Here is a 107,775-nt window from a genome sequence, read left to right on the forward strand (position 1 = left end):
GAAAGCAAGGTCAAAAAGAGCCTCAAGTGCCAAACTAGGAGTTTGGATTTGGTTCTGGAGACACAGGGCATCACAGGAGGTTTCTCTACCCTCCCAGGAGACAGCTCCCAAAGAGGTGAGAGAGGGGCTCGTGATCTGCTCAGAGTACACTCTCTTCCCAGAGAAGGGGATTAGCCAAGGTTATCTGGGTCAGATTAAGCCAGGGTAAAAATTAAAAGGATTTCCATCCAGCAGAAGGAAGAGCTTTGGAGATTGTAATAAGCATCTTTAAGCCACTGTTTTAACATGTAAATTAATCTTGTTATCACAGATAGAAATTGTGAGTCTCCAAAAACAAAACAAAAAACTATAACTTCAAGGCCTGAGTTTTCCAAATGTATGATAAGTTTACTGAACTCAAAAATGGTGTTGGGAGGTTTCAGCTGCATTAAGGACCTCACAAGCTCATGAAGGAGACAACTACAAAAAGAAGAAATTATAATAGAGAGCTTTGTGCTGGGATAGAGTCTTCCATCTATCCACATGGAAAGAGGGCTCAAGATTATGGAAGGCTCCTAATCCTGGGAACAAAGGAGGCTTTCTGGAAGAGATAAGACCTGGAGGACTAGTCTGGCATGGGGCAGAAGGCTGTTCCAGACAGAGAATAGCATGTGCAAAGACTCAGAGTAAGCAATCACCAACTCCAGTAATGCCAACCTCTGTTTTCTTACTGCGATGCTAAGAGCTCAGGATGAACCAAAGTTCAGAGAGCAGAGTAGGTTATAAGGCCTGCAGCGCCAGGATTTATACACTGCTATTTGTATATTTCATAATTAAGTTTTAAAAATAAAAAATAAGCAAATACACTGATTCTGGAATAGACACTAGTCTATATACATATTTATTATATATATTATTTGTTTTTCTTCCTCTATAAAGACATTGGAGCAATTGGCAAAATTTAAATAAGGTCTATAGACTAGATATATAAGTGAATGAATGTTTATTACCTGATCCTGATAAATGTACTGTAGTTATGTAAGAGAATGTTCTGGTCTTTACAAAATACACAGTGAAGGATTCAAGGGTAAAGAGAAATCATATCTGAACCTTATTCTCAAATGGCTCAGAGAAAAATAATAGAGAGGATGACAAAACAAATGTGGCAAAATGTCAACGTTTGAGGAATTTGTGTATTCAAAATTCTTGTGCTATTCCTGCAACTTTTCTGTAAGTCTGAAATTATTTTAAAATAAAAAATTTTAAGAAATCAATAAGTTAGAAAGAAGGAAGACAGGAAAGAAGGCAGAAAAGAGGAAGGGGAAGAGGTAAGGTAGGCTGTAAGAAAGTAAGAAGGGAAGGAAGCAAGAAAGGTAGGCAAATTGCACCCCAAGCTGCAAAGGGCAGCAGGTTATTTCAAGCTCCAGCAAAACACACACACACACACACACACACACACACACACACACACACACACACTCACACACACAAAATAAAAATAAAATAGATGCAGGTGAGGCCAAGGAGAAATAGCAGCAGACCTTGGCTTCACAGAACAGATTCCAACTCACAACTCCTTTGCCACTAGCTGTGTGGCTTTGGGTCTGTTCTGGGTCTGAATTCTCTTATCTATAATCATGATAATCACAGCCTTACTCCAGGGTTGCTGGGTTCTCCACCAGCAATAAAGCAGCTGCCATTTGCTCAGCACTCCCTACCCACAAGCACTCTTCCGTGCACTTCACATACACTTCAGCCTTAAGTTGATATTATCCCTGTTTTACAATTGGGTAAACTGAGGCAGAAGCTATGGCGCACACCCAAGAACACAAATCAGGAGGGGGTGAAGCCAGGATAGGCACCCAGTCAGGCTGCAGAAAAGAATCAAGGACCAAATGCAGGCCTGGAACGAAGGATCACTCAAGAAGCAGTTGGCAGGAAAACCAGAGAAACTGAGGTCAAGTGGGAGACCGTGTCTGGCGCTGATCCCCCACCAAACAGCCATGGAACTGTCCAGAGGCCAGTCCCTGCATCCCCAGGCAAGGTCGTATCCACTCTCATCCCTAATAAGGAGCAAGGGGACCCCAACATGTGGGGCACGGTGATGGACACAACTTCAACACCAGGCGCTGCCGTTGCTGTCACCCAGCTCCTATGCAATGCCTGGTAGAGTATTACCATCCTTCCTTTTTAAAACTTTAATACATTAAAAATACATTCATGAATATCGGAGGCTACCATCACTACCAGAACCGTCATGAACACTGCATTGATTAATGGCTTGCCTTATCACAATGCCACCCAATACACGTGACGGCTTACTGCATGCCAGGCACCAGTAAAGCACTTTACCTTGATCATGCCCTTGAACACGCATAGCAGCCCTAGGATGTAGGTAGGATTTATGATCCCCACCCTTTAGAGATTTAAAAAAAAAAAAACTCCTGGAGTTACCTGCCCAAAAGTGACGCTGGCAACATGCCAGACCCTGAATACAACCCAAGGAAACTGGAAGACTGCTTCAGAAAAGGACGACATGGGATGCAAACTCCAACCCCTTACTCCCGAGAGGATTGGTCATCACATTCTCCCCTTGCCGCAGAGTCTGGGATCACTCAGATCCGAACCTGGCCATCTTGAGAAAACAAAAACCTGTTTTTTGGAGGGACCCCCATAGTCCCTCCAATGCCTCCCCAAGCCTGCCCCACAAGCAGGCCAGGACACCCAAGGGCGCCTCACCTGGAAGGCTTGTCCATCTCCTCTCTTGGGGTTTTGGGGCCAGGACTTATTTTGCTTCATTCTGTCCTGGCATTTGGTGCAGCACTGTTCACAAGATGGCTTCACAGGGCAGCCAAGGCCCCTGGGGTCTCAACACCTCAGAGAGGAGTGCCAGCCCAGCTTGCTAATTGCCAGTTGTCTCACCATGGCAACTCACACCTGGGCTGTTCTAGCCCAGCAGCATTGAAAAACAATTCGTTTCTCATTGTCCTCTCCAACTCTGGGCCAAACCATTTAGGCACACAACTAGGAGGTAGCTAGGATTAGAACCTAGTTTACAGTTGAAGAGGCTTAGAGTTGCCAACTCCAACTGATGTTCAATTGATAACACTACACGTGCCTCCTCATATACACAACTTTCTCCCTCTACATGCACCAGCTGACCAGTATTAGCCTCTGGAGAGGTACTTAAATCTTTGTGGGTTTTCCCTGACCAAAGGCTAGGGGTAGTGAGACAAAAGGATTTCGGCATGATGGGCTCTGAGATTGGGGCGTTTGGCTTGGCTGAGTGGCCTCAGGTAAACTTTAAGATGGAGTTGCAAGGTTAAGCTTGCAAGATCAACAGGTACACGCTCCACCCAAAAAGCTGAAGCCAAGGGCAGCTGTTAGAATTGTGGGGCCACTCCCAACCAGTCCTTTCCCTGGGGCCAAGTCCCCTCCCTGAATGTGTCAGAATTGCAACATGACTACTTGGGAGCAGTGGAACAAGGTGCTGGAGAATCCCACAAAGGAATAAGGAACTGGGAGAATCAGCCCCAGGATTCTTGAATCAGTCATCTTGATCAGCTACCCAAGAGCTATAAGAAACTGTCTGGAGAGAGATGTTCCAGACAGCAAGCCTTTAAATGAACTCAAACCCTCCAGTCACTTGTTTTGAAAGCCAAGGTTTAGAAACCCACTCACTAGCCCAGTGTGGTCCCTGGACCAGCAACATGAAATTCTCAGTCTCCACTCCACTCAGTGAATCAAACTCAAGGTGGAACCCAGAAATCTTTTTTTAACAAGCCTCCCAGGGGATGCTAATACACTGGAGTTTAGAGACCAGGGCACTAGACCTTGTTTTGCCTGGAATCACCATGGCGTTCCTGCACTGTGCTGTTGAATGACTGACCTACTTCAACCACCCACCTTTCCACTTTAGCCAGACCCTCCCATGCCCCCCCCACCAAATCTGACCTGCAAAAGAACAAAAGGGACACCACACTGTTATAGAGAAATACTGATTTTAATTCAACATAAGGTAAACTCTAGGCATTCATCATCTTTCAGCCTAAAAAGTAGCAAAACTGTTGAAACAAGGCACGATTTCCCCCCATACTTGTTACGTGGCTCCGGTCACACAAAAAAATTTTTTTTATGAAAATGGTAAAACATAAAAATAGAAGTCTGAGATTTTTAAAAGTATATAAAAAAATTTCCATAAAACCTGTCAACGTTGTTCCTTATCCTACAAAATAGCACCAGTAAGAGTAAAAAGGTGTTAAAAACCATTACGACAGCATTTCTGAAATGCACGTTGTCCGACCTCCCATTATCCCTAAAAACAACTTATCAAAATGATTTATTGCGGGGAAAAAAAAGGACTTTAAAATCTCTGGAGGTTGGAGCTTTTATTGTAGTTTTCCCCCTGCAAACTCTTAGATGAGGGGAAAAGTGCGAGAAATGTGCTTCTGCCCCTGGCTGTCACTGCTTCCGGGTTTAGAGAAAGGCTTAAGAATTAGGGTGTCGTACTTATCTGGGGATCTGTGCCTGCAGAAATCTAGAGGGTGCATTTGGGGGTGGGGGTGGTCTTACCTAAGCCTCTCCCTTCACTCCTCTCACATGGGGAAGAGGAAAATAGCGAGAAGCCATACCTGCTTACAGAATATATGGCAGCTTATAACCTAGCCCACCCCTTCCTGAGCTTCCCCGGAGGGTTCTATTGCAGTCACTGGGAGAGACTTAGCTTAAGGGTAGCCCTGCCCTTGGGTTTGTGGGAAAAGATAGCCCTGAATGTGATGATGATGTCATCCCTGCTGAAATCATCATCGGTGTGGGAAATACTCAACAGCCCCACGATGGATCCCAGCCCTTTATACTGAGACCAGGGTTCCGTGCTGGGTAAAATTGAAGATGTAGACATCATTTCCTTTTCTGCTAGCCCTAGGGGAAAAAAGCATCCTTGGGCCCTTAAAAAGTCCCTTAGCTACATGTCTACCACTGCACACTCCTGGATACAAGGAGCTGCAGATGTGTTAAAAAAATTAAAGTCTTGCAATAACTGTCTTGGGTGATTTTTCAGCATTGACCTGAGTACTGGAGAGCTGTCAGCACTGTAGTTTTGGTATCTTAGCCATTGTTTCTGAGCTATAAACCCAGGAGGGGGAAAAAAAGCCATCTTTACTATCTACTTCAAGTTTTAAAGTGTTAAGAGAAGACAAAATGAGCACCGTGTTTGGCCACTCCGAGTGGCCAGGCTGAATTGTGCACAAGGAGGTGGCACCTCGGGCTCCCCCTGCCAGGAGGGGGTCAGGCTGCTCTGCTCCCGCTGAGGTACGCGGCGTGACCCCACACAGCTGAGCTGAGGAAGGACAGAGCCTGGGATGCACCTCCTGGGTCCCGGCTCTGCCCCCACACACCCCAGTGCCCCAGCGTGCCTGGGGGACTATTCACAGGCAAAGTAGTCCTTCAGGGGAGCGAAGAGGTGTCGGATGACAGGCACGCTCCAGGACCTCCCGAGCAGCTTCTGACGGGCACCACGGCCCATGTTGGACACATCTGTGTAGTGTACAGGAAAGCCGAAGATCCTGGGGGGCACCAGAGTAAAAAGACAGGGAGTCAGAAGTGCCACCTCCAGTGTGCTCAGTGCCTCTGGGAAATCCTCGCCATGGGTCATGCAGTATGGCACTGCTCTTTCTGCCCTTTGTCCTGTCCCTTGCGTCAGGCCCACTGGGCCTTCACATGAGCCCTCTTGATCCCCAGGTCAGGTCCGCAGGTTCTTCAGCACACAAATGACAGTCATGAATGAGGGCATGACTCTTCCCTGAGGGTTCCTGTTATGTGCATCCCCAGCACTAGCAATGTGCCCCTCACACACAGTTGGTGCTCAGTGGACCTTTCCCGAATGAATGCATGTATGCATAACCAGAAGACAGACCTGTCCCTGTCTTCAAACCACAAGATGGGAGACGTTAGGCAATTTTCTTAATAAGGAACAAGGACACTCTCAAAAATGAACCTTATTTTCAATCATCGGATGCTCAGCTAATTGACTGTGAGTATACTGAAGCATCTTGAGTTCTCTTTCCCTCTTCAAATCCAGTTGCTAGGTCAAGGGCCAAGCTGGAGTTGATGGCAGATGGCAACCAAATATACCAACAGCCTCCTCTGTAAGATTTTATCAGGCCTGGTAAGAGGCTACAGATACACTAGACTTCATTCTTATCCAAGTTTTCCATCAAACACTAAAAATCACACCAAGGGATCAATGGCTGAATGAGTGTTAACCATCCCAAAGATGCAACACCTCCAGCTTCTTTGGGATGCAACACCTCCACAGAATGACAAGACATCTGCACCAACCCATTATCGTAGGTCCAGCCCAGCATGTTAGGCTTGGGTCTCAAAATACATTTGACCCATGAACACCACAGGGGTTAGGGACACTGAGCCCGTCTAGTGGAAAATCCAAATCTAACTTACGACTCCCCTAAAACATAACTACTCGTAGGTTACTGTTGACTGGAAGCCTTACCTCAACAGTCAATTTGTGTATATTTTATGGTAGTAAATGATAAAAATAAGACTAGTATCTACATAAATTTTATTCATTTATGACATACCTAACTTTTCCTCTTTTTTTTCTTTTTTGATATTTCTAGGTACATGGTTCGTCTGTGAGTTTTATCAAATCATTGCAATCTCCAGAAATTTTCCCAATATACTTATTGGGAAAAAAATCCATGTATTAGTGGACCAACACAGTTCAAATCTGTGTTGTTCAAAGGTCAACTGTATAGAATAATCCACAGCACATATGGGCCAGGTTACCCATCAGTTTGTTTCCATTAATTAGAACTTGCTTTTATACTAAGAAAACTATTGTTTAGTAAAGAATAAAACTAGTTGTACAACAGACATCTGGAATGAAAATACTCTGTATCAAATCTTTCAAGACACAGCCAAAAACGTAGAGGCATATTCATAGCCCTTCTTACATTTCTAACAAAAATATTCTAACAAAAATAAAAACAAAATAAACAAGAAAAACAAAAGGAATAAGAAAAAAATTGAAACCTGAACAGAACTACAATTTAAGAGTTGGTTCTTTGAATCAAAATAAATAAGATACCAACTTAGCCAAACAAATGGAAGAGGGAGACTGTGGCTAAGTATGAGACTGTGGCTAAGTATGAATCACCTACAGAAGAGCAACTTGGCAGAAGGAATCTTCTGAGAAAGAGCAAGAGCAATGGCACGTCAGTGAGGTTTTCTTTAGCTGGTTCCTCTTACATCCCTGTGTCTCAGCATGTTGAGGCAGGCAGATGCCAGGGGCAGTGCAGCCAACACAGACAGATGGTGCTGTCTAATGACCTCATGTTTCAGATTCCTCCTCATCACCACCCTTCTACCATTTCGGCCAGGAAATGAGGACTAACTCTGAAAATGTATTCCCAGCCCCCCTAACATAGGTCAGTGGGTCCATGTAGAATGAAGGCAAGCAAGTCCATTTGTGCTGCTGGCCTGAACCACACGTTCCCCTTTCTATCTGTGTTGTTTCCCTCTCCACATGCAGCCTCGCTCACCTTTCTAGCTCAGTGCACCACAAAACATCTTCTTTGCCATTCATGACAACAGGGAAAAGTTGGTTTTTCCCCTGTCTGATCGAGTTCGACTTGGTGGTTATTGTCTGTACTTTCTTTAACTGGAGAACAAAATGACATCATGGAGTAAGCACAGAATGAAGGGTTCTGGGTTGATCCAAGGCTTAGAAGCCCTAGGGAAGATGGAGGAGGGAGGGCAGGTAGGGGAGAAAAGGTGGCAGGGCTGGGCTCAGAGGGAATCAGAAAAGTAGTGTTGGAAGGACAAGAATATTTTGTGCTTCCCACAAAAGCCAAGGAGTGAATGAACAGGAAGGACCAGCCTCAGAGAGAACAAGAGATAAAAAAGTGACCGCGAATGAGATCACATGGGTGCCAAGACAACAGTCACTGATCAAGCAAAATTAAAGCAAAATGTAAAAATCCACCCAGATTATAGAGTGGTCAACCAAACCAGGATTTTGATGGATCTTAGCTTGATATATAAACATTTAAGAATTAAATTTATATATGGAGGTCTTAATATAATTATTTATGACTTGTCAGCAGATAAGTTTTTTACAAAAGCATTAATTACTCATTTCTCACTGGGAGGACCGGCTGAAATTATCTTGTGTCTCTATGACATGTGCATTCATAATTGGAAAGTCTAGTTGCCTTTTCTCAGTGATTATTTTTTTTATCAAGAACCTCTCTTACTCTGTACTTGACAGATGGGACAGAACAATTCTATAGAAAAAGAGGCCCAGCACCAGGGGGTCATGTGGGGGGAGTGGCAGGAACAAACTAGACACCAAGGTCAGTCAAGTTCCAGCTTTGGAGGTCACCAAGTGCATTTCCCACAGACCGTTTGTGAGCACATCTTACCTTTGCTGTCCTATTGAACTCCAAGCAGTCCTGCAGCTCGAGTTTATCATTCTTTGATGCTATCACGGGCCTGGGAATAGCCAAAACCCATTACTTTCTACCATCTGTCAAGGGGCCTTGGCTAGGCACCTCCCAAGGTGGGAGTGAGCGCTTAAGGCTACAATATGTGTTCTGGCCATGGACTTGCTACAAATACATGATGAAAATGACACTGGCATGAGCCTGTGTGCTGAAGCTAGGGATAGACTAGCCCCTTGAGAGGGCAGCCCAGGAATAAACGCTCCCCCTTGCCAAGTTTTAACATTAATCAAAGCCAAGCTCCCATTGAGGAGAGCAGGGTGGGGAAGCACAGGAAGAGGAGTCAGGAGACCACCCCAGTCCCAGCCCCACTGCTAAAGTGGCTGAATGATGACCTTGAGCAAGTTCCACCATCTCTCTGGGTCACATGTCTTAGAAACTTGTATCAGATCTTGGCAGGTCCAATTGCTACCACAAGCACATCAAACCCATACTTTGGGGCCTTACTGCTGGGGATGCAGCCTCCAGAGGCTTTAAGGACTAAAAGTGCCTACACGTAGGAAGAAAGGATAGGCGGTGGTTCACCAAACTCTGATTTACCCTTGTAACTTTCACCACTGAAACGTGCAAATGCAGAGAGAGGCAAACAGATTCCCAGAAGGGGGAGTAGAACTTTAGAACCAAAGTGGTTGAGCAGTTCCAGAGCAGAAAACCAGCAAGGATCTGAATGCAGACTTGATCACCACCTCGGCAGCTCCTGTGTAAGGAACTTCAAGGTCACAAAGAAAGCAGACTTAAGAATGGAAACAGTGCCCACAAAAGGGGCAGGGCCACTGAATCACACAAAATGTTCCTGTTCCTTCCCCTAGATTCCATCAGAAACTTCCTTGACCTCACCTTCCAGGGTCCCCAATGCCACCCCCCTATCCCAATTCCCAGCTAGCTCTTCCATGAAATCAAGGGAGCTGAGGGACCTACCTGGGGAAAAGGACACAACACAGCACACCATAAAGGACACACCTCATGTTGATTCTAGAACTGAGATCTAAACAAACGACAGTTTTTGGCCTAAAGACTGGATTTGGGTCTGTGACCTCTGGGTTGATGCTTGCGTCATCATCCTAGAACCCTGCAGAGCCAGCTATATACCAGGGTGCCAAAAAAATGTATACAAGTGCTCACTTTGTTAACATTGCTCAAGCAGTTAAGTGTCTGGACGCTGATGGCAACCACTTTGAGCATCTATAATTGCAGAAGTCAAATGTGACTTGTATTAATTTTTTGTTATCAGTATACTTGTATATTGAGTATTACAATTTTAATAGTTTTCCTTTCTTAAAATGCGTATGTATACATTTTCTTGGCACCCTCTGTATATATAGCACTACAGCTTGGTTCTTATCACAACTCAGGCAGAAAATTTTGTGGCATCTTTGCTGACTCTTTATTTTTACCTCATACCACACATCCAATACACCATCAAATCCTAATACCTTCGCATTATCTAGATAGAATCTGATCTCTCCCGCTAGGTTCCACAGGACCCCTGAGTTACAGCCCCCAGGATGCATTGTGTGTATGGATGCAACCTCCTGGGTCACCACAAAATAAACAGCCAACCCTCCTCCTCTGAAGGACCACCTCCTGTTTCTTCCCATTTCTGCCCTCATCCATATATCGTCTAACAAACTACTGTGAATTTACAGCTCAGCTTAAATCCTCCTGTGAATTCCCATGCCAAAGTAAATATAAGTCGTACTATGACCTGCAGGCCCCACGTAATTTGGCTGATACTTCTGAGTTCTCTGCTCTCCTCTCTCCCAGCCACTCCACAAGCAAGGAACACTGTCATCTGAACTGGTCTGTGAATGCCCTGACACCCTCATCATCCCCTTTACCCTCTTCCTTTTGCCTGGAATGCTATTCTCTCAAACAATTGTATGACTCCACTCCTTCATTCAGGGCCCCGCTGTAATGAGAAGCCCCCCACCCTTAACTCTTCCAATAGCTCACTCCAGCCATGACCCTGAGGTCATTTACTGTCTGAACAGTCCACCCATTAGCCTGTCAACTCCATGAGAACACACCAGACATCTGAGGTGTTCACCACTAAACTGGCAGCACATACAACAATGCCTGTCAGAGCGAGAACTTGAGTGTGAAGTGAATGAACCCATTTCACTGCATCCATGGACACTGCACCATCTGACTGGCTGGTAAAGCCAAATGAAAATGCACGATACCCAAAAGAAATCCTTCAAGCTACTCCAGTACCTTCTCACCTGTCCACATTTTACCGAATGTCAGTTATTATGCTTCCAACACTTCCTTCTAAAGGGTAATTTTTTAAGCTTAACTCATTTGCAAAAGTCTGGGATGTTTCGTTACCATCACATTTTATACCTTAATTAGCACGCCACATATAAAAAATAATTAATCCTCAGCAACTTGCTTTGTAACTTTCAACATGAAAGAGTTGATGAAAAGTTGGGGAAATCTCTTGGTTAAGAAAATCTGAGGGAGATAGGCTTTGAGCTATCAAATGTCATCTCAGCTCCCTCTAGGTTCCACAGGATCACCACAGGCCTGTTCCAGGGGGTCACTTCATCTGAGGGGCAGAGAGACAGATGCATCTAACAGTTCCCTTCCATTTCCCAATGGGACAGGCAACTGGGGTGTAGAGCATCAGCATCCCTGGCTGGGAGACAACACCCAGTCTGCTCTAGCACATGGCACTGTAAGAACCAGGCCCATGGGCAGAGCAGGAATAAGTTGGAATAGACTGAGGAACCCTGGTCAGGGATCCCAGGTAATGCCTGTACATCCTAACAGGTGTCATCCATAACATCAGTGATTGGTCTGAAGCCCCAGGTGGGGCCATTTCTCAGTAGAGCCAGCGCCTTCTAGAAGACTCAAGCATGGTTCTGTCTTAGAGTTCAGGATCAGGGCTCAAACCATTAGCTGTATATTTCACTTGGCTGTTACCTGTCCCACTTGGAGCCCCGTGTTACCTGTTCATCCCAGGCAGGTTGCCCCAGAAGTATCGGGCCCTATGAGCAGCAGACACTTTGATGGCGTCAATCATCACTGGATTGCACTGCAGAGAGAGAGAAGGACAGCTGCTAGGCGCCTACATCAGAATTCAGGTGGCAGCCAGGGTGGGGCCTGGCCTAGGCGGGTGACAGAGCTGATCCTTGGCTGTGGAAGACATACAGTTCCTGACAGACAGGGGACAGACCAACTCCTATCAAGAATCTGGCTGGAGGACATAGCTAGTGCTCACATATTAATGGTAGGGAAAGAGACCAGATTGAATCTGCAGATCCTGAGAAGGTATGCCCTGGGGCACTCCAGGTAATTACGGAATGTGCTATGTACAGGCGGTAAAAGCAGCTCAAAGCCAACATCTGGCAAGTCGAGCTCCTGGTTGCAGGAATGCAGTGTTGGCAAACCATGCCCTGCACCACCCATCTGTCATCGACATAATCTCTCTAGCAGAACTTAAACTACAAAGTTTTGGGGGAAATTAAATGCGTTAAGTATATAAAAAGTATTTACTAGAATGCTTGTATGAAGCAGTGGATAATTAACGTGTCTGTGGCCCCTAAAGCAGCAGTTCTCGTAACAAGGAGAAAAAACTCTCTAGAGTAAAAAGGTTAATTGAATCTCATGAGGCCTCCAAAAGTAGATGATGGTTTCATCATCTCTGACTTCAGTGGGTTTGGGGTGAGGTTAGAGAGATCAAATATTTTTCATGTTTGTAAGAGAACCAACCCACTTGACTCCATTACACTTGGATCTAGCCACGTCTTCTGCTGAGAACCTGGAAATCACTTCCAACACCCACCAACCCCCATTGCCAACTGGCCCTTCCCCACCCATGCAGTCTTGACAATCAGGACTGTAGGTCCCCTCACCTCCAGGAACCGAGAGATGTCCCTCTTGTCACCAACCTTCATGGCTACCACATTCTCAAACATCCAGAAGAAGGGCCGGTCGTCACCTTCCTTGGGGCGTGAGTAATTCAGCAGGTGGTAAAACTCGAAGAAGAGCCGGCCTGTGCCCTCTGAGCCCACAAAAGAAGATGGATGGCCAGGGTCAAACCTTTCAGCCCACACCTCCATATTGAAACCAATGGGTTCCTAATGACCACCTGACTACAGCTGATGCGCTACAGTCGCTCTGCCTGTAGTGCTCTGGACGGACTAAGGACACAGCATCAAGCAGGGCAATGCTGTTTTTAAGTATCTCTGGGGACTGAGGATTCACAGTGGCGTGTGGCTAGGTGACAGGTAAGGCTGGCCAGAAGCAAACAGCTCCGTCTCAAGCCACTCCTCCTGGACTAGCACTCAGGTGACATATAGGGTCTCTTGGCGCCACTAGAATAGAAGGGACACTCACCGTACAGGCCTTTCCTGGCAGGGTTCACATTTGAGAGATCATTGCATGGACTTCCACCAATCACCAAGTCAAAGGGGCCCCATTCTTCAATCTGTGACAGAAAAACAGTCACTCTTAGGGGAGGTTGGAGGGACTGACAACCTGTGTTCCCTGTGAAGAAAAGCTGCCTGATATGATCACAGGTTCTCTTCTCCCACAACCCTGGGCATGGGGAAGGGGACAATACGGCTGTGAGGACGTGTGGGCTTAGGGACGGGGAGGGAGGGGCTGTTGCAGCGCCCCCAGGAGTGTAGGCTGTCCTCACATTTTTCTTGGTGATGTTCCTGACATCATTCACATATTTGATATTGCCCTCGTGCTTGACAGTTCCCACCGCGATGGACTCTTCACACACTTCGGAGGCGACATACTTCTCCACTTTGATGCCCAATTCTTTGAGAACCAAGTACCCTGTAGGGGGAGCCAGAGAGATAGAAAATGCACCCAGGGTCATGCTGCCCAGGGCCCCTCCCTCCAGTGATTCTACATCATCTCCAAAACTCAGACCAGACCCAGCAAAGATATGGCAGCCCTCGAGTGAAGCCCTGCAGATGGCACAGAAACTGCACACCATACCAGGCTCTCCAGAGTGTGGAGTTTGTGAACAAAAGATGTATGTATCAAGTGGTACAGCCCACTAGCAGGATCTATCATAACTGACAGGTCCAGAGCCAATGCCCCAGCATCTGCAGCCCCAGCATAAACGCAGACACAGAAACAGGGACCTTCACCAAAATCATGTTGAGAAAATAGCCTCAAAGTCTGGGGGGGCAATGGCCAAGGCTCCATCCTACTGTGGGTTACCTATGCTAGTATAAACAGGTCCTTACGATCCACCCGAGTGGAGAAAACAAGTAGCAGGCCATGACCTGGGAGTCATTAACAGCTATCAATGTTTTAGGCAGGTGGACACCAGTGGACACACATACGTACACATGAAGCACATAGCAGCTCATTTACACTGCTTCCTGCTCTGGTAAAATGGACATTCCTAATAATACCCCACAGGGCAATTCTGAAGATTAAACGAGTTAACTCAGGGAAAGCTCCCAAGGGCGACATGCATGTTGGCTATCCTTATTCTTATATGGGGAACCCGGGGGAATGGGAGGGAAGAATGGAGGTATTAGGAGTTGTCTATGCTTATGGAATAAAAAATAGTTTCCCAAGATAACTGCACATAATGAAAAATAAATGCAACATCTGAGATACACATTCCTTTAAAAAGGACCAAAAGAGGGCCAGGTGGGTGAAATGAATGGTGGAGAGGTTTGAGGTGAGAAACAAGAAGCCAGTGGTTTTCTCAGAAAAGGTGACAGACAGGTAATCCCACGGGTCTTGCTTGGCATTGAGAACAGACACCTGGACCAGGTGAGCATCCCAAGGTGACCTCCAAACTCACCTGTGGCAATTCCATCAAACAGGGACAAGACTCGAATGGGTCGCCTTCGGGCTGCAGGAATCGCAGGGTATAACTTGGGGGCTTCCTGCCAGGTTAAAGGTCATAGAGATCATGGAAGTCATGAAGGTCAAGGCACAAGGGGAAGACTCAACCTCTGGGGGAGGGGCGGGCTGACCTTGCTGAGGGACTCAAACCCTGAGGTCTGCCATTTCTCAGCTGGGATCACCTCAGCTTGCCATTCTACCCTTAGACATGGAACACAGATGAGACTTTGAGACAGATGCACACACACAAAAAGACACATCACCCTACACAGGAATGACCTGGGGCCTCCCTCAGAGATCTCTAGAACGGAGCCCAGGAAAATCCACTCCCTCTAAGATTTAAGAGTAAGTCACAGGCTTCCTTTTTCCCTCTTCCGTTCAACTACCTCAGAAGACTTGCTTATATCGATAACCATTTCTTTGTCAGCCCCTTGAAAATCTATAATCAGCCAAGGAGGGGAGGAAAAAAGACCACTGGAGGAAGAAGCCTGAGGACTGTCCATGGGACATGTCAGTTAGCGGGTCTCTCAAGTCTGAGGCACTCAGTCACTCGTTTGTATTGCGGATCTTTCCAGGAACTCTGGCTAAGAAACTCCCAGAGCATTCCAGACTCGTGATGCTCTGGGGTGGGTGGTGCTGGGCAAAAGAGCCTGTGGCTTACATATTCAAGCCCCATGTCGCTGGTGAAGAAAGCCTGGAGGCGGACGTTCCAGTCCTTCCGGCGCCGCAGGACACCGTGACAGCGCTGCGGGAGGCACATGTAGCAGCTCCAGGGCTCCTGCAGCTTCGCATCTGCTGCTGTGCCTTTGCCCACCAGCACCTCCAGGCATTCCACACAGAAGCACCTGCACCGGGAGAGAAGGGAGCCTTAGTCACCATGCCGCTCGCCTGAATGACCCCTTTCCCAGGGAGATGGCAACACATCGCCTAAAGCCTTTTCAGGGCCCCAGATGCTCCTCTCCATGGGCTGGAAAACCCTGCGGTGTGATGTAACCTCTTCCTTGGATATCTGTGCACCCTGAGTCCACAGGCTCTGCACAGAAAAGCTCTCCAAGCCCCCAGAAGAGGCCAATCTCTATGGAGCCTTCCCCACCCCCGTCCCAGACCTCAGACATTCCTGTCTCTAAGCTCATCCCTACACCCCTGGTTCTACGTCAAGGACATGAGAACCACGAACCCTGCAGAGTACTGACTGGGCCCTGTCCCCAGGTTAACTGGGCTCAAGTCCCAGTGCCTGAGATTCCTTTGGGCCGTAGGAATGACAGGCACGACTTGGGAGACTCAGGGGCCAGCTGCGGGCCCGATGCTCACCGGCAGCAGCTCGTGTTGCTGCACAGGAGCAGCTCACGGCCCTCGCAGCACACAGTGCAGTAGGACTGGTAGCCGTCATCGTCGTACATGTAGAACAGCTCAAGGAACCGGTCCTGGCAGCCAGAGAGAGACACCCGTGAAATCGGAGACCAGGGACCACCGGGCCCCACTTGCTCGGGGGTAGGGCCCTAGGATACAGGTCACTGGAGGCTTGGCGCCCTTCACAGGAACAACTGGCTGGGGTCTATGAGCCACTGCAGATGGCCTCCTCTGTTGTAGCACCAGCCCTCAGAGTGGAAGGTAGGACGATTGGGGCCAGGGAGGGCTTCACTAGAACATTCCCTGATGCCTACATGCAGGTACTTTTTTCCAGGAAGTATAGGCAAGTTGTGGAGAGAAGGGACAGAAAAGTCCAGGGTAGGGGTGGGACTTACCCGGCACGTCTGGCAGAGCCCGCCCTCAAAGAGAGGGTGGAAGGACACAGTGTTTTTCCTACCACAGGACAAACAGCTGTCTGTAAGAAAGACATGGACAGTTTGCAGCAATTCCAGCCCCACACCAGCTGCTGAAGCCCTGGGCCTAATGGTTCTTGAACATTGATTCCACGCTAGCAATATGCCACGGACTCTTCATGCTTTGTTCCTTTCAACAATGTTTCCAAATTGCCGTCCCAATTCTCGCAATGGGAAAAGACTAGCATACCAGCTTCAAGCAGTAGGTCCCGCAAGACAGGCAAAGTAGGAAGCTGTGGGGCACAGCACTGAGCAAGGGCCCCTCCAGCACAGGGACAGGCTTGGAGGGCCTGATGTGAAAATCTTTGAGACCTTTAAAGACTAAGACTTCGGGGAATTCGTGCTGTCACCGGTTTGCTTACTGGCTCATCATGAAAGGACTTGCGCATGACCACACTCTACACATAACCATGGCTGCAATTTCAGAACCCAGGTCTTTTAACTATTAGGGTACCCTGACTTCACTAGGTCAGGACTGATTCACACCACTGACCGGCGGGCAGAGCCTTTAAAAATGCCATCCCTAGCCAGGTAGCAGACAGATGAGTGAAAGAATCTTGGGGGATGGGAGGATTATGGGTCAAGGCTCCCAGCATCATCAGGGGCTGCCCCCAAACCCAAGCTTTCCCAGGGTTCTCTGCGTCAGGAGCTATACTATTTTCCTATCCAGCACTGAGTAACCACTCAATAAATATTTGTTGACTAAAGGGTATGAGGTCGAGGAAGCAAGGAAGTTGATCAGCCCTCACACAGCTGAGCTCCATTAGATAAGATACATTCTGGGCAGTTTAGATTCCAGGGGTGATTCCCAGCCAGGGCCAACGAACCAAAGTTAGCTTGCGAGAGTGACAGTGGCAAAGCGTGCCTACTTTTCACCTCAAAGCCAGTTTCAGTTCTTGTTTGGGAAGGCTCATGATGCCACAGATCATGGTTTCAGTTTCCCCTGGCCGAAGAAGGGCCCTGGCTTCTACTCTGCCCCCACACCCACCCTTCCTGCTCACTGAGATTAGGGGCAGAATCTGTCTCTGTAAAAATCAGGCAATCAGGCAATTCTATAAAACGTAACTATGACGATGTCTACACCTCCACCCAAGGTCAAGGCTCTGGGTTAAACCCCAGCAGAGTGAACAGTAAAGGCCTGGAGAAGTACCCACAACAGGAAGTGAGGACTGCAAGGGAGAGAGCATTACCTTCCAGACTACTCTTGTTGTTGGTAACATCCAAAGCCATTTGCTCTGTTGAGAAAAGAGAAGATTGTGAGATGGGCTGAAGGAGCCTATTAGCGATCAACTAAGCCATACGTCCCCCTCCTCTCGTGGTCCTCACTGCCTGCCCATTCCTGGGAATGGGTGATAATGGTCCCCCAGCCTCCTCCTCCCTCACAATCACCTCGAGTCTGGTCCTCTTCTCCTCGGTCTTTGCCGTTGTTATAGCAATTTGTCTTGAGGCGCTTGGGTGGGGGGCAGTAGTCAGTAGAGGTGGCCGAGTCATCAGCTATGCGTCTTCGAGTCTTATTCTCTGTGAAAGGGAAGGAGATGGCAGCCTTGGCTAGCAGGAGGTGGTGCCTACGCTATGCCTGCCTGGACGCCCACTGCATCTGGGCTATGATATGGGTCCACAATAGGGTCCTGAGGCCCTACTATGTATGAGACATAATTCAAAACCCCTCACATATCTAATACGTGTTTATAGGGTTTTAAATAGTTTTAGGTGTTTAGACCCAGGACAAAGAACATTTTACAAAGGCACTAAACATCTGTCTACAATGCCCAACACAGTAACTGACAGCCACATGGAGCCAATGAGCACTTAAAAATGTGACTTGTGTGAGTGACTGAGGAGCTGCATTTTACATTTAATTTTAATATAAATTTTTACATTGCTAATTGATCCAATTAACAACTTCATTTGGAACTTGTTCAAGTGAAAATTTGGATCTTAGACATTTGTGAAAATACAGAGTGTTACCAGGGAAAATTTCGTGTCCTAATTGAGATGTTGAAAGACACATAAAATATGCGATTTTGAAAACAGTGCTAAAAGGAAATGTAAAATATCTTAATTTTTTATACTGACTGTTGGAAATGCTTAAATGCTGAAAATATGGGATTAAATTAAATGTATGACTAATATTAATTGTACCTGTTTCTTTTATTCTTTTCAACTTGGCTACTAGAAAATTTAAATTATATTATGTGGCTATTGCTTCTCTTTCTATAAATTCCACTTCTATTTTCAGTCAGTCTATACAGTGTAACCTATAAAGGACATAGTTAAATTTGTCTCTGCCCCTAGGAAAGAAAATTATGCAGCCATTAAAACTCATAAGGACCCTTTAGTGACAACATGACATTTGACAATGCTTATATGATTTAATACTGTGAAATAAAGGGAAAGCAGAAATCCAACTCGTGTACAGAAAAAGGTGAAAAGATGTGCACACCCAACAAAGTGCAGCTGGATAGAGGCCTTGTGAGGCCAGAGAGTGAAGGGGTGGGTGAGAGTTCAGGCTGAGATTTCTTTCCCAGTGACCACTGTATATGCAAAGAAATTGAAAGAAAGTGCAGAGAAAACTGTCAAAAGATATTCAAAAAGATGGGAAGGGAATACCGTATTTCCTTGATTCTAAGTTCCCACTGCCTGCACGACGCACCTTCGACTTATTAACCACTTTTTTGGGGGGTCGGGGGGGACAAAACAAAACAGAGAACACTCTTGTTAAAGGTATGAATTAGAAGACAAATCCTGGATTTCAGGCATCCCAGATTTCCAAAAAGTGACAATCTTAAACTACACATATCTTATAATGGAGGAAATATGGTATTGATCAAAATGTTAGGATGGGTGATGCCACTTTCTGAATGGAGGTGGGTTATGGTTTGGGGATTTTTGTTTTAAAACACTTGCTAACTTTTCCCCAATGAGCAGAGCGTAATTATTTTTTCCTTTTAAAAGAAAAGGTGCTAGTGAAGATTCATTCGGTCTTGATTTCCTGTTTACTCAAGTTTTCAGAACACAATCAAGTCCAAACTACATGTACTTGACCTTTAGCAGGCAAGTGACCAGGGAAGCTGGAAAAGCCTGGGCTGTTTGTTTTCCCATAGCCCTCTGGGTTCACAGGGTGGAAAAGTGGGTCTCCAGGACCAACTGGATGCCAGAAAGCGGGGGTAAGGTGAGGGGCACAGGGGTGGCTGCATCTCCCAAGGGTGTTCCCAGCATCAGTGACAGTTGGTATTGCCACAGGGACCCATTCCCACCTGGTTGCTTGTTGTTGGGTTTGAGGCCCTCAATCCCAGTAGGCCTGAAGCCCCCATGGGCCCACTCCAACATGGGCTTCAGCTGGTCCTCCAATGAGTCTCCGGGGCCGCTGGGGAAGGTCTTGCCAGCCCGCACCCTGGCTTTCTGGTGAGATAAAGGCGAGTCTGTGATGAACAGGAGGGGTGGGTGCTCGCCAGGCCGCACCCAGGGATTCCCTCCAGCTGGGCCCTGCATTCCCCTTCACACTGGGCCCTTTCATAGCCAGGCAGCTGTCCTGAGCTGTGGTATGTGACAGGGAGGAACAGCCTGTGCAGGAAGACAGGGAAGAGGCCTTGGGGGAAGAGTGAAGTCTTTCCACGAAGGCACCAAATGTGACCTCTTCTACGCAGAGAACCTGAGTGGACAGCTCCCCCTCAAAAGGCAGCGGAGCAGACTTTAGCTCTGCTACTTTTAGTTATAGAAGTATCACCTCTGAAAAAGCTCCAGATTTCTTGTTTTATTTCCCCAATGAAGATGAGGAGGTGTAGAGTGTGAAGTTCTATTTCAGAAATACCACAAGGATTTACGTATCTAATTAAGCACAGAGGCTGGATCATAAATGCTGGACAAAGGCTACTGATCTTTGCAGTGACCTTCACCCCAAGTCAAAGTAGAGGGAAGGACAGAGCCTGACGGATCCCGCAGCCAAGCGGAAAAGGCAGCTGGGCTCAGCTGCTGCCCCGTCTTGGCCTTGAACCTCACCACGTAAAGTCTTTGACAGCTCTGGAAAATCATGAATTCACTGATGTGACCCTTGTCCCCCACTTCCTAGTGTTCCCTCCTTCCTCATTCAGTCAGCAATACCGACAGCCACCAGGTAGAAGCTGAGGTAGACCTAGAAGTCGTAGGGAAGTCTCAAATCCCTTCCTTCCCTTCCCAGTCTGGCCCATCAGGCCAACATGTTTGCATTCACCTCCTGCCTGGTTACCCTGTCCCTTCTAAGCCATCGTTGGCCACCCCGGCCGGAGCTGACTTTCTGTATGTCTCTTGCCTTAACCCTGCTCTTGGGGCCAGGCCCTCACCACCCACCACCGTGTTACCTCCAGAGCGTGGTACATGGCCTTCCTGTAAGAGACCAGCTTATTGAAAGTCGCCAGGTTAAAGTGCTGGCTAAACAGCCCCAGGGCCACCAGCTTATCAGCAGAGACCTAAGAGAGAAAACCACCATCAGCATCCACCGGGGGTGCCGTGTATTTCTCATAGGGTTATTCCTGGGGATCAAAGTTCACAGATGCAAAGGGGAAAAGAAAAAAGGAGAAAATAGAAATAGAACTGGTACACAGACTACTGATGTACCCTATGGCCAGAAGCATGGGGGATGACACTCCCAGCATGAGCAAGTGTGCTGTTCCAAATGGATACAATTAGATGTACCCTGTATCTGTGTATATTTTAAGAACAAATGACCCACATGGTCCCTGGTGTGGGCTCCCACTTGCAATTTGCTGCAGATGCTCCAACATCGGGGGTTTTGCACTTGTTCTTCCTTCCTTCGTGAGGGTGACAAATAGCTGTGATTACTTTACTATTTCGCCTTCTATTAATTGAGCTCATTTAATGTATTGTTTAGAGAACAGTGCTTGGCACAGAATAAGCACTTTTTAGTTATTGTCACTTGTTGATATCTGCCTTCCACTGGGGCTAAAGATCTATATATTCTACAAGTCTCATGCCCAGTTCCAGGGTATATGTGAACTAATTCAATGGGCTACAAGTGGGAAGGGGTGAAACTGGGTACTCAGGGATGCTGATCCGAACAGAAAGACAGATATGATGCTTTGTTTTCCACATTAGGTGCTCGCACTCATGCTAACCTCCATTTTGCACTTCTAAGTGTGACCTCCCACGAGGGAGTGTTGCCACCATTGGTGAGAAGAAACTGGGGCTCAACACAGTTGAGGCGCCGTTCCCAACACCAAACTCTTCCAATGTAACATATGGGCTAAACACCAGACCCCACATTGTAATCCTCTCCCATGATGCTAACAGCACCCCACTTCATCTTATTTGCATCAGACCCAGTCTTGCAAAGTGCATTTTATGTCTTACTGGGCCAAAGCAATGAAACAATCCATGGTTTTTCATTTCAAAGAAGTCATTGCTCACATCCCTGCAATTAGATGCTTCAAGGGAGAGTGTAGGCCTGGACGTTTGTCCTTCTGCTCCCTCTGCTGGCCAACGGGGGCATCAGCATGCAGGGAGACTCCAAGTCATATTCCTGCCCTTCGGGAACTTCAATGTTGATATGAATCGCCCCAAAGAAACCCAATTCATGGAAAAACCGGAACCTCAAATTGAAGCTGAATCTCACAAACGTACTCGATGGTCCTTCATTCCCACCCCTGCTTCCATCCTGGCCCAGCTTGCTCTGTGTTCTCACCTCACATTAGGAAATGCCGAGGGTTGGAAGAACATTTCAGTAAGAGACCATCTCAGAAAAAGTACTGCCTGCACTATTCTTATCAAAACTTGGACTCTCAGCGGTGGCAGGATAGCTCAGTTGGTTAAAGCGCGAGCTCTCAACAAGGTTGCTGGTTCAATTCCCACATGGGATAGATGTCGACTGGAGTTGGAGCTGAGCTGCACCCTCCATAACTAAACTGAAGGACAACGACTTGGAGCTGATGGGCCCTGGAGAAACACACTGTTCCCCAATATTCCCCAATAAAATTTAAAAAAAAGAAAATCCAATAAAACTTGGACTCTCAGAATGTGTCTTCAGAATGTGCCTTCAAAATGTGCCTTCAAACAGAGTATAAGAATCAAAACAGCCTAATGCATGTCCAATACTTGCTCTTATCCGACAGACTCATCAAGAAAGATGAAATTCAAATGGCCAATATCAGTAATCAAGAAACCCTGAGATAACCAACTCTGAGAAGAAAGTTTTCCTAATTGTCACCAGGCAACTCGAGACCCATCTGCAGGCCCAGTCAGAAGAACCTCTCCCCCCACCTCCCCAGGGCTAAATGAGGCTCAGAGGCAGAGTCCATCCTTCCTGTCTCTTCCAAGTTCTCCATTAAACACCCAAGAGGCTGCTCCTGACCCCTCAGAATCCATACCGGTGACTCTGCCCCAGAGAAATAAAACAGAATCCAAGTGGTCATGAACCCATAAGACTTGGCAGCTTTGTCTCCTGTAAAAGTACACTGAGATCTGAGCCCCCAAAGAACCTATGTGTCTGTTTAAGTCAGTTAACAAGAGAAGTTTTTGTCCTTCCTCCTAGACACACAGCCTTATCCATCCAGAGAAAACAAGCACAGGCCATTATCTTAAGGGCAACTGCAAAAGGGAGGGATGGAAAAGGCTGCCCTTCTGCAGGCCCATGAAAGCCTACCTTACCCTGGACTCACCTCAGAGAACTTGCCATCACCAAACCACTGGACCCACCGCATGCCAGACATGGCCTGGCGCTTGGAGGTGGCCTTCCAAGATACCACCATGGCAGGCCACCAGGAGAAGCCCTTGATCTTTCCCCATACGAGGTCCCCTATTCCAAACTCCTTCCCATCCTGGAAGATAAACCACATGAAGGAATGAATCCCAATGAGACAAGCCAGCCAGGTTGAGGAAGAATCTTACCCACCCCATGGACCTGTGATGGCAACTGCCTCCCAGTCCCACTTAGGGCTTCCTACAAGTGCCCGGCAGGGCTCCTCAGGAAATTATCTGTCTGCCTCCCACATTTCATGGTTGGAAAACTATGTGAGAATAAAGGGCAGTGGATGGGTAGGATTGGTTGTTTGATAGGAACATGGGGTTTATTATATTAGATCTGTAACATTTAACCTAGGAATGAAAGACGTCAACTTTCTGAAATAAAAGTGAAATGATGACAAACACCTGAATATTCCCACCACAAGCCATCAGATAGGCTATTATAAAGCCTCTCAAATGCTTTAAAAATTATTTGGTCATTTGCGCATAAACTTGCCATAATGTCAGGTGCCCATGAAAACATGTGAACTATTAAACTGTATCTATAGTATGATCTACGCTAAAGTACCGTACCTAGAGAAAAGGATTTCTACACAATATATGGGTATATACGTATGTACTACATATATATGCAGCAATGCTTAAGTGAAAACAAACAAGCTCAACTAGTTAATTATAAACAAAACACTAGATGGATTATACGATACAGTGGATTAGACACGGAAGTGAGCCAAGTCTAATTCCTAATAAGTGAAAAGCCAATCAAAAGCGGTATGTATACTATGAGCAGAATCATGTATTATGTATATAAAACACATAGTTTCTAGGTACAAGTATGTAATGTTCAGAAAAATCAGGTGCTTGAGTTATGTCATGGAGGTAAGTAGGGTGAAGAATCATATTACATGTGAAAAATTACACTTGGAGAATGAATTCAAATATTACGCTAAAAGCAACAAAACTGTAGTGACAATCCCCTTTGGGTAACAGTTTGCTTTGCTCTATATTCAGCCCTTCCTGGTGGTACCTGATACTCGGTGCCATCTGCGTCTCTGCCCTCTGTGTCCACCTGTGGGGAGTCCAAGCTCTCCTGATGGCTGTCCTGAGCCAAGTGATTGTAAGGGGTACTGCTGCTCTGGGGAATCACGTCATCTGTGAGGTCGATGGTGAGGTAGAGGCCGTCAGGGGATGGCCACGGTGTGCCTGCCGATGACGCTGCACGCCGCCTCAGGGACTGTGAACAGAAGGACATATAGCTTAGGCCACAGCAAACCAGGTGGATGACCAGAGACCAGTGGCACCACCAACTGCTTCCCAGCCGAGCAGAAAGAGTGAAAATGTAAGTTAAGGAGTACAGAGACCACCACGAATGCTTTTCCAGGACCAAGCATCCCTTAAGTGGTGGGAGAAAGCCACTCCCAGCAAAACAGAGACAGAGTCAAGCACAAAGGCATAATAATGATGAGTGATGCCAAACGGTTCAGAGAACCAAGCTCAGACAGCGCCACTGGTTTCCTAAGTGCTTACTGTGTGCCCAACCTTGGCACAGGAGTGGAGAGTTGCCGTAACCCTTGGGGCTGCCTCAAGACAGTCAATGAAGATACTAGAGAGACAAGACATTTCTGGAAATCAGTGGTTTAGAGCTCATTTCCTAGGAGGGGCAAGAATCCAGCAATTCTTGCATTCCCACCACAGTTCCATCCAGGATCAGGCCAGGAGAGAAGTCATCAGGTTTAAGAGAAGCTTACCCAGCACCCAGGAAAGAAAGGAAAGGCAGGAAGACCCTGAAAAGGAGAGACATGTGAAGAACAGAAGCGGGTTAGAGTCATGGATCGGCCACTTTCGGTGGTGCAGTGAGAGGAAGATCTTCCAATTAGAGGCAGGGGACAGGGGTCAGAGCGTCCGGGAACCAACCCTGGTAGCTGAGAACTCCACGGGGGACTCGTCCACGTGATTGCGGACCTGCCGGCCTCGGGTGGAACGGAGGAAGGGTCTGTACCTCTCCCGGCTGGAGGCACTGTTGTGATTTCGGGTTCGGACCTGGAAGCAAGAGAGGATAAGCACGAGGCCTTTGGTGAGTGCAGGCACGGGGTTTGGGGCAGGGGCCGAAAGGACTGGGCTTGACAGGCAGCCTCAGGTCAGAAGTGCATGAGGTGGTTCAGTAGTGGGGGGGCTCTGGGCTGGTAACTTCCCACCCAGAAACTCATTAGTTCGTGCAACAAGGGGGTAGTAGGGTGGCCAGCAAGGCAGCCGGACAATTCACAGCAGAGCCCACTGCCTGTCACAGCTGACACTGGCACCTGCAAATTGAACCGAGAAGTAAAATCCAAGTTTACTCTAAACCAAATTTTTTTTTTCCAAAAAGCATTAGACTAATTGCATTCTTCAGGAAGGTACTGGATCCTCAAGATGGATAAGAAACCCTTAGGCTTCTTTCTCAAAATGCCATGAACTTGAGCGTTGCCAACCTGTATTCAAATACTACACATAAGAGTTAATGTTGAACCTTGGGTAAGCTATGAGAATCTTCTCTCATCTGTAAAAAAAAAAAAAAGGAGGGAATGATACATATTATATCCTAGTAGAGTGTGATCATAAACTGCACCTGCAATGGTCATTAAGTGATAGTTGGCTCTCTAACTGAAGACTGGTTGACCATGAGCAACAAATACTTTCCCATTTCTAGATCTCTAAGTCACCGAAGTGACTCCCACAAGTAACTGGCACTGACCCATCCACTGGCCAACTCTATCACCCTGGGGCACTTCTAAGAGTTTTAAAACTGCCGTGCGAAAAAAATATCTTCACAATGATAGTTCATGAGGCTTGCTGTCATTTTTCCAATTTGAAAACATCTGTTCACCTCTCTCTTCAAAGCCCCTCCAGGGAGATCCAAGACATGTTTTTCTATACAGGACTATGAGTGGTTGGAGGTGCCTTGGCTCTGGGGTGGGGACTTACAGCTGGGCTTTCAGACCGAGTTCTGGTTTCACGGAAGAGTTTTGGCATCACTGGAGTGTCAGAGCGATCTCCATCTTCCCCTTCGCCATCTCCATCGCCCGTCAGATCCTTTATAAATGAAACATTATGAGCGTCAGGATGTCATTAAGTCATATAACCAATAGTTTAAAAATGAAGCGTCGGGCCAGCCAGGTGGCTCAGGAGGTTGGAGCTCCGTGCTCCTAACTCCGAAGGCTGCCGGTTTGAATCCCACATGGGCCAGTGGGCTCTCAACCACAAGGTTGCCAGTTCAACTCCTTGAGTCCCGCAAGGGATGGTGGGCAGGGCCTCTTCAACTAAGATTGAACACGGCACCTTGAGCTGAGCTGCCCCTGAGCTCCCGGATGGCTCAGTTGGTTGGAGCGCATCCTCTCAACCACAAGGTTGCCGGTTCGACTCCCGCAAGGGATGTTGGGCTGCGACTCTGCAACTAGCAACAGCAACTGGACCTGGAGCTGAGCTGCGCCCTCCACAACTACGACTGAAAGGACAACAACTTGAAGCTGAATGGCACCCTCCACAACTAAGATTGAAAGGACAACAACTTGACTTGGAAAATAAAAAAGTCCTGGAAGTACACACCTGTTCCCCAATAAAGTCCTGCTCCCCTTCCCCAATTAAAAAAAAAAAAAAAAAAAAAATGAAGCATCAATCATGTTTAAAACCAATCTTAGTATTGCTCCGAGACCTAAAAATATTTTCAACTACCTCATTTTATTCCAAAAGATTTTACAATGGGATCACACCACAGGATTCAAGAGATGGTTGCAACAAGATAAGCCCCAGTGGAATCAGAAAACCAAAGAAATGGTGTAGATGCAATCAATATGCATCATGAAGGCGTCTTCTGTGTCTACATCTTAGACCGATTTGGCTATGCTTAGCAGGGAGACCTGGTCAATTTTCACAATTAACAGTGCCTGGGAGTAATTATAGGCTCAAAAGGATGCTTCTTGATACAATGACCAGGAAAACTTGGCACCAATTCTGTGTCAAGTCACTAAGACCCCCCCACTACTGCACATCCCATGCAGCACACACCACACCAAAACCTGAGCACAAAAACTAGACCAGTGGTCACTGGCCCAACATCTGGCCAGAGTGTTAAGAACTTGACTTTTTACTTGCCAACTGTGTGACCTTGAGTCCATTCCTGTCTCTTTAAAGTTGGAACAACAGTATTTCCGATACAGCACAACAGGGTTACAGTGGGAATCAAAGCACGCTTCACCAAAGGCTGGGCACAGAGGCAGTGCTCAGACAGGAAATGTCATTACTGTGACTGGTAACGAACTACTAGAATAACTGTCCTGAGCCTCTGAGCCAGCCACACTCTCCCCATCATCTGGGTGCCCACTGGTTGCCCTCCAGCAGGACAAAACAAGAAGTATGAGATCAAGCTTTCATTTATCCATGATTTTGTCCCCAATAACTGACACTGGTTCTCTGAAAAAAGTAACCAAATTGACAAAACTTTGGTATGGTTAGTAAGAAAAGGCATACATAATGTCAGGAATTAAAAAAAAAAACATGGAAAAACTGTACCTTGGAAAAGAACTGACCAAGTAGAAACTTTAGTATTGCAGCAAGTATTAAAAGATTTTGCAGTGGTTGAAAAAAAAAAAAAAAAGATTCCCTAAAACAACACAGACAAGTTCTTTCCGATGTACGTCAAAACCAGACGCAGATATATTACACGAAATAAAACTATACATCCCTTCTATTCATGAATAGATGCTCAAAAGTAAATCAAATTCAAAATATACAATGACCAAGTTGGACGCATTCCAGAAATAAAAGAACAGTTTGACCCATTAGAAATTAATTGATCACCCAGATTGAGAAAAAAATAATTTCAAAAAATACACAGGAAGCATCTAGTAAAAAAGTTAATTTAGTAAAATAGGTGTTTATGATTTTAAAAAAAAAGTTGGCAATGTAACAGCAGCAAATGGCATCCTAACTGAGGTTGTTCAAAGCCCTCTGTGTGCCTAGCAGTATTCAAATTCGTCATTCAACAAGTATTTACTGGGTACCAGTTTAAGTAGGACTCATGTTCCCGGTTAATGAAAGCTAAAAGGAATCCTCTGAACCCTGAAAAAGGGAGAATAGAGCCTGTACCTGAGTATAACTTAGCAGGCTGGAGACCTCCCTCTTGGACAGTCGTGAGCTTGATCTGCGGCCTGTGGAGGAAAAGAGAACCCGAGTCTGTTTCGTGGAAGGGGCAGCCACCAGGTTGGACAGTAGCCATGTCTTCCTTTACTGATGGGCGGTCCTCTGTGGCCTCCTCTGTGGGCTATGGACTGCGATCTCACTAAACCCACTGGAATCCTCAGGAGTTAACTCCTAGCCCCTCAGTAACCATCGCTGCCTCCATGTATTCATTAAGGCAACAGTGCACAGGGCCAGGCACACAATAGGACCCAAAACAATACTGAAGGGTCTAGTGAGAGAAGGCATCGAATTCCTTCCAGAACTGTGCTGCCCAATTCAGTGGCCACTAACTACACTTACATGAACAATCCAGTGCCTGCCACATCAGCCACATTTCAAGTGCTCGCATGTGGCTAGTGACTATTGTAATGAATAATGCAGAAACAGAACACTAAACCCTCACAGAAAGTTCTACTGGACAGCACAGTTCAAGGAGTTCTCAACAGGATGGGACAATACTGGGCCTTTTTAACCAGCTGGGTTAGAAAATCTCAATGGGGAGGATAGGATCCCAGGTGATCTGACCTGGGAACTGGGGAGGGGAGGGTGGGGAAGGGAGCAAGCCTCAGCTCCTCCGCCCAGGGTATTTTTCTTCCCACACATTCAGTCCCAGTTGTGAGGCATCAGATGGGGTCCCACTGCAGAAGGGCCAAAGACCCCAGCCTATGCTGGGACCTCTTTCATCGTGACTGGAAAAGGACAGGGATCATCAGCTTGGTGTCACTTCCTCAGAGTCCCAGCTGAGGTGAGAGAAGGGAGGTTAGGGCCTGTGGCAGGGAAGAGAAATGGGCTTAGCTCTGCCTACATCCTCTTCCCTTCCCTGGAGGGTGTAGTGGAGGTTATCAGGGACCACACCCTCTCCCCACAACCTGCCTGCAGCCTACTTGGGAGGGAGTCTCATGGCCCATGTCCCAGCTGTGGTCCGCAGTGCCTGCCCCACCCCTCGCCCCCACAGGCCCGGCCACCTCTGATCTCGGGGGTGCTGACAGCCTCCAGGATCGGGGGTGAGGGCGCATCCTTGGAGTCAGAAGACTGGTCACTGCAGCCCCCATTGGTGATGATGGAGTCTTCCCTCCCGCTGGCGTCCTCCTCTCTGTTGAGTTGTCTGGTGTCTCCCTTCATTGTTTCCTGCAGGAGGGACCAGAATGGATAGGTTATCAGGGAAGCAAAGGCTCGAAGGGGACAGCACACCCCTAAACTTCCGACCAATGGTTTTACGTCCTCAGGCCAAGAGAGGTCCCAGGACATATTCTCAAGGTGATACTCCTGCCCAAAGACCCCACCCAGGCTGCCCCCCATAACCTGCCCCCTCACCAAACTCCGAGGCTCAGGACTTGGTTCCATGTGGCCAGGCGGCCTGAAGGCTCAGATGCCAGCACCCAGGACAGAGGAGGGGGGCTGGGCTGTGGTCTGAGGCTCAGGCTGCTCTGTGCAATTAGCCGGCCACTTCAAACAATGCCATTTAGGACCCGCCTGCCCCGGCCTGCCTGCCGCCAGCCTTGGTCCCCTCTGCCCCTGGCCCCCTCTCCCTGTCCAGCCTCCGCAGGGCCTCAGGAAGCCAGTGCATTATTTTCCCTCCTGACCCCTTTGTTTGCTCTCTCCCTTCCCCTCAATCTCCAGGTCCTCTTCCCACAGCCCCCTCCTCCCCCACAGAACAGCTTCTCTCTTCTCCATGGCAGCACAAGCCCCGCCTCACCCCAACCTCAGGGGCCCATTGGTCTGCTGGATTGTCGCTCACTCCCCTCCTCCCTCACCAGCTGGGGCTCAGAGTTCCAAGTTCCCAAGAAGGGAAGGGATGGAGGAAGCACAGGCAAAGGACTGGGGCAGTTAATAAGGGGCATGCTCCCCATCTGCTCCAGCCTCACCCCACTCTACGCCTTTGTCTCCCCACTGCTGCCCCTCCTGGTAACTGCATCATCACTAGGCTATTTAGCTAAGACCAGCTTAGGTCAGGTCTTCACCCATGGGTTCAAGAGCTGTGTGAACTTTAACCTGGCCCACTGCCCGCAACATTTGTTGTCTGTAAGAACCTTCACCTTTCTCACTTATTCCTAATGTCATTGTAGGACCATCTGATAGAAAAGGAAAACTGACACACATATGTGGCTAGTGTTCAAGGCCAAAACTCCCATCTAAGAGGTGGGGCTAAGGCAAAATTACAGTGTACGTACAGTGTGAGGCCCCCAGACTCCTATTTCTTAGTTTCCCCCAAACAGCTCCAGAGGTATTTGGTGCCACACCGATGGCTGGAACTCTGCTTGGGAAAAGGTTACCCAGCACATGGCTACCAAACTCCAGGCCTCTGCGTCACGTCTCAGGGCCTCACCACGCAGTGCCAGATGACCCACACTGCCAGATGACCCATACTAGCCGCCCAGGGTAGCTTCTAGAAGTTATAGCATCTAGGTACTTACCACACAGTGCCAGACGACCCACACTGCCAGATGACCCACGCTAACCTCACAGGGTACCTTCTAGAAGCATCATGTGGCTCCAGGGTTGCAGTGGTGATGCTGGTGCCATGTCCACCAGGGGGCGGTGTGGGACTCAGTCCTAAGGGGCCTGCAGCGCCCCCAGGCGGATTTCCAATGTCACGTGTGGGGGGGTCCCAATTCCATCCCCCAGGCGTGGGAGTAGGGCAACTAGATCTCTGCTATTCCAGATATGGCCCAAGGGCCAGCACCCTTGGAATCACCTGGCGGCTGATTAGAACTAAAGAATCTCAGGCACCATCCTAGACTTACTAAATCAGGATAGACATTTTCACAAGATCCCTGAGTCATTAATATGCAAGTTAAAGAAGCACTTTCCTGGTCATAAACGTATACGCTGACACATAGCACAATGTGGTATTTACCCCATGGGATCCGGGGTGTGCGGTTCCCAGTTCCTGGTCTATTTTCTCTCAACACACTGTTAAGGAATCTCACCAGCCCCAGGGCAAAGGAGTGTGTGGCCCAGCCTGATGAGCTACTTCTTAGCCCCTTTCACTCCTAAGCCCTGACCTGGAAGAACTGACCTATGGGCCAGTTCCTGTGAGGCCAAGCAGCCAGAATCCCAGAAAAACTGCTGGAGTGTAGTTCAAAGTAATAATTAATTTCCTGCATTTTGTTCCAGGCCAAACCAGTGAACTAAGTAACCTGGGTGGCCTGGCAGGAGATGGGAGGCTGGGCCACGGGGTACAAGACACCAGGAAGGTCCATGCGGAGCTCTGGGGAGGAAAAAGGGGTAGACAGGGTTTCTAGTCAGGAGCTGGCAGTACATCAGATGCTGAATGAAAGGGCATGACTTTCTCTTATCTGGGGGACCCAGGGTTCCCTCTAACAGCCCCTAACTGGGTCAATCAACTAGACAGTCCCAGGTAGAACCTGCAGCCCAGAACCAACAATGATTAACTACTTGGGCCTTCCCACAGAGCCTCAGCAGTGCCAACTTGTGCCACCAGCCTCCCCGAGGGACATGTGAACAGAGCACCTTCCCAAAGCCAGATCTCAATGCTCAGGAAAACTCTCCTGCCCCCAGAACCAGACTCATGGACCCTGGAGAAAGATTCAAGGAAGACAGCCAACCAACTATTAAGTGTCACCAGCTACCTGGGTGCCCTGGGGTGAACTGGGCAGGTAAAATACTCTTCCCATTTGCAAAACTCAATGTGATTTCATAAAAGAATTCCTTCTCTGTAGTTTTCATCACTCTGGGTTTGCGATGACATTGACTATCCTGGCTGCCTTACTGCCACAGCACACACCAGCATCCAGAACCCGCACCCGTGACTGAAAGATGCCCAGCTCAGCTCCTCTTCCTCATCCACACTCTACAGAGACAAATAAAGCCAGCCTTCAGGTGTGTACCTCTGCTTTTCCCTCAGTCTGGAAGCCCTCCCCTCTCCCTACCACATGCCTCCTTATTACTCAGACTTCAAACACCACATCTCAAAAGCCAGGAAGGCTTCTCTCATAGGCCTCTGCTTCAGGAAGCAACAATCTGGCCCTTCCCAAGTAAATACATAAATCCTCTAACCGGATAATTTTTTTCAGTGTTTACTACTATAGGCCAGGCACTCTTCTGTGCTTTACCTGTGTTAACTCATTTAACCCTTAAATGTGGTACATACTATTATCTCTATTTTACAGATGGGCAAACCGAGGCATAGCTAGGTTAAGCAACATAATGCCTACTTGATCAATGTGACCTGAAGTGCGAGTTCAGAGAAGTTAAATAAGGACACACAAATTTAATTCCATACTCTTGGCAACGGGAAGAAATTAGCACCAGAGATTGGTGTGTAATGGTAAATACAAATCTCCCTCACCTCGTCCTACATATCTCAGTTTGGCTTCTAGTGATTCAAGACTGGCATTTCCTGGATAATGTGGCCCCCAACACAAGCCAACTGTGCTCTACAGTGTGATCATTGCAGTGCTGCAGGATAAACTGGCAGGGTTAACCGCCCTGAAAGAGGACTTTCCTATGGACTGCTCCTTGCCACTCCACTGTACTGTGAGCTAAAGGCAGTACAAACATCTCTTAACCCCTATCCCATCCTGAAGCAGGTCCTGTTATCAATCTGCTATAAACAGGCTCAGATGAATTAAGTCACGTAAATAGTGGCAGCACCAAGACTCCCGCTCAGGCAGTCCAGGGCACGTGCCTGTAACTGCTGTGCACGAGACCAGGCTGACGCGAGTTATAAAGTTCTAACAATGAATCCTCCATCCCAGAGGCTACAGGAGTTTTTTTGGCTAAGGGACATGACACATCAGCTAGGTTCACTTTCACAGAAGGTGGTGATCTAACCTCCTGATGGGGGAGGGGGGTCCAATATATGATTTAGGGGTAGGCAGCATCGTGGGGTGGGCTTACCCTTAAGTTCTCCCTGCAAGGCCTTGACTCATTAGTGCAGGGTGCTTGTGTCTAGACTGAAGCAGGTCAGACGTGTCCAAATGCAATGTGGCAGACAGAAGGGTGGGTGGCACCACCAATTAGACTCAGGGAGGAGGCCCAGGAACTCCCCTGAATCCAGCCATAAAGCTGAGAAGTGATGTCATTCATTTCCTCCAGGCTGGCACCAGCACCAGAGCTATTTCACAGCACCTTGTAAATGTTAATTGCGTTAATTAAGCTCACAATGCAGGAAGGGGGTGTGGAGGGCATGATGGGGAAGTAGGTGGAGGGGGGCCACTTGGGCATCCCTGCCCCACTGTGAGTCCCCCAGGGCTTAGAGATTCAGTGAAATAAAAAGGGAGGTTGAAAGATATTTCCATCTCCCCTATAAAAATGCCTTCTCCACAGCCTGTGGAAAGGAAATCTATACTTCTGAATCCTCTCCTGGAACAGCTCAAGTCTTTCTTAGCTGTTCCCACTGTCCAAGATTCCAAAAGAACAGCTGAGATGGAGCTATTACTTGGTACCTCACACACACACACACAAAAAAAAAACTACTCATGATATCCCCGCATTTTGCAGATGAGTAAACTGAAGCCCGGAGGAAGCAGATCAGCAGACCCCCTGCCGGGATTCACACAGCAACTAAGTGAATGAAGTTTTAGGCCTCATCCCGGAGACAGACCTTAGAGACAGCTTTAAAATAATGTGGTAAATATAGTTATAAGCCCAGGAAGGGACACTTCACCCAGATTGAGTGGAGAGGTGGGGAGGCAGGCACCAGGCAATGGGGACGATATGTACAAAAGCCACAAGGGGACCAGAAAGGGGCTGACCTCCCGGCTGGTAGCAGTGCACAAGGTGCCAGGTCATTCATTGCCTTTGCCTGATAAGGAATCTCTACTAAATTCCAGAAAAGATCAGATTCACAGGAAAGCAAAAGCCCTCAATGTTTTTCTCAAACTCCAGTTTTATCATCTGTGAAATGAAGTGACTCCACCTACTTCCCTGGGTGGGTAGTGCTACTAAGGATCCAAATAGATGGCAAAACCCTGAGACGTGGAAATTATACATTCTCGTGTGCTGTCTTCCGAGCTATGCCTCACACAAAGCAAAGCATCTCTTCTTCCCCAATGATTCAAAGGGCGTTTGAGAAATCCTCCGTGCCTCTAGGTCACGGCTACATGTACCACTCACTGTCTTCGTACAGTAAAGGCTGAGCCTTGGCACATTTGTCAGAATTATCAAAAGAATTGATCCCAGTAGGGGGTCAAAGTAGACAAGTGTAGAAAGTTGGCTATGAAGATATTCCTTGCAGCACTGCTCATAATAGCAAAACACTAACACACCTAGATGTTTGTCAATGGGCTGGGATAAAGTTATAAACCATTACCTTTTAGATAGTTCACAGGGAAAAAAAGCTAGGAACATACATCAAGACCTGAACAGATATGGCAACTTAAACTGGAGTTTAGAGTCAGACTTTCTACCCTATATAAATAAAATGCAAGCAACCAGCCTGCTTCCCCTATAATTTATTTGGGAAACCCTTGGAAGGGTAAGTGAAGAGCAAAGCCAAGAGTAACGCAGAGACTGATGGGTGGGACAGCATAAGGAGGCGGATTCTGGGAGCTGCCATACCCACTCCTGTGGCCGTGTGCCTGTTGGCAAAACCAGAGCCAAAGAGCCCTCTGCCTTCTCCCAAGGAGGTAAGAGAAGAAATGAGACCAATATTCTGAAAAGCTACTGCCTTGGCTCTGCCCGTCACTGTGAGCTGCACCAATTGTTACAGCCAATGTCTTAAATCTTGTCTGTAGACAGTGAAGATTAAGCCTTTAAGATGGCAATCTGATAATACCATCTAAAATGCCAAGTGTCCATATCCTGTTACACAAGATTCTACTGCTAGGAATAGACCCAACCCAAAGCTCTCATCAAGACGTAGGTGCAAGGATAGTCACTGCTATCCCATTAGTCATAGCAAAAGCTGCAACGAATGACCATCAACAGGAGACTGGCCAAATGACAGGCAGCTAAACTGCGGCACATTACTGAGAGGACAAGAATGAGGTGACTATTGTCAGACGAAGCCATGAAAAGTGGAAAAACTCTGTAGAATACTATCCCATTTGTTAATTTGGTAGCATATGCATTAAGCTATGTTCCTCCAGCATTTTTTCTCTACCTGTAAAGTCAGGTCGCTCAGGAAGGTAGCTTCTGGGGGAATCGACCACCGTATGTCCATGTTATTTTTACAATCAGAAAGCAGACTTAAAAACACTACTCTCCAAGAAACATTTCTTCCTTTGATAATAGCAATTCAACTTTAGTCGACCTAAAATTATTTGTATATGGTATGGGGCAGAAATCTCATTTTTCCCTACAAGGAAAGCGAGGTACCTATAATATTATGTCCCAACTCCACCTTTTATAAAGTTCCTCTATATACAAAGGATGTTTCTGGGCTCACTTTTCCTGTTATTTATCCCTTGCCAACGCTTTCAATCATCATAGCTTTATAATAAGTGCGCATGCCTGCTAGGGCAAGCCTGTCAACCTTATTGAAAGGTTCGTCAATTTTCCCGTAAAAGTCTTCAACATCCCTGAGTTTGTGTTTTCTTATTTCTAGTTCCCTCTTCTGGCCTGTAGATTTCTTTTCTATGGAGCTTAGCTCTGCACACAAATTTAGACAGCATTTCTAGTTGTTTCAATATGGGAGGACTTACAGATAATCTCTACCATAATCAGAATAAGTCCTTGTGTATTAGTTATTTTTAAAAATGACAAAATTTTCACAATACAAAGGAAAACTAGGAGGTGGGGGTGAGGGAAATGGGTGAAGGTGGGCAAAAGGTATAAACTTCCAGTTGTAAGATAAATAAATCCTGGTGAGGTAATGTACAGCATGGTGACTATAGTTAATAAAACTGTATTGCATACTTGAAAAGTTGTTAAGGGAGTAGAACTCAAAAGTTCTCAGCACAAGAAAAAAATATGTGTAATTATGAGAGGTTAAAAATAAAGGGAATTACATACGGCAATTGGCTTTTTAAAAAGCCCACGATATTGCACATAAACCACTTTTTTAAAAAACTGGCCAGTTCCCAGAGTGGCCAGATGCTCAGTTGGTTAGAGCGCGAGCTCTTAACAACAGGGTTGCTGGTTCGATTCCCCCAAGAGCCAGTGAGCTGCGCCCTCCACAACTAGACTGAAGGACAACGACTTGACTTGGAGCTGATGGGTCCTGGAAAAAAAAACTGTTCCCCAGTTGAAAAAAAAAAACACAACTGGCCAGTTACCTGGTGGTAGTGTTTCCGGTCTGCCCATCTCAACTGTGGTGCAGGAGGCCTGCAGCAAAGCAGCAGGCATAGGGAGGTACTCCAGAGCATCTTAACCCAACATATCTGTGCATTCTGCCAGTTCTGTGGGTCCAAGCCAGGTGGAGACAAAGGTCTCAAAGAAATGTAACAGCATTTCAATCCAGATTCCACGCCTTGCTAGTGTGGCCTTAGGTAAGGGTGACAATCATATGTAACATTGAGCAATTAGTCTGTACTGTGCTTACAACTCAATACATAATATCCTAGGGCAGATGAGGACACTGGGAAAGGCCACCCTTACCCATTCATCAGAAAGGAGTTTCTGCTGGGCTTTAGGGACCATGCTCAGCACAGAATCAAAGGCAGACAATGGCTAGACTGCCCCCTGCCCTCATGGAGCAGCCAGCTGGGTTAAGAGAGGGTGGTAGGGAAACAAAGCTGGGAGACAGCTAAAATAGTAGTAAGGTTGGTTATTATCACAGCTCTTGTACTAGATACCCTTTTGCCAAGAGCTCAAGATTTCACCCACACCTCTCTATGCACATTTGCTCAGAATTTTCAAAATCCTATCACCCAGTTGCACACAGCCTCCCGTGTAACCCAGGACAACCCAGGAAATCTCTGCCAACAGCACGTGTCTGTTCAGGCATCCAGCCTAGTTAACACTCCATTTCTCACCACATCCCAGGTGAGATGGTTTCCTTCTGCTCACAGTGTCTCCTGTGGGTTCCAATGCTGCAGCTACAGGACACTCAGGCAGAGCAACACCCACTTTGGCTGCTTTAGTCACGATACAGCACATAGTCACGGAGCCAGGATGCCAGGGACCCAGCACTGTGTTGACGGCTGGGAACACGGAGCAAGAGGCATTATCCCTTCTTTCTCCAGGAGCTGGAGTCCAGTGGAATCCTGGGTTCTAGCCCCAGTAGTGGCCCAAGCATGTCCACTTACAACAGGAAGCAAATACAACTGGAAACAAATGCTGCTTAGGAAGAGGCCCAATTAACCTCAGAAGGTGGGGCTGCAGGGAGGGATGGAAGAGAAATAGTTAGGTACCCCCCAGGTCCCCTTCCTCAGCTTGTTCTAGAGGCAACCACTCCTCCTCTACCCAGCCTACAACACAGGAAATCTGACAGAGGGGAGGGACTGATGACACACTGAGACTTCCCAGTACCCCTTCCTTGCAGCTTGTACCTCCCGGGCAGGGCACTGGAATATTCCTCTGCTCTGGGGAATAACACACACCCAATAGCAGAGAATTTCCTTCTGATTTGGGGAAACCCAAAGACAAGTTCAAGTCACTGTCCCACAAAGAAATGCTTCAGTTTTCAAGTCCCACAAACAATTTTGGTCCCTCCTCTTAAATATGGAGATAAAAGTTCAAAACTTAAGTATTAAAAATGAAAACAGTAAAACAACTATATTCAGAAATAAATATTGGAGGGAGCACTAAACACTAGAATTAATAGTCTCACGGAGATAAAAACAAGAGGAAGACACCATTACAAATGGAATTTGTAAGACAAGAACTCTTCAAAACACAAAAGACATTAGCTCAAATATACAGTTGGAAGCCGAGCATATCACCCAGAAAACAGACCATTAAGGACAAAATGGTCAAAGGAAATTCTACCAGACCAGGAGACTCAACATCTGATTAATAAGAGTTATAGAACGAGAGCAGGAAAAAAACAGAAGGTGATGATCCAAGGAAATTTATTCCCTTGAGCTTAGGATAGGAGCCCCCACCCAAGTTGGGCTCTCCTCCCCCTGCATTCCTTCCCACATACCTGGTCAGCATCAATCTGTCCCCAAAAGGAAATACATTAGTTAAGAATCTTTTCCCACTGACAACTGTTTTTCTCTCTCCCACCCATCCACTCTCAGTCATTTTTGGAAGTGCATTTCGACTTTCCTGCTCATCTTTTCAATAGCTACCGCTCTCCCACAAAGTTCAAACTGTAAAAGGCCATTGTCTGGAAAATTTAAGTTTGATTTCTGAGTCGCAAAACTAAATAGCAGAGGAGTGGGGAAGTGGAGGGTGGGGGAGAAGCTGGACAGGCAGGGGGTTGCAAGAGGGCAGAGGCCATAGACCACACTGAAAGAATGAAAATCTCTACGGACATCGATTTAGGCAACTGAGGCAAACTGGTCAAAGAATCACAGCAGACACCAGCAGTTGCAAATTCCAAAGAATCTCTTCCCACTACTCCCTCAAAAACTGTCCTCCATCTGCTTGTGAATCCAACCCCAAGGTGACCATAGTGGTGCCCTCTAAAGACTTCACCGCTCTGCCCTTTCCTTGGGTTCTCGTCCCTTCGCTCAGGTAGGGCTCCTGGTCCTGTCAACATTTTTCTCCATTCCTAAAAGAAACTGAGAGGCCCCAAAATGAGAGCAAACCATGGATTGCCTTGGGGCTGTGAGATTACAGGTGATGACTAGTTTCTTCTTGGCAACTGAAGATGGTAAATTTGATTTTCATTTGTAGCAAACATAGTAAATGTCATTTTTATTTTTTTAAATATTCCAATTCCCTACACAAAGCAGGTCCTCCTCCTTTGCTTATTCCCTAGAAAAAAAAAACTCTGGAATGCTAACCAGGATGCATTTCTCTCCAAAGTAAATCATAACCACTTGCCAATATTTGAGTGTTTGCCACATAACACGCAATATTTATTGAACCCTCAGTATGTATGTTTTTTTTAACGCATAGCAACTCAATTGATTTAAACTTCAACATCCCTGGGGATTGGTCAACAATGCACCCCTATTTTACAAATGGAAAAACTGAGGCTCAGGTCACCAGCTTAGAAATGGAGTGAATAGGAATATAAATCCAAATTTGATTCCAAAGCTCAGGCACCTTTAGTCTATTGCCTCAGACGAATAACATGACCCAACAAATAACACACCTCTTATAATATGTAGGACCCCACCTAACTTATTGTGAATGTGCAACTAAGTCTTGCTAAGCTAAAAGGTCATTGGAGTCCATTTAATCCTAGCAATTCTACTGGGTAGGTGTATACTTGCACCCATTTCACAGATGGGAACAAGAAACTCAAGGCATGGGGGGGGTTCTGCCTATGGCTTTAAAGAGCAGGATGTAGCAGCCCAAAGTGCAGGACCCCTCTGCATTTACCAGGCCACTTCCTCCAGCCATGACCAGCAACATCAGAACACCTGCACTGGGCATTTTTCCGGCTGGAGAGACAAACTGTCCTGAGATAGTGGCAGATGTGAAAGTCTTCTGAAAAGCACTAACCACCAAGGTGCAGAAGTGACTGGATCTCCCAGAATCTCAGTTCCATCAGCTGTAAAAGGGGCTCAGTGAGAACATCAGCCCCCCACAAGAAGAGACAAGTCCATTCATCGCTTTACAAAGAGGGTGGTCTGCAAAGAAAATAAGGAATTCTGCACTCCGCCAGCCCTGGTCCAAGAAACTGAAAATCACCCTAAATTCATGATTTTTAAAAAACTCACTCAACACAAGGGTATGCCTGAGTTGAGGTCCTGTACCAATCAAGGGCTGGGGATGAGGGAGGCATTTGCCATGGGGTAAGATCCAGGAGTTTCAGATTTAGCAAGGACCAGCTCATATGAAATTGGAAAAGGTGTCTGAGCCTGGAGGCAGGACAGCTGGCAGCAGAACTGGTCTGAGATAAAGGAATCAATCCCAAGGTAAGTTTTCCCTGCAGGAGAATTTGCATGGGAGAACTTGCCCAAACCCCTCATAGGAAGCAGGTCCCTGCAATAACGAGGGGCGACAGGCACTTCTGGGTCATAGGCCCCACGTGGCTGGAGGAAGAAAGGGAAGCAAACTCCCCCAGCCCAACCTCTTAGCTCCTCCCCTTTGCCCCCTGCAGCTCCCAGATACTCTTCCCCCACTCCTTCCAACATTTGCAAGGGGGTGGGGGTTCTGCCTATGGCTTTAAGGAGCAGGATGCAGCTAGCCCCAGCCCTGGCCCCTTTGTCTCAGGCCTCTCCACCCCAAAGGGGAAAGGTAAAGGATCTTGCTTAGCTCTGAAGTTACCGATTCAAGATAGGCCACAAGCTGGGGGGGGGGGGGGGTAAATATGGCCCCAACTCTTAAAGGAAAACTATGGCTCTTTTCAAAAAGGAACAAAGGCGCTCCTTCCTGCCAACTCCCAAATTGAGGACAATGATTTGGGAAAGCTTTCATAGCTGAGAGAGCAATAGTACGGAGGTGGAGGAAGGCAGGAAAGGAGGAGCCATCAGGGGTGCCTCCCTTCATCCCCAAATCTTATTAGTGGCTATCCTAAAAAGAGAGACTATTAATTAACACAGATGTCAACCTTTACCACCTGTTGTGCCAAGCACGAGCCCTTGAGTCCTAATGTTTATGTGGGCTATCACACCCATCGGATATCTGAGAAACATCGAGGGTTAGAGATTAAATCATGCATAAACTGGTTTCATTCTTACACAATCTGAGGTTATTAGGATTGTTCCCATTTCACAGATGTAATAACTAAGACAGAAGGAAAATGGACTTACTGGAACAGATTTAAACGCAGGCCAAAGAGCCAGCATCCACCTAAAAAAGGCATCCTGCTTAGTCCAAGTACTAGATAAGGATGCCAACAGTGGCAAAAATTTTTTTGAGGGATTACTGTATGCAATCCCTATCAAGTAAGCACCATTATCTCAACTCTGGAAAAATCAAGTCTGCACCTGGAGATTCCAATGACCTCCACCCAAGAAGCAACAGTAGGCCACCTGGAGGGCAGAGGCAGGTCAGCCCCCTGGGCCCTTTAAGTGAGGGTCCCAGCAGGGATCTGCCTCCCAAAAACAATTGCCACCAGTTGGCCAAAACCCACAGCATCCAGAAATCAGGAGGAGGTTCAAAGTTTATATTGTCTTTAATTCTGTTTAATGCATGCACCTCTCAGCTTAGGGGGATGGGGAAAGGGAAGGATGGGGGAAGCACAATGGCCCACCCCAGGGGGTAAGAGAAAAAGGCAGTTTGGAAGCAAAGGTCTGGGGCTGGGCCCAGAACTCCTGCAGCCCTTCCCTGCCACAGGTGAGTGACTCCAGCAGGAAAAGCTGGGCCCACGAGCAGTTGCTAACTTGATAAGTCCGCCCGCTATCTTCCACTTTCTCCCCTGTGAAGTGGGACTCAACACCCACCCTCCCTTTCCAAACAATCACGGAGCAAGGAAGCTTGTCTTCTAGCAGGTGGAGCTAGCTTGTAAATTTTTAAAGTTGAGGACTCAGCTTGTGAGTTTGGAAAGTGGGACCAGCCTCTCCCCGGAAGAGAGGAAAAATGGAAAGTGAGCCCCAGGGCAGGCAGAGTGGCGGGGCAGGGAGGCGCCGCCCCCGAGCCGGCTCCTCCCGGCCAGGTGTGCACTGGGAGAGGGCAGCCCCTCCCGAGGGCATCCTGGCAGCCCCACTGCGCCTCGCCCTCGGTGGCTCATCTAGCTAGCGAGGACTCCGGGAGCCTGCCCTTCTGGCTCAAGCCTCCAACACGCGCACGCACCCCAGCCCACCTGCTCGCCCGCACCCACACCCACTAGTTCTTTTCTATCCCTGGGAGGAAAAAAATAAAGTTCTTTCAGATAACCCCCCAGGTCCAAGTCGAAAGGGACGGACGCCCACCTCCGTGGCTGAACCCTCTTCCATCCTGCCTCCCTCCCCAAGGAGGCTCCCTCTCAAGCCAAAACCAGGTAAGGATACCCCCTCCCCTTCTCTCCAGAGGGACACCTCCAGCAGTCGACTCTAGACCCCAGGAATGCCGCCGGGTCTTCCTCTCTGGGAAGGAAACTCTCCTCTCTCTCCTCCTCGGGGTCTTGGACTACAGCAAGAATAGCCCTTCCACTAGTGTCCCTGCAAGACATATGCCCCCGTCCCCCGCCCCATTTTATCCTTCTTGCCGGCTTCCCCCAAGTAGGGTCAGGGGACCTCTCCTCCACTAGCAGCACGCCTGGTCTCCTGCCGGATGGGAGCCGCCTCCCCAGAAGGTACCCCGGACAGGGTCCCTCCTTGCAGTCCCGGCACCGCGCCGCTGTCCCCTCCCCCACCAGCCCCCAGAGCCCCCGGACGGGCGAGCCTCCCCCGGACCACGGGGCGCTCACCTGCCGAGAGCCTGGCTCGGGCGCGACTCCGCGGTCGAGCCGCGGGTCCGGACAGGCTGGCGGGAGGCCGGCGGGCGGCCGTGCTGGGCGCTCCGCTCGCGAATCTCCGGCTCCGATCGCCGAACTACGTTTACTTGGGCCGCTTAACCCCAGCGCTGCCGGCCGGGCGCGGCCGCCCGCTCGTCTGCCTGCCAGTGGGCCGGTGGCGTCGGTCCCGGGCGTTCGGAGCGTCCACGCGGGTTGCGGCCGCGGGGCCCGGGGGCAGCTGTTGCGAGGAATCGGCGCGAGCCGGACTGGGCAGCGGTAGAGGGTGGGCAGGGGGCGGTGCCGAGTCCCCTTGTAGCCGGGTCCCGGCATTCGCCCCGCCCCCGCCCGGGGGCGCCCCCGCCGCAACCACTCAGAGCCCGGCCCCGGGCGCGGGGGGAGCGCGGGGAGGGGACGAGGGAAATTTGAAATCACTCCGGAGCCTCCCCTCCGCCCCTCCTCCACAGGCGCCGCCTCTTGTCGCCTTGGGCCTGTTAAATCACCCACCGGGATACCACGCCCTAATGCGGAGGTCGCAGACGTCCCTCGACACTAGAGAGTCCTCCTGGGGCCCTTTCCCTCTCCGCCCCGACCCTGAACACAGACACAACGGTCTGAATGCGGGGGTTCAGAGAGGGAAGCGTCCCCTCTGGAGTCACACAGCAGCTGAGTCTCCCCTTTACCCACACCTCCAGCTGCAAGGTCACCTGGGCGCTGCAGAGCCCCCGCCAGTCAGCCACCCAGCTCTGGACCCTTAGACTAGCTCTCCCTTCCTCCCACCGAGCCCAGCCTTTGTCAGCCATCTTAAGGGGAGAGGAGCGAAGGGGAAGGGAGAGCGGAGGGAAAGCAGTCAAGTCCCTGGCTGCCTGGGTTCTCCAGGACTTCTGGCATCACCATCAGGAGACGTCCCACGCTTGTTAGCGGGTATCAACTGTTTCTACCCTTAAAGGGGCACTGAACTGTTAGAAAACAGCACTTCCTAATATTTATCTTACCGGTACCTGGTATTTATACTTGTGTATTTGTTTGTTTACCTGCTTATTATGTGTCTCTCTCCATACATCAAACTGTGAAGGCAGGGTCTCAGTGTGTCTTAGCACACAGTAAGTGCTCAGTAAATATGTGTTGAATAAATGGGAGGACGAATGATGACATGATGGCCTCCAAGACCTATAGCTGGCTCTTGCCTGCCTTTCCAGACATCTCCTACCCTCTCCCCTTCCTCAGGTCACTCTAACCTCACCTCTTTGCTGTTCCTACAGCAAGCACATTCCTGGACATTCTTTGCCCAGATCTCTGCCTGGCCAGGTTCTCACCATTCAGTTCTCTCCGCAAAGAGAACAAGAGAGGCTTTTCCTGACCACCTCCTTGAACAGTCTCCCGTCTCCATCACTCCTATCTTATTTCATTCTCTTTTGTAGCACTTATAGCTATTTGAATAGTTTTGCGGAATTCCTTCTTTACATCTTTTTCTTGGGTATTTTTTCTTCTTACACACATTATAAACTGTACTCCACACAGACAGAAACCACACCTGTCTGTCTTGTGCCAAGCGGTATTCCAGTACCTACAGGAGGAATTCAATACAAGTTTGTTGAATGAATGAATGAGCACAGGTTTCCTGCCTCACTGGGCTCTAGCTCTGAGTAAAACCACAGCTTTCTCCCTCCATCTCTTGCCAGGTATTTGCAAATAAGTAAATGGCAAATTCTCTGGAAGCTGCAAACGCTTCTAAACTTACTGGATCTTGTTCTACCTAGGAACCTGAAGAGAGGCTAAGGAGATACAAAAGTGAAATGGGCTCAGCAACCAGGAGAACATGTGAATGAGCAACAGGAACTCCTTGGCCTCTGACACAAACATCCAAAACTGGGTTCCAGTCAGTTGGTACAGGAAGAAGAGGCTCTCTCAAGAGGGCCTGTGGCTTTTCCTCACCATCTGAGGTATGTCTTTAGAGGAAAGAAAGCATATATGAGTTGGTAGGGCCATGGGGATGGCTTCTGGGCCTCTGTTTTCTGATCCATTAGCTAAGACCTGCCATGTGACAAAGGATGTCTGTGCACCACCAGGAATGCCTAGGAGGCCTAGTTAAGATGCGAAAGGGTTGGGTTTTCTGGGGCATGGCAGCCATTTCTGGGGACAGTAGAATGATCACGTAACTCTAGAAAGTAAAAATAGAGTCTGAATGAGAAAGTAGTCTCAGCCCTGTCATTTGGAGAGGTAGGTGAACGCCAGGACAACTGGTAAAAGAAAAATGGCATGACGTCTCCCAAGGGCACAGAACTTCACAGATTGCAAAGTTCATTGGTCATATTCACACCTTATTTGAGGCACTCCAGGAGAAGTCAGGGCAAGGGGTATTGGGAGCCCCATTTAGATGACGTAGACTGAGACTACAAGAAGAGAGGAACTTGTGTAAAGTAAGTCAGCCATGCAGCCAGACCTTAACTGAGCATGTGCTATGGAATTCAGACAGGAAGGTCCAAAGCCTACATGCTGGTTGAGGTGTGTTAGGCAATAAATATAAATAAACATATGAGAGAATGTCAGGTATGGATAAATCTGGGAAGAAGATAAAATAGAGACTGGATTCATGCAGTCTGACTCAGGCCAGGATCCAGGTTAGCAAGTAGGAGGAACAGCCAGGAGGCCAGTATGGCCAGAGCAGAGGAAGTGAGGAGGGGAGAAATAACAGGGGGTGAGGGGGGAGAGAGGCCTTGTAGGACCTAATACGCCATGGTGGGGATTTTGGATGTCACCTTTGGACCATGATCTGACTCAGATGTTTAAAACAGACCGAAGTGAGGAGGGAGATAGAGAGGAGGCTGCTATCTAATATGCAAGACAGGATGGTGGCCTGGATCACAGTGGGAGCAGAGGAGATTGAGAGAAGGGACTGGATTTGGAACAGATTGTGGAGGTTTAGCCAAGTGGCTCCGGGGGTAAAGGGAATAGTGGCATCAAAGATGATTTAGCCTTAGCATCTGGGCAAAGGGAGGTGCATTGACCTTTAGGAAGGCTTGTGGAATGAGGAAGCCTTGCGGAGGAATGTGGATTTGGAGAGGAGCTTAGTAGGTCTGCCTTGGCCGTGTGAATGTGGAGTCACATTATGGGCTGTGCTGACACCCAAGTCCCCTGACTTTCTGTCCAGGGCTTCTTTCACTTTACTGTCTGTGTGGTAGGACATGTCATATACATCTCCAGCACCATGCCCTCTTCCCAAGCATGCATTCTCAGAGGGACTGGCACCATGTCTTGGAGAGGGACTTTTCATCAGAGCACTGTGGTGTGAAGCCTGCTTCCAAGGTCCCGTGAATCTGATAAATCACCTGGTCTCTCTGAGCCTCAGTTTCCTCAGCCATAGAAAGAGAATTCTTCATGGGATTACTGCTGGGATTTAAACTGAATGAATTCAAATGAAAACTTGGATGCTGGATTACCCACTTGGGCAGACAAGGGTCCAGCCCCCAAAGAAATATTTTTATGAAAGATTTTGCTCTCCTGGAATTGAAAACTAAATTAAAAAAAAAAAAAGATTTTGCTTTTATTTCCACACCCCCAAGATTTTGCTTCTTGATGTTTAAAAAAAAAAAAAGAAAAGAAAACACATAAGGGTGTTACTAGATAAACACACATACAAAGGCAGTGGAGAACAGGAAAGGTTAGGAAGAGAACTTTTGTTTCTAGATAGATTTCAGATCTTCCTCTGCATACAGGTGCAATAGCATTTACTTAAAAATGTAACAGATCACAATCATTATAATCATGATGGTAATCAGTGTTGATAAAAGAAACAACAAAAATTCTGTGATTAAAGGTCATTTGTTTCATCATCCAAAGGAAAAAAAAAAACATAGATAAGAGAATGTCCTTGCTCTTAGGAAATAAATACTAAAGTATTGAAGGGTAAAGGGACACAATGTCAACAATTTGTCCTTACATAGTTGAGAACCAATAATATGCCTATAGATGGGAAAGGGAGAGTGTCAAGCAAATGGGGCAAAATGTAAACAAATGGGAATCTGATTAAAAAAACATTCATGAGTTTCCTTGTACTAGTTTTATAACTCTTCATAAATTAGAGATTTAAAAAAATAAAAATAAAAAATAAATTAGAGATTATATCGAATAAAAGGATGCTCTCCAAAATTAATGTTAAACAGAAAAACCACATGTGCATACATATACCCTTGATGTCCTCATGCTAATAATTCAGTACACTGATGGACTTACTCCTATGTTGTGGTTAATTAACATATTATATTTGTGTTGAATTATACCATCATCTTTGCAGCTCTTAGAGCAGCTACAGGTTTTTAATAACTTGCAGAGCACTTAGCACAGTGCCTGATGTGTAATAGATACTTCATATATGGTAGGTATTTTTATGAGCAAGTGACTTCATCTCTCTATGCCTCAATTTCTTCACCTATAAAATGGAGGTAATGGCGACTACAGTATCTACTTTATAGGATTGTTCTGAGAATTATATGAGTTAACACACGTAAGGCATTTTGAACAGTGCCTGGCAAGGGAAACACCATTAAACTGCTTGTTAAATTAAAAATACACATTGTTGTTGATAACGAATACATACTACTCTGCTTTCCTGGCTGTCCCAGCTCTTGGCAGGTGTGAAGATGAGTGCTCTCCCAGCCTCCTCAGCGTCACATAACCCTGCCTCTTGGGCTCCCGGCTACTAAGGCAAGCCCAGTTCACCTCTAAGTCTACGAGCAGTGTCGAGTTATCATGAGCCCCATTTTACAGTCGAGGAAAGCGAGACTCTGAGGGAAGGGGGTTTCCCTGAAAGCCACAGCTGGTTGGTGGTAAAAAGCTGGGACTAGACTCCTAGCTTTACCTCCCACCCCCACCCCCCACTCGGAGTGTGCTATGCTAAGGAGTTTGAGCCTCAGTCTTCCTCCCGTCTAATTGGAATAATAATAATCATAATGCCTACTTCCCGGAATGACTGGAGGATTCACAGAGCCCAAGTACGTGAAAGAACCTCATTGTCAAGTACTCAATCTTAATCCCAGTATCATTAGAGGCCATGTTCATTTGCAAAGTGGGTTCCTCACCTTTCGTTTTTCAACAGGAACACCCAGACTTCTTCCTGGCACAATCAACCCATAAAAGGAATTCTTTTCTGCTTTTTGAAACTCAAAAATGGGCCATTGAAATATTTGCTTTAAATATATCCGCCTAGACAAAAACACAGAGTCTGGTCAAGTATTATTCATTAGTTATTATTAAATAAGGATGTCAGTAGTAGCTATGGACAGAATACCGTGTGCCAGGTATCAGGTATCAGGCTGAGCGTTTTACAGGTATTAAGCATTGACTCCAAGGACAGCCTAATGAAGTAGGAAAGAGGGTTAACTCCATTTTACACATGGGGAAACTGAGGCCCACTGAGACAGAGTAATTGTCCAAAGTCAGACAGCCAGGAACTGTGCTGAGAGCTGGGATTAAATACTAAACTGTGGAAAAAAAAAAAAAAAAAACTAATCTGTGGTCTTAACCACTCTGTTACCCTATAAAAGGCTTAGCATAGTGCCTGGTAAGCGCTCATTAAATATTAACTATTGTTAGTATTATTATAATTGAATAGGAGGCCCTGTTAGTAGGAAACTGAGGCCCAGAAAGGAGCAGTAGCTTGCCCGGAATCACACAGCAAGTCCCTCCAGGGCCGGAGTTTGGGCCATAAAATCTCCCTATGTCCTAGAGCGCTTTGCTCACTGCTTAGCTCCACCCGCTTTCCTTTGCTTGGAGAGGAGAGTCAGCCCCATGTTCTGAGCCAGGGAAACTATCCTGAGGCTTTGCTCCTGGCAGCTCCCATCTCTTCTTTCTCGCCCTTCTCCAAAAAAGAGAAGTCCCTGGGGTGGGGATGGGGGTTGGGACAGGAAGTGGGGTACCCTTCTTGCTTGTACGGGCACCGCCCTCTCTCCATCCCCTGCAAAGCCAGCATGGAAATGTTTGCCTTGCTGCCCTCACTGAAGAGGATGCCTCGATGGAAGAAGGGTATAGGTTTTTATTGAATGTGTCAAACCACATGCCAGGCACTGTGGTAAGGACTGGGGACAAAGCAGAGTACAAAAACAGTCCTGGTTCTGCCCTCTTGGAGCTTACACACGAGTAAGGGAAACATTCATTAAATTTATCTAATGAAGAATTGTGAGATTGTAGTTGTGTTAAATGCCAAGAAGAGAAGAACAGGGTATAATAAGAGGAAGGATTGATTAAATCATAGGGCTTGAGAAAGAGATGGTCAAGCAGAATCTGAGGGAATGCAGCAGTTAATAGGCTGAGGGGTGAGGGGGCGTATAGTTTGGACAGTGGGAACAGCACTTGCTAAGGTCCTGTGACACAAAGAGCACGGCCCACACGAGGACCTGAGGGGAGGTCCATGTGACTGGAGCACACAGCTGGAAAGGCAGATGGAATCTGGTGAAGGAGGCATGGGCCAGGTCATGCAGACCTTAAGAAATGGAGTCCTTGGAGGATTTTCAGCAGGCAGGTTAATAAGGTTATCAAATAGAAGTAGAGCATTTTGCCCAGTGTGTGCAGAAGGCAGGAAAACCCGCCCTTCATTCTGCAACAATCTTTGTATCTATAGATAACATTTTATCCCCATTTCTCCAGATGTCAAATGAATGACTGCTTGAGATATTGTTTTTTTAAAAGATTTTTATTAAAATATAACTAACATACAATGTTATAGTAGTTTCAGGTGTATCCCATAGTTATTCAACATTTATATACCTAAAGAAATGATCAGCATGATAAGTCCAGCAGTCGTTTGATACCATCTGACATTACACTATCATAATATTATTGACTACATTCCCTACGCTGCACATGACGTCCCCATGACTGATTTCATACCTGGAAATTTGGACCTCTTATTTGCGTTTACCTTCCCTCCCTTTTAAAATTTTTCAATTACAGTTAACGTTCAATATTATTTTATATTAATTTCGGATGTACAGCATGGTGATTAGATATTTATATAATTTAAAAAGTGATCCCCCTGACTAGTCTAGGACTCTCACCTTGCACTATACATAGATATTACCATATTATTGACTATATTACCTATGCTTTACTTTACATCCCCATGACTATTTTGAAATTCCCCATTTGTACTTTTTAATCCCTTCACCTTTTCACCCTGCCCCCCTACGCCCCTCCCATCTATCACCCCGATAAATCTAGTACCCATCTGACACCATTCATAGTTATTACAATATTTGACGATATTGAGTTATTATTGTTATTAGTAATAGTAGTAATATCACTCCTAATTTACCTCTCCTGAATTGTCCAAGATCATTTTTTAAAGGTACAAGACATGATTGAGGAAACACAGCCTTTCTGCCAATTGCCCTGAAACACGCCACTTTAGAATGGCCCTTGTGAGAACAGGCCCCACCACAGAATGACGTCTGTGACATCTTTGTGGCTTGGGGCCCAGCCCGAACCACTAATTGCTTTCTCCATCCTGAGCCCTGAAACAGATAGCACTCCTTTCTCTATAGAGAATGCTCCAAATTTGGTGCTGATCAAGAAATGAGGTAACACTTCAGTTCTTCCAACACTTGATAGGTTTCTACTTTTAGGAAGCTGTTTGGAAAAGTCTTGCTTCCACCACTTGTTACCTGGGCTGGCAACCTCATCTGTCTGAGCTTCACTTTCTCCATCTGTAAAATGGGGTCTGATGAGGTTTGAAAAGGATGAGGCCTGTTCTCGTGTATGTCTTCACACACACTGGCACAGACTAGAGTTCTCCCTGAAGTAACGTTCACTGGGACAGTGGCGGTGAGGGTGACAGGGAAATATGGGTGCCCAGTAACCTGCTTCCTCCACTGTCAAATGAGGTAGATGGTATATCGTGGGGCCCCAATCATTAGTTTCATTCTTGAATCCTTTCTTTCATGCTTCCACATCAGAGCTATCAGTAAATCTGCCATTCTTCCTTCAAATCAGATCCAAAACCTGATCCTGACCACCCTTCCATTGCCACCGCCTTGGTGCCAGCTACCACCTTCCTCACTGTACTAGAGCACTGCGGCAGCCTCCTTACTGGGCTCCCAGCTTCTACGCTTGTCCCCTGTGGTCTCCTCTTCTGATGCAGCTAGAGGCTCTTTGCAACCCTTAAGTCAGACTATGCTTCATCTCTGTTCAAAGCCTACCCATGACTCCCCATTTCACTCAGAGCAAAAGCCAAAGTCCTTCCAATGGCCCCCATTATCTTGACCCAGTCCCACCTCTACCATCCTCAGCTCTCACCACACTAGCTTCTTTGCTTTTCCTTGACCACACCAAGCACACTCCCATCTCAGGGCCCTTGCAATTACTTACCCCTCTGCCTGGAATTCTTCCCAACGTATACATGTCTTATTTTTTCACTTCCTTCAGGTCTTTATTTAAATGTCACTTTATGAAAGATGCCATCACCTCCCTATTAAAATAACAAACCTCTACCTTCCTCCTCCAGCACTCCCCGTCTCCCTTCCACTTATCCTCATCCAATGTATTTACTTACTTAGTACTGACTACCTGACTAGGATGTAAGCTCCACGAGGGACAGCTTATTTCTCGTTCTGAGCACTGCTATATTTTGTTCACTGTGTATCTAGAATAGGGCCTAGCTCATAGTAGGTGCTCAATAAATATTTGTTGGTGAATAAGGGAACACTGGTTTGGAACTTACCTGTAGCACTTACCTTCTCTAAGACTTGGATTCCTCCCTTAGAAGGGGGTTCCCATTATTTTCCTTAATGTGTTGTTATGAAAAATTACATGGCACATGGAAATGCATGTTATAGAGTGCTACCCAGATATCAACGGTAAAGAGGTCCTGTTGCTTAGGGTACTGGCTTCTGACACCTGTGTGACCTTGGACAGGTCACTCAAGTTCCCTGGCCCTACTAGTACCTACTTCAGAAATTTACTGAGGATTAAACAAGAAGCCATGTGCAAACTGCTTAACACAATGCCTGATATGTAGTAATAATAACCACTGTTGTTGTTGTTAAGAGACTAGAAAGGATTCTACTTCCTGGATTTGCTGTGGATCAGACTCTTTTGTTTTGGGATAAAGAGAGGCTATGATCCCCCTTATCCAGACCTGTTCTTATCTCCTCTGGGCAGGCCCTCTCCCGCCAAGCTTCAGGAAGTCCGTATACATAGCATGCCAATAACCCTGCCTGCAGGCTGGGCTTTGGAAAGTAATTACAGTAGTCCCCCCTTATTTCCAAGGTAAGGGTATACATTCCAAGAACACCAGTGGATGTTTGAAACCTTGAATAGCACTGAACCCCATATATACTATGTTTTTTCCTATACATACATATGTATGATAAAGTTTAATTTATAAATTAGACACAGTGAGAGATTAACAACAATAAATAAGAACAAAATAGAACCAATTACGTATAACAATATACTATAATAAAAGTGTGAATGTAATCTTTCTCTCTCTCAAAATATCTTATTGTTCTATACTCACCCTTCTTCTTGAGATGATAAAATGCCAAACCTATTCCTGAATCTGTGTAACCATCCCTTACTTGCAACAAATGGCTTGATGTCCCTTGCTATAGTCCTTATATAGACTCAATGCTTTTTGGCACAACACATTGCCATCAACAGAAACATGTTTTCTGTTCATGTCTTCCACCCACAAATTTAATGCCTTTTGCATCTTAACTACCGTGTTTCCCCAAAAATAAGACCTAGTGGACAATCAGTTCTAATGCGTCATTTGGAGCAAAAATTAATATAATTACTTTAATTATTTTACTATAAGACCGGGTCTTATATACTGTGTTTCACCGAAAATAATATTATATCATATCATATCATATCATATCATATCATATCATATCATATCGTGTCATATCATATGTCGTATTATATCATATAAGACCCGGTCTTATTTTACTATAATTTTTACTATATTTTATTAATTTTTGCTCTAAAAGACGCATTAGAATTGATTGTCTGGCTAGGTCTTATTTTCTGGAAAACACGGTAAGCACTTATCATGTGGCTGTAACTTTTGCAGTTTGAGGTGTGATAGCAAAACTAGCACGAATTTCTTTTTCCTTCTTCACAATTTCACAGATAGAAGATTGGTTCTTACCACAGATCTTAGCAACCTCAGTATATGATTCTTTTTCGCTCCGTATTAAGTCGAGAGAACTTTCACCTTTTCACTTAAAGGAGGCACTTCATGACTTCTCTTTGGCATATCCGAATTGCCAACATCACTGTTCTTGCATTTTGGGGCCATTATTACATAAAATAAGTGTTACTTAAACACAAGCACCTCGGTACCATGACAGTCCTAGATGGCTACTAAGTGACTCATGGTGGAGTAACATGTACAGAGCGAAGATGCTAGACAAAGGGATGATTCACACCCTGGGCAGGATGGGAGCAGAATGGCGAGAGATTTTATCATGCTACTCAGAACAGTGCACAATTTAAAACTTGTGAATTGTGTATTTCTGGAATTTTCCATCTAATATTTTCAGACTGCAGTTGACCATGGGTAACTGAAAGCAAAACTGCAGATAAGTAGGGACTACTGTAACAAGTTATGTTGACCTGGGGAGTAAGGGAAGAAGGCAGGGAGACATGCCCAAGACCCCAAGGCTTTCCCCTGGATAGTTGTTTATGTTCTTAGGTCCAGGTTCTGACAACTCGGTCTGCTTAACTTTCATTCATCTTTCAGACCTACTTACACCTGGCTTTTCTCCGACCTCTCACGGGTTTACCTCAGTGAACTTGCTCACAACCCCCTTCTCTCCTTCCTAGCATTTACCCCTTTGTAATGTCTTTGAGGGACTTCAAATACATTGTGTGTCCCCCACTAGATTGTGAGTTGCATGCGGGAGGAGCAGCAATCTGTCTTGTTCCCTGCTGTGTCCCCAGCACCTAAGAAGGGGCCTGGCCATAGTAGTACTCAATAAATAGCTGCTGCCTGCCTGAATGAATGAACCCCTCCATCTTTCAGATAATAAAAATGGTCCAGAAGAGAAAATTCTCCAGGTAACTCCTCCAAGGTTACACCCAGGTTGTGTCCGCAGCACCCAGCAGCGATTTGCATTGCAGTCCTGAAATCAAAGCCAGACCAGGCATTCACTTTATAATCGTCCTGAGGAGAAAAACAAAGCAGACAATCGAGATCCAAGCCCTCATTTTCTTGGGCAAAGGAGTCCTACCTTGAATTTGAAATAAGGGGTGAGATTCCCAAAAGGTAGAGGCGTTATCACCCCCACCCCCCAAAATAGAACTACCAAAGGGCTCTTTAAAAAGCAAATTCTTAAAGAGGACCATTTAAATGTCCGTCGGAGTTTAGGCCAAGGATCTTTAAAAGGCTTAAACTTTATCCCAGGAGTTACATTTCTCAAATTTGTCTCAAGGAAAAATCTTGAGATTTGGAAGGATGTTTTTAAGAAGTGAATTGTCTTTACACCCACTTTTTAATTTTTTTATTTATTTTAAGTGTGTTTTTCCAGGACCCATCAGCTCCAAGTCAAGTAGTTGTTTCAATCTAGTTGTGGAGGGTACAGCTCACAGTGGTCAAGTGAGGATTGAACCGGCAACCTTGTTGTTAAGAGCACCGCGCTCTAACCAGCTGAGCTAACCGGCCGCTCCTGGAAGATATTTTTAAATACAAGCAAGTTCATCACCGCATCCTATCTAAAAATCAGGGAATTGGAACTGTCCTAGAAATCCGACAATACAGGATTATTTATATTAATTTACACATATAAGGATTAAAAAAAACCTAAAAATGGCTTGACTCTCCCTCCTCCCTGACTTCCAGCCAGCTCAGAGCCAATTTGAAAACTAGCAAGTAATCTCATCACTCCTCTATGTGTTGATGAGTTTGCATCCTACCGGCTACCATTTTGCTATTTTTATTTTTTTAAACCTGTTTTATGTGTTTCATTTCCTCTGCCCTTAACAGCCTCCCAACAGGGGAGTTTTTATCTGGTTCACTGCTTTGTCCCAGTACCCAGCACGATGCCGGATGCATAGTAGGTGTTCAATAAAGACATGTTGCATGAATAGACAAATGTATCCACAAGGCTGACTTCAAAATCTTCCTGGGCCATTTGGCAACTCCCACCCAAATGGACGGTACTGACCTAGCAATTCCATTCCAAGACCGAGTAACTCCATTCATAAGATAATCGGTATATGTAGGCACGTTCCCTCTAGCATTGTTTGTAATAGTGAAAACGTGGGAAACCCTAAGTATCCATCAATAAGAGCCTGGTTAAATTAGATAGGACTTATCCACACAGTGAAACACTATGCCCCTGTGAGAAGAGCTAGCAAGTCTGTAAATGCTGATAGGGAGAGAGCTCCAAGATAGACTGCTAAATGAAAAGGCAAGATGGTGTAAATAGTGTAAACAGTGTATGTCCATCATTAAAAAAAAAAAAAAGGAGAAAGAAGTCTAATCGGCCATTCTAGAGTGACCCTGACAGCACAAGTGTTCTTACCTGCTCCTAACCAGCAAGTGACTTTGGGTAACACCTCTGCAAGTCCCATATCCCCTCCTACAAAAAAACAAGGATAAGAAGAAGTCCTCCCTGTGGAGTTACTGAGAGGATTAAAGGAGGAAAAAACATGGAAATGGCCAGCACCTCTCTCAAAGTGAATACTCAAAGACATATTAGTTAAAATAGAAAATTATTTTCCTTATGACAGGATGGGAACAAAGATCATTTACTTTTTTTTAAATCCCTTTAAAAATGTATTCTGTAATAAATTCAAATTTACAAAAAAGTTGCAAGAGTAATACAAAGAACACCTGTATATTCTTTTACCCAGAGTCACCAATCGTTAACATGTACCATATTTACACTACCCCCTCATTTTTTTCTTGAACCATTTTATCCCCCTTTACTTAAATACATTCAGCATGTATTTCTTAAGAATAAAGACATTCTCTTATATAACAAGTACAATGATCAAATTCAGGAATTGAACATTGATACAATATTCCTGTCTAGGCTATAGTTGTGTTCAAATTTCATTAATTGTCCCATTATCTTTTTTTTCTTGTGGTGAAAAAAAAATAACTCCACATAACATAAAATTTACCATTGTAACCGTTTCTAAATGTACAGTTCAGTAAAGTACATTCACATTGTTGTGCCAGTATCTTTTATAGCAATTGTTTACCACCATCTGGGATCACACATTACATTTAGTTAGCTTGTCTGTTTAAATTTATTTTAATCTGGAAAAATTCCCCATTCTTCCTTTGTTGATGACTTGTATGACATAGATGTTTTAAAGAGTCTAAGCCAACTGTAATTTTGCATTTTTGTTACATGCTTTTATAATAAAGGAGCTAATATTGAATGTATGATTAGGATAATCAATGGAACATTGAAAATATCCATCGTATTTTTTCCCCAGATTTTAGTAAAAGAGGACCTGGAGTTTGTCCCTTCTGTTAAAATGCCCTTGGGTAACATGAAGGATCCTTCTGTATCTCGACTGTTTATTTCAATGTCAATCTCCTAGTTGTGAGACTGTACTATAGCTTTGCAAGATGGGATTCCTGCATCGAGAGAAACTGAGTAATGGGGACAGGGATCTCTCCGTATGATTTCTTACAACTGTAATGGAATCTACAATTATCTCAAAATAAAAAGTTTAAATTTTAAAAAATGCCCTTTAGCATTTCAGAGCATGAAGGGTCAACCTTTCTCCTACAGAGAACCTGGCCCCTTGGGGAAATTCCCAGCGGGAATCCTTGTGCCTGAGAAAGGACTTAATGAACTCCTTTCACTTGCAGGGGTTGGGGGAAGGGGCCTCCTTTGCTTTCTACAGGGACATTTTAAAATGAATGAAGGGAGTAAGGTCCCTCATTAGGGCTGAAATGGGAGCTGCTGGGGGCGGGGGTCTCTAGAAGGGAGGCCTGGCCCCAGGTCTGCATTTCCTGCTACAAAGTTATCACATTAACAGTAATCACCACTTCTTTCATCCAACGGTGAATTGTAAAGGAGAACATTGGAAAGACAATTTTTATCTATTGCCTTTGTTCGTTGCCAAGTTCTTAATAAAATTTAAAATTTGTAAAGGCCTAAATAGGCAACCATGGGGATTAAAAATGGGCATTATTATATTCTCGTTCAGTAGAATATTATGCTGCATTTTATGACGATGTTTTTGTAGCATTGATAATTGAAGCCAAGAATGGTGTCTGAGATTTTAAGGATTTCTTTTAGAGTACTTGGAATACCACTTGGGCATGTGGGTTGTTGGAGAGCAGGGTCAATCTGTTGCCAGGTCTCTGTTCAGGCTGAAATTCTTATTTCTAGGTGTTCTCAGATCAGTTATCGTCTAGCCTCTCCGTACCTTGAAAGTTTGTCCATCCTGGTGCTACTCTGAACCCAGAAACTCTGAACATAATATATCCCTTGACCCTTCTAGGAATTTCTCCAAAAAAAAAAAAAAAATCAAATGTGGAAAAAGAGTTATGTACAGGGATGTTTTTTACCATGTTCTTTTTATAAGATTGAAAAAAAATAGAATAATGACAAACATTTTACTGAGCACTTACCATGGGCCAGTTGTTGTGCTAAGTGTTTTACAAGCAATGTCTCATTGCATCTTTTCAAGTAGGTTCTAGTATTGTCTCCATTTTTAAGGTAGAAAAAAGAAATGGAGGTTAGTGATTTGCCAGAAACAACATAATTAGTTAAGTGGGGGAGACAAATGTGTAAAGGACGGCAATAACACAATGTGATAAACATTAAAATAGAAATAATATGAGCAATAATAGGTAGGCAATGCAAAATATTAACATTACACACGTGTGTATTTGGACGTTTAAAATAAAGCCCAGCACATGATAGGCATTTAAAAATGATTGTTATCATTTGTACCTCAAACTTGAATGTGCCCAGAATCACCTGGAGATCTTGTTAAAAACAAACGTGGATCTTGAAACAGCAGGTCTAGGGTAGGCCTGAAAGTCTGCATTTGTAACAAGCTCCCAGGTAATGTCCTCGCTGCTGGTCCAAGGATCAGAGTTTAATAGTTTAGGATAGCCCCGAATATGTAAAAACAAAACAAATCAAGAAACCCCAATGACCTGTCTTATAGAAAAAGACTGGAAGACAATAGTTACTGTCTCACCACAGTGTTGGGCTGCACTTGCAAGTGAATTTCTTTCCCTTTCTCTGTTTTCTGTCACATAGGCTAATTAAATTCCACAAATATTTATTAAGTGCCACAGCACCCGTCACTAGGAGCAGAAATAAAGGAAATGCAGTGGTTTCCTCAAGGATGTTTAAAAAAAAAAGGTGAAATAATTTAAAAGAACACTGTCAATGGGTGCATTTTCTTTGTATATAAATTATACCTCAACAAATATAACACTTAAAGATATGAATAAATATAATGCCCTGACAGGGATCTTTTTTAAAAGGTTAAAAATATTTTAAAATAAAAATTCCTGGATGGTGAGTCAGGGGGTGTGAGTTCAGTCCATGTCTGCCAGTGACCCAAAGGTTTACTCTCTTCCAGGTACCTCGGACTTGGACAAGTGCCCTATACACATTCTCAAAGCCCTTTGTACTTCTTGCCATCAGTTAATTTCACTCACATGAATTTCACATATGTATGTGTGCCTTCCTGACTAAACTCACTTCTCCCAGGCCAGGCACTGCATCTGGTTTTGTCACTGTGGTGTCCCAACACTTGTCATGCATGGCATCTGCCCCACAGTAGGCACTCAATATTATCTGTTGCATGAATTAAATAATGACTAAAGGGGAGGAGCTTGGCCTCTGGGTAGAAGACATTCTGTTCATACCCTTCCAGAAGGGATTTTTACGTTAAGGGTAGAAAAGAGCACCTGTCTGAGAAAGCCAGCCCGTCCTCCCCATAACTCCCTGACCCCAGGTTTCAAGGCATCCTCATCATACCCTCAAGGCTGGGCACAGGGGTAGGTGAAGCTCTAGACTTGGGGATCTGGTTCTAGATTGCAGTTTTCTCATCTGTCCAATGGAGATCAGGGTAATACTTACCTGGGGAATTCAAGGGGTCCTTGGGAAGAGAGCATAGGGTTAAAGCGTTTCAGGGGCTGCAGTGATTATCACTGTCCCAATAATCTTCCCTCATTGACCTGACCACCGCCCTCCCTGGCACTGTCACAGTACTTGCACTTCATTGAGCCACTTTCCTCCACTGCAGAGGTTCTCAAAGTGTGGTCCCTGGGAAGTTGTTGGAAACGCAAATTCTCGGGGCTCCACTTCAGGCCTTTCTAATCAGATACTCTGAGGGTGGGGCCCACCAATCGGCGTTGAAGCAATCTCCCCAGGAGATGCTGATGCAAACCCAAGTTGGAGACCTAGTGCTCCTAGCAGCAGGACATTCGGCCTGCTGCTGTTCAATTCTCTATCCCCAGGTATCTAGAAGGCATGCAATAGGTATCTGCTGAATGCATAATAATGATGATAATGATAGCAGCTAGCGATTCATTGAGGATCTCCTGTGTGTCAGGCTATGTTCTAAACGTTTTAGGATAAGCCACCCAGGAGTTCATTTTAAGGATAGTGAAACGGGCTCAGAAAAGCCAAGCTGCGCCCAGGAGTGGGCAGGCGGGAGAACCCATGGGGAGTCCGGCGTTTGACCACTGTGCTCCCCAGGGACTGGGCCCAGCGGCTGCGGTGTAGGCGGCTCCGCCAGGGCGCCCGGCCCCGCGCACAGGGGCCGGCATGTGTCCGGGTGTCGGCGAGGGAGCCCCGCCTTCATAGCCCGGACTCCGCGCGTGTCCGCGGCGACACGAGGGTGCCCCGCCCCACACTCTAGCCGGCCGTGGGAGGAGCGCAGCGACGGCTGGGCGGCCCGTGGCGAAAGTGCGGCTGCGGAAGCGCAGCGAGGCGGGCAGCGGCCGAGGAGGAAGCAGGGGGAGGTGGCAGGAGCTGCGGGGCCGGGAGGACGCCATGGGCCGCCTGCACTGCACGCAGGACCCGGTACCCGAGGCTGTGGGCGGCGACATGCAGCAGCTGAACCAGCTGGGCGCACAGGTGGGCTCGGAGGCTGCGGAGCCAGGGCCCGAGGTGGTGCCGGAAGGGCTGAGGCGGGTCCTGGAGGGTTAGGCCGAGGGCTGAGCAGCGTCCGGTACGCATTATGGCGTTAGGGGGATGCAGGGAGGGGCTGATGGAAATTAGGGTCTGCGGGAGAGTTTGGGGAGCCGAGGGGTGTCGGGAAGCCTAAGGGCAAGCTGAAGGGTCTCGGGGGTTTGGGGACCCAGAGGTGGGACTGGGGGACTTCCGGGAACGAGTAGAGTCTGACGGGTCTCAGAAGAGGGACAGAGGGGAGTTTTGACGAGGCTGAAGGGAGTTTGGGGAGCCAGGGAGGGACTGAGACGTGCAGTAGTAGGGAGGCCAAAGGGGTTTGGGGAGACGGAGGCGGGTCCTAGCATCCCGAGGGGATCGAGGGGAGCCTGGAGTGGGGGCAGGTAATGCGGGGGTCGGATGTGAGGGTCGGTAATAGCCAGGTTAGAGAGGGGCTCTGTGAACCTGAGGGCAGGGTCTGGGGCGATGCTAGTGATGACATCCACCCTCCCCTTTAGGGAAATACCTGGTAGTGCCCAAAGAAAGAAACCAAGTATACTCTACACACTGTAGGGCTTGGCTTTGATGATGGTGGAGCAGACAAAGCCGGTTTGTCCCATTTCAGGCCATGGGTGTCAACCTTGGAGGCTTCCTGTTCCTGTGCTGGTTGGGATACCCCTTTCATGCCACCAAAGCAGGCAAAATAAATAGATTTAAGTGACACTTCTCACCACCACTGCATAGGTGCATTTCTTTCCCTCCTGGTTGTCATTTCCCAGGAGGTGGGGGCCTTTGCTTTCATCTCCCACAACTTAAAACAGTAAGCCTCTCCCACAACTTACTGTTTTCTCATAAAGTAATGGTGACCGTAATTACAATGCCTGTCATGTTCTCAGGCTGCTGTGTCCAATAGAAATAAATTGCAAGCTATAAGTCTAATTTTCAATTTTCTAGCAGCCACATTTAAAAATGAAAAAGAAACAAGAAATTAATTTTTATGTTTTCTTTAATCCACTGTATCAAAATATCCTTTCAACTTGTAATCCGTATAAAAATATCAATGAGATATTTTACTTTTGGTACTAAGTTTACTGATTCTGGTGTGTATTTTACATTTATAGCGTATCTCAAATGAGACTAGCCCTTTTCAAGTGCTCGATAGTTGCATGTGGCTAGTGACCACGGTACAGGACAGCGCAGTTCTAAGTGCTTTTCTGTGTATTAACTCATTGAGTCCTTGCAACCACTCTACAAGGTAGTATTATTATTCGCATTTTGCAGATGAGGAATCTGAATCACAGATTCAGCTGGTTAAATACAAGTAGCTGTCATTTATTGAGTATGCACTATGTGCCAGGCATTATTTTAGGTGCTGCATGAGTAACAACCCTAAAACTTAGGTGCTATTTATTCCCATTTTACAGATAAGAAAAATGGTTCAGGGAACTAAATAGACCTGTTTAAAGTCAGACAGCCCGGAAGTGGTAGAGCCAGGAGGAATTCAGGACCGGATGTCTGACTTCAGATCCTAAGGAATTAAACACACTAGAATGGAGCTTTGTGGATGATCTCCTGACCCAGGTAGCTTAGCTTTTACTTCTTTATGTGTTGGCGTTTTCTGGAAGACTTCCATTTAGAGAATAAAAAGGGTATTACTGCAAAAAGCCTTTAAGCATATACCTGAAACTAATATAATATTGTGTGCCTACTATAATAATTGTAATAATAATAATAAAACCTTTAAGCTAGGATTGTATGATCCTTAATGTTACTTCCAACTTGGAAGTCATGGAAAATATAAACCACTTCGACATCAGAGTTTGACTCATTTTTTAATCTTGAAATATACTCTAAACCTTTACCTTTGTGTTTTGTTTTTATTTAAACTTTTATTTGTTTAAGTGTGTTTTTCCTGGACCCATCAGCTCCAAGTCAAGTAGTTGTTTCCATCTAGTTGTGAAGGGCACAGCTCACAGTGGCCTATGTGGGGATCGAACCCACAACCTTGTTGTTAAGAGCACCACGCTCTAACCAACTGAGCTAACCCGCCGCCCCTACCTTTGCTTTTAATACAGAAAGCTTTTTCCTGATAAGCAACTTACCAGAATCCTTTGGGCCATTTTCTCCCCTTTTGCTAGGTGATCAAACCTCCCCAAGTACCAACTCTATTAGCTGAATTTATTTTGAAGTCTGAGGCCCACGCCTCAAAGAGAAAAATAATCATTGTATTAATGTTGGCATCACCATTTATTGCTCATTCAGTGGATATTTATCTGACTGCCTACTATACACCAACTAGCCAGTAAATCCAGTAACATTTATAGTCTTAATGGATATGGCCTATCTGCTAGGGCAGATCAGAAAAATGGAAACAAGATGCAGTATTAAGTGTATCTGCATGTGCTATCTGATGTCCTAGGTAATGTGGAGCCTTGAAAATTGGTGAGATTAAAAAATAATCACTTTTAGAATGGTTATGAGAGAGGAAATTCAGAAAAATATAAAGAAGAAAAATAATGGTCTACAATCCTCTCACCTAACTATAAATGAAAGCAATACACACACATTCGAAAATTCAAACAGTATCCAAAGGTATAAAATTAAAACACCTATTTCTTCTGGTCCAGAAATCATCATTTTAATAGTTTCTTGTATATCTATAGGGAAAAAGAAAAGTCTGCATCTGCCATCATATTTAGGTATCCTTTAAAATTTTTTTTTACATAAATGAATCTACCATAATTTATTGAACCACTGCCCTGTTAATAGATACTTAAGTTATTTTCAGTGTTGTTTTTTTTTTTTAATGAACAGTGCTGTCAATGAACTGTTTTGTGTGAATGTGTCTGGGTTTACCTTTTTGAACATATCTGAAAGGTATACTTGCAATGGAATTACTAGGTCAAGGGGTATGATCATTTAAAAATTAGATACAGATTGCCAAATTGCCCTCCAGAAATGTCGCCCTAGTCTATCCTCTCATCAGCAGTACGTGAGCATATCTGTTTCCTTGTACTTTCACGAGCACTGATGTCATCGTACTTTTATTTTTGAAGATCTGATAAATGGAAAAATGGTATCTCCCTGTTTTACTGATTCGCATTTCTCTAGTCCGGAATGATCTTGAGCATCTTACGTTTACTAGTAAAAATGGTTAAGATTCTGATTTCACAAATAGTTGGGCAGGTGAGACAGCTATGCAAGTATAAAAGCAAAGAATGGGGGAAAGTGTGCAGGGAAGATTTTATTCAACAAATGCTTACTGTGCCCTTAACAATAATTAAGGTGCTGTGACCATACAGAGTCTTACAAGGAACCGTCTCTGCTAAGACTTGTTCCTGTTCCTTATCAAGATTGAAAATTCTAAGTGCCCCCAGGTGAGGTTCCAAGAGGGAAACTCAGAAATTCAGAATCTGAGTAGGTCCCTTTCATGATAGGAGTGGCCTAGTATCTTGGCCTGTGCTTTGAAGGACAAAGAAGATTTGGGAAAGTAGAGATAGGGATGGGGTTCTGTAACAAACTACTGACCAGATTAGCTTGAGGCCCCTCTAGAGAAGAGAGGTAGGGGGTGAGCTCTCACAAGGAGGTTAAGCCTGAATGCAAAGCTGGGGCCTGGAAATGCAAAAGCAGTTGGAGGGCTTCTTAGCTGCCCCATTATTTTAAAGGCCTTAGGTGGCATAGGAAATGCAGTTGGCCAAAGCTGGGACAGTTCCACAGATTTGCAGCAAAAAACAAACAGAAGGTGAAGAAATAAAACCTCACAAATAGTTTGAGGACACATTCTCAAGCCAGTCCTGACCACCTGTTCCTGTTTTTACTACTATGTAGAACCAGAAGTTAGGCCAGGCTAATACCCAATATCATAAATACTGCAGAAAGACAACGCCTGGATCAGCATTGGTTAAAATGTTTCCGGGGGATATTGGTGAAGTTTTGAGAAGGCAGACACTTCCATGCCGTTGGCTGGTGGGAGTGTAAATCTACACAACTTTTTTGCAACATTTTCTCAGAACTTAAAATGCATATATCCCTTGACCTAGGATACATTTTAAGAATTTATCTTATAGACGTATATGTCACAAAGAACTATATGGGAGGATATTCATTGCAGCATTGTTTATAATAACACCAACAAAATACACACTAATGTTGATCTCTAGGAGGATAAATTATGCTAACTATACAGTCCAATGCCCTGCAATTGTGACTTATATCTGCTCACTTGATTGATCTCTGTTAACAAATTGAGTTTAAAAAGGCAAGGTGCAGGAAGTGGGTTCAGTATAATCCCATTTGTATTTCAAAGAGATTAAATGAAGATAAAATGTTAGGAAAGCAACAGAGGTAGTCAGCAATAACTGCCTGTGGGGAGTGGGACTGAGGTGGGGGGGCCAGGGGAGAGAGAGACATTTTATTTTATAATCTCTTATGCTGGTTGCATTTTTTCAAAACCTTGCACTTATGTTAGTTTTATATTTTTAAAGACTAGTTTTAAAACAATACATTTTAGAATAATGTGCCAGGGGGTTGTATGGAGTTTAGTGGGTCATAGCAAAAGGGATGGGTGTGTTTGACAGTCATATTACATGTACAACTTTGGGGACTTTGAGCTAAAGTATCTGCATGTCATTTTTTTTTTTAATGTATTGCTTCAGAAAGGTGGATCAAATGATATAGTGACTCAATGGCCATGGTAATTGCTACCATTTGTTTAGCCTCTAGCCTGGCACTATGCTAGAGGCTTTGCATACCCCACCTTTAGTATGTTCTGGATGCTATGTATTATTACTTTTATTTACCCTATGGGGACTGAGACACAGAGAGGCGAAGTGACCTCCCCAAGGTGACTTGGGTGGTTAGTAGCAAAACACTGTTCACATCTGGGTGTTTTAAGCTCTTAAGTCCTGGCTCTCCCCACTGTGCCACACACTATCCATTGGGAGGAAACGTGGGAAAGTAATGATACAAGTCTCAATCTGCTTGGGCTGCCATAACAAAACACCCCTGATTGGGCTGCTTTAACAACAGAAATTTATTTCTCACAGTGCTGGAGGCTGGTAAATCCAGATCAAGGTGCCAACAGGTTTACTTCCTGGTGAGAGCTCTCTTCCTGGCTTGCAGTTGGCTACCTTCTCATGTGTCTCACACGACATGTGTCTCAGAGCAGAAGCTCTGGTGGGGTCTTTTCCAGGGCACCAGTCCTATGGGATTAGGGTGCTATCTTTATGACCTCATTTAACCTTTGTTACTTCCGCATAGGCTCTATCCCTAAATACAGTAATGAATTCAAAATACAAATTTTGGGGGACACAAACATCCAGTCCATAACAATACAATATCAGAAAAGAGAAGACACACAAAATACACAAAAGAATAAGAGACTGTCCTAATACAATGTATAATAAAGTGTTAAACTTGACTACAACTGGGAGTGCCAAAAAAAATGTATACAAGTGGACACTTTGGTCAACGTTGCTCAAGCAGTAGTTCACCGTAATCAGAAGTGTCTGGATGCCGATGGTAACCACTTTGAGCACCTCTTGTGATTGCAGAAGTCAAACGTGACTTGTATTCATCTTTCGTTTTCGTATATATTGAGTATTACAATTTTAATACAGTGTTCCTTTCTTAAAATGTGTATACATTTTTTTGGCACCCTCTATATATCTCCCAAGTATCCCATTAAAACATCCAAGTTTTCCAGAAAATATAGTAACACAGATACATTGACACTGGTGGTGGATATTATGAATATTTGTAACTTTAAGATGATCAAAACAGGTGTGAACACCTGTGTTTTATTCTTTTCTTAAGGGTCTATAGTTGGATGGGACGTAGGAACACTGAGAAGGAGTAGAATTTCACTGATGTTCTGTGTTATTTTCTTCACAGCAGTTCTCAGCCCTGACAGAAGTGCTTTTCCACTTCCTCACTGAGCCAAAAGAGGTAAAGTATTTTGTGATAAGGAGAGTTCCCCAGTGTGAGTCCTCAGTCCTGAGATGCTTAAAAAGTGAAGACCTGGTGTGTGCTGTTCCCTCTCTGCAGGTGGAAAGGTTTCTGGCTCAGCTGTCTGAATTTGCCACCACCAATCAGATGAGTCTTGGTCCCCTCAGAAGCATTGTGAAAAGCCTCCTCCTGGTTCCAAATGGTGAGTAGCCTCCCTCAGCAGCCAAGGTCAGAGACATTAGTTAAACATTCCCTCAGTCCACAGAGTCGACAGGCGTGCTCTGGGCACTGAGCCAGAGCTTTCAGTAGTGAACCAGACGTAGGCGGGACTCCCAGTCTAGGGAGGAAGCCAGGTAAACAGATAACCCCAGTAGAGTGTAATAGATGTGCAGTTCAAAGTGCAGCCTGCATCCCGGCTGCAGTCTCCAAATTGTTATCTGGTCTTCCACGAAAAGCACAGAAATAGAGAGTAAGCATTTAGAAACTTTTATAGCAATTTGACAGTCTCTTGAACCTAATCATTTTTTTTTTAAATGGGGCTTGGGGTGGCTGGGTTAGCTCAGTTGGTTCGAGTGTGGTGGTGCCGGTGGAACCAAGGTTGCCGGTTCGATCCCTGCATGGGCCACTGTGAGCTGCACCCGACTTAAAAAAAAAAAAATGGGGCTTGTATTTTTTTTAATGTGATTAAAATATACGTAACATAAACTTTATTATTGTAACCATTTGGGGCTGGTAGTTTGTATGTGTTTTTTCACTTCCTGTTTCTAGGAATTAATTTTCATTGTATTTTACAAAAATATTGGTCCATGATGGATTGCAAATTAAAAAGATTAGTCTTTCACCACAGACGGTTGGAGAAACGGAGTTTGCCTAGAGCAGTCAGGAACTTTCTAGCAAGGGGGGATGTGATCACAAAGGTTGAGATGTAGGGATGTCCGTCATAGCACTGTTTATGATAGAGAAAAATTAGAAACAATCAAATTGCGAGGCAGCTAGAGATTGGTGTAAAGAACCTTGGTCCATTTTCACCAGGGGACATCCTGGTGGTCAAGAATTCACAGTTCTGAGTTAGATGGACCTGGGTGTGAATCCCAGTCTGTCACTTGATAAGTAGTGTGATTTTGGCCAGGTACCCATCTCTCCCAACCTCTATCCACAACCCCTCCTTAGCAGTCCCCCACCCCCATCTCAGCTTTTGTGTGTGGTGTGTGTTGGGGGGGCTTGTTTTGAAGATTAATTGAGATAATGTAAATAAAATGCCTAGCACAGTATCTCAGTAAAAGATTGCTCTTATTTTCCAAATTATGTAGTAATTTTAAAAGATGCTGTTGAAGAAAATGTAATGATACAGAAAACCTTTCGCAATATATTGTTTAATAAATAAAAATAGTAATTTACAAAACTTTCTGCCACAGTCCTGTTTTTGTAAAAAAAAGAAAAAAGAAGAAAGAATGTTAACTGTGGCTATATCTGGGTGGTAGGCCTGCAGGCTGTTTTAATTTGTTTATTTTTGTCTATGTATTGGCTAAAAGTTGCTATAGAATTAATGTGGCAGTTTAATTAAAACTTCATTTTATTTAAAGAGAGAAGTGACATTTGAGCCCAGTCTTAAAGAATGAATAAATGTCGACCAGGCTGAGAGGAGATAAAACAGCGTCCCTGATGTGTACACTTTGAAAATCCATGATAAGCTCATCTTCCCAAGATTTCAACCCAACTGTGCACTAAAAGTTGGGGGCTTAATTTGTTTGTTCCTGTCCGGTGCCTTCCCGTATCCTAGTACAGATCCTGCGCTTGGCTCTGTCCTGTGCTCCAGAGGCTCTGGGGGTTTGAATCAGAAGATCCCTGAGGTTTCCATCTGTGAAATTTTATGGTCCTGTTTCTGTGATTCTTGCATTCTTTGCCCTCATGGCAAGTTAAAGGCATGTGAACTACCAGGCTGGATGGGAACGTGCAGTCTTTTTAACATAGGAATAAATTTTCATCGCAGACTTAACACCATGCAGAGCTATGGCGAGTCAAAGGTGGAAATTCCCTTTCACTGTCATCCCACTCTTGTCTCTAGAGATAATCACAATAAGTGTGGTCCTTTTGTATTTTTTACATACACTGGCAGACATTCACATGTACATTCATGTAGTTTTCTTTTTCATCAATGGTCGTAAACCACAGAATTGCTCTGTAGCTTGCATTTTTTCATCCCTGGTACATCATGGAGACCTCGTGACATCAGCTTTATTCTTCTGATGACTACAGTGTACCTTGGACTGAAAGTATCTTCTTTCAGTTAATCCATTTCCCATTGCTGGCCATCTCGGTTCTACTGTTTCACTCTTAGAAACAATGCCCCAGTGAACATCCGTAGGACAGTTGTGTACTCACCATATGTGAGCATTTCTGTAGGCTAGGTGCCCAGAGTGCAGAAGCAGCAGTCTTTATCCTCATGGTCTAGCCTATACCTGTGGGAATGGGTTTGTCTGCAGGTGGAGACCTGTCTTCCCAACAGCGTTGTGGACACTGATTTTCAGGAGACCTCTGTCTGGTGTCCTGGCCACCATTCTTTCCTGTCTTTCTCATCTCTGCTCCCCACCCCACTCCATCTTGTCAGACCGCCTTTAGCCCTTCCCAACCCCTGGGCCCCAGCCCCTGTGCTGCCTCTTTCTGAAAGCCTTCCTAAACCACTTCAGTCCACAGGGGCCCTCCTTCTTCTCAGCAACCAAGATACGATTGTTTTTATCTGCAGCTCTCATTTTGAACCATAATCATTTACTTCTCTATTGTTTATACTGCTTGTATTTGTCTTATCTCGTGGCTCTAGTAGATAGCTAGTTCCTTGAAGTCAGGGGTGGGTTTTCTACCACATTCTGAAGCCAGGATTACGAGTAAACTGATGCCATAGAGCAAGTGCTTAGTACATGCCGGGTGAGGTGAACTGAGTTTGGGAGATCCTGTGACCCTCCCAGGGAATGTCGGGTGTACATTTTCCAAGCAGGATTGATTATCAGTGTCTATAGAAGGTCATTTTCCATAGATTCAGAGAACACGGAGGAACTCATAGCATGCCAATCCAGACATGGCCTTTGCAGATTCACTGGATTTGAATGTTGGTCACATCACCTAATGTACTCAGTTGACCTTGGACAACCAGCCTCTTGGAGCCTCAATTTCTTATCTGAAAGATGGAGGAATAAGAGCAGTTTATGGTGGTGACATTAGGAATAAATGAGTTAATATATGTAAAACACTTAAGACGGTGCTTGCTAAACTTACTTTATTTGTTGATAATTTAGTTAGTTTCAGTCCCAAGCCTCCATATCAAATCATGAGCATTTGAATTCACCTCTTCACTATTTAATGCCCCAAAGCTTTTCAAGCTTTTCAAGTTCTAGAACTAAAGTCTCAGGTTCACTGTACTTCTCAGTTAACTCTCAACAGTTTCTGTTTATTTTACTGTTTGTTTTGTTTTGTTGTTGTTTTTTTTCCTCATGCAATCTGACTTTTCTCTTCCTGCAGAGTGAGTTTTCCTGCTTGAATTCTCCATTTCTTCTAGAGCGTCTCCTAAGCATCTGACATTGTAGCTTGTAAATCTCTGGGGACTCTTCCTCATCCCTTGGCCTGGTGTGTCATTTTCCTTCCAGTCCCAGAGGCTGCTTGTCCCAGAGCAAGTTCTTGGCCCTTCAGGCCTCGTTGCAGCAGTAACATCTCCACCTCTGTTCTCCAGTTCTGATTCCAGTTTGCCCTGGAGTACACTTCTACAGTACAGCTTGGAACTTGCTGCTCCTCTCAACTATTTACTTTGCATAATGAAGTCTGTAGTCCTTAATTTAGCATTGAAGGCCTTTCCCAATCGAATCTGAAATGTAAGACCCTCCCTCATCTTCTTCCACATTCCTCATCCTGGTCCTGCCTCATCGCAGAAGCATAGCTTATAGGCTGAAGGGGCCTCAAGAACCCTCCAGATCAGTCTTGGAGATTCGCACACATTAACATATCTCATCTCTGAAAAATCCTGCAGTAAAGAAACCTGCTTAACCAGTATCTGTGAAACAGTTAATCATGGAACCTGTGGTTGTTGTTTTTTTCCCTTTTTTTTTTTTTTTTTTTTTTTTTTTGCAGAGAGTCAGGTAAAAGCTTTGTAAAGTGCTGATCTAGTCTAATCTTGGTCTTGCAGATAAAGAAATAGAGTCCTAACAGAAGGGAAGTGACTTGCTTTAGATCTTACAGTGGAAAAGCCAGTGCTAGAACTTCCCTTGATTGGCTTAAAGCCCAATGGATTTTTTTTTTTTTTTTTTTTTTTATGATTTTCTTTTACTATTTAGTATGTAATTCTTAAAAACACCTGACTTCAATCATTATCAACACATGGCCAAATTGTTTCATCTATACGCCATCCGCTTCTCATTGCTTTCCAAACTGGATTATTTTAAAGCAAGTCTAAATCTCTCAGACATCATATCACGATGAATGAATTCCTAAATACCTGGTTATGTATCGCTAAAAAATAAAGACTTTTTCAAACCCTTATCAAAGTACAATGCCATTGTCATATCTAAAATTAAAATATGCAGTCAGTGTTCAGATTTCCCCCTCATTTCATGCATTTTGTTTGTGTATAGTTGGCCCTCACATTGCATTTGGTTGCTGGGTGGCTCTTGTATGCTTACTTGTCACTATGGCTACTTAACAGCCTTGAGACCTTGAGCCAAGTCACTTAACCTCTTTTAGGGAGAAAGCAGATCTAATACCATGTTCCACCGAAAATAAGACTGGGTTTTATATTAAGTTTTGCTCCAAAAGACGCGTTAGGACTTATATTCAGGGGATGTCATCCTGAAAAATCATGCTAGGGCTTATTTTCCGGTTAGGTCTTATTTTCGGGGAAACATGGTATTAGTAGCTCATACACTGTTATAAGGACGGAGAAAGAAAATAAATGTGAAGTGCTCATTTCACTAATTGGTAGCTGTGCCACTGCTAATATGATTGTCATTATCATTATGAGTTGTCTCCTGGACAAGATTACAGATAACTTGACTGTAGGGTCACTTTGTAAGCCTGGTTTTATTTTAATGCTTAGCAAGATGTCTGGTCCTTGTGGGTGCTCACAAACTGATTTTTAAGAAAAAAGTTTTTTAAGAAAAAATGATGGACTTTATAAACCATCCCAGATGGTTATCTGTGTTTAAAGAAGCACATTCTCAAATTTCACCAAATGACATGTTCTGGTGACTCCAGCCCTGGAGTTTACAGTTTTCTGTCTGGTATGTGCTTAGGACAAAGGACTCACCAAAGGAAAATGTAAAAAGGAAGTTAAGAGCTATAGGCAACAATACTGGATTATAAATTTCAAAATTGCTAAGAGACTAGATGTTAAATGTTCTCTTCACAAAAAAGAAATCATAGTTATGTGCCATAGAGGCATTAGCTGACATTATAGAGGTAATCATATCGCAATATATAAATGTATTAAATCAATACCTTAAATTTCCACAATGTTACATGTCAATTATATCTCAATAAAAATAAATGGATGGATGGGTGTGTGGGTGGATGGATGGAAGGAAGGAAGAAAGGGAGGGATTAAGGGCTTGAGGCTGAGCATGATGCAAATATATTTTTTAAGGAAGGAAGGAGGGTGAGGGAGAGGAGGGAAGGAGTTAGTTAAGGGCTTGGGGCCTAGCATGATGCAGATATATTTTTAAGTATGGCTCCTGCCTATGGTAACAGCAAGATGGAGAGTTTGCGTTTTGATCCCTGTGGTTGGGAGCCTTTGTTGTCAGTCACTGTCGGGGCATTGCCTGGTATTGGTTCCCTGGGACAGCATCTCAGAATGACCTGATATAGAAAAAGCTTGGGTTTGGGGACCCTCTGGCCTATAAGCTCCTTGTCTTTGCCACTTGCCAGCTGTTGTGGCCCTGGGCAATTTATTTAACTTTTTTTTTTTTTTTAAGTAACATTTACTTTTTTAATTATAGAAAAGTACAAGGACGCACAATGGGTCACAATTTTACCATCGTCACATGAAAAAAACCCCTAGATGCAGCTAGGAAATTTTTAAATGACAGAAAGGAAGAAAAGTCCCACCCAGTCCCTTTCTCCACAGATATCCACTCTTAAGTTGTCTGTGGATATGTTCAGAAAAAAAATGTATCTTACATCTGCAAACTTAGCTATTGGATGAGGATATAATTAAAGCTATAAATAAGGATATATATGTGTGTGTGTGTATATATGTATATATACTCATGCACACACATAGTATTCACATACACACATATATAGTATACTCTCTTTATTACGCAAAAAGGGTCATAATCCTGTGCAGACTGTTCCTTTTCTTCATTTAATTATATTTTCAAATTGGCACATTGAGAGCTACCTCACTTTTTTTTTTTTTTTTTTTTTAAGGAGGGCACAGCTCACCGTGGCTCATGCAGGGATCGAACCGGCAACCTTGGTGTTTATTTAATTTTGTTTGTTGGGGAATATTGGGGAACTGTTTGTCTAGGACCCATCAGCTCCGAGTCAAGTCTTTTTTTTTTTTTTTCAATCTAATTGTGGGGTCATTTTCAATCTAGTTGTGGAGGGCGCAGCTTAGCTCCAAGTCAAGCTATTGTTTTTCATTCTAGTTGTTGTGAAGGGCGCAGCTCACTGGCCCATGTGGGAATCAAACCGGCGACCTGGGTGTTATGAGCACCACGCTCTAACCAACTGAGCTAACTGGTCACCCCAACCTCATTCTTTTTAAAGACTGCTAACATTCCATTGTACGGATTCTTTCAGCATGTTTTTATTGAGTGCCAACCAATAAACAGAGCCAGACACTTTTCTAGGAGCTTGAGGCACAGCAGTGTGCAAAACAGACCAAATCCTTTCTCGCATAGAACTGATATTCTACTAGTGGAAAAATTGGCAATGGGTATATAATATAAAGTTGGGTAGTTATAAATGCAGGCAGAAAAGAAGCAGGGTAAGGGGGCAAGCGAAGAGCAGCGCCACTTGAAATAGAGTCATCAGGGAGCCTTGCAGAGGTGAGATTCAAGCAGAGGCCGAAATGAAGGAATGAGCTGTGCTCCAATTTGAGGAAGAGTGTTCCCAGCAGAGGGAACTGCAAGAGCAAGTGCCCGGCGGTAGGAATCTGCCTGGGATATTATAGGGAAAGCTGAGTAAGCAAGGGAAAGAGCTTAGGGGTTGTGGAGGAGGCCAGATCGTGCAGGGCATTGTAAGCTTTGGATTTTATTGTAAGTACGACCAGACCTAGCAGAGGGTTTTGAACAGAGGAGAGACATGGTCTGACTTAAGTTTTAACAAAATCACCTTGACATCCAGGCTGTTGTGTGGATGCACCGAAAGCAGCCCACTGTCCCTAACTTGAATCTCTACTGACATTGCTAAAGAACTTCCCGCATATATCTCAGTGTATTTTGGGGGCATAGCTGTTGTGCGAATTCTTGGCAATTGTTGACTATGTGCCTTTTCCAAATATTCTCCCCCAAAAGTTTGATCTTTAGTTTACTGGTAAATTAAAGGTTTCAATAATCCCATTTCAAAGTACTTTGGGATCACCAAGCAAAATGTTGGGTTTGAACTGGGGATACACAAAGGAGCAGTACGTGTGATAGTTATGAGTTAATTGGACTGGCTAGGAAGTGGCCTCCTTCTTGAAGCGCCTTTATGGCCAAGGTTTCCTGGGGTCTTGCCTTTTTTATTTCCCTGTGGCTTCCTTGCTCCGTCTGATTTTGGAGATAAAAGATTTCCTCCCTTTGTTTACGTGGTTTATTTTACAGGGGACAACAGCCTTTAGGATTGTTTTTCTGGAGTAAGATGGGGGTGGAGACTTGGGTTTAGGGTATTACTTCTGGGCTCTCCCTGGATATGTGGTAGATGTCTTCCTACTCTTTAATTAGTCATCTTCTGGAAGACTAAGAAGTGGAAAATTTGAAAGCGGTTGCCAAATTGTGACTCGTGCAGTAGCCTGCAGGTTAGACATTGGGAAGCCCAGATCGCTGGCAACACTTGGTTTTCAGGAATTGGAGCTGTAGGCAGAACAAAGCAGCCCCCACAGGTGTGTGTTCCAGGGCTGAGAGGAAGGTTTGATGGTCCCCGTGGAAGCAACATGTGAATTGTAAGAGGCCAAACTGTTTAGACCATCTGGATGTACCTCATGAAAGCTGATTTTCTAGGGCAGTGCTGTCCAGTAGAACTTTCTATGTAGATGGAATTGGTCTATATAATCTGCATTGTTCAGACTGTGGCCACTGGGCCCACATGGCTATGGAGCACTTGAAATAGCTAGTGCAAATGAGGAACTGAATTCAGAATTTTATTTAATTTTAATAAATTTAAGTAACCACATATGTTTAGTGGTTATGTATTACACAGTGCAGTTGTAGACTGTTGCACCTCTGCCCAGCCTGACATTGAGCTTCCCCTACTTTGCTCCAGGAATCTGTGGCCTTATTCTTTCCTCAGATCAAGTACTCCCATCCTCAAGTCCACAAAGCCTTTTCTTCTGTTTGCAGGTGTGTGTGTGTGTATGTGTGTTGTGTTGTACGACAAATGAAATGGGCTTGTCTTGTTCTCCACTTGTCTCAGACGTGCCTTTCCTCCCCGGCTAGACTGAGATCCTCACAGAACTAGCTCAGTTTCTGCGTATTCCTTTTGTCATCTGTGTCGTATAGATTGTGCCCATTAAATACTTACTGCCAACAGATTAATTGATTTGCCCTTTTTAACTGATTTCTCCCGTTTCCCAGGTGCCTTGAAGAAGAGTCTCACAGCCGAGCAGGTCCAGGCTGATTTCATAACTCTGGGTAGGTCATCGCCAAGGTTGCTCAGGGTGACAGGCCTTGAGACTCTTTATTATATTAATGTCTCCTTATGTTCTCTTATAGGTCTTAGTGAAGAGAAAGCCACTTACTTTTCTGAAAAGGTATCATAATTCCTCTTAACCAAGGTTAATTAAGATCGCTTGCTTTTATTTCATGAAAAGAAACAAATGGAATTTGCTGATTAAGGAAAAACCGTCAATCATTATGTGTCACTTCCACAGCTTAATGTTTTTCATTTGGGTTCATGCAAATGACACACATCCAGCTTTTAAGCAGCACTATTTAGTGCATCTCTAATTTTTGTGCATTTTTTTAGTGCATCCTTCTGATTTGACTAATATGAATGCCATACAGTTCTTCCAACCTGGATTAAATCTTGGAATGAAAGAAAACATTTATCTTGTTTTCTGCACCTCTATTTGCCTCCATCCCCCTATCTGTGCATATAGGCCCAGCCCTTGGTTTTGCATTCTTCCCGCTGTCTGTATAAATAACGAAACATTGCTGTGTTGGGGGTGGAATGAGGAGGGGGGATTCTCCCATAGTTATGACTTTGGCTTTTTGCTTTTGTTCCAGTGGAAGCAGAATGCCCCTACCCTTGCTCGATGGGCCATAGGTCAGACTCTGATGATTAACCAGCTTATAGATATGGAGTGGAAATTTGGAGGTAATTAGAGCCAGTCTCGGGTCCTCTGGGTGATGTTGCGTTGGGCTGTAGAGGCTTTTAGATAACTTCAATGGGAAAGAGGTGTCCTTGGTCCTCAAAGACTGTTGGGGCCAGCAGCTGCTTCTGTGTTGCTATCCACATTCGGCAGCTGTTTCTATCCATGGCTCTCGCAATAAGTTGACTGCTGGAAAAGCACATTTTGCTGTCCTTATTCTCACCCCTACATGGCTTCTGCTGCATAACCTGCACAATTGGGGTCTTCAGAGTGTGTCCACAACCGGCCACTTACTAGTTTTCTGTTTTGTGTCATAGTGACATCTGGGAGCAGCGAACTGGAAAAAGTGGGAAGTATTTTTTTACAAGTAAGTCTTCTCCTGATCCTTGAAAATGAGTAGATTTTTTTGACTTGGTAAAAATTATTAAGTCAACATTGGGTTTCTTTAAATATCCATTTTAATGGATGTTCCACTGAATAAAGCTCAAGAGCATTGTGGTCAGCTAAAGGCATGGTCACTAACATGCTTATTTTCAGATCAACAGGATCTAGGTATTCTTAAAAGTTTGATCGTTCCTGTAATCATGGGAATTGTTAGAAGTTTTGGTGGTGGACAGTCCAGACTGCTCTTGTGTAACTGTCAGGTTAGAAACTGGATGCTTTGATGTTTAAGTGAAAGTTCAGGTTTCAAGAATTTCTTTGCCCAGTTGTCATTTTAATTTAAAATTTTTATTTCTTTTTTTAAAAATCAGTTAAAGTTGGTGGTTAAGAAAGGAAATCAAACTGAAAATTTGTACATAGGTGAGTCCAAATTCCCATTTGAAACTTTTCACTTTTTCTATGTTCTCTTCACTCAGTGGGCGCCTGTAGCCCACCGCAAATCATTTCTTCCAGAAAAAAGTCATTACTGAGCTGTGTTATAACCACTGCCTTTCCTCTCATAAAAGATGGTACAAGGATCATTAATAAGCCGTTGGCAGGTTGGAGACCCCACAGTTGAAGAGCCTTTTTGAAAAAGGGAAAATGCGGGGCGGGGGGAGTTGGGGGGAAAGAATGGCAAAGATTGAAGAGCAAGATGCTCCTGCTGTAGATGTCACCTTGAAATCCTGAGTAATGCCCTTTCATCTCTCTGCTGTGGAGTTAGGCCATTTTAAGTGCCCCTCCCCACCTTTTTTATCAAGCCGAGAACTTTCCCATATTCAAGGCTGTCAGTTTTTTTTTATTATTATTATGATCAATTACCCATCAAGAGCTGCTTGGATGTTGTAAGCCAAGAAAGAAAAAAAGAAAAAAAAAATGTCTCTGGGTGGAAATTAATTTTCTTGGATGATTCTGTGGAGTTGGCAACATTTACCTGAAGCGGAATTTTCTCTCCCCAGAATTAACCTTGCCTCAGTTCTACAGCTTCCTGCACGAGATGGAGCGAGTCAGAACCAGCATGGAGTGTTTGAGCTGATTTCCGTCGCTCTGCATCTCCACCTTCCCCTCTTCCCTGCCTCCTCTTCACTGGGTCACTGCTCTGAGGGGCACCTCACTCAGGCCGGTGGGGCACTGATTTGGCCCTGCTTGCCTCTTGGGAGCCCAGGTGCAAAGGTTTCTGAAAAACAACAGGATTAAGTACTTAAGAGCCCTACGCCATTACCTGTAAACTCTTTGTTAAGGGAACCTCCACTACCTGTCTCCCAGGACACTTGTTAGATATTCAAACAGACTATTGCCTCTCAGATTCAGGGAGGAAATAAGCTAAGTCACCCCCCCCCCCCATTCAAAGTTCCAGAGTAAATACGCGCTGATCACCTTCCCCCACAGAAAGCTAGGGCTTGTTTATGGCTGGGGAAGAGGCGGACTCTATGAATGACACACGTGGGGAGTCCACAACAGATTATCTATAGTCTATGGTCGCGACTAGCATTGCTAATCAGTTCTTAATGGGGCATCTATGTATAAATACATGCATGGCCTACTCTGAAAAGAACCAAGGCTAAACTCTCCCTTCATTTCCGGTTTTGCCCTGTTGTGTTATAATGAGGCGGGCCTTTGATGCTGTTTTCGCCTGTTTTGATTCAAGCTGACCACCTCTGTGGGTTAGATGGTGAATAAAAAATGGATCTGAAGAAAAGGTCTGCATCCAGTTGTCTTTATGAAAGAGTCATCTGCCTTTCAGCGAGCCAATGCTCTGATCTTCAAAAATTATCTCCCTGGTTTTGATGAAGGCTCTGTGTGTCTTCAGTGAAATTAGCTGTGGCTGAAAGTTGGAATTTGTAATTAAGGGAAGCTCAGGTTAAAAACATGAAAAGCCGAGCATCTCAGTCCTTTGCTTTCAGATGACCTTAGCGTCCACCCTAGCACGCGACTTCTCCTACCTCTTCCTGCTACCTCAGAAAGTTTTAAAATTTTTAAATAGGTTCAAAAGATACAGTGTTAAGTAATTCCTTCTCATCCCCATTTCTCAGTTACCTAGTTATCCTCCCCAAGGCAACCACTGTTACTACCGTGTTTCCCCGAAAATAAGACCTAGCCAGACAGTCAGCTCTAAGACCCTGTTTTATTTTACTATGATATAAGACCGGGTATAATATAATATAATATAACATATAATAATAATATAATATTGGGTCTTATGTCATATAAGACCCAGTCTTATATTAATTTTTGCTCCAAAAGACACATTAGAGCTGCTGGTCCGGCTAGGTCTTATGTTCAGGAAACACGGTCGTTTATTCTGTGTTCTTCTGGAGATATTTCACATGCATACACATAGAGTTTGACTTTTTTCCCCACACGAATGGTAGTGTGCTGCACACATAGTGTCCTGCACCTTGCGTTTCCTACTTAACTCGGACATCATTCCACATCAGATCAGAGAGAGCAGCTTCATTCTTTGTAACACATGTACCATGTTTCTTCCAATGAATGATTTATTTAGCCGGTTTCCTACTGATAGGTGTTTCAGTTGTTTCTATTCTTTTTCTCTTTAAAAGCAGTGCTGCAACTGAATATTTTTGTATGTATGTCATTTTGCATGCATGGAAGTACATTTATAAGGTAAATGTATGGATGTGGAATAGTTGGATCAAAGAATATATGCATTTATCAAAGAATATTAAAAAATAAATAGGTCCCTCTGCCCTGTTTCCCATTCACTCAGGTCCCATACTATTAGTTTCTTAGGTACCTTTCCAGGGGTTTTTCCCCCCACATATAAACAGTAGGAATTAAAATTTTTACTCTTGGGGTGGCCAGTTAGCTCAGTCGGTTAGAGCGTGGTGCTTGTAACTCCAAGGTTGCTGGTTCGATCCCTGCATGGGCCACTGTGAGCTGTGCCCTCCTTAAAAAAAAAAAAAAAAATCTAAAAAAAAAATATATATATATATATTTTTACTCTTTTTAGTTGTTGTTTACACAGATAATTATACACGCTACACATAATATATCTTGGAAATCTTTCCATATCAGTATATAGAATCTGCATCCCTTTCTGTGGCTGCAGCATATTCAGATATGTGGATAGGTCATAACCAGCATTGCAATTTTGATAAATAATGCCGGTATTAGGGTTCTCCAGAGAACAGAACAAACACGGTGTGTGCGCGCGCATGCATGCATGCATGTGGAGAAAGAGATTTATTTTAAAACACATTTTTTGCCGGAAACGAGTAAACTCGTCATATCGCCTCTAGTTGGAACCGGCAAAAATTTTGCAAAGTACATAAATGGAGACCTCTTTTTAAACTAAAACACTGAAAGTTTCATAGAAAAATATCAAATAGATCGAAAGATATGAATATTTTACGGAAAGTCTAATTTTGGCGAGAAAATGTCAAAAAAGCCCCGCGTTACGACGCGATTTGGCGGGAAAATGCCCGCTTACAAAGTTAAGGATTGGTTCACAGCATTTTGGAGGCTTGGTAAATTCAAAATCTGAGCGGAGGCCCACAGGCAAGAGACCCAGGGAGGAGTTGCAGATACAGTCCAAAGGCAGTCTGCAGGCAGAAGCCCTTCCTGCTGGGGAAGGCCAGGGAGTTAGTCTTTGTTCTATTTAAGACTTTCAACTGATTAAATGGGGCCCACCCACATTATGGAGGAGAATCTGCTTTACTCTGATATGAAAGTCCACCAATTTAAATGTTAATTTCATCCAAAAAAAAAACAAAACACTTTCACAGAAACATCCAGAATAATATTTGACCAAATATCTGGGTATAGTGGCCCACCTGATTAACCATCACAGTGCCGAGCTGACCTCTACAGAGATTGTTCCAATTTATGCAAGATTACTGCTCTCAAGTACCAAAGGAGAGCAAATCAGTGCCTTTGGACAGAGCATCCAAGAATGTCCATGAGGTTTCTGAGGGCCTCATGTGCCTGAAACCATTAGAATCTAGTGTAAAAAGAATTCACAGAATGTCAGAACACGAAGGCACCTAAAATATAATCTAGTTAAAGCCACTCATGTTATACGTGGGGAAATGGAGGCCTGGAGACTGAAACTGTGGTCACTGACCAGTGGTCAGTTCTGCCCTGTAAGTTGTGGAGTCTACTCGGTTCAGAAATGGGGTCCTGAGAGACCTGAAGGAGATTCAGCTCAGCAAACCATCCAGAGCTGGTGTAAATACACGCTGTCAGAGTTCTCTGTAAGAGCTGCACCCAGCTGGCCCCTGGACAGATTCTGACCCAGGAACCCCTCGTACTATCTAATTGAGGCCTTCCTGCTCCTGCTGGACCAGAGCAGTAGCTTCCTGATGGTCTCTCCCCTAGTCTTCAACCTCACAGCTTCTACAATCCAGCCTGTTTCTTGAGGAGCATTCTGATGGGTAAGTCTCACGTCAGCTGACAGATCCAAATACTCATGGCTCTACATAGTGTCCAGGGTACGGTCCAAACATGGCACACTGAGCCCCACAGTCTGGCCCTGCCTGCGTCTTCCACCACCATCTCCTCTGCCTCCTGGTGTATTGTATTGGAACATCTAGTCTACCAGACTGCTGACAGCCACCATGCCATGGGCCATCCACCTCTTCTCCCCTTGGGCCTGCAATGCTTCCCTGCATTTCAAGATGTAGCATCCAGGGCACTTCTGAGGACCTACCCGACAGCTCCGCACCATAATAAACATCTCTCAGTGTCCCTCAGACCTCTGCTGCCAGCCTCAGGAGTGTAGGCTCAGACCACTTGGGTTCCAATTCTGGCCCCTGTGCTTACCAACTGCGTGACCTCAGGCAAGCTCCAAGCCTCTTGAAGCCGGAGGCCAAACAAGTCTGGGGCTCATGCTGCCTGCGCTGCTCAGCCGATAGACCGACACAGGAGTTGGCTCATAGAATAAGCGTTTATTTTCAGAGCACCGGTGGTCTGAGAAGGCAGCGGGTTAACACCTCCAAAAACTGCCTTAATATTCTCAGACCAGCGTGAAGTTTTTAAGGGAAAATCTAGGCATTCCTCCAGAGGCTACGTGAGGGTTCCAGGGATCTGCATGGAGCCTTCCCTGTGGCCCAGTGATTCTGTGGTGGAGTCAGCAACCCAGGAACAATGATGGGATTAGCCTGGTAGATCATTGAGATTGTGATCAATAAGCTTAAGGGTATTAATCATAAGTTTCAGGGTAATTTTCTAAAACGGAACTGGGTGGGACAGGGGACATTCCGAGCTCTATCTACAGAGGGATGATATATTGTTAAGCTACAGGCAGGTCAAAGAAAGGTTGGGGCCAGGACCGTGGAGAGGCCTCTACTGTGGGGGTGCTAACGGGGCTCTGTTTCACTCAGATCCTTAGTTTCCCCATTTGTAAGCCGGGTATAGTTCTTGCCTCGTGGGGTTATTGGGCAAATCACGTGGCATGATGCCTGTTCAACCAAAGGTGAGCTCTTCATTACCTAATTTTTATAATTATTCTTTTCCAAGATTCTCTTCCCTACTAGCCTGTGGACTTCTTGATAAGAGACTTGTTTTTCAGCTCAATAACCCCAACATTTGGCATCAGTCCGCTTCACTCCTCCCCACCCCCATCTGGTAATAGACCCTATTGTTACTGTGTTTCCCCAAAAATACAAGATTTTTCAGAATGACATCCCCTGAACATAAGCCCTAATGCGTCTTTTGGAGCAAAAATTAATATAAGATACGGTCTTATTTTCAGGGAAACACAGTAGTTAATGAAATGAGGTTGCTGGTAGATCCTCCACGCAGGACTGTTAACAAACAAACCTACCTGGCTTTAGAATAATAAATCTGGGGAATTTTGTTTGATTGTTGGTTGGTTTTAACATAGATCATAGATAAGTCTTTAGTGTAAGGCAGCCAGGCTGAGCACCCATCTTCCAGGGGCCGTCTTCCAAGAGTAGTGGAACACCTTGCTCCCTGATTCACATTCTTGGAGTGCCTCCTATGGGCAGGGCTCCCCTGGGCCCTGTGGGAATAGGGTGGTAAACTGTGTACGCAGATAATCAGCAGTTTGTCTTTTCAGGACCTTATTTCTATCAAGAGGAGATTATATCCTCACTCCCATTTTCTGTAGTTCAGACCCCATTATGAGCTCCAGGAACTATTTCAGGCCCTTTGTTGTATTGGAATGTTGTGACAAATACAATCTATTGAATAAGGAGCATTGATCAGGGCCTGTAGACTGTGAGGCAGGGATTTTGCTGCGTCGCTGGGGGATTTGAGCAGGTTCTTTCTGTTACCACTTCGTCTTTGCATCAATTCACTCTTCCTATTCTGCTTAGAAATATGCTGTCTGTTCACCTAGTCTTTGGCCGCAGGTAATTATTTTATATTTTATTGACTTTTGAAGCATAGTGTTCCTTAAGATGGCAATGGTCAGGCCAAGAGAAGATCAACCAGAAATACCTGTATTCTTCCCCTGGAGGAAAAAGGACTGTCCTGGTTGGGGCTTCGTTCACTGTTCAGTTCTGACACTGTTGTTTCTTTTTCACTCTGGTGATATTTTTTTTTAAAAGGAGAAAAAGGCAGGTAGGTGACGACAAGGAAAATTCCCTAATAGTCCAAGTGGTCAGCTGCCCCGCAGTGGGATCCGCTGCCTCACACGTGAGCATTTGCTGCAGTGTAGCAATGGACTTTCCAAAAGGCAGGTAGCCCAACAACTAATATTTTCTTGAGCATATTTGGTCTTTTCTGGATTGTATTTTTTTGTACGTATGTCATATTTCACAAAGGTATTTCAGAATTTCTATGAAAAGTGCTACAGATAATGTCTGATGGGTGACACCTTATATTTTGACAGCGCTATACTTTGTTTTTTTGAGGCAAGTCAAGTTTATTAAGGCATAATTTATATACAGTAAAATTCACCCTTTTTAAATGTACAGTTCGATGAGTTTTGATAAATGTATAATTGTGTAACCACCACTACAATCGTGATGTAAAATATATCCATCACCCCAGAAATTTCCCTCATGAGTCTTTAGTCAATCCTTTCTCCTTACCCCCAGAATCAATGACCTGATTCTTGCCCCTGACTTTAGCCTTTTCCAGAATGTTGTATAAATAGAATCATTCAGTATGTAGCCTTCTGTGCCTAGCTTCTTCCACTAAGCATAATGTTTTTCAGATTCATCTATGCTATTGACCTGTTCGTATTTTTTTCTTTTTTAAGCCTGCCTGGCTCGTGTTCTATAGTATGGATACATCCCATTTTGTTTGTTTGGTTTTGGTTTTCCTCTGTTGGCCTGTGACCAATGGACTGGGTTGTTTCCTGCTTTGGTGATTATGCATAAAGAACAGCCCTATAGTTTCTGGCATTCATTCCTTCACATATGTCATCTTCTTTGAAGCTCAGGACACCCTGAGAGTTGGGTGTTGTTACACCAGCATCTGAGAAAAAGGACACACCAAGGTTACACTTGCATGAGGTCACATGGTGATAACTGGAACTTTGATCTAACTCCCAGCTAGGAAGGGTTTGGTTTTTTATTGAGATATAATCCACATTCCATCAAATTCTAATTAGGAACTTCTTAACAGAACTCATATAAATTAGGAAGCATTACAAAATCGACCCACCAGAAACATTTCTGAGAAAATTTTATTTTTCACTCTTTGTTAAAGCAGGAGGAATCTTAAAATACCATTTCTTGATTCATATAGGGTTCATAATGCGTGTGGGGACAGAGCCCCAGAGAGCAGTTTCCACGCTCTCGGCCTCATGTGGAAAGGTGCTGGCTCGGGTAGTAGATGGCTGTCAGCTGTGGCTAGTTGGCTATCAGCTGTAACCCTTGAGCCATTGGCCACTAATACAACTGCCATGGCTGCGGTGGGGAGTCGAGTCAGTTGGTTGGCAGAAAAGCGGACAGCAGGTCGCACGTCGTATGAATCCAGCCTCCAGTGAGACTACAGTGGTATGACTCCCCTACCTATGGCTCCGTGGGTGTTCCTTTTTGGCCTCACCATATCCTGCGTTCTTATGTGGGGAGCGGGAGCAGAGACCCCGCAGGCCGCCCCGCAGGACAATGGGTAACCCTATGATGAATAAAATGTACTAGTCCAAATAAATTAAAATTTATATTAGCTAATAAGTGAAAACAACCCAGTATCGAGCAATAGGGAATTAGTTATATGCATTATGGTATAGGTATATAATGGAATAACATTAGCCATTGAAACTAATATTGAAGAAGACAGTATTATGAAAAGAATCATGATTATGATGTGAGGGGAAAAACAAAACAAAACAGGTTACAAGACCGTAAGATCAAGGTGAACCTACTCGTGTAAAAAATGTTTACATAGAAATTAAGTAGATAAAGTGGATACAAAGGAAAACGTTATTGGTGGTTATTTCAGAGCCATAGAATTACAGGTTTTTAATTTTTTCTTTTGCTTATCTGTAGTGTCCAAGTTTTCCAATATAAGCATAAATTACTGTGTTCTATTTATAGATATAAATACATGAAGGGTACACAATAAAACATTCAAATAGAACTGAAAAAAAGATAAAAAGTAAAAACAAATTCCTTTCTTGCCCCCCTGTAATGCAGGGTCTCAGCTCCTGCTCCCCGCACAAGAACACAGGATATGGTGAGGCCAAAAAGGAACAACAACTGAGACATAGATAGGGGAGTCATATTCTCGCTGGCGGCTGGTTGAGACATAAAAGCAAACATCCACCAGTACCCCAACAAGGGGCCTTCCTACACCCCAGTCTCGCTGGCGGCCAGGCGAGACATGGGAAGTAGTATCAACACTATCCGCAATCTGCAATCCGCTTCTCTGCCAACCAACCAACCCCCCTAGCGTAGCCATGGCAGTTATATTAGTGGCCAATGGCTAACCGGTAACAGCTGATGGCCACAGAGCCATAGCGGATGGCCATCTGATTACAGCTGATGGCCATCTGATTACAGCTAATGGCCATCTAATAACCGAGCCAGCACCTTTCCACGTGAGTCTGAGAGCCTGGAAACTGCTCTCTGGGACTCTGTCCCCACACCAACCACCTCGATTATTTCTAGATGCCTTTTCCCCTAAAGAGGTCAGGATGATTCCCTAGGGCTGATCCCAGGTGGGCGTCTTCAATCCCTCAAGCCAGTGGTCCCACTTCTCTCTCAAGGCTCCTTTGGAACCAGCTCCTTACCATTTGTTTTCATTGGTGCTCCCATCTTGACAGTATCTTAGATTCAGAAAAGCTTTAGTTATATCACTACTTTCATAAAATCCAGAAGGAAGTAACGGAGGCAGAGGGGAAAGAGAGGAAAAAGGCTGGAGGGGAACGAAGTGGGGGGAGAGGAGAGAAGGAAGGGAAGAAGAGAAGAAAGGAAGGAAGAGAGGGAGGGAGGGAGGGAGGAGGCAGGGAACTTTTAGTCCTTTCCCTTCCAGAGCAGGCATTACCTTTGTGGGGTCGGAGCCCCAGAGAGCAGTTTCCAGGCTCTCAGCCTTCACGTGGAAAGGTGCTGGGTCTGGTAGTAGATGGTCATCAGCTGTGACTAGTTGGCCATTAGCCGCTGATATAACTGCCGTGGCTGGGCTAGGGGGTTGGTTGGTTGGTTGGCAGAGAAGCAGACGGCAGGTTGCAGATCATGTGGCTCCTGCTTCCTGTGTCTCCAACCCAGCCGCCAGCGAGTCTATAGTGATGTGAACCCCCATCCATGGCTCCGTTGGTGTTCATTTTTGGCCTCACCATGTCCTGCGTTCTTGTGCGGGGAGCAAGATCAGAGACCCCGCATAAGACCCTGCATGACAGGCACCAAGCCCAGTTCCTGCTTCAGAGTGGTGCCTCTTCACCACTGCTACCTGTCTTTGGGTTGTTAGTTCTAAGCCACAGTATTCGGAGAGAAAGAAAAATGAAACAAAATCATTAGCAGTAGATAGCTACTCCCCACCCCTGAAATTTTCACCTCAGGACAAAATGAATGGCTGGTCCCACAGCATCAGCGGCAGCTGGGAACTCATTAGAAGTGCAGATTCTTGGGCCCCAGTCTAGACCTGCTGAGTCAGGAACAGTGATCTGGGTTAAGTAGCCTTCGGAGGGTGATTTTGATGCATGCTCCAGTTGGAGAAACCTGGGGCTATCGTTCCCATCCCCTGCCTTTGAGAGACCCCTAAATACGTCTTTAATAAATACAGAATAGGACCAGCCCAAGAGGGGACTCTGCCGAGATTCTACCTCGAACAGAGATGCTTCTGGATTGTGGGCTGTGAAGTTAGGGACACCCCCTAAAACACCCGAGCTTTCCCTTGAATTGAGTGACGAGTTTTGCTTATTCACTTGGATTAGGGGTTTCCTCAATTTCTTCATCTTGCTGTAGGAAACAGGGCAGGTTTGAGACTTCGTGGAGTGCTTTGTCTGGGTGGCTGTGGGGACAGAGTCCCAGAGAGCAGTTTCCAGGCTCTCAGCCTAACGTGGAAAGGTGCTGGCTTAGGTAGTAGATGGCTCTCAGTTGTGTCTAGTTGGCCGTCAGCTGAAACCAGTTAGCCAATTAGCCACTGATATAACTGCCGCGGCTGCGAGAGTTGAGTCAAGGGGAGTTGGTCGGTTGGCAGAAAAGTGGACAGCAGGTCGCACGTCGGGTGACTCCAGCCTCCAGTGAGACTATAGTGGTATGACTCCCCTACCTATGGCTCTGTGGGTGTTCCTTTTTGGCCTAGCCACATCCTGCGTTCTTATGTGGGGAGCGGGAGCAGCGACCCCGCAGGCCGCCCCGCACGACAGTGGCAGAGGGGGGACAGTCTTCCCTTCATACCTGGTTGTGGGGACAGAGCCAGGAGTGTAGTTTCCAGGCTCTCGGCCTCACGTGGAAAGGTGCTGGCTCAGGTAGTAAATGGCCATCAACTGTGATTAGATGGCCATCATCTGTGGCTCGTTGGCCGTCAGCTGTAACCAGTGAGCCATTGGCCACTAATATAACTGCCATAGCTACGCTAGCAGTAAATGGGGGCTAGCAAGAAGATGGTGGCTGGCAAGCGCGGATTGCAATTAGCACGGTGGAGTGTGGGTTGCGGATAGTGTGGCTCCTGCTTCCTGTGTCTCCAACCCTGCCACCAGTGAGAATATAGTGGCATGACTCCCGTATCTATGGCTCCGTGGGTGTTCCTTTTTGGCCTCATCATGTCCTGCATTATTATGTGGGGAGCGGGAGCTGAGAACCCGCAGGCCGCCCTGCATGACACTGGTACATTCAGTTCAACCAGTGGTCCGTTGAGCGGCTCACTATGTTTACGGTAGCCCCAATTTCAATATACTGTCCCCATGAACCTTAAAGAACGCTTATACTTGTTAGGTCTTTTCCATGGGTTTCTGGTTTGGAAGTAACTGTCCCTGTAATTGTGTACCAGGCATGGTACCAGGGTGCTGGGGGCACAATGAATTAGGAGACTTGACCTCTCATCCTCAAGGAACTTGAAATCAACTTCAAGAAACTTGAGCAACACACAGGAAATCGTAAATCCCTGTGGATGGACTGTGCGTGGTGGACAAGTAAGATGCTGGTTATATACAGTGCCTGGTGAGGCGAAGCGGTGATTGATCAGGGAGGCCTCGCTGTGGCCTGGGCCAGAGGCAGGGAGTGGATGCTTTGCCCTGAGAGGCCCGAAGAGAAGGACTCTCAGGGCCACACTTCCCCTTCCCATGGCCCCTGTGTTGAGGGAGATCAAGAAGCTGCCTTTGGCCTTTTGGTGATACCCGTTTACCTACTGTTGACTAAATAAAGGCTTAGAGAGGCTTATGGAATAAGAAAGCTTTCACATCAAAGGGCTCTTACAAAACAGCCTGGTGATGACTTAAGTACAAATGAATCAGAAACAGATGGACTTAATTTCCTAGAAAATACCCCTGGGCTTCAACAAGAAGAGGGAAAGTGCTCAGCCAAAGGCATTGTGGGTTTTTGCTGATCCTAAAATATGCTCAGCAATTTTGCCTGAAACAGAGCCGAGATGTCAGGCTCTGAGTCATTAGAAACTCCAGGCTGGAGTCCTGCCAGCACATCAGCTGATTCCCAGCAGCCCCCTCACCAGCTCTTATCAGTTGGCCCTCATGCTCTGGGTTTGCAAGGGCTGGATAGAAGTGTCAGTGAGGCCTTCCTCTTGTCTGGGTTGCATCCCTGGCTACAAAATGCAGGCGTTAATGTAGATAATCTCTAAAGGCCTTTTCAGCACAGGGTGTTCCATGAATTATAATAACAATAATAATTGCCAACACGTACTGAGTGATTCCTTATACTAGGCCTGGTGTTAAGTGCTTTATATACATTGGCTTGTTTTACAGCTTGTAGCACCCTGAGTTAGAACTATAATGATCTCCATTGTACAGATGAGGAAACTGAGCCTCAGAGAGGTTAAATAGCTTGCTCAAAGGCCCATTGCTGGTGTACAGTAGAATGTGGATTTTAAGCAAGTGATAAGGCATCTCTTGGTAATTTCTAGCCTGTCAATTCCTGGATTTCCATTCTTGTGGCAACCTTCTAGTCCTTGGGTTGGCACTGAATAGTCAGTCCCCTCTCTGACCTGCCTGAGGTTCTCTATTCTCTAAGAAGTCTTTTGCACCTGGCCAAAGTTACCTGAAAACACAACTGACCCTTGCTTACCCTCTGCTCCCCCAGATTCCTCCAGGCCTGTGTTAGATGTTGGGAATACACAGCAGTACTCTCAGGGAGGTGGACAGTGACTCCAGGGCAGTGTGACAGATGCCCACTGGAGGAGGTGTGCAGGGCACGCCCTAGGAGTCCAGATGGAATGTATCTGACTGACTAGGACCAGGCACCAGCAGGAACCAGGCACGTATGTGGGAGGAGGTGACGGTGCTGCTGGAGGTGGGGGAGGCAGCGTTGCCTTTGTGGGGAGGTAGGAAGGGGCATGGTGCTGGTGGAAGAACTAGACAGATTAAGATGACAGAGGCCTGCGGTTTGTGTTGGGGAAAATGACAAGAAAGGAAGCCAGGAAGATAGTCAGGGGCCAGAGCCTACCAGGTGAGCCTTGGTGCTTGGTCCTAGAGGGCGTCATGGGTAGGCGTTAAGCAGGGCAGTGACAGGAGCTTCTGTGCCCTGCCCCCTCGCCTTGCCCTCCTCCTAGCTGTCTCAGCTCGAGTGGGAGCGAAGACCTCCAGGTCAGGGGATGTGTCCAGCACAGCATATAATAGGTGCTCAGTCAGGTTTCACCAGCAGTACAGGTGATGGCAGTTGTATGGCCTTGACCCTGGACATGCACTGCCCACAAGATCCAGGTCCTCTGACTTGGGGCAGCTAGAATAATCGAGAAAGCACATCTCTGGGCAATGGTTGTTAACCCTGGCTGCACTGTAGAATCACCTGGGGAATGTTGGATCTCTGGTAGCAGAGGGGCCTGGCATCAGTGTGTTCAGAAGGCACTCAGGTAGTTCCAGTGCATGGCCAGGGTTTGGAGTCACTGACAGCCTTTGGTGTGTGTGTCAGTCTGCCTGGGCACGTGCCTCACCCCAGCCCAGACCTGTGAAATCAACATGGAGTGGAATGGGGAGAGATCAGAGCATCTACCATGTTTCCCCGAAAATAAGACCCAGCCGGACAATCAGTTCTAATGCGTCTTTTGGAGCAAAATTTAACATAAGACCCGATATAATATAATATAATATAATATAATATAATATAATATAATATAATATAATATAATATAATATAATATAATTAATATAATTAATATAATATAATATAATATAATATAATATAATATAATATAATATACCGGGTCTTATATTAATTCGTGCTCCAAAAGATGCATTAGAGCTGATGGTCTGCTAGGTCTTCTTTTCGGGGAAACAAAGTACATTATTAATGTACATCCAATATTGAGAACCAACCCTTGATCCTAACATTTGAATATATTTGCCTTGGCTTCTAATGTAGTCTAAGTCCTGTTGGGTACTTCATAAGTGCTGATTAGAGATTGATCAGAAGGGTGACTCAGACGCAGCTTGAAACCCTTTTCATAAAGTGGTGAGTGTTTGATGACTCTCCGCCACTTTTGGAGGCAGAGAGAATAGAAATAACAACAGTTTGCGGAGTGTCTTACAGAACGCCTTCATATACCATCCATGGGCCCTGCTGCCAGGGCGCTTAGCCGGTGGTGGGCCAGAGTAGCCCTGCACCTGGGCTCCAAACTCCTGGCTCCACCCCCGCCTTCCAATGCTCTTCTCAGCCTCTCATGAACATCAAATAAGAACGATGCATGAAGAAGATGTATTTGATTATTTAGCTGGTCAGCTTGGTATGGTCAGAGGATAGAGCGACAGAGCCTGAGGGGTTCTGATCATGTACAATGAGAAGTCATTCAGTTTTCATATAACAAATATTTACTGAGGGTCTGTTTTGCATCAGGCATATGCTAGGCCTTGGGATACCGTGTGAACAAAACCCATCTCGTGGGCTTATTCTACATGTGGAGACAAACAGTAAATAAGTACAGAAGTACATAATACACTTGTAATATGGGTTAGGCTAGGAACTGTGGGGACAGAGCCAGGAGTGCAGTTTCCAGGCTCTCGGCCTCACGTGGAAAGGTGCTGGCTCAGGTAGTAAATGGCCATCAACTATCAACTATGATTGGATGGCCATCAGCTGTGGCTAGTTAGCCGTCAGCTGTAACCAGTGAGCCATTGACCACTAATATAACTGCCGTGGCTACGCTAGCAGCAAATGGGGGCTAGCAAGAAGATGGTGGCTGAGCTAGCAAGAGCGGATTGTAGTGAGCATGGCAGATTGCAGCTAGCGAGTGAGGTTGGTTGGCAGAGAGAGAAGTGCTTGCGGATAGTGTGGCTCCTGCTTCCTGTGTCTCCAAATCAGCCGCCAGCGAGACTAGTGATATGACTACCTGTGGGGACAGAACCCCAAAAAGTAGTTTCCAGGCTCTCAGCCTCACATAGACAGGTGCTGGCTCAGGTAGTAAATGGCCAACTGTGATTGCATGGCCATCAGCTGTGGCTAGTTGGCCGTCAGCTGTAACCAGTGAGCCATTGGCCACTAATATAACTGCTGTGGCTATGCTAGCAGAGAGAGGAGAAGAGAAAGAATGGGGGCTAGCAAGAAGATGGCGGCTGGGCTGGCAAGTGTGGATGGCGGTTTGCGGACAGTGTGGATCCAGCCTCCAGTGAGAGTATAGTGCCGCCAGAGAGAATATAGTGGTATGACTCCCCTACCTATGGCTCCGTGGGTGTTCCTTTTTGGCCTCACCATATCCTGCGTTCTTGTATGGGGAGCGGGAGCAGAGACCCCGCCTGGCACCCTGCACGACAAATGGCTCAGCGAGCAGGGTATGGTGCCGGCCAAAGCTCTCCGAAGGGCGGTGGAGCAGTTTGTGTGTATGAACACTGAGTCTCAGGAAGACCAGGAGGAGCAGCTGCCGGAGAGCTGGACCCCCGTGGAGGGGTGGGAGGACGTGGACGGTTCTCCCACCAGCACAGGAAAAGCCATGCAGCTGCTGCCGAGATGGAGCCCCGTGGAGAGGTGGAAAGATGTGGACGGTTCCCCAACCAGCACAGGCCGGAGAAGTTCCTGCTCAGGCAGCCCGGATGCAGGACTTATAGTCCCAGGAGGTAACGCTTGCTGAGTCCTCCATGGGAGATGAGGGTGAGGTCCAGGTCGTCCCTCACCCCCAGGACAGCCCTGGCGAATGACTATGGACTATGGGGAATTGCCTTCCATCCCTAATTTAATGGACCGCTTGACTGTTTGTTTGGGAACTGTTGTTAGTGGAACTGGGGGATATTTGCTTTTGTCTCTTGACTGGCCGCCATTGAGAATATGTAAGCACCTTGATTGTGAGTCGCTGTTGTTCCAGCAGGGTACCCTGAGAGGCACAGAGAGTGGCAGTGCCCTGAGAGCCCTGGCTGTGTCCAGGAAGTGTGGCTGTGCCCACAGAGAGTGGCAGTGCCCTGAGAGCCCTGGCTGAGTCCAGGAAGTCTGGCTGAGCCCTGAAGATACCCTGGCTGTGCCCAGGAAGTCGGGCTGTTCCCAGAGAGAGTGGCAGTGCCCTGAGAAATCCTAGCTGTGCCTGGGGAAACTAGTGGTACCCTAAGAAGTCCAGGAAGTCTGGCCGTGCCCAGAAGCACTGGTGGTGCCCTGAGAAACCCTGGCTGTGTCCGGGAAGACAGGTGGTACCCTAAGAAGTCCAGGAAGTCTGGCCGTGCCCAGAAGTACTGGTGGTGCCCTGAGAAACCCTGGCTGTGCCCAGGGAAACTAGTGGTACCCTAAGAAGTCCAGGAAGTCTGGCTGTGCCCAGAGAGCCTGGCTGTGTCCAGGATATTGCATTCACCTCCAGGCTCCTCGCACGGGGTCCCTCACGGAAGACGCTTGTCGCGTAGATTGTGAGGGGAGAGCCTGTAGGGGTGGAGTGTGGGGACAGAACCCCAAAAAGTAGTTTCCAGGCTCTCAGCCTCACATAGACAGGTGCTGGCTCAGGTAGTAAATGGCCAACTGTGATTGCATGGCCATCAGCTGTGGCTAGTTGGCCGTCAGCTGTAACAGTGAGCCATTGGCCACTAATATAACTGCTGTGGCTATGCTAGCAGAGAGAGGAGAAGAGGAAGAATGGGGGCTAGCAAGAAGATGGCGGCTGGGCTGGCAAGTGTGGATGGCGGTTTGCGGACAGTGTGGATCCAGCCTCCAGTGAGAGTATAGTGCCGCCAGAGAGAATATAGTGGTATGACTCCCCTACCTATGGCTCCGTGGGTGTTCCTTTTTGGCCTCATCATGTCCTGCGTTCTTATGCAGGGAGTGGGACCAGAGACCCCGCGTGACTCCCTGCATGACAGAACTATTTTCACTCAAGGATAGGGAATGTGTGAGGGGGGCTTCTTCTGGTCAGCGGAGGTGACAAGAAACATAGTTCTGCAGGATGAAAAGAAGCCTGACATATAATGACTAGAAGGTAGAAGGGTCTGGCATGTGCAAAGGCCCTGAGGCATGGTGGGTGTATTTGAGAAACGTGGCCAGTGAGAAGGAGAGCAAGGGGGAGTATAATGAGGGCAGAGGTTAGCAGGGTCCAGGCATACAGGACTAGCTAAGGAATTCAGTTCGTTAGCCAGAGTGCAACCTGCAGTTTATCTCCCAGTAAGAGTGCATCAGGGTTTGAGTGATGGGGAATGAAAAGAACAACGTGGAGTATCATCTCCATTTCAGGGACATGGGCTTCAAGTTTGAACTCATGTGTGACCTAAGGCAAGTCCCTTTCCCTCTGCAGACTTCAGTTTTCCTTTGTGAGAGAATTGGCCCAGTGACCTATGTCTAGTGAGGTGTCCTGGGAGCCTCTAGCTATCCATACATAAACTGAAGATAAAGTGTCCAGCACTGGCGTGGCCGTGACAGTGAAACCTTTTGGAAGCCTTGTCACTGACATTTGCTCATAACTGAGTGAAGTTGTTGTTTGTGACTCTGCTGTTGTCCCCAGGGCAGGCAGCCAGTAAATACTGATTAACAAAGGCTGAGCTGGCCTTATTTCACAGTGCTTTCATTCGTCTTTATCCCAGGAAAAAAGTGGCAAGTGGCTGGGGCGAGGCAGGAGGGAGGGGGCTGGAGGCAATGTGCTTATGTAGCCGGCCGGGGACTGTGCTTGGGTGAGGCTGGGAGCTGGGTGCTAGGAAGGTGTCATGTTTTATGAATGATTTCCTGACAGGTAGAGAGGCTGACTCAGCTGGCAGCCTCCCGTGGGCTGGTGTGTGGGGCCTGCTTTTCCGGAGCTGAAGACTAATCTGCCTGGGGCAGCTGGCTCAGGGAAGGAAGGGCCTCCAGCTTGGTGGGGAGGGCAACTGTGCATCTTTGGCGGTTTTTCTCCCCCGAGCTTTTCTTAGCTTGTCCAGGGTGGGCTGTGGGGGAAAGAGCAGGACCCACCCGCCTCTCTCCTCCTTTCCTTTTTTTTTCTCCCCTTTCCTCCCCGCCTTCCCCGCCGTGCTGCTCCTCAGAGGCTGCTGTCAGCAGCTTTCAGCTCCACTGAGCCTCATGGCCTCATGCCGGCACTGCCTTCAGCAGACCTGTCTGTGTGTGTGTGGGGTGGGGGTGGGGGGGCAGGCGGAGCGTGAAGCCTGCTCCCCAAGAACCCCTTTGCCCAGCTGGCTTCTGTAGTCAGGAGGTTCTTGGGGAGGGGGGCTGAGCTGTCAGGAACCTGGGAGGCAGAAGTGAAGAGGGATTCTGCCTTCTCCATCCATGCGCCAGCCCTGGGAATTCCCTCGCTGGCTCTGTTATCTCCCCCAGGTCACAGAAACCATTCCAGAGAGAAGTCCTGTGCTTGTGGCCAGCATGGGAGGATTTCCAAGCCTGTGTCAAAGCCTGGGCAGAAGACATGTGTTTCTGAGCTTTGGTGTATTTGTCACAAGAGGGAGAGAGGGAAGGGAATCTGTGGAATGAATGTCTGACTTCCTACTAACCATCAGGAAGGTCTGTCCTCCCCTGTCAGGGGCGTAGGCGGAGCTTTCCACCATCTAGGGGTTATTTCATTGAATTCTTACTAGATTAAGAAGCAGTTATTATTTCCCCCATTTTATAGATGAAGAAACAGGTTCAGAGAGGGAAATTCATTTGCCCAAAGTTACACAGCAATTAAGTGGGAGTGAAATTTCAAAGCCAGTCTGCCCAGCCCCCAAAGCTATTCCTTAACATTTCAGTCCCTCTCTGTTGGAGGGAAAGCCTGTGAAGAAGGTGAATTTGAAGGAAGAGCCCCTCTTATGTGCCAGAAGAGAAGTAGGGGGTGGTGGAGTGAGGAACTTGAGTCGGACCTGCTGCATGACCTTGGCCAAACCCTGCCTTTTTTTTTTAGGTCTTCCGTTACCCACTCTACCAGGAAAGGTTTAAACTAGATGCTTTTGAGATCCCTCCTAGGACCAACGTTTTCCTTCTGAAATTACCTCACCAAAGCCCAGAGATATGAAGGGGACTGGGCAATGGCTTACCTGAGAGTCCTGACCAGCTGTCCTTACTAGAACACCTTCCTGTGGGTGTTCTTCCATTTGCCCTCCAAGGCTCACTCAGCTCAGCAAAGGACAGGTGCTGCTGGTAAATGGAAGCCCAGCTCTAACCCCAGCTTTGCTTGGAAGGTCTGCATGACCTTGGGAAAGTCACTGTCCTGCCCAGGCCTTAGAGAACGGGTCCATGACTAACGTCTGGCTTCATCCTAAGGAGAGATAAGGACGCCAAGTGCTCTGGGGCACCCAGTTTCCTCCCTCTCAGGTGTTGATTAGATTGGGCCTGCTGTAATTATCAACACTTGGAAGCAATTTGCAGGCAAGCTGCAGGCGGTGGGAGCAGGGGGAGGAGGCAGCCTCTGGGGGTCCTAGAAAATCTACTTGCTGAGGAGCATCTGGGTCAAGTCTGCTCCTCCCAGGCTTGTCTGAAGGCTGATTCAGACCTGCTCACTTTTCCTGGTCTTTGTGGCACAACCCTGGGGAGAGACTCCACCCTGCTAGCCAAGAGGGGCCAGAAGTAGCAAGGGTGGCTGGTGATGCTGGAAATAAGATGAAACAAGTTGGCAAGTTTAAATACATGGGGCTCCTGGAAGCCCTGTCAGTGTTACCTTGGAACAAATATGCGGGCTCCCTCCTTCCAGACCTACCCTTACTGTCTAGGGGCCTGTGGACAAGTCACTCACCCCTCTGTGCGTCAGTTTCCCTATCTCTGAAATGGGAGCAATGACAACTCCGGGTTGTTGGGGGCGTTCATGGAGCCAAGTGTGTGTTCTCGGAGCCTCCAGGGAGCCAGCCTTCGCTACTGGGGTGGTTGTTAGTGTCACTGGCGTTATACCTCACCGAGCCCCACTCTTGCATTATGCTGGACACTGCTCCACGGAGGCGACCATCTCCTTTGTCCCCCAACAGTATCCTGATGGGACTTCCAGCTGAGCACCTGCACTGTACTTGCCTCTTTAAGCATCTATCTCGCAACTACTATGTTTCCCCAAAAATAAGACCTAGCCAGACAATCAGCTCTAATGCGTCTTTTGGAGCAAAAATTAATATAAGACCCGGTATTATATTATTATATTATACCCATTATATTATATTAGACCCGGTCTTATATAAAACCGGGTCTTATAGTAAAATAAGACAGGGTTTTGTATTAATTTTTGCTCCAAAAGACACATTAGAGCTGATTGTCCGTCTATGTCTTATTTTCGGGGAAACAGTAGGTGGTGAGCTCCTAGAATTCTAGGGCTGTGCACCCCACAACCGTGAACACCCTAAATTGTTGTCGGATGGATGTTTTGACAGTCTGAGCAGGTGGAGGAGGGGAGGCAGGGTTCTTTCCTCTGCTTCGAAACCCCAGTGTACTATTCTGCTCTCCCCCCACCCTCTACTCAGGTTCCTCTTGGAACCGTGGGTGGGTGGGGGCATGTGGTCATTTCAGAAACCCTGTAGCAAGCAGCAGGAGAAGCGGAATGTTGCCCAGGCTGCTTGGAAAGGAGCCAGGATGCAGATCACGCACTTCCTCTTTCATTCACACCTGCCACATCCTGAACTGGTGGTTTCTACTCCTCTGTGAGAGCTGATAAACAGGCAGGGGGGCAGGGGACCGGGCAGTGGGGGGGATGGGGGGAGGGGCTTCCAGAGCCACACCCCTTCGCACCTCCCCCAGCTTAGCTTTCTAGAAGGCCCCAAACCTAGGAGGTACTTGATAGGTGGTTGCTGGATGCATGCGCACGGGGTGGAGTTTTCTTCCCCAGGCCAGCTAAGTAATATCCTTGAAATTGCCAAAGACACCCTGAAATGCTGCTCTGCAAGCTTCTGCCATTGAGGTTTGAGCTAGTCCTGCACTTAGATGGATACAAACTGGAGGTGAAGCCAACGTGAAGAGCTGGGCTGAGAGCTCTTTGCAGGCATGTAATGCTCTCAGCAGATAGCAGAGGTCCAGAAAAGACTGTGGGTCCAGGATTGGCTCTACCTATTGGGTTACACTCGCAGAGCTGTGTGGCCTTGGGCAGTGTCTGAGTACAGCTACATGCTCTCTGAGCCACTACCATTTTCCGGGCACTGGGCTACATCCTGGCAACACCAAGATCCAAGTCAACGATGCTCATGAGTCCCAAATACATGCCGGGCACTGGGCCCCTGGGATGGACATGAGGCAACCGCTGCGCTGGGAAATCCCAGGCTGGATACATGACACATCCCAGTGATTCAGAACCATCTGAACAAAGGATTGGGTGTCCTGGGTGGGGGCACGTAGCAAAGGAGCATCTAAGTAGCTGCAGGGCCACATTCAAGTCACCTGGTTCTGTGCCTCGGTATCCCCACCTGTCAGACAGTCCTGTGTGATCCAGCCCCTGCTTCTCTTCCCTCTTCATCATCCCTCTGCTGCTCTGGCCTCCTGTGGCCTCCTGGGCTAACTCTTCCTCATTTGCCTTGTCTCAGCACAAGTGTCGACTCCTCTGAGAGGCCTCCCCTCCCATTGTTCTTTATGACACTTGACATCAGGTGCAACAGTAGGCTTCTACGAGGTCAGACAATTAAATTCACAAACTTGTTACAATGACGTTGCTAACCTTTCTTGATATCAGAGGGATTATTCATTATGAATTTGTACCAACAGTTAACCAAGTTGACTATTTGGAAGTGCTGAAAAGGCTGCATGAAAATGTTAGATGACCTGAACTTTTCGCCAACAATTCATGGCTCTTGCATCACGACAATGCACGAGCTCCCACAGCACTGTCTGTGAGGGAGTTTTGAGCCAGTAAACAAATAACTGTATTGGAACACCCTCCCTACTCACCTGATCTGGCCCCCAATGACTTCTTTCTTTACCCGAAGATGAAATACTGAAAGGAAGACATTTTGATGACATTCAGGATATCAAGCGTAATACGACGACAGCTCTGATGGTCATTCCAGAAAAAGAGTTCCAAGATTGCGTTTGAGGGTGGACTAGGCACTGATGTCGGTGCACAGCTTCCCAAGGGGAGTACTTCGAAGGTGACCGTAGTGATATTCAGCAATGAGGTGCGTAGCACTTCTTCTAGGATGAGTTCGCGAACTTAGCTGTCTGACCTCGTATGTTACCCCTTTATCGTCTTCCTGTCCCTACCCCAGAGCTTGGCACTGACTAAATGATTGTTGAATGAGTGAATGAATGACTTCATTAATGAACAGGTGTGCCAGGTCCCTTGGGGCCCTGCTCACCACACCAAGTGCTGCTCCTGGAGGATGGGAAGGCCAGAAGGATTTTAAATGAGGCAACAACACCACTACCAGAATTGTGTTGTTAAAAGGCCTTCCTGTCACCCTGTGAGGGGTGAAAAGAGAGGAGGGCGGGAGACCAGACTAGATCCTGCCTCAGTCTCTTTCTTCTCTCCCTCCTTCGCCTCCAGGTCTCACCCCTTCCAGAATGGAGTTCTGTCAGCTCAAAGCCCAGTTCCAAATTGTCATTGTAAACAGCCTGGAGGCCAGGAAAAAGATTCTTTTTTTATTCTTCTCCTTGAAAAACTAGCTAAATGCAAAGCTGCTGCACTGGGGGTAGAGAAGGGGAAAGCGCAGCACGCCTGAGCTGAGAGGGGCGTGTGGGTCCTCTAGACTGGGAACAGAGTCCCAGAGAGACCATGCCAGCACCGGGAGTGTCCCCATGCACCCTGGGGTGGGTGCTGATGCACATGTGATTGGAAGGTGTGTACTGTGTGTGCCCGCAGAGTCTGGCCCTCACTGGAAAGGAAGGTGCAGCAGGAAGCACACTAGGCCTTTGGTGGGGGTGGGGGGGTGGGGCGTGGGAGGAGACAGGACAGGAGGGAAACTGAGAAACAAGAGTACCTTGTGGGAGACTGGGTCCTGTGAGGAGGTGTCTCCACTTCCTGTCGCTTGCCAGGGCAAGCAGCGGGTCCTGCTATGCACTAGCTTTAGGCAAGTTGCTGCTTTGCTCTGAGCCTCCGTGTCCTGGCCTTGCTGTGGTTGGGCCTTTAGCAGAGGATGTCGGGGTGAGAAGGAAGCTGTTGGTTGATGACATCTTCTAAGCCCCTCCAACGGAGGTGAGGAACACTTACCTGGACTCTAAGGTGGAGACACTGGTGTGTGTGGGTAACGGGCAGGGTGGCCTACCAGGAGGACCGCAGATCAAGGCAGACAGAGGATATAGAGGGGCCCCAGGGGAAACAAGAAGTGACAGGCTCACAGGAGACGGGAGGGAAAGATTGCATTTAGAGACATGGAAATAGGTGAAGAAAATGCAGAGAGCAGGGGAGGCAGCAGGAAAAGTTAGAGGGTTGAGAACACATCTGAAGCCCGCAGTCAGGGCTTAACTCATTTATTGGTTACTCTGGGCCCCCAGGTTTCTCTCATTTCTCCCCGTCAGTTTTATGGCCTCGGCTTTGCAGGGCCTCAGTTTCCCCACCTCTTCATAGGAATAATATGATTTATAGCATCCGTTTGTCATGACGCCCACCAAAGACATTATACAAGTCAAGTTCCAAATTCTAATGAACTGAATTCTGCCTGAGTTGCTTTAAGGGATGAAGAACTAGACAGAAATAAGCCCTGCAGAACAATATAAGGATTGAAGAGATAGAATTGCCTTTTTTTGGTAAGGGGCATTGTTTGTGAGGAAGGGCAGCGAGGATGCAAAACTTGTAGATATTGTCTACAACAAAAGCTTCAAGGCTGAGACAAAGTAAAAGAGTGGCACATTCTTTGAGAAGGGCTGGGTATTGTCATTCATTTGCATCACGTGTATCCTGGCACTCGGGGCTAACCTGACGAAGCCCCTGACCTAAAGGCACCTCTTCTAAAAATACTGAATGTTTTCCATCTTGCTTTTTCTCTCCTATTAAAACAATGTACTGTAATTTTTCCCCGAGTACCAAACTAATAAATGCCAAGTACAACACATTTTCTGTAGGAAAAATTCCTAGAAGAACAAGGGCTGGATTTGTGGACACGAGCACTTTACATGTATGCAGGTTACACTTAAATCTCTTTCCAAAAATGTTTGCACCAATTCGCACCCCCTTTTTGGTTTACTTAAGCATGAACACCAAGAGGAGACTGGATGGATCACTTCCCCACAGTGTCCTGTCCATAAAAGAAAAGGGCTGGGTTAGAAAAAAGAAAACATCAGGAATCCAATCTTCTCTAAAGAGCATGGAAAGTGCTTTGCACTCACAGGGGGCGTGGTCAGACCCATCTAAAACTGAGCTGGCAAAGGGTGGGAGTGACAGCCACTGGGAGAGACAGCAGCTGGGAAAGGCCTGCCAGGCAATGACCTGCCCAAGGTCACACAGCTAGTGGGTCTCAGCTGTCTTTGCCTTCCAAACCTGTCTGATCTCCAAACTCTTACTGCCCCCCACCATTGTTCATTCATTCCACCAACAGACAGCTCTGAAAGGCTGCTGTGGCCAGGCTCTCTTGGTGTTGGGGACGCCACAGTGAGCAAAAGCAGATGTATCCCCGTGCATGTGAAGAATCTCACAAATAGATGTCTAATTGCAAACTGAGCCAAATGGCCAGGGCAAGAGGTACAGATGGGTGCAGGGCAGGGGGTGGGGGTGGAGGTAGGGGGTAGGGGATCTGCCTGCAGTTGGCCAGGCATAGCCTCTGTCCGTATCCTGAGAGCATGGGTGAATGTGAGGTGACTGAGTAAAACATCGAGTGGAAAGATCAGTGTGTGCTTTGGAAGCTGCTGTCCACATCTCCCTGTCCCTCACAGGCCCCACCTGGGCCCCTGGGGCGCAGAACCTGCAGTGGCTCCCCAGATGTGGGGTGTGTGTGGCCGTTGAGCCCACCTCCGGCAGCTAGGTCTGAAATGCTGGCCACTTCCTCCCTTTGCTCTCCCTGTGGTTGGCTGGTGGGGCTGAGACAGCTCGGGCCAGCAGTGAGGGGAATGGGAGGGGGCGGCTAGACTGTCCCAGGAGGGGCTGAGGGCCTCCTAACTCCCAGCTTGTCTCTGGTTCTGAGAGCCCAGCTCAGCCTCTTCCTGCCATTTTCCCAGCCTTGGTCTTATCAGGAGGAAATCTTTCCAGAGCTTTTCCCCACCCCTGCCTCCCCACTTCCTCTCCCCATACTCCCTCCAGGCTGTGAGTTGGGACAGAGAGGTACCCCGCACTCAATACAGAGGGGTCTTGCAGCTACAGTGGGGGGTGGGGAGGGAGGGGGAAGGGTTGGGTGGGGGGCATTTCTTAGGGATACTCCTTTTCAGTCCTGTTGTTTCTGCTGATTTCTATTCTTCCCCTTCTCAAGTCCTAGGTCTCCCAGGCCTCATGCTTCCCCATGTCTCAGTCAGAATCCATTTTCCACCCAATAATATTTACTAGACTTCTACCCAGTACCAGTTCTGGTTAGATTGCGGGTACAGAGGGTGAGACATGTCCAGCCCTCCAGAGCTCACTGCTCAGTGGGAAGACAGCAGAGCGTGGCCAAGTCCGTGAGAGAAGCATTCTTCTGGAACTGTGTGTGCAAAGTGCTGTGGACTGGGGGAAGAAGAGACAGGAGGGGCGGTGCTCAGAGGAAGTGCATGGCTTCCTCCCCTGGACTTCCAAAGACAAGGCCTGGTGCATGCCGTGAGAAATTAGGGAGGGGGAAAAAGAAAGAGAGTAAGCGATAGAGACACACACACTATGGTTAATATTTCCCCGCAGAACTAAAGCTATTTAATTTGAAGAACTATTCTTTATTCTGAGGTGATGACCTTTCTAGTTTTAGGTGTTTTAATGTCCTTTCCGGAAGATAGTATATTGTTTGTTTTTTTATTGTGGTAAAAAACGGATGACATGAGATCTGCCCTCTTAACAAGATGTTAAGTATGTGGTACAGTATTGTTAACTAAATGCACAATGTTTTACAGCAGATCCCTAGAACTTATTTATCTATCGTAACTGTTCCCATTGACCAACTCCCCATTTCCTCCTCCTTCCAGCCCTTTGCAGCCACCATTAGACTTTCTGTTTCTATGAGTCCGACTACTTTAGATGCCTCATATAAGTGGACTCAAGCAGTATCTGTCCTTCTGTGACACTTTTTTCACTTAGCGTAATGGTCTCAAGATTCATCCATGTTGTAGCATATATTAGACTTCTTTTTTATGGCTGAATAAATTCCATTTTATGTATGTACCACATTTTCTTTATCCATTTATCTGTCAATGGCTATGTATTTGTTTCCACCTCTTGGCTACAGTGAATCATGCTGCAATGAACATGGGAATGCAGATATCTCTTTAAGATCTTGATTTCAGTTCTTTTGGATAAGTACCCAAAAGTGGGATTGCTGGATCGTATGGTGGTTCTAGTTTTAATCTTTTTTTTCTTTATGGGAAACTCTATACTGTTTTTCTTAAGCAGCTGTACCATTTTACATTTCCAACAACAGTGCACAAGGGTTCTCTTTTCTCCATATCCTCCAATGCTTGACTTTCTTTTTTAATTGGGGAATATTGGGGAACAGTGTGTTTCTCCAGGGCCCATCAGCTCCAAGTCATTGTCCTTCAATCGAGTTGTAGAGGGCGCAGCTCAGCTCCAAGTCCAGTCGCCATTTTCAATCTTAGTTGCGGGGGGCGCAGCCCATCATCCTATACGGGAATTGAACCAGCAACCTTATTGTTAAGAGCTAGTGCTCTAACGAACTGAGCCAACACTTGACTTTTTGATAATGGCTATTCTAGCACACATGAGGTGATTTCTCATTGTGGTTTCGATTTGCATTTCCCTGATGATTAGGAATGCTGAGCCACTTTTTTATGTACCTGTTGGCCAATTTGTATGTCTTCTTTGCAGAAATGTCTTTTCAGGTCCTTTGCTGATTTTTTAATCACGTTGTTTTTGTTTTTTTTTCTGTTGAGTTGTAGGATATATATACATATATATATATATATATATATACATATATATATACATATGTATGTGTATATGTATATATGTGTATATATGTATATGTGTGTGTGTGTGTGTGTGTATATATATATATATATATATATATATATATATATATATAATTTTTTTAAAGATTTTTATTGGGGAAGGGGAACAGTGTGTAGTTCCAGGATTTTATTGGACTTTTTTGGGGAACAGTGTGTTGTTTTTCCCAGGACCCATCAGCTCCAAGTCAAATTGTCCTTCAATCTTAGTTGTGGAGGGCACAGCTCAATTCCAAGTCTAGTCACCATTTTCAACCTAGTTGCGTGGGGGCGCAGCCCACCATCCCATACGGGAGTCGAACCGGCAACCTTGTTAAGAGCACATGCTCCAACCAACTGAGCTATCCGGCCGCCCAGGAGTTCCTTATATTTTTTGGATATTAATCCTTTATCAGATATGTGGTTTGCAAATATTTTCTCCCATTTTATAGGTTGCCTTTATTATTTTGTTGACTTTTTTTTGCCATGCAGAATCTTTTTATTTTGATGTAGTCCCACTTGTCTATTTTTGCTTTTGTTGCCTGTGCTTTTGGTGTCATATCTAAGAAATTGTCAAGACCAATGTTATGAAGACTCATATGTTTTCCTCTAGGAGCTTTATAGTTTCAGGTGTTATGTTTAAGTCTTTGATCCATTTTGAGTTGATTTTTGTGTATGGAGTAAGAGAAGGATCCAATTTCATTCTTTCGCTTGTGCATATCCAGTTTTCTTAGCACCGTTTGTTGTTTGGTTTTAAGGGCCTTCGTTGTCAGAATAACACATTTTTCAGTCCTTTGCAGGTTCCCCAAAGCTTCTTTAGAAATGTTACTTGTCTGTGAAATCCTACGAATGAGTCTCTCATAACTTCGTTATAGTGACAAATTATATTTTTTAAACTAGGATGTGTGGTCCAGTATACAAATGGCTATTACGAGAGCAGTGAGTCCGTCAAGAATGTTCCAGAAAATCTGGGGCCGTAGGGCTCATGTCCTTGGAGGTCACATCCCAATCAGACTGTGAGCACTTTGGAGTCTAGGGCTCCACAGAGTAGGTGCTCAGTTAACATTTGTTCACTTCCATGCAGTCAGGGGTGCTGAGAACAGAGAGATGAAGCCCTTTGCCTCACACATCACAGAACAGCTCAGGCAGAGGTGGGCCCAGCCCAGGATTTCCCAGTTCTCAGGCCAGCACTGTTTTGACTGCCCTGTTATCTGCATATGACTCTCAGCCTGCACTGAATAAAACCTTCCTCCCCCTACGTATGGCACAGAGTGTTTGAGAAAGTGGTTTGAATCCATCTTAGTGGGGCTTGTTCCATCTTAGTGTCTCCCCAAACTGCCAGCCTGGCGTCTGGCACGTGGGTAGAACATGGCAATGTCTGAAGGCAGGATGACCAGCAATTTCAATTGAGAGGTGATTCCATGTAAGAGCCAGAAATTAGAAAATTTAGATTCTGCTTCCTGCTGTGCCTCAGGCTTGTTGTGTGACATTGGACAAGTCCCTTCTTGTCCCTAGTGTTTAATTATCTCATCTGTTAATAATAGCAACAACAACAATAATAGATATGGTGTAATGAGTGCCTCCTATGGGTCAGGCACTGCTCTAAGCACTTTTAGAGGTATAAACCCATTTACTCCTCTCAGATATAGAGATTATTAATGCCTCTAGCATACAGATGAGGAAACAGAAGCCCAGAGGGGTTAAGCATCTTGTCCAAGGTTACACAGCTAGTTAGAGGAGCAGCAGGGATTCAAACTCAGGCAGACTGGCCCCAGAGACCACCTAATCACTATGTGATAGTAAGCATCTAGAAGATTTATTTTCTTTCTTGCCTAGAAATGCAGTGATTCTATGAGGTACAGAAAATAGCAGCCGTTTTAATTCTAGGCCCTTGGCAAAATGTTTCCGGTTGAGTTCCTTTAGGCTTTGTTAAATAGCAACCATGCAGATCTCTTCCTAGAAGGAAGGCAACTGTCAGGACAGGATTACTTAGGAGGAATTTTGGCAGGGGGGAGGAAAAAAAAGCAGAGAAAAAAGGCAAGGCCTGTCTCTCTGTTTTGCTGCCTCTGCACGACCGCCTCAGTGTTCCCTGCAGCCACACTCAACAAGGTCCAGGCCACCCTTGGCTGTCACCTGGGCATCTCGCTGGGCAGCCAATCTCACCTGCTCTGAAGCATTCCAAGTGGCACCAGAGTCTGCCCTTAAAGACAGCCATCGAGCACATCACATCCCTGCTTAAAGCCCTCCCATGGCTTCTCAAAACTCTTTGAGTAAAACCCAAGGTGACCCCTGCCCACCTCTCTGAGCTCATCTCACACGTCCTCCCGTGTGCTCACCACACCATAGCTCTAAGCAGTCCCAATCAGTGGCCCCTAGCCATATGGGTTTGCCAAGCACTTGAAATGAGGCCAGTCCGAATTGAGATGTGCTTGTCCATATAAAATATACACCGGGTCTCAAAGCCGTAGTACAAAAAAAGAGGGTATAAAATATTTCATTCATAATTGTTACGTTGATTATATGTTCAAGTGATACAATTTTAGATATATTGGGTTAAATAAAATGTATTGTTGAAATTAATATCACCTGTATCTTTTTACTGTTTTATTGTGGCTGCTAGAAAATTGTCAATTCCCTGTGTGGCTCGCATTCCATTCCCATTGCACAGTGCTATTCTAGGCGCCCTGCTTTCCTTCAGTTCCTGGACCAAGCTCTTCCCAGCCTCAGTCAGGGCCTTGCAGCCCTCTTCCCACAGCTCTTCTCACCATCCCTTTTCAGTTACCTCCCTGGCCCTCTGCCTCACCCCCCCACCCCCCTATATCAGTCTCTCTGCTCTTGGCCCAGCACCTGGCTCCAGGCTGACAGGGAAGGGCACATAGTCAGTTAGAGGCCCTGGGGGAGGGAAGGATGGGAACTGGTACGTACGTACTTACGTACTTACGTACACTGTCCTCAGCCTGGATCCGTGGAAAGGGGTCTTCAGCCAGAGGGCTCCACCTGCTGTTGGCCAGGGTTTAGCTGAAGCAGGAATAGTGATCAATGACTGAGCAGAACACTCGGTCTGTAAGAGAGGGCCTTTGGGCTCTGCTGTGTCCATAAAACCAGGAGTGCAGCGCCCCCCAGTTTTCATCATAAGAACTGATTTGGCCGCCTGGGTCAGTTGCCATGTGTGCCAGGCCCCCCGGGAAACGCCAGTGCAGCAGAGGTAGACTTGGGCTTTGCTGAGGCATCCCAGAGTCCATCTCGGCCCTGCTGCTCACTATGGTGACCTTGGTGGGTCATTCAGCTCTACTCTAAAAGAGGGTCGGTGAGGACCCGAGGGAGGGCTGTGTGTCCAGCATCAAGAGGACACAGCGCTGGAACACTGCCCAAGCCATCTAACGTCCCCTCCCCACTGTCAGCCACCTCTGCAGAACACTAGCCACAATGGGGGCAATTCCTGAACAAGGGGCCCCGCTACAGGAGGACCTCCAAGTCACTCCCTTGTTCTCTGTTTTCATCCTGGGACCCCAACTTTGGCAGGATCTGGAGGAGGAGGAGCTACCACCATTTATGTGAAAAAGGCCTGTGGGTTTTAAGTGACGGCAAGCTCAGAGTGAGCTAGCGAGTGACCTGATTGCTAAAATAGCCCAGGAAGAGAGCAGACGCTTCTAGGAGCAGGAGGAGGTGGCTGGGCTCTCCAATGGAAGGAAGTGAAGGCACCACTCTTGGAACGCTCCCATCTCCGGCTGGCTCCAGAAAGCAGGGAGCCCCCACCTCTGCAGAGGTCCACACCCTACGGGTGAAGACCGGGTGGGCTGGGAGGAGGCTCTCCCCAAAGGCAGAGATGGATTCCTCCTGGAGCATAGGTTCTGCCCTTTTCCAAACACTGACCTTAAATGGGCCCAGACAGCTTTTCTGAGACAGGGGCCAGCACTCCTGGGCCTTCACCTCTCAGGTTAGAAGAAACCTGAAACGTTGAGGTTGGAAGGGCCCAGGGAGACCGGGTGCTCGAGTCCCGTGGAAGGAAGCTGAGAGCCTGCATGAGGCCCATGGTGAGAGGGTGACAAAAGCCAGCTCTTCTCTGGGCCTCCTGCTGCACTCAGCAGCTCTGAAAGAAATGCAAGGAACACAGAAGATGACTTTTCTCACACATTAGATAATGAATGTTCTGATCTCAGTCTTCAAGAGGCTCATCTCCCCATGTCCCCAGCCAGGAAATTTACAGGCGGTAATTGACCCTTCCAGAGGGCCTGGGCTCCGAGAGGGCAGTGTCCCCTTCCTGGTTCCTCCATGGACAAGGATGGCTGATGAATCCCTTGACCTCTGTGTTGGCTGTCCTTGGCCTCCAGTGCCCTGGCCAGGGTCCCTCAGGCCTGGCCACGGCTGGGCTGGCCAGTGGGCCCAGCAGCTGCCCAGCTCAGTGTGGAGGGTAGGGTGAGCTTGGGGAAGGGCAGACCCCCTACTCTGCTTGTTTATTTTATGTGTAATTATAAAACCAATTCACAACTCATTGTAAAATCTGGAAACTACAGAAAGGTAGAAAGGAAAAAATGAAAATCATTTGTCATCCCACTTCCCAGGGAAAACTGTGGTTGCTATTTTGTTCTATTTCTCTCCAGGCCTGTTTTTCGATAAGGATCATACATATGTATATATGTGTATATTTTAATTGTAATCATACTCTGTAGTTGACGTCCCCCCACATTACATTATATTGGGAACACTTTCTCACAGCATTAAGATTAAAGTTATTCAATGGCTATGTTCTATTAATAATTTATTTAGCCATTCTATTTTTTTTTTTCATTCTCCTATATTTTACCAAGGGAACTTAGCAGTTTTTAAAATTTCACTGAATATATGTCCAGCTTTTTGGCTGCAGACGTGGAGCTGTTATGGGGTATCTTGTCTGCCATTCACACTGAGAGGGACCCCTCAGTTGAACATTTGGGATCGCGACAAGGTTGAGCATTTGGAAAAAACAAAAAGTAAACCCCAGTCCCACTGGGGAGGCTCAGGAAAGGAGTTTCTCTTTGTGCCCGCAGCTCATGCTGGGCCCTGGTTGGAGGGCTGTCTAGTGTCACCAGCATGGGTTGTGGATATGCCCATCCTCCTGGGTGGCATCCTGGGACATGAGCTGGTGGAAAGGGTCAGGCAGTCCTCAGTTCACATTTTGCAGAGGCCACGAGTGGACAGTGTGATCTTGCGCAAGTCCTTTCACTGCTCTATTTGCAAGGCTGTGAAATGGACCTTATGCTGGAGTGGCTGGAATCCAAAGCCCTAAGGCTGCCTCTGAGCCAGTGCTGCTGTCAGTGGGGAGCAAGGAAACTAAGGCATGTGGAGTCTGGTGGAAGAGTCATGGAGCTTCCCCTGGCTCGGAGAGTCTCTGATGTGTCCCCAGCCCCAGGGCTCTGTGGCTCCAACTTGATTGGCTGGTCCTTGTTGGCCTTCCAGAGGTGCAGACTGGATGACCCCACGCCCCTTCAAACAGGTCTGTCCTCCCCAAGGCCCTGATTTAGTCCCTAGGGAAGGCACTAATCAGGTTTCCTACCCTTCTGGAT

General features: G+C 46.1%; 2 protein-coding genes and 2 non-coding genes across 13 annotated transcripts; 2 read left to right on the forward strand and 2 right to left on the reverse strand.

The window, feature by feature from the left end:
* Positions 1 to 3,963: 3,963 nt before the first annotated feature.
* Positions 3,964 to 43,047, reverse strand: DNMT3B (DNA methyltransferase 3 beta). 8 transcript variants are annotated; one of them, XM_088789200.1, is made up of 23 exons: positions 32,963 to 38,653; positions 30,514 to 31,310; positions 29,065 to 29,227; positions 28,007 to 28,068; positions 25,847 to 25,954; positions 24,800 to 24,925; positions 23,913 to 24,119; positions 22,801 to 22,959; positions 20,488 to 20,595; positions 19,408 to 19,552; positions 17,540 to 17,668; positions 17,341 to 17,385; positions 16,073 to 16,152; positions 15,639 to 15,751; positions 14,989 to 15,172; positions 14,284 to 14,368; positions 13,147 to 13,292; positions 12,843 to 12,933; positions 12,359 to 12,507; positions 11,453 to 11,538; positions 8,424 to 8,493; positions 7,542 to 7,660; positions 3,964 to 5,543 (listed from the first exon to the last, which is right to left on the reverse strand). In XM_088789200.1, exons 3-23 carry the CDS (start codon positions 29,219 to 29,221, stop codon positions 5,402 to 5,404), a joined length of 2,511 nt encoding a protein of 836 aa, XP_088645326.1. In that variant the 5' UTR covers positions 29,222 to 29,227; positions 30,514 to 31,310; positions 32,963 to 38,653; the 3' UTR covers positions 3,964 to 5,401. The 8 variants fall into 8 exon arrangements, with proteins under 8 accessions (XP_088645326.1, XP_019604093.3, XP_074173593.2 ...); XM_019748534.3 differs by lacking the exons at positions 30,514 to 31,310; positions 32,963 to 38,653 and adding an exon at positions 42,399 to 43,042; XM_074317492.2 differs by lacking the exons at positions 30,514 to 31,310; positions 32,963 to 38,653 and adding an exon at positions 29,414 to 29,684.
* Positions 43,048 to 59,099: 16,052 nt separating this feature from the next.
* Positions 59,100 to 77,082, forward strand: COMMD7 (COMM domain containing 7). 3 transcript variants are annotated; one of them, XM_019748520.3, is made up of 9 exons: positions 59,100 to 59,494; positions 65,417 to 65,470; positions 65,570 to 65,672; positions 74,227 to 74,283; positions 74,365 to 74,402; positions 74,878 to 74,968; positions 75,281 to 75,330; positions 75,716 to 75,764; positions 76,343 to 77,082. In XM_019748520.3, the coding sequence occupies exons 1-9, from the start codon at positions 59,411 to 59,413 to the stop codon at positions 76,417 to 76,419; spliced, it is 603 nt and encodes a 200-aa protein (XP_019604079.2). In that variant the 5' UTR covers positions 59,100 to 59,410; the 3' UTR covers positions 76,420 to 77,082. The 3 variants fall into 3 exon arrangements, with proteins under 3 accessions (XP_019604079.2, XP_019604081.2, XP_019604080.2); XM_019748521.3 differs by having other exon boundaries at positions 59,313 to 59,494; positions 65,420 to 65,470; positions 76,343 to 76,554; XM_019748522.3 differs by lacking the exon at positions 75,716 to 75,764 and having other exon boundaries at positions 59,307 to 59,494.
* TRNAK-CUU (transfer RNA lysine (anticodon CUU)) lies at positions 61,501 to 61,574 on the reverse strand. Its single transcript has one exon. It is a non-coding gene; the product is annotated as a tRNA-Lys (tRNA).
* Positions 77,083 to 78,200: 1,118 nt separating the features above from the next.
* On the forward strand, positions 78,201 to 78,274 carry TRNAT-UGU (transfer RNA threonine (anticodon UGU)). The gene has a single exon. It is a non-coding gene; the product is annotated as a tRNA-Thr (tRNA).
* Positions 78,275 to 107,775: the final 29,501 nt, after the last annotated feature.

The sequence above is a fragment of the Rhinolophus sinicus genome, chromosome 13 (genome assembly GCF_057876585.1).
Source record: "Rhinolophus sinicus isolate RSI-liver-muscle chromosome 13, RSI-T2T, whole genome shotgun sequence".
Lineage (NCBI taxonomy): Eukaryota > Metazoa > Chordata > Mammalia > Chiroptera > Rhinolophidae > Rhinolophus > Rhinolophus sinicus.

Excerpts from the sequence above, each read along its gene's own strand:
- COMMD7 (XM_019748520.3), top strand. The coding sequence starts at position 59,411 with ATGGGCCGCCTGCACTGCACGCAGGACCCGGTACCCGAGGCTGTGGGC. Across the intron at positions 74,284-74,364 it reads GGCTGATTTCATAACTCTGG|GTCTTAGTGAAGAGAAAGCC; the intron begins GTAGGTCATCGC and ends GTTCTCTTATAG. Across the intron at positions 74,969-75,280 it reads TATGGAGTGGAAATTTGGAG|TGACATCTGGGAGCAGCGAA; the intron begins GTAATTAGAGCC and ends TTTGTGTCATAG.
- DNMT3B (XM_019748534.3), bottom strand. The coding sequence starts at position 42,755 with ATGCCGGGACCCGGCTACAAGGGGACTCGGCACCGCCCCCTGCCCACC. Across the intron at positions 20,596-22,800 it reads GTGATGGCAAGTTCTCTGAG|GTCTCTGCTGATAAGCTGGT; the intron begins GTGAGTCCAGGG and ends TTTCTCTCTTAG. Across the intron at positions 17,669-19,407 it reads ACCCAACAACAAGCAACCAG|AGAATAAGACTCGAAGACGC; the intron begins GTGGGAATGGGT and ends TCCCTTTCACAG.